General features: G+C 37.2%; 2 long non-coding RNA genes across 2 annotated transcripts; one reads left to right on the top strand and one right to left on the bottom strand.

The window, feature by feature from the left end:
• Nucleotides 1-75,033: 75,033 nt before the first annotated feature.
• On the bottom strand, nucleotides 75,034-77,075 carry LOC128852185 (uncharacterized). The gene is made up of 3 exons (XR_008449883.1): nucleotides 76,939-77,075; nucleotides 76,062-76,170; nucleotides 75,034-75,293 (listed from the first exon to the last, which is right to left on the bottom strand). It is a non-coding gene; the product is annotated as an uncharacterized LOC128852185 (long non-coding RNA).
• A 206-nt stretch (nucleotides 77,076-77,281) lies between these two features.
• LOC128851960 (uncharacterized) lies at nucleotides 77,282-139,126 on the top strand. The gene is made up of 5 exons (XR_008449486.1): nucleotides 77,282-77,459; nucleotides 134,169-134,319; nucleotides 137,729-137,789; nucleotides 138,060-138,208; nucleotides 138,574-139,126. It is a non-coding gene; the product is annotated as an uncharacterized LOC128851960 (long non-coding RNA).
• Nucleotides 139,127-144,179: the final 5,053 nt, after the last annotated feature.

Raw genomic sequence — 144,179 nt, 5'->3', positions numbered from 1 at the left:
TGAACTCCTTACCCAATTGCATGTGGAATAGCTGCTCCAGGAATTAAGAAGAGGGAGTCAACCTATCAAGCTCACCCATTTTAAGAGCTTGCAATCCCTGCTATAAGGAATTGTCTTTATAACTGAACCCTAAGAATTTATCTGCCTGGGCTTCAAGGCAATAACTCAAATGCTATTCAAATCCTGACAGATTTAGCTTAATGCTCTGTCTAAATTTATATAGAAACATCTAAATTTAACATATAGGTAAACTGAGGAACTTTGCCCCAACTTATTGTGGATGCTGAGTACTTACATAAATTAAGAAAATAATCTAGGAAAAATTAATGGAAGAAAAATCCATCAGCGGATGTCATTGAAACACAAACTGCTGGAAACTGGAGTGTTTCAAAAAAGTCTCTCTACACATTTACTTTGCTCTTGCACTTGACTTCAGGTGTCTGCTACCGGCCATTTTGAAAGATTCTGTTAAATGGACTGATGCAACATAGAAGGTGTTATAATTTCCTCCAAAAATGAGTTCTGGATTGGACTCACTGAACATATATTGAAGGCATGGAAGCAGCATCGCTCCTGTTATGTAGCACTAATATTCGATCAAACAAACTATATATCTCTAACGTCAAAGGCTGGGTGAACACCGGTGTCGTGCCACAGAAGCACTGTGCTCTCGATGAGAAAGTGAAGGTCTCTCTGTGCAATGTTCCTGGATGCGTAGCTCACAAGGGCAAACTCCTCGGTGTGAAGACCTGCCTTATGCAGCTTCCAGACAAGGAGGGATTTTCATATTACCAAAGCTGATCAAGGGTAGAAAAAACTTTCAATATACATGCCTTTAAAAACAAACCTGAGTGAGACAATACAAATTCTACAGATTTTGTCAGGACTCTGCCTTCACTCACATTCACCAATTTCTTATCACCAAAAATCTAGTCTGTGTAAGAGTCAGAATTTTATCTGTTCTGGATACTTCACGTAGCTACACTATATCAAACTATAATGAATCCAGCTGCTTAGAAATGAAGTAAACAAAAAAGATACTGCATGCACTATTTCTGCACTTTTCTAATCAACTGTTTATCCGAAATCTCAAAAACCCTCCACTTTTTTGATTTTTCTTTTAAAGAAACTGCCACCATATCTGTCACTGTTATGGATGACTTGTCCTCAAAAACAAATTGAGTCCAAGAGTTCAAGCTAGAAAATTGCATTTTGGCTGAATGAGAGAGTCTTGTTCTTTAGAGGTAGAACATTAAGACAGCAATGTCTAGGGGATGTATCTGTAAAAAGCTTATTGATTTTTAATAAATATAATGCACCAGTCACTTTAGCAAAGACACGGGCAGCATGGTTCAGGACTTCTGGTCTTTATATATACATTCATATATACGTGGTTATATACATACGTATTTATAATCCAGTAAGAATGCTTTGCACAAAGCAAAAATGTCACGTGCAATATTTATACACATATGCACACACGTATAAAAATATATACATAGTTATGAAAAGAACTTCTTGCCATTTCTTATTTCTCCCTGTCCTTTAGGACTACTTTCAAACACCACATTTTTTTCTTTCTGAGAGGGAGATGCTTTCAGGAGTATTCATATATTAGATATTTCAACGGGTAGTACAACAAAAAAAGAATAAGGACAGTGTTACAAAATGCTTGTGTGTTTTTGCATACCTTGCATATCTTTTTCTGTGCCATGGCTTTAACTGGGAGTATCCAGGATCACAGAAAAGAATAACAGTCTGACTGAACCAGTCATCACCTAAACAAAAAGAAACAGTTGATGTCTTTACTTCATGAGCAAGTCTACATCCAGAAATCCCTGCAAAGGGGTTCTGGAATCAAAATGACGATGCGTGGACGCCTTACCCCTACAAACATTCATATTGGCTCAGCCAATGGGAATTTTGAATCTTTGTGGAAATGATCATAAGCAATTTTAGGCACGGATGTCTTGTCTCCTTTGACACTGCTACATGTGAAATGTTACTGCTCTGAGTGAGTTTTCACAAATCTCATGTTTGCTGTAATGTTGAAGAAGCCAGAAATAAACAGTCGTAGTGCTGTATTTGATGATAGCCACCTTTGTCCTCTTCAACCACTTCACACTTTCTAGGCTTAAGTATTTCAATTCTTGGAATATCGGAATAATCACAAACTGAGTGGTTCACTCTATTAATGTCTTTATTCAACAGGAGTTTGAGGATCTTACTAGGACAAATGGACCATAGCGATCAAACCCTTGGCTGTAGAAAACCTATCTTTCAGTAACAATTTTTTTCACACAACAGTTTTTACACTACTTAATTGAGACAACTCTTGGTCACGTAATAAATGGTGAGGTTGAGAAGATTTTACTTTCTTTACCTGATTCAGGACAGTAAGCATTCATAACTTTGTTGAAGAGAGAGGTCGGTTCTGCACGCCACACAAGCTGACCCATATTCCTTCTCCCACACAGTGGAGCGGCTGAGAACTGAGGTATACATTCATGGGTTATCCCCTTGTCTGTCCCAGACACTGTGGAAAAATACCTATTTTTACTGCACTATTATGAGTTTTAAATCAAAATTCTAGTTTGTAGCATTCAGTGCTTTCTTTCATAAGGTGCCTGGCCTGCTTTTATGTACAAAACTTTATCTTATTGAAGAACAATAGACAATAGATACCATCAAAATGTTATCTATCTGAATCTTAAGACTGCTTCCCCATCTGCCCAAAGATTCTCTTTCCAGAACATTAATCCTCATTGACTTTCAAACACCAGAATATCTTTCTATACATCAGAAAACTAATATGATAATCAATACTCAGAGAATGACCTAATGAAACAAAAAAACTGGTTAGTGAAGTCACAATAAAAAAAGAAGTTTTTCTTGCTTTTACAATTTTCCTTAAAACACTAGACTACATGTAAACAGTATTTTGTGTTGGAAAACCTTCTGATGTGATTCTCTCTTCTTAATGCTCTTCTTTTCTGGCACACAGTGTGACTAAAAGCCTTCTATGTCTACAGTTTTTAACTATCCATGACCATTGTTATTCCTTTTTCATCACTCAAACCACTGTTGGTACCAGGGGAACAGGCCAAGTTCATCCAATTATACAGATAGTTACTGATCCCACTTCTTTCCTGATCTGACAAACAGTCTGATTCTCAAAAGTAATCTTCAATACAACCCCAACACAGTTATATAAACACGCATATTACTGCAAATCTTCCTAACAAGTGACTATTTCCTGTAGTAGCAACTACAGACAGATAGGAAGTGTGATTTTCTCAGTTCTCTGTCAGTGTGCTAAATTGCACAGAATAGTCCTCAATCGCTGACCAGAATCTGTCCCCTATTTCTGGTAAAAGTGTTTCAACTACATTTCTTATCCGCAAATCAATGAGTAAATAAATAAACATAATCCTGCCGATTGAAGTCAGAAAATAATAAAAAGAAAGGACTGCTCAGACCTGCGTGTTAGGGAAGGTTAGAAGCGATTCAAATCGTTGCACTACTTAGAATGACATTTTAACTTAGGATGACATTTTAACTTGGAATGACATTTTAATGCAGATCCTGGTGCTACTGAACGGGCAGAAGGTAATTAGTCTTGAAAATCAAGAGCATTGGTTTGATGCCAGGAAAGATATTACTAGTTTGGGCTTGTTTTCAACTTTAGACACTGTTGATTAGGGAAAGGAAAGTAGAGAGAGGCTAATGAGAAGTCACACGTCACTGGAGGAGACTCTAGTCAGCAGTAAGAGATCACTAACATATAACTCCTTCTGCTAATGTCTTGGGTTGAATGCACTGGATCTTTCCAAATCTTTGAAGCTAAAGTATCCTAATCTTTATTTCGGTAGCTGGATACCACATCACCTGGAAATTTTCCACAAGCAAGCTAAGGTTAGTTAAAAGCTCTTCTTTGAACCTGTAGACCAAATAGCTTTTAGAAAAAGAAATAGGAAGGACTAGGAAGATACGGCATGCTTAGCTATCATCTGACACAGTGGACATCAGCATTTATGAGCTGATGAAGAAGAAATGGAGAAAGGAGGGAAGACAGAAGGCTTTAGTTCAGGAGGTTAGAGAGAGTATTTGGAAGTATTTGGAAGTTTTGAGTGCAGTCAAAGAGATGGCCATCCTTTTAACTCAGAAAAACAACTTCCTCCATAAGTGAGATGGTAGATGGAGTTTCACTAAATACTGGATGGGTGGAGAAATGGGGTATAAAATTAGTTTTACTTTCAGACTAATCATAGCCCCAGTATTCATGTAAAGTGTTTCTCCATTACGCTTTGCAAATTGCTTTTAATATAAGCATAGCATTTCAAATCTACTGATGCCAAGCATAAACTAGTATGCCCAGCTGGCCTTTCACTAATTCCATGTGGAGTCATTTTAAACATCTTTACTTGTATTACCGAGTTTTTTCACCAACTGAATAATCACCCAATAAAAAACTGATAGCACTCCATATTTTCAGGAAAATTTTAAATCCTCTATTACATACTGAATCCAAGAACCATTAAGAAAAAAATATCAGGCTGTCTCTACTCAAGTGTACAAATGAATAAAAGACTATGTCTGCCAATCTGGCAATAGACAAAGATTATAGTATCATTTAGGTTGGAAAATGTCTTTATGCTCATCATTAACCTAACACCACCAAGCCCACCACTTAACCATGTCCAGAAGTTTAACATCTACATGCTTCAAATACCTCCAGGGATGGAGAATCCACCACTACCCTGGGTAGACTCTTCCAATGCTCAACAAACCTTTTGGTGAAGAATATTTTTCCTACTGTCCGATCTGAACCTCCCCCGGTGCAACTCGAGGCCATTCCCTCTCACCCTATCACTTGTTATTTGGGAGAAGAGATCAACGCTCTCCTTACTACAGCCTCCTTTCAGGTAGTGTAGAATGTTACAAGGTCTCTCCTCAGCCTCCTTTTTTTTCCAGACTAAACAATCCTAGTTCCCCCAGCTGTTCTTCGTAAGATCTATGCTTCAAATCCTTCTACTGGTTTCGTTGCCCTCCTCTGGCCACACTCCAGCAACTCAATATCTTCTTTCTTGTGGTGAATTCTGAAGACAGTATCTGAGGTGTGGAGTAGAGCAGGACAATAACTTCCCTAGTCCCGCTGGCCACACCATTTCTGATAGAAGCCAGGATGCTATTGGCCTTCTTGGCTACCTGGCTGCACAGCTGGCTCCTGTTTAGCTGACCACACCCAGGTCCTTTCCCACCAGGCAGCTTTCGGTCCCATAGTGTCGTAGGGATTGTTGTGACCCAAACATTGGACCCAGCACTGAGCCTTATTGAACCTCATACTATTGACCTCAGCCGATCAATCCAGCCTGTTCAGATCCCTCTGTAGAGCCTACCTACCTTCAAACACTCCTTGTGGAGGTTTTCCATCTTGAATTCCTTGACAAAATTAACCTGAATTCAGCTGTGTACTATGTAGCATACTGCATCGTACAATCTATGGGCTGGAGTTCGCTTCTCCACAACTATCTTATCTAAGCATGTGAGGAGAAAGGTTGTACAATAATTTGTACCTCGCATGCACATTGAGTTACTCAGCCACATGTGTACTTGGCCATGTGGTACTTTGAAACTCAGCCACACATGTTGCTCCTGTCCCTCAAAGATTTGCTTGTCAGATTTTCTTGAAGTGTGACTGTATATGTTTACTTGTCTAAAGAAAAGAGTGGATTTGCCATCCCTTTATCAGTATTTTTACAGTCTTTTGCAATCCCCAGCATTCTGCTAAGCCCTCTTCAGAGTTATGGTGCATTTTTTGAGAAATAAGGATCAGATAATTATCGACTCAGTGTTCTGGGACTGTGATTAAGAAGAATGATTCACTGAAAACCAAAAGTTTCTGTTTTAAAGACTTTAAATGCTTTTGAGGTGGTATCTTTTAGAAGGAAGAAAAGGTTGAATTGTTTTATGTCAAAACACAGGGAAGTGGTTTGGGAAACTCAGGACAATAAAAACCATTAAGATCCCACATTCTGCTTTCTGTGAATTATAAGTGAATGCTTTTCAGAGGAATGCATCAGTTAGAACAGAAATTTGGCTCATCATCATTAGAGGGTTTTTGCATCATCCTTTCAGCACTTTCCTATTCAAAGAAAAGAAGAGAAAAGAAAAGTAGAGGCAGATTTTATAAAGAGAAGTATGGCTACATGAAAAAGATTTAATCCTTCAAATTGCTGAGCACTCTGCCTATATTCCACTTAAGTTTCCACTAATTTCTTGTGCTCTGATTTAAAAGATTTAGCACAGAAGAGCCAACGTATGTAGCATACTTTGGGCAAACAAAGATCAAACAACAAGAAACAGCAGGAACAGGCAAATTCTGAAACAGAAATTAAATCTCTGACTGCAGTCTTCTGAACTCCACCCACAAAACAAATTAACAATCATTTAAAGTCTTGTTAAAGCTTAGCCCAACCCACCACACTTTACTGAATCATGTCCTGCAGTTTGAAGATCTAGTACAAGCAGGGGTGTACCGTGTTTTTCATCTGGAAAAAATGAACTATTTTACACTGTTTTAAGATTCTCTTTAGAACATCACTAATCTAGAAATCTTTCAAGACCAATAAGTGTATGTCTGCATGTTTATTTATTCATACCTTAAAGAGTTATGTTTAAAAAAATTAGAATTTATTTATTCTCTACTAGGAAAAAGAAAGAAAAAAGAAAATTATTTTCTTCTAATGTTACTAATTGGAAGAGTTTCTAACTTTTCACCCAAACCCCAAATGAAGACTCCGACAGACTTTTTCAAACTTTCAAATGCTAGATGAAAAAATTACAAACCCTCTGATCTTCGAGGTTATGGAAATCCTTTCCAAATCTGTTTCCTGACAACTCTCACACACCTGAACATTTCACAGTCTGCCTGCTGCTCAGATTAATGCTGAATGATCTGTAATTACAGTATGTTTAACCTGTAATCTGCTATTAGCTCTGAACTTTGCAGAAGACAACATTTAAGTCTAACACATTCTTTACCTTCAGGGAAAACTTTCACAGAAGAGGAGAATAACTGAAATGTAGATGACCAAAATGCACATCCATTTAACCCGCACACGGACATAGTTGCATTTTTCCTTACTCTGTGCTACATTACAGTTGCAACATATAAAAAGCATCCAAGTGCTTCATCCCAAGAGAAGACTGGGATCACTTCCTCTTCCTTGTTGATTGTGGGTATCAGTCATGAGTTGTAAGCACAGAATTCCTATGCAAAGTGCAAGACAAAATTTGGATGCATTGTGAGTCTTCAGAAACGTGCTGGGTGAAAAGCCACAAAAACAAGGCAGGAGTAAAACGTAGGGGAGAGCAAGGATTAGCTGCCTAACTGAATGAGCAAAACAAGGATAGACTCTTCATGGAATATATCAACATTCCTCTATGCCAGAGGAAATTGTCGCAGAATTACTTTCTTTTCTGACATTTTCCCATTGTAAAAGAGTTTTTTTGACTTAGTCACAGTGCCAATATAGAAATTGTTCTTGATGGACTGACACTACAGATGCAGCTGAATTACTTTTAACGCCAGAGACTTCCAGCAGTAGCAGATCTGCAGACCCGTGGGTGCTTACATTCTGCACTTTCCCTGGAAGCTCAGTCTTTTCAGCTGGCACTGATATTAATCTAATTGTTCCTCTTAGATGGCAGTTTGTTTTTCTTTGGTTTTAACTTGCTATCATTTGTGTTCAAGGGAATCAGTAACACCTGAAAAAAGCAGCCAGAGTTTGCCAGGCTTACGTCTAAATCTGTTTAGGATAAATATGTGAATCTCAAAGAAATGGTGAAACACACCATTACCTTTCATTTTTTTCAGAATTAAAGAAATAAAAGTCATCAAAGGGTTGTGAAGTGGGAGAGGAGAATACACACACACATACACACACACAGAGCATTGCTCTGATATCTGGGATGACTTCTTCACAGGGAAATATTAAAGGATGGAAAACAAATATTGTTTTAACTGTCAGACTGATCTTCTTGGTAGCTGTAATTAATCGCATTTACTGCTATAAAGGCACGGAGAGCTATCTCTTAAGGAGTTTATATGGTAATGAAACAAAGTTACTCTCCTTCACGTTCCTTTCATAAATCGTCAGCAAATATACATGCATATGAGCTGTCTTCCAGCTGAGCTTTTCAGGAGTCAGTAAGTCATTTAAAACTATTTAATGCTGGTGAAGCAAAAACATAAATGGCCTTTGAACCCTACAAAGACATTTTCTCTTTGAGCAATTTATTTGTTTAAGGATGCTGCAGAGCCATATGCACATAATATTTCCCAATCAAATGTCACCTGAGATACAAGTAGAATGAAAAAATTAATCTTTTATCTGAATTTATATTAGATTAAATTGCAACAGTAGATGTAACATGACGTTATAAAGTAGTGTAGGCAGAAGGTAATATATTAATAAAGGAATCTTTTATGATTTGGTTGCTGATAGAAATACAGTCATGCAAATTTCTTAATTCATGTAAACAGCTCGAGTGTAGCAAAGCTGTTCCCAGTATTTACACTTACAGTCCTAAAATATGAATTGTTTCATCTCTCTGGCCTGAAGGGCTGTTCAGAAAGTTTTTACTGTTGTTACTACTCTGTTTCTGTAACATGAAGAAATATTATAATTATTAGAGGTACTCTTTTCTGAGTTTTGAGTATAAAGTCCCTAATTCAGCACAAATAACTGCAAATTAAGGTTACTCCTGAAAACACTCATTTGTCAGTCTAAACACTCTTACATCTTGTTCATAACTGACTATCAGAATGATGCCAAGAAATCTCTTAGAATGGAGATGAAGGCAAGATTCATATTGCTTGGGATTAGGACAGCAAAGACAGAGATCAAAGAAAATACTGAGGTCATTTTTGCTCTTCTTCCCTTTCAATCTCTGGCAGGTAATTGAGAACTGGTTGCCTGAACTAACACGTACAGCTGCACTGCTTTGGATAGCATCCAGATGTACATTTCTGGATCCTTATTTGTATGGATGCACATAGTCGTGATGTCTTTTTTTTTTTTTTTTTTTTTTTACCCAGAACTATTAAACTTAGTAAATACACTTTTAAGCTTGATTTACCTCCTATTTATAGGAATTTAACTGCACCATTGTATAATGGACTGCATAGAGTAGCAAGTGATACCTCTCTAAGCCCTGTAAGTGTTGCACGATCATAATTGATTGCTACAATCATAATGGAAGATTCTTCTAAATTATTAGTCGCTTATGGAAATTATAATCTATCAATGTTTCTCAAGTCTTATATAAATGGTAGACTAAGGAGAATATTATTTTTTTCCTTCAAGGAAATATGTATTAATCCCTGAGAAACAATGCATCAGCATTTAATAATATATTGTTCAATTTCAAAAGTAATTGCAGCCTAAGAATTTGCCAGATCTTGTTTTGCCTTTGCAAATTCTTCCTAGATATTTCTTCTATGCATACATAAGAATCACAGGTTGCCTCTTGCTGATAGTGCAACGATACCTTTTTATTTTCAAAGACAAAGGTCAGTTACATTCAGGTAGAATTTCTGTGCTGTATTCTATTTTCTAAATTCCTGCTGTCAAAAGAATAGGACAGGGTCCTCTTTCTCTGTTGGTATGTGCTGAAAATTACTACTTCATATATATCCAGAATAGCTCTTACTGTGCAAGCAGACAAGACATAGAACTATTGGCAACTCCCACTGGTCCTCACAGCACGCAATGCACAACAAAGTAGACATTTTTGTTTAAAAGTACATGAAAATAGCTTCAGAAATATCAAGTTTGGTTTTCTACTTTTCTTCCTAAATTAGAAAACGTCAGCATTCCATAGATGTATGAGTACAGAAGTGTTTGGGCTTTTTTAAGAAAGCAACCTATAAAAAAAATATAAATGAGGGAGTGAAGGAAATGGTGTTGCAAAGCTACAAGTACTTCAAAATTGTAGTAAAAAGTGCTTTTGACAGACTATAAAAAGGGCTGTTGCCAGATTACAGAGTGATCTGTGTCAGAAAAGTGAAGTTGATGAAAGGTAGGTAAAGAATCTGTAGGTGACGGCATGAAACTTCATATTTTAAGAAAATTAGTCTCACACTGGCAAAATGTAACCCCCTGTTCTGGCACTCCCAGCATAACTCTACCAGCCAGCTACGTTAACAGTTATATCCACCTCGTCACCATTTTCACTTCTGGAATACCATGTGCTACTCGTCACGAGATATCGAAGAGCCTGCACAAGATTCTTATCCAGGTTGCAGTTGATTCTACCTTAAACCTGTCTCCTTCTTCCTCTGTCTACTTCCATTTTGCAGCTGCAAAACGTGGGTCTCCAAGAAGTTCAAAAAAGGTAATTCAGTACGTGGCTGATGTGTTGGTCCATGGAGGGTGAAGAATGATCAAGGCTCTCAAATGGAACGGACAGGAACAATCATGTTCCTGCTTCAGTGCCTGCAACATTCAGCCTGTTTCTCAGGAAAAAGGGAACAGCTGGAATCACCATGAGTCTAATATTAAACATTTTGAGTAGCACGTAGGGCTAATGAAGGAACTGTGGAGAGCAAACAGCACTTGTCTGAAGGAAAGAAATTATCGTTTACGCTACACCCTCCCTTTATAATTTATATGAGGCCTTTGGTTAAAGTTAAATAATGAGAGTTTCCAGTGCTGTTTAGGATTTGGTTTTCTAAATGCAATTTTAGCTAAACTCAGAAAATGAAATATTTTGGGAAGTAAATAAATAAATAAATAGATACATAAATAAAATTGAGGAGAACTACTGTTACAGAAGCCCAGACAAGCAGCCTTTCCTTTCATTTTTACTGCAATTATTCAGTGAAATTGTTAAAAATTGTTCCCCTGAGCAACTGCCCTAAGTCCCTGGGTTTAACGGTCTGATGAAGGTCTGAGCCTTGGGCTCTGAAGTTTCTAAAAGGACTGTGGGGAATCCTGGAAGTCCTGTTATCATATTTTTTCTTGATTCTATGGACCCTAGAAGACTTTGGTGTCCAGATCTTCCAGAGATAGACCACCTGGTAAATCCCCCTAGAATTCACAAACTCAGAGTCCCTTTCCAAGTCATTTAATCATCGGTCTGCCTAGAAGCCCAGAATCACAGCCAGAAGGTAATCAACCATTAATCCAGACCGAATTATCCTGGAATTATGTCTAGGATTCATTGGAGAGCTGTATGAAACACAAACTGGTTGAAATAATAAATTATTTTTTTCCTGAAAACACTGTCTTTCTGAATATTTTCAGTCTTTCAAGTTTTTCAGATTCTCTGGAATGATAATCTTACTGAGCAATATCGGGATTTTAACTCCTAGGTTAGCCAAGTATTGGTATATCTCTGCCTTCTTTTTTTCCTCTCTAATGACCCAGCCTCCAGGTCTAGGTCCTCACTTTCCCATTGATCCATGTATATATAGGAATATATTTCTTGGTGAAGAAGCTCTTCGCCTTTTTCCAAGGCTATAGTGACAAATGCAAGAGAACTTGTCTTCCCACTGCATGTGACCATGGGAAAAACATTGATGGTTTGCAGCCACTCAAGTCATCTTTCTTACATATTTATACAAAGACAAAGCCAGTAGCAGCCAGACATAATAGTACTTCGTGGTCTCATGACTATCAGCTGAACTTTCCCCCTTTCTAGAGACTAAGATAAATTTTTGGGTTTGTTGTTGTATAGGGTTTTAAAAAAATATATTATTTTGTAGTATTTGATCCAGCTTTTTTAGGTTTTAAATATTGCAACTCAAAGGATTGATTCTCTGTTATCTCTGGGTAATTATTTAATTTTAGGCAAAGTGAGTGTTATATTCTGCCTTAGAAGCATTTTGCATTTACTTTTCACTGAAGTGAATGCAAATTGAAAACCTTTGATGTTTACAAACTGTTGATTATAAATTAGAGATACAAAGAAAGAAATCAGTCACCTAAACAAAGAAGCTAAGAGCACTTTTACTCAAATGTGAAAACAAAAAGCACATAAAGCTTGTAACACTAACAGTTGTTGCTTATCTTCCTTGTGCAATTAGCTAAGAAAACATTTCCAGTCAGATTATACAAATAGATGAAGGGACAAGTCTATCATCCTCTGTTTAATTGTCCATGGTATACTGTAATAAATCTGTATTCCAGAGAAAGCTGAGATCGATGAATATATTTCAGAGTGTTCTGAAATTATTATTGATTCAAGGATGTTTTTACTGAATTGTACGTATGCAAAGAACACTTCACATTGGAAAGCACAAAAGTGTAATGTAATAATCTACAAATGCTATCACAGCTTTTTAGGCTGCCGTCCCATAATTGGGAAAAAAATGTGTCGCATGTACAGTGAGACTATTACATTCTGCTTCTTTCTCAGAGATGTATGTACATATTGGTTCCCTTCTTTTGTTGGACGAAGGAAATCTTCCCTTCCTGTTAGAGATTTGATGATAGATGCTGCAGTGATTTAATTCATTCTATCTTGATGTCTCTGGAGTTTGAATGCATTTGGCTTCACACAGAAATATTAGATCAGGATCTGGCCTTTAAATCCAAAAAAATTAATTGGAATGGATGGTTCCTAGACCAGGCAACAACTTGGATTGTCTTAATCTCTTGCTGAATTCCTCTCCCAATAACATATCTCTGTCCACAGCACTTACCATGGCCGTAAACCCAAGACCCAAAGTAGTCACTATGATTACTTTAATTATTCATAATGCATGGTACTTTTCCACATCTCTGCTAAGCAGTTTCAAGGTCTTCCTTACTCTCTTTCCTCCAGCACTCTCTCCGGGATTCTTTATTTCTTGTCTTAAGAAATATTTCTTAGTAATGGCAGTGCATTTTAGCACTGCCCACTATGTGTTAGATCAATCCCATCAACTGAATTCACACAGACAATCAAACGACTATCTGATGGCAATAACTTGTCATCATTAATGACCTGGACTACATTTAAACTGGTTATTTTGTGATGCTTCAGGACTTATTACTGACATCCTGAAAAGCACAGCTTTGCTGAAACTGTTGTGTGCATGATTGTGAAGGTAATTTCTTTGTCACTGCAGTTATATATGCCACAATTTCTTTAAAGGAGAGATTGCCTCTGGAACTGGCCAGGAATTATTATAGAATGATGTGCCTTGAAGAAGGAACTTTGTCCACTTAAATAGTTGACAACATTTAGAAGTTTCATGAAAATATCCCTTTAATCACAAGTGGTTTTAAAAAAATCCCCAAATATTTCATTGATTCAAAGGTGTATTATACTGTGTCTGTGGTGGCTGAATTCTTTCTGGCAAATTGATCAAAGTACTTTTGTTTGACTTAGTAGCACAGTTTATGTCACAAACTGATCTGTGAGCACTTCATTTCACAAGACATGTAACATCTCCCACATTTCTAGTTTGGTATGTAAAGAACTGAGGAATCTTCCCATAGAAATTGATTTTCAAGCTGAAACTAGATGGATTTATAGAAAAGAAACCAGCTTAATTTCTCCCAAAAGTAATTAGGGATCACTTTATTTAATTCCACTGCAGAAATGATTGCCACAATCTCTTATTTGGTCTCTCCATATCGATATGCTCTTCTTAAGTTGCCAAGGATTCCATGCCCCATAAAATTAATTATTTACACAATCATTGAGTTGACTTTTTATTTCTGCCTCTTCCCAGTCAGAAAATCTTCCACTACCTTTCAGTGATCCTTCTCTTCTACTCTTTTTACATTTCTCTGTTTTAAAATAGTGCACATAGTTTTTCAGCGGAGAGCCAAATGGCACATCTGCTTTTGTAAGGATGTAATTTTTTTGTAAATTATGAGTTTGTAAATTATGAATTTGTAAATTATTAATTTTTTGTAAATTATGAATTTGTAAATTATGAATTTGTAAATTATTAATTTTTTTTTTGTAAATTATTGTGCTGAGTGTGAGAACACGTGCTCTGACAAAAGCATATAGCCTGTAATGCTAGGTTTATCTGTAATGTGATGAAGAAGAGAAGGCAAAAAAGAGACTGTACACAAATCAAATGAAATGATCACTAACTTGTAATTAATATAACCACTATATCTTTGCCATAAATTGAATATAAGAAATATACATGAAGAGATGTAAGAATTACTCTAAAATCATTTGGGCAGGATCAGTAGTTCAGAAGTAAACTCCAGTATAATTGTGCAATGCAGAACTGCCACCAGCTAACTACAAAAATCCCGTTCATGCTTCATTGGTTTCAGATATATTTGAAATTACAGAAATTGACTGCCTCCTGGGTTAACTAGCAGAACAACAAGTTACATGCCAGCTCATTTGAGACAAGGGAGAGAGCATCTTTACCTTAAAGAGGGAGATAAAAAGTTTCCAAGCACAATATAGACAACTGGCTGCTTCTTGAAAGCAAAGCGAATGTATATTGTTAAGTGTTTTAGATGCTGTATTGTTATGTCGGCAAAGACTGCCAGCACCTGCTCCTGATGAGTTATGTAGAACAACTCTGGGTTCATGATCATTTATGTAAAAGCAAGTCAGAGTATGATGAATGCAATCACCATTTAGTGAGCTTTTGTTTCCCAAACAGGCTCATGTTTCCATTTCAGTGATGATTATGCTTTGCTGCTCTTCTCAGTTTCTAGCTAGGTGATTTCAGATAAATGCTAAATTTGATGTAGATATCTACAGTTTGTCAAACACTCGAAAAAGTTTTAATTTATAACACAGAAAAAAAATTATTCGAAGATTCTTGGTGTGTACGATCTATGGACTTCTCTGATGTGATAAAATATTATTTGGAATAGAACTTATTCCACATAAAACACTCAACAGCTTGTGTAGGAGTTGAGTTTCCTCTATGTGAATGGTAGATAGTCCACTATACATAAGATCTATCACCAAGAGAAATAAAGATATTTCATGCAAAAAAAAAATATCAGGAAGCGGTCAGAAAGTCATAAACAAATTCCAAACCTTGACAGCTTGATCTTCACTGCTAACACGTATAATTTGATCTTCCTTAAGTCTCATTTTTCCTGAACCAGGACTTCTGTTAATTCTGTCCTGGTTTTGTCACCACGATCTTAGCAATCCTTGGGAGCTTTAGACCAGGACTTGACTATACGAGTATGACAAGAATGACTCTGTAGTATGGCAACAAAAGTTTTAGGGCCTCAGAGGCTTAACTACTAAGAGAGGATATAGTTAACTCAATAAAGGAATATTGTTCAATATGGAGGAAAGCACAGAAAAGTGACCTTTAGAGCTTAACTGGTAGGTAGAGAGGACATCCTTCAGGGCTGACTAGTAATGGAAGCTGACTGCCTGCCTAATATTCATTCCAAGTGAACAAATAAGTAAATCAACCAGACAAACCCTCTATTTTATGTGATATAGTACCCCTTGCATCAGGTATGGGACTCAATACAAGCACTCTGTCTGAACTAGAATAAGGATGAAGTACTAGTCAGGTACTACCTGAGTTGATAAATAAGGATGAGGTACTAATCAGGTACTACATGAGTTGATAAATTTCTTCTACCTTCTTACTAAGATGCTTATTCTATCTGTTTCTGTGCCTGGTGGTCCACAGAAATATGGGAAAGGCAGAATGGCCCTTTCCAAACAAAAAAAAATTTCAGGAGGAAATAAAATGGGAAGGAAATAAAACTGGAAAAGACCCATAAGAGAGTACTCTGGCATCATGAACCCATCTCTTGTTCCGGAGGGGGCAAGGATTTAGTTCACTACTAGGAAAATACCATGATGATTCCTATGGCCTGGTAAGCAAACTGTACTACTCAACATCACTGCAAGAAGACCTGACTGCGAAGTGGGGGTCCTTGGATGGCAGAAAACATTACAGGAGAAACACACATCGTGGCTGGCACTTTGTCATTTTTTACTTTTTAGTGAATCAGTCTCCCAATACATCTAAGAAGAAAATTCATAATTTTATCCTGTTACTGTTCAACACACTTCAGTGACTTTGACTGCAATCATTCTCTTTCCTGAAGCCTTGTGCTTCATTATCATGACAATTTGTGACTATTTTCAATGCCTAAATTATTCTATCAATACTTTCTTTGATAACTAAGGCACATAAATATGTTTTAGGTTATGTGCCTCCAATTATGATTTTTAGAGAAACTGCATAAAGCAAAATGTGAACATGCCCTCCTAACAGTTTATTTTCATTGCATTTAGAAAAGTCTTAAGAAATTTTTATATTATCTTTTCATACCAGAGTCTGAGTTTTCCTGTTGTGATATGATTCATCTGTTAAAAGATCCAAATTCCTAAATTTCAGAGATAAAGCCAAACTGAACATCTTCATCTGCTCTTTCAAATATAACTCCATTAAGTGATGTTTTTAAGTGCAAAAAACTAGGTAGCAACTTCCATAAGAGGGAAAAAAAGTCACGCTAACACTAATATTAACATATGTGCTTGTTAATGGCTTTTTACTCCTAATATGTCTATGGGCTACCTAGAGGCAACAAAGCATGTTTGTGGTTAAAATATCATCTAAATGAAGAAAAAATATTCATACAAAAGGGCTGTTAATGAAAATGTTTTGAATAAGCATTATAAATCATTAACAAAAAGTTCCTCAGAAAAACAGGGATCCATCTACTACATCCATTTATCACTCCAGTTTCCCCATAGATGATGGTTAAACTGCCCCGCTAGAAATTACTCATGTAATTGGTGAACACAAACCACTCTATTCCAGGTATTGACAAAGTTATTTATAACAGATGCTTCAGCCATTAGGATACCCAGAGGAAATAAAGTGTTCAATAGCCCTTAACGTCATCCTTCTACCAGTGATAGTGAAAATGTATTGGAGTGTAGTATAATTATCAGGGGACCTTCAGAGCAAGAGCCAGTTTATATTTCTCTAGCACTTCCTGCTCCCATATATAGCCATGCTCCAGAAATATCTACATTAGAGCAGATCATTTTGGTCCAAGGTCACCAAGGGGAAGAAAATAACAAGTTAGTCTCATGAGTCCTTGCCATGAAACCTTCAAATTTATAGTCCCGTTAAAAGAACTGGAATTAACACAGTGTTGTAGATAGGGACAATTAATGTAAATACAGTATTATTAGGATTGATGTAGTGTGAATAGTTTAGCCTTTCAGATTATCAAATCACTCCCGTAGCCATTTGTATTAAGCAGGCCAGGTAAAGGATTTTTACAACTATTTACATGCATGGTTCTTTCACAGAAAATAAATATTTAAACAGAAATACTACTGATGCAAAATTAGAAGATACACTAACTAATCAGATCACAAATGAGGATAATAAATATGGGGCATGTATATAACACTTGATGGTGTGAACAACAATAATAAAAACCCCAGGACTGAACTTCATCATCTGGTAAAACACAGCTTTCATAGTGGATGTCTGTGCCTATTTCAAACTCTACAGACATAGTGAACAATTACGTCACCTGGGAACAAAAATCCCTGTTGAAATCACCATTAAAGTATCAGTGAGCACTAAGCAATTTTGGGGAACACCCAAAGCTGCCTTTAGCATGGATCTCAGATGTTTCATGTGATCATGGCACGCAGCAATGTGAGTACTTTTACCTTCCTCCTTCTTCCAAGATCCATTTTTAATGAGAAAGAAGTGGCAACATATGTAAATGACACAAGCAACTTTAGTTAATCTTGTCTGAGGGGGACCGAAAGGATCTTCAGACAGCAATGACTGCTATGATTTGCTTCAAACATCTGCCCAACATCTCGCAGCCTTTCAGGATTTGATGAGATGAATAATGTCTTACTACAGAGAAGCTAAGCTGTTTAATTAACTCAGACAGACACAGCTCTCTGTGCTTTGTGCTAAGATGATATGTCTGCTCAAAACACTATTGTTTATTTTTAGACTCCTGATTTATTCTACCGTTTACTATTTAAAGAAACTAAGTTAAACTAAAGTACTGTTTTACTTCATATATAAAACCCACTTTTACCTGGTATTTTTATATTCTCCCACTCCTCCTCAAGGGATGGTATAGAATAAAACTTTTGAAAGAGTAATTAACTTCATCTAAAAGCATTTATTTCAGGAGCAAATTTAACAAGCCATGAAGCTGTATCTCAGAGAGATGGAGTCTGACAACAATACTTCCAATCAGCTTAATTATATGCTACCAAAATACAGAGTTCTTATGAAGGCATCTTACAAACTTTTCTGGATAATGATGCTTTGGAGTAACCAGAGTACCCGTCGTAATACACTGAAATACACTGCATAACAGAAAAGAAGACAAACACCGTAGCACCAAGGAAAGCATGAAAAAAACATTAAAAATATTGATCAATTCTTTTTAAAAAGAACTCATTTTAGATGTTCGTTTTGAGCACCTTAGTTAAATGCTTATATCCAAATGTTCATTTTGATGATATAGCATTTTTTTTCAAATAACAGGATAATTTTGGAGTAATTTTGTAGAAAAAAAGTAAGCTGTCTTGACTTTCTTGGTTTCAAAATATATATTCACATAGAAAAGTTGCTGGGAAAAGCCTCTCTGTATCATGACTTTACTTCAGCAAACTAGAACACAGCAAAATTATCTTTGAAGCTAAAATGTTCTCCTTTTTCATCTATCTAGTAATTGCCTTCAAATAGAATGGGGAGTCCAGCACGATATGGTATAGTTGGAAGCAGGTATTACTTGCCCAGACAAGTAATTTCCTTTATGTGTTTCTATTTTCTTTAGCATTCTGCATGAAATAAAGAAAAGTTGAAAGGAGAAGCTACAAAATAAAACAGTAACTTATAAAATCGATTTACTATATCATCAGCTTGTGCATCGCCATTTTAATCAGAAATATTTTATAATCCAAACTTCTGGAAGCTTCTGCACCTGGGTTGGGTCAATCCTTGATTTCAGCCCAGGATGGGGGATGGTGTGACTGAGAGCAGCCCTGCAGAGAAGGACTTGGGGGTGCTGGTTGATCAGAAGCTCAACATGAGCCGGCAATGTGTGCTTGCAGCCCAGAAGGCCAAACCATATCCTGGGCTGCATGAAAAGCAGCGTGGCCAGCAGGGCGAGGGAGGGGATTCTGCCCCTCTATTCCTCTCTTGTGAGACCTCATCTGGAATTCTGTGTCCAGTTCTGGAATCCTCAACATAAGAAGGACATGGAGCTGTTGGAACGGGTCTAGAGAAGGCTACAAAGATGATCGGAGTGCTGGAGCACTTTTCCTACGAGGACAGGCTGAGAGTTGGGGTTGTTCAACCTGGAGAAGAGAAGGCTCTGAGGAGATTTGATAGCGACCTTCCAGTACCTGAAGGGGCTACAGGAAAGCTGGAAAGGGGGTATTCATAAAGGCTTATGGTGATAGGACGAGGGGCAATGGCTATAAACTGGAGAGGGGCAGATTTAGACTAGACATAAGCAGGAATTTCTTCACTATGGAGTGGTGAGACACTGAAACAGATTGCCCAGGGAGGTTGTGGCTGTCCCTTGGGAGGCCTGATCTGGTGGGAGATATCTCTGCCCTTTGCAGGGGAGTTGATGATCTTTAAGGTCACTTCCAACCCAAACTATTCTATGATTCTGCACATGTCCCATAATACTAGCTTTTTTACGACTACTTATTCACCCTCTTCTCCTGATTACTTTTAACATGACAAAAAGCAGCAACCTTCTGTAAATTTTATTTTACTTCTCCCCCTTCGCATTTTCTGAACTCTTTTTAACTCGAAGTGGGCTCAGGGTTCCTAAGAATCATATGCGGAGAACAATTTTGACCCCTCACCAAGCAGGCATGGTTTGGCACAGAGGCGCAGTGTAACCTCTTCCAGGGGTACCGCCTTGCAGCTCCCCAACTGCAGAACCCTTTCTGCTTACTCCCATTTCCTCCACAGCAGATTCAGCTGCTGCCATTTGGCTCTCCTCAGCTCTGGCACAGATAAAATGGGCAACAGAGATGTGGTTAATTTATTCTTCCTTACCCCATGGAATCCGCTGCCCTCTGCAGCTGCCAGCTTCACCCACATCTGCAGCCAGCTCTGATTAGCCTATATTTTGCCTGCATTTATCTCTAGAGTTAACACTCAGAGAGGACTGCCGTGGGCTACGGATGAAGTTTCTATATTGAACTGATATCTACAGCCCTGCATTGCCAAAATCGAAGGTCATCCGAGGCCTTGAGAGATTCCTCTTGCTGCAGAAAATAAAGGTATAGCATTTTCCAGTCCCCACAGATCCTCCTTCCTTTCTTCTGGCCCAGGTGAACTCCCAGGAAAAAAATGTTTACTATCGGCTACATCTCTGGTATTCACCACTGTCTTCCTTTGGAAAGCAGCTATGCCAGGACTAAGTGCTTTGCATAATCAAGCGAGTTAATGAGGGCACTTGACCCTTAGGAGCTCCATAGAACCAGCACACATCAGGGTCTGGCAGGATTGAAGGGATTTGGAAATCCTTGCTAGATGCTGTGTCCGGGTCACTTAGCAGGCAGCGCTGCTATATAGTGTGTATTATTACAGGATAGGATAATATTCTTTTATGTCTCCAATCTATATTTTTCTTTCAAAGGCTCAAGATCATCCTGCAGATTTTTGTTTCTGGTGTTTTGGGTATTTTTGTGGTTTTTTTTTTTTTATCTACCAGTAATTTCTGTTTAAGGTATTTTAAACAGAATGTGCGGTTTTCTAATTATATCAACCATCAGCTGAGCTGTCCTTTGTTCCCAGTGCATGAGGAGAAAAATTACCGTTCACAGCAGGTCAGGGACTGTGCACACCATCTTTCATGTATCCTAAATACTTCGTAATCAGATTACAACATTCGTGTGCTTTGCACAATGAAGGGAGACTGCAGCGCTGTGTCTAGGACGTGACAGAGCAGCAGAAAGCAAATTTACTGCAGATAGATCTAAACTCTGCGTGGAAAAAAGAATGAGAGAATGCATGTGCCTAATTCATCTTCATTCTTCAATTCAATATGTGTCCTTTAATATTCTACAGTCGTTAATAGTTTCTGTATGTATACATAACCCTTATATGTCTTTAAAAAGTTTCTACTTTTTATACAAATCAAAACTGTCAATTCTTCTGTCCCTAGTTTAATATCCATTTGTTTGTGAAATACACAGAGAAAATTGTTCCTGAACATTGTTAGTGTGAGCATCTCCTTTCTCTGTGCCTTTTGAACAGAATCAAAATCAGACAAAAGACCAGAACTATTTGTGTAAAAATAAGACTTTAGTCAGGTTAGTCATATTTTAATTGATTATTTTTTCCTTTTGTACATGATGTGCCTGATTTTCTTAACTCTCTTGCTGAACAGTTGCTCTTTATGGTTTGGGGGGTTTTTTATTTATATTTTTTTTTCATATTTTTATCAGTTCCAACTTTGGCGGAACAGTGGCCTTGTCACAGTGTGATGCTTTGTAGCTGAGAAGTGTTCAGGAAAAACTAAAGTCACCATGGTACCCAGTCTACTGCATTGGCATTGCAGGAGGGATACTTTGACCTTAAATGTACACCTTCCACTGCCAAAAGAAATCCAGTTCACTCTGTGTCTCCAGCACACTGGAATACTTTCTACAACTACCGTATTTATTTTATGCTAATAAATACTGTTGGCAGGGAAATCACTTTTCCCACTAATCAGGCTATATTTAAAAGGCAGTAATTTACAGAGATTATAATACCATGGTTAACAACTTATCTGTACGGATAGGAGACACTTTCCTGTCCAGGTCAGTCACCTTATTTGATGCTCAGGTAAGGTACCTGGCCTCTTAAATAACTCAGTACAATTTGTCTGTCTTTGTCCAAATTAATATTTCATCCATTATTCCCAATGGAAAATTTTCAATTTACCTCTTGCTAAAATATCTGCCTTGATTAAAATGTGCTTTACTACGCAGGTAAATGTTCTTTCTGAGCAAGCGGAGTGACTTCACTGATTTCTCTCACATCTCAAGGGCATCTAACAAGCACGCTATGATAGAACCCACAGAAAAAGAAAAAGCTCTGAGTATCTACCTTGAGAAAAAAAATCTAAGAATAATAGAAAAGCACAAGAGAGTTTCTTAGCTGCTAAGGTGGCCAATCTCACCTCTTCCTTTGCATTTTCCTCCCGACTATTTTATAGAATTCACTGCTTAACTAACTCCATTATTAATATTTAACAAGGGTTCTTTGCCTCGGGTGACTAACTCGGTATTCCCAAAGGGGACCCTCAGGGACTAATTCAAGGCTGTGAATTCACTAGAAAGCTGGGCGGTCAATGTGATGCTCAGCACTGAGCAAACTGAATACTTGTGACAATCCTGCTGTAATTGGAGCTGACAGTGTTCATCTTCTAGAAAGAAAGTTCACATAAAAAGGGTGATTCCATTTGTAAGTCACTAGAATCAGATCTTCCTACTTAGTGTTTGTCCTGTATGTAAGATATATGGTAATATATTCTTCCATTCCCTTCCTTTTGTTGACAGATCAGTTGTCAATATTAAGGATATAGTTCAGGCATGAAAAGAGTCTCATCTTAGTCTTTGTTTTCTGTATTTATTGTATATTTGTTTTACTTTCAGTTGTTATGAATATTCATGAAAAGTAAGACTACTCACATCACTGCTTATATATTCACACAGAATCATTTCTAGGCAGAAATTAATTCTTATTGACTTTTTTTTGAGCCTGTAAATTAGCCAAAACCTAATTAAATTAATTTAACTAAATGGTGTGGAAAGAAAATAATATGCAATTGGATTCGTTCTCAGTTTTAGAAAATTCTGATAAATCCACAGACTTTTCTCTTCCTTTTTCAAAGATCCATAGGTTTACTTCATATTTAAGGTAAACTGAGGGGAATTAAAGAGTTCAATTCTATTGTTTTACATTGCAGCAGGTATACGTCATTTGGGTGTGGAAGGATGCTTTTATTAAGAATTTGATGAGCCTTTGTTGAGTTCTGAACATGTCTGATGGATTCAAAGATATATCTGCAAAGTTTTAGTAATTTAAAAAAAGGAAAATGAGATGATACTGACAACCAGGATTTATAATATATAATCTATATTATATATATAACTATATATATAATATATAACACTATATTATATATATTAATTATATGATATATAATAATATAATAATATATAATAAATATATAATAATATATAATTATAATAATTAATAATTATAATATAATTATAATTATTATAATTATTATAATTATAATAATTAATAATTAATAATATAAAATTATAATAATATATTAATATTATCACTATATTGATATATTAATAAGATTGATATATTAATATAGATGATATATATTATTTATATATATTATATATTATATATTGTATTCATAATATAGATTAATATATTAATATAGTAATAATATAATTAATATAGTTTATATATTATTATAATATATGATATATAATTTATATAGAATATAAATTAATTATATTATAAAATACATTATATCTAGATAATAAATATAGTTTATAATCTGAAGTGATTATGACAATCAAAAAGACCTGGAACTTCATTTTCCTGGAAAAAATAGTCTGCACAGTGCTGCTACTGATAGTATATTAGAAGCACAAAGCCTGGATTTCAAAAGTCACAGAAAATATCAGTTCGTGTAAAAAAGAGAAGATGAGTTAACACCTGGGGACTACCGTATATGAAACCTTGTGCCATTACCAACTCTCATCCAACAATCTAGGAGCACCATGCTGTAGCAGAGCTGTAGTTTTAATAAGAGCTGCTGCACCTATGCCCAAATATAACTCTGTGTTCGCTCCAAGATGGGAGTGGAGAGCTTAGTCAACTTGTTCTTGATGCAGTCGTTATCCCCTCTCTTTGTAGAATTAGGCAATCTTTAGTAAGCAGTTGAATAATTAAAACCAAATCTTTTATAGGCCACCACAGCAGGACTATCAAGGACACAGAAATAGAATAAACATGTAAATTTCTAATAGACTTCTCTGTGTGTTCTAGCTTCAAGGGACCTATATGAATGATACCACTTGTGTCAAGTACAATAAAAGTATTAGATAAGGTATTAATAAGATTTATACCGCTTCTTATGTGCAAAATTCTGGCACAAATCTAGGCAAGACTTCAGGAGAGTTTAATCATGGAATCATAGAAAGGTTTGGGTTGAAAGAGACCTTAAAGATCATCTAATTCCAACTTTCCACCCCATGGGCAGGGACGAGCCCCACTAGATCAGGCCTCCCAAGGCCCCAACCAACCTGGCCTTGAACACTTCCAGGAAGGGGGCAAAGAGTAGTTTAAGTCAAGGCAAAGCCTGTAGCCAGGACCATATTAGAGTGGTTAACATTACATTCACCTAATACTTGATGATAAGGTCGTAATATATGTCTATAATATTCTGATTCTTTTAAAATCTGCTGAGATATTAATATAGAGTGTGAATAATATCTCAATTAACATTGTACATCAGATAAAATGAATGTTTATTGGTTTTAAACTTAAAATTCCAAAATAATGTATGCTTATAAAAATGACATTTTGTATTTCAAGTATGTTTTTGAAACATCGTGTTCGTATTTACGTATACAAAATTTCAGCTCATTCAAATGCACTGTCCCTTATCATTCACTAATGTATTTTCTCCTGTGCTCTAATAACACTGCGAACTTAACACAGCAGCCTTTGTACTGTGGAAATTAGAACACTTTTGCAGTATGTTAGAAACTAAAGTGGCTTCCCGCTGTTGACAGAGGCAAAATCCTTGTGCTCTGTATTCAGATTTTTTCCATAAGGTAGCTCCAGGTTATTTAATAGTTCTCTACAGTTCATTTCCTTCACTTATTCATGCAAGCAGAGTATTTGCCTCTCATTTCCTATCAGTAGAAAAAGAAAATAAGATTAAATAATTATTTACATCGAATGTGTTGGGGGATTTTACGTTTGTTTTTTGTTGCCCATGAAATGTCTATACCCTCAGTTTTATATTTAAGGGCAGATTTCCAGTTTCACAACAAGTGTCTTTGCATTAGTTATAATTTACTTGGCAGCTAATACATATTATGTAGTCCATAGCAATTAATTTTTTATTATATCTCAGTAAGTATGTTTATTTCTTATTGGTTTTATGTGGCTCTGACAGTTTTGATCAATGAATTCTGGTTTACATGTAATGCAACCATGTTCAGTTAAAGTCTGTTAGAAAAAGAAGCAAATGTTAATAACATACCATATCCTTGCCATATGAAAAGCAAACCAGAATAGCTTCTCAAACCAACATTTAGTTAAAATGTTAGGCAAAGCAATGGCCCCTGAATCCTTTTGTTCTTTAATGACAAAGAGAACATTCAGTTTTTTGGATACAGAAAAGAAATAATAGGCACAATTTAGGGTGGGTATTTAAATGTGTTCCCTAGGAGAATGTTCCCTCAATATCTCTCTGTTGGACAGGATCCTGAAAAGAGTAAGAAAACTCTGCTCCTCTGGCCTCAGTCAACCCTCTCTTTCAACAGGTTTTCACAGCAACGTGAAGCCGTGTAAAACTGTTGGAACATGGATGGTGTAACCTGGTTAAATTCAGAGAGTGAAAAGAGCTGCATGCTCTCAACAGCTGTGACTATTACTCATTTTTTCTTTGACAATCTTCCCATCAAATGGGATTACAGCTCTGTATGGTTCATTTGTGTCTTAGCGGTTATCTTGAATGGTTAAAACAGGGGTGAAATTGGCTGTCATCTTTAGAAACTGTCACTTGATGTATTTGAGCCTTTTAACCAGGACTTGGCATTGCTTATGGTTTTATTGACAACAAAACCCCAGCGTAAAATTTGGCTTTAGTTGAAAAGTATTGAATCTGTAGAGTCAGGATTGATACAAAGCTGCAGGAATTAGAGCTAGAGAAGACAATTTAAATCTTTTAAAATATGTAGCTTGGCTGCATTGGAGGACCTTAAAACACAGTGGGACACACAACCTCCAAATGTGCCTGAGATAAAAAGATATATATTTTCAGAAAGGCTCTAACTGATATTGATTTTTGTTTCCTAAAATGGGGAAGACTAAGTAGGTGTTTCTCATTTGTTCATTCACTGAATAAGTGTGTTAATGGGACTATACTCTGCACTTTTTGAACAATTCCTTATTACAGATTTGGAAGTGCTCAAGTGCTTTTGACAGATAATTGTGTTCTAAATTTTAAATACTTTTATGATGAATTTTTGAGACAGGTGGTGGTTTGATTAAATTTTTAAGAGCCCTGCTTATGCAAAGAATGTGAAAAGTACTGCATGCATTTGTAAGCTGTTTCTCAATAAAATTTAAACACTGTTTTCTTTGTGAAGAATGTGCTGAAACTCAGGGAATAAATTCCATTTTATTCTTTGCTATTTGAATGTGGTCAGGTGACTTAAAACTATTTGTAATTAATACTTGAAATTCATTTTTGTTTAAGTGTAGAGTTCTGGAGAGCTTGATGAAGCTTTTTTTGTTTGGTTTGTGTTGTGGGATTTTTTTTTTTGTGGTGTTCTGGTTTAGTTGTTTTTCTTGTTGTTTTTTTTTTCAGTAATGTGAATGATTTACTTATCCAGACCCTCTAAATCTGAATTGAGTTTAATGTGATTCAGAAAATAAAGCATAGCAAGAATCTCATATACTCAAATATCAGCAAAACTGATTAAACTGTAAGTTATCATATATTTAAATATCTCAGTGGAAAGATTCAGTAAAACCAGCTGCTTTGTATGGAGTATAAAGTAGTCAACATCTTTAGTTGCCCAAACAACATCCAGGCACTACGTAAAGAAAAAAAAAGTTCGAAAGCAAGTTGTTGATCTGTTGATAGGCTGTGATTAACACACAAACCACACATTATACTCCTGAGTTTGTTCCCTCTGTTCTTGTGAGATTTGGTGTGCCATAAACCAGCTGGAGACAACGGATATTTGAAACGTTCGAGGACCAGAGGCCAGAGCCCAACAGTCAGATTCATCTGTTTATTTGACCTATTAAAGAACTCAATGGCCAGTCAGAGCTTGTATTTTGTATAAACCTTTACAGTAAATGAAAAGAAAAAGACTGTAAAAATGCAGTTCCTCCCATACCTTTATTGCTAAAAAACATCTACGGAATAAATTGCCATCTTCAGTTAATAACTCTAGAGGTTACCCCTGCAGTGAATACTCCTTAACAGCATGAGAATTCAAGTTTCTTTACACACTATTGGAGGAGTAGGAGACTCTCTGAGTGGCATTACATGGCTGAGAAATCAAGATTTGTCTTGATGTGGACATTTCCTTGAACCAACCAGATTGTCTTAGAGGCAGAAAAAACCCTATAGAGTGATTAGGATAACAATCAGACTGTACAGTAATGTTGACAATTCTCAGTGATACCCTCATGTCACCAACTACAGAGCAAAATGCTGACCCCTTTCTAAAGAAATTTATATGGTGAATCTCCTTAGGCTTCTTAGAAACTCAACAGAGAAAAGACACAAGTCATAAAGCCAGCCACACTTTAATGGAGCTGCTGGAAACAGCAAACTTATTTGCTCAGTAAAGGTTGCTAAGAGACTGGTTTCATAGCTACATACTTAGAGTACTCATCTCAGTCATGAATGAATGAAATTCAGGTTCTAGTACAGTCTGAGCTGCAATAGTAGATGATAAACTCATCTGACTCAGAACTCCACGGAGTGAGTTTCTGAACCTGAATCTCCAACACTCCTGGCGACTGCATTGAAATGATGCATAGCGCTGAATGAAATAACTGCTATTTGAATTTCCATTTCTAGTCTTTGTATGCTATATATTTTTTGCTGTTCATTTTGATGTATCCTCTCTGATCACATGATTCAAGATGTTGGATACATTAAAGTGATCCAAGAAATAGCTACGATGAGTTGTATATATTTATTTGTGTATAGGTTGAGTTCCTACCTCCTGGAATATATGATGCATCAAGGTGACAGATACCCCAGTAATACACATTACTTGGAAGGTAATTCAGTGCCAAGATAAGAGTCAGAGGGAAAAAAACAGGTAATTTGTTTCTGGGGATACAAGAGAAGAAAGAACATAAAAATAAAATAAAAGCTATTAAACCTACTGTTGTGGCAATGGCTACACTGCTATTCCAGTGCAACTGGCAAAGCACTGAGACAAAATTGCCCAAAATCAGAGAAATCCCAAATAGTGTAACAGAAAAAGACAACTATCACAGCGCAGTATTGACCACATTAGAATCCACAGTAAACAGCAAGTGCTAACTAGGAGGTGAAAGTACGGTTGCAAGCAGTTCCCATGGGCAAAAAAATGACCTAGATAACTATGCTAAAACAAAACCCTTAGGACCTCTGGATCTTCTTTTCTCCAGGTTGAACAACCCCCCAGGTCTCTCAGCCTGTCCTCGTATGAGTGATATTCCATACCTCTGATCATTTTTGTGATCTCCTCTGGACCTGTTCCAACAGATCCAAGTCTTTTCTGTGCTGAGGGCTCCAGAACTGGATGCAGCCGTGTGGGTAGTGTCTCACCAGAATGGAGTAGAGGGGTAGAATCACCTCCCTCAACCAGGTGGCCCATGCTTCTTTTGATACAGCCCAGGTTGTTCAGCTTTCTGGGCTTTGAGCACAAATTGCCAACTCATTTCCTGCTTTTCATCCACCAGACCTCCTGGGTCAGGGCTGCTCTCAATCCCTTCATCCTCCAGCTTGTATTAATACCATGAGTTACCCCAACCAGGTTGCAGAATTTGACACTTGAACTTTCTGAACTTCATGAGGTATGCATGAGTCCACTTCTGAAGGTTGCCCATGTCCCTCTGGATTACATCCCATCCCTTAGTCAGGCTTGTCAGCCACACCACTCATCTTGGTGTTGCCTGAAAACTTGATGAAGGTGCACACAATCCTTCTTTATATATGGTTGACAAAGACATTATGTATTACTGATCCCAGTACAGACCTTTGAGGGACATCATCTTTTACTCGTTTCAGCTTGGACATTGTAGAATGAAGATGATTTGCTGCATTCTTAGAATATCCATCTAATATTTTTTTAAATTGGATAAAAGATGTATCAAGGCTTTATTTACTGGATGCTGCTCAAATCCTATTTTCCCAACAAAATTGTTCATTTCTAGAGCTATATGAAAGACTACTGTTAGAATATTTTTTCTTGAGAAATGCTATAACAAAGAACGTTTTTCATTTGCAGAATTTTTGTTGATGGGATTAAATCAATTTCAATGTGTTGATTTTTTTTTTCAGTTCCCTGATAAAATCACAAATATTGTAGAAAAGACAGGTTTATTGGTTTTCAAGATCAGTTAATTCAATTTGTCAGTTTAGACATACTTTATACCTAGCATGAAGTCACTTAAACACAAGCACAAGAAAGAATGTAAAAAAAAAGTTTGGAATTGAACTCCTAGGCTTCTTTTTGGTGCCAAAATATCTTCCAGAGTATCCTTTCCAAAGGTGGATGCTTATGAAGCAAGTTGCGTCTCAAAAGGCAAAATGACAGTCCATAAGACTTGCTGTAATACTCCAATACTCTGCCTATGTAAAAGAAACCTATACAACAACACAAGAGGCAGACACATGGCACGGCAAAAATGAGAACAAAAGCCCCTTCAGTCCAAATGATTACTGTTTGATGTAAGAAGTAATAAAAAGACAATGTTGTAAAATAAAATGCCAGACAAACTTAGACAGTGGCATAATCCTGGAATTCTGTGTTCTCAGTTTGATCAGCAGATGGTCATGATACAATTGTCAACTACACAGAAAAGAGACCAAAGCCTCATCAGTTCTGTATTTGCAAACTGTGGACTTTAGTACATCTTCAGGTGCTTTTATTCATCCATCAAAAATCAGAGTTGCAATATTTCTGAAATATGCATTATGAGATTTTAGTAGAAGTCTGCTGAATATTTCATTTTCAATCATCTGAAATAGTAAAGCTACAGAAGAATGCCTTTAAGCTGAAAAATGTAGTTTTACAAAGCAGAACAGCTCATTTTGGGGAATGACCAATGCTTTTCTTCCATTTTTGTGTTTCCAAGAGGACACTTTTAGCAGCTGGCTTTGCAGTTTTTATTTTTTAGTGTTCTATAAGGCCCTGCTTTCCGAATAACGCTGCCAGTTACTGGCCACATAATCCGAACAGCATGAATTTTATCACCTAGAGGCAGAATAAGTTTTCTTTAAAAAGTGCTGGCTGCAGACATCTTTGCTGTTACTTTGGAAGAAAGTACAGAAGGTCAGGTATGCAATGAACTGATTTCAAAGCTGTCTACGACCAAACAAAGTTCGATAATTGTGATATCTAGGAAAGGCTGTTATCATGGCACTCAGGCCTGAATACAACTCATATGTATTTATCTAAGTTTCAGCTTTCATTTATCTAAGTTTCAGCTGCTATTAAAGGAAGACGTCTTAACTGCTATCCTCTGGAGCAGCCTCTTTCCACTGGCCAGGGAGGAGTCTAAGTGCTTGCCTTTGCCAAGAAAACTCCAGAAACTTCTAGATAACTGAAGCCAGCTCAGATGAATCTCACCCTAGGTACAGAAATCTTCAACGACATAAAGACTTTGGCTTGGTTTCAGAAGTATATTGCTCTGAGCAGTATGAAGCCTAACAGTTAAATCCTTTTTCGTGGTGGAGAACTGGTGACACTTAGTGTAAGCACAGATGTTGACAAAGTATCACACTTAGAAAGGCTGGGAACTTCCAAGAAATAAGATTTGCATGTCACAAAGACAATGATGAGATTTTATGTCTGATTTAATCTTGCTTCTACATGATGTTGGCACTGCTAAATTTTTATAGCAAGCATCTGAAGAGATTCTCAGCCACGATCTCTTCAGGTCCATTGATTCCCAGACCTTTCAAAGAAAGGTCCTGACAAATGGGAATTTTATGGTTGTAAAAGCCACATCCCAAGGCAGACTTTAAAACCTATCCTTACCCAAATTCAAATGAGCTTATTAACCGGATACATTTGTGCGTCTATATGTTCACAAAACCCAATAGTTATGATGACTTTTCTCTTGTAACTGTAGGCATTGCCATTAGCAAAGAATCAGGCTTTGATTTTTGGTAAACTCAGAATTCTAGGGCTTGATCTTCCATCAAGTACCACAAGAATGAGCTCAGCAGTTTAATCTATAAGAACTCCTATTTGTTTTATTGGTTTCATAGTGATTTCTTTTCATATTTTCTGCACATACTCTTGTGATTTATTAGAAGAGTAAGCAAGGACTTCTTAATTCTCCTTCTCTGTCAAATTCATTACCCTGTATGGTCTTATAACATCGTGCCTTAATCACTTGAAAACTAAGTATTTTTCCCTGCCTTCCAGAACTTTATCAGGCTTCTTCTGATCTCTTCCATTTCTGTTATAATTTTTGAGGTAAAATAATGGAGAATGAACAATAATGGAGAATTACATAAGGCTAAGCTGGGAAAGTATGTGATGATATTATTATATTTCAAGTTTGGTCTCTAAGCCTCCTTTAAACATCTTTATGTCTTCTCTGTTTAATTGCAGATACACAGGGAATGATCTGCAAAGACTTCAAAGACTGTTTTCCATGATGATTTGAAATGCAGTCTAACTAGGTTCAGATGCGTGTTTTCTATTGCATTAAAGTCTCTTACCTTCCTCTCCACTGTTACATGTTCATGTGCTGTCATGTCACACTTGTGTTTAGTGTGTCTAAGAGCTATATTTTAGTGCAACTATAAATTAATAGAGTAAATATAAGTGTAGAAAAATGTATAACCTGCAGAAAAGAACTGTGGCTGAACAGATGAGGGCACCATTGGATGTCAAAACATCCATTCCACCAAACAGCATCAACTAGACCTAAATCATCACTGATAAATGTTTTTCTAAATGGTTCTTTAAAGCTCCAAGTAGGAATGCTGCAATACTTTTGCACAGGCTTTTGTGGTGTTTAAACTCTACTAATAGCTGTGGCAGAGGCTGAAGATACTCAACGTAGCGAGTATGCATTTCCCTTGTTCCTAATAATAAACACTGATTAGGCACTTGAAGATTGTATTATTTCAGTTTCAACTTCTTTATTCTTTCATAATTTTGTCACAGAGAAGCATAGTAGTTGATCACAGCAGCCCTGGTGTTCTCAGAAATATTAATCAGTAAACTTATTAGATCCCTCTGAAAGATCTCACACACTCGTCTCACCTTCACTGACTCAGAAATTTTCTGTGATCTTGAAAATATTATTGCTTTGTTCATAACACTGATGATGTAAAGTCACACCATTTAAAACAAATATACCAATGTTTATGCCATATGCAAATAGATAAAAAGGTTTAAAATGCATGTCATACTTAGAATATGCTTCTATACTGGATTCCCAAATGTAAATTTCCTGCTCCTATGTTTTCCCTCTTTAACACAAAGGGTTGGTTTTTGAGGGAGAATTGCATTGACCTAAAATCCAAGATCCTTCAACAGTGTAGAGAATGTCTGCAAATTCTGTACCTATTCTGAGAAACCCACAAACACAAAAGCCTAAAGAAACAGTTGTCTTATTATTGCTTTTCTCAATGTTCTATAATCTCTAATATCGAGAAAATGTCTTTGGTTTTGTAGAAAGTGAATGTTCTTGCTGCTTTGAGAACTCGATTGAGCAACTAAATACTGAAAAACAAAAAAAAAATATCTAATAGGCTGAGAAATTCTCTCCAAATCATTGCCTTAAGAATTCCTTTGTGGGGAAAAGTGTCCTAAGTTTCTGAGAAAGTTAGAGGAAGTGAACTTAAAAAAAACTACATACATGTGATGATCACCATACTAGACTGAAAGACATAGTAGTCTCAAAATACTCTTTAGCCACTCAAGATATTCAGTGTTTCTGCTGACTGTGGGTGACAAATAAGTACTTGATTGCAGTTACATAAGAAAATGCACAATGATACCTAGCAGCTCAATTACTAATCTAAACTTATTCTATTTCTTATAAATAGAGGAAAAGGTAAATATCCACACATTACATAGGATAGAAAATAAGACTCACTAGTTTTATTCATGCTGATTATATTAGCTAAAATATTATATATCAGGAAAAGCTTTGACCTTTGGAAAAGATACATTCTACAATAGTTTTAATGTTTTTAATAGGTACATGATCTCAGTGTAGGGACTATCTTACTTTGTCTGTTCTTATTCATTTAAAAGTACAAAAAAGGCAAAAAGATCTTGATTTTCACTACTAAAAATTTAATATTCATTGGGCTGGAATAAAACCCAATATATTTCTGTCTAATCTTAGACTATTCTTTGTCAGAGAAGGGAGCTTTAAGTAACACCCGTGAATGAAGGGAAACTAAGGCTGCTTTCAGATGACTGCACAAAAGAAATCATGCAAGACACATCATGAGAAGGTTACGTACAAAATTATATGTTCCTGCATGAAATAGTGTGTTTACCAGACAGAAACAGTGAAAGAAAGACCTTGAATTATATATACTCTGTAACTGGAAACACAATAAGGAGAGAGAAAAAATTATCTGCTTCCCATTCTTTGTTATTTTCCTTTATACGCATTGCAAAAAGGTGAGCAATACTGTAAAGTGAGTTTATTGTAGTTATTAAGATTAAATAAGTGAACAGGAGCCACAAGCAAATGGGGCTGATGCCTCCATTTGTACTCAAGGAAGGACCCCAGAAAAAAGACCCACTGCTCATCTCTTTCTGATGCTCATATGCTTCAGTCCTTCATTAGGATTGAGTACATTGGAATCATCCTGAGCTCAGGCTACGCCGAGGAGACTGTGAGCTCAGCATGTGGCTGAGGTGCAAAACCAAGTTCTTGATTTCTTCTTCGCTATTGAGAAACTGTCTGAGCAGGCACAAAATTTTATCCTAAGGATGTGGAGTTTTTGCCACATGTCTGTTCCAGAGGGAGGGAGGTGCTTGAGCAATGAATCTGTTTTAGTATAGTTTGGAAGAAAGGATTGAACAAATCCTACTCAGTTTCCTTCTGTTGACACACACTTGGCCGAGGATTTTCCCCAACAGGAATCTTCTGTCAATAATGTTTACACTGATTCTTCTTAACATTAAAGACTTATCTAATGGCCCCTCCTGAGACCTGTACCCCTGTGTAGAAACTGTACAAATAGAAGAGATGAACAAAGCTTTCCTGCTGATAGAGACAGCAGCACAGGATAGCAACTTTTACATGGCATGAAAGGTACATTGTCCTGCTGTGATGATAATCTTAGGGTTAGCTGTCACCTTTTATACCCTCTGAAAATCCACTTCCCCAAGCATCTTATATCTGAGATTTTATAAAAGTAGTAGCAGCATGACATTGACTTCACAGATAGGAAACTGGAACACAGGAAGATTTATTAATTTGCCTAAGGCTGTAGAATGAGTGCATGGTAAAGAAATAGAATTCCTGGAGTGAATTTACAGCAGTAAATAAAATATAACCAAGCCCATTCTCTGGCCCTATGATAAGAAGCAAAGCAAAATTTTATGGTGGATGAACTATTTTCTCCCAGAGAACAGAACAGAACAGCTTCAGCTGAAGCTGGAGGTGCACATTCAAAGGACAAGATTCAACAGGAAAGCTGTAATAAAAGAAATTCTTATTCAAAATTTTAATTAAAACTTTTCCTATAGGAGACAGAGGGTCAGAGATGTGGCAAAATTCCCATCCATGCAGATTTTCTAAACTAGATTAGACATGACTGTGTATTCTGTGGGATTTGATGCGTATCTCAATCTCTGCATCTATTCGTTGTTTCGTACAAATATTTGGCTGTAGTTTTCCAGTGTCTTGCTGCTTGCAAGGCTGTTTCAATTCTTATAAAAGTGTCATTTTAATTCTGCTATGCAAAGTAGAAGCAGCAGCACACACAGCTTTGGTACTGTCATTCCTTGTTTACAGCCGAGATGGCCAATGGACAGCTCAAAGGTGTATCCATTCCACAAGATGAATTTGCCACATCCCTTGAAATGCAAGACAGTCAGAAGATGACCCCAGCTCATAGTTTACATGTGAGGACGTTGAAGATTAAATAAATTCGGTATAGAATCCAGGTGAGCTGTGTATCCCATAAAACAATTGTGTTGGTCTGTCCTTCAAGCATGTGATTAGAAAATAAAAAGACCCTTCAAACTCTAGAAATGCTCACTTCATTTTATATCTAGTAGCATGTTATACTGCTAGACTAGGAAAATTTAATTTGAATCTCAACTCTCATTTAATCAAGTTTCTTGTCTGAGGAATGTAACTAAATGTGGAAGAGGTACTGGCACATTACAAACCCCATGGTAGTGCCATAAAGTCTTAGCTGACAAAACGTGAAGCTAATGAATGGATTAATGTTTTTATCAGAGTGGGCTTAGCCTTAGAAAATTCAACAGATCAGGGCACTAATTTTATGTCTTCTCTGCTAAATGAGGTGTACAAGCTTTTAAAAATTCCCCCTTTGCACAGAGTTTCGTATCAGCCAGAAACAGATGGGCTTATAGAATACTTTAATCAAACACTTAGCAGATGCTAAGAAAATTCATCAGCAGTGAACCAAAACATTGGGATAAATTGTTACCTTTTGTTTAGTTTGTCTATGGGGAAGTCTTTTAATCATCAATTGGATGTTCCCCATTCCTTTCCAAAAACGCTCAGGAGGCAGACACTCTGAAGTAATGTTTTTTTTGTAAATTAACTGACGTTGGCAGCATAACATTCACACCCAGATAACATCCTTTATAATTATGTTGTTCAGCTATATAAATCAAGACCCTGATCCTCCAGATAGATCCACTCAACTGGAATGATGTAAGACATACATGAATGACAAAACTAGTCAGAATCCAAAACAGACATTCTCTATGAAATACCGAGGCCAAAGATTGATGAAGCTGAACAGTTTACAACACAAAAGCAGTCACATTGAGACAAAGGTGCTTATTAGTCTCTTTTGTACTCCTCTCAATGAACAACCCATTCCCTGAGATAATTTAGAGTAGTGATGGGACAAGAAATAGACAGATTTGCACATACAGCAGTTTCATGTGAGTTCATTTCCCAGATCTGAAAGTTTTTCAGCAGATCTGGGCTAGGGTATTTATGGCTAATACAACAGACAGCAAGGCATTTTAATGTTAAAGGTGGCTGGTTTAGGCTTAGGCATTTGGGACTGAATTGCCTTCATGGTGACACACTGCATGTGGTCATGGAAACATAATATCTCATGACAAAATAGTTTTGGTGGCTCGGGTTCTTTCTCACACTGTTAGGTATCTGGAATGTTAGTCCATTGAGCTATAACGTTAAGCAGAGAAGTTGTGCTACTGTGTTGTGATGCTAATAGAAGACATGAAGTAATATTAAATTTTACTTAGTCAGCTATTTACTTTTCAGTAATTCAGTACCCAGGAGAGGTACTCAGCCACTATAAGAAAGTTTATCTGATGATCAAGATGTTTGTAGAAATACGAAGGAAACAGTGTCAAGCAAATCGTAACATATATACACACACAAACGGTTTTTTGAAGCCCCCCTTCTCTTGAAAATTACTGGAACGTACAAAAGTGAATAATGCAGCTCTGTGAATACTCCAAGTCAAATTAGATTTATATATTGTATACTTAAAATTATTCTTCATGTACAAAATGTTATTGGCAAAGCTCTTCAAAATGTTAGTCTGAATTAAAATTCCATAAGGAAGAAGAAAAGTCATTCTCTAAGACAAACCTTTCAACTTCCACTCCCTATGCAACAAGTAAACTTGACAAAAAATCAAGTGGAGGAAAACAAAGAGGAAGGACTGGCCATTCCACAAATATTCATGAATGATTTGTGAATGCTTCAGGTTAACATGAAACCCTATTTTTGGTATCCAGCTAAAGATAAATGGAAATTAATAGCAAAGCAAATGTCAGGTAAGGAGAGGGCCATCAGGCTAACATATCTGAAGATAAGTTTTGAAAGGAAATTTGTCATACTTCAAAGGAAATTTGTAACAAAAGAGTGAAAAACAGGGATAACAAAACTTTAGATATCTTTCCGAAAATTTAAAAGGCATCATCCTTTACAATCAAATAATTTATTTGCCTCCTATTTTTGTAACTTTGTAACTTTGTGAAAGAGGTATGCTGTACTGACAATATCTATTTTCTCTTTTGCTTTTCTGCATGTTTCCTTTCTTGAAGTTTTCCTTTCCTCATTTTATAAAAAGCAAAGCTTCTGAGAATTCTAAAGTTAAATATTTGACCACAATTTAAAAGATCACGGGAGTTTCTTCTTTCCTCATTCTTTCCTTGCGCCATTATGTAATTTAATGTTATCAGGTTGAGCGGAATTTTTTTTAATAGTTAAGAAGAAAAAATCAAATGGGGGGAAAAATAGATAAAAATTTTAAAACTTGTCTGTAACAGGATTGTGCCTACATCAAAAAAAGTTGTATAAGAATGTGTTTGTTTATCTGTGATAAACATTATCTTTGCTTCTTAGAATCAAGTCGCACTGAGAGGACTTTTGAGCAGCTCTGCTTCCCACTGTGAAGAGCTTAGTGCAGCTCTTAACAGTGCAGTTCAGATTGAGGCTCTTTTCCACTCTCTGTTGCCCTAAGCTGGACAATATTCTGTTTTGAGCAGCGGCTCCACAGCCTAGTTCAGTATTCCTTCTCTCTGAGGAAGGAAAAGTCAACTTCCATCTCCCTGGAGGCAATATGAAAATGGATCTTGAATATTGTTATGTGGTGCTTCCGGATGGTGTCTTGCAGAATGTGTGAGAGAACTGTCCGGATAAATGGCTGTCTGGAGTCTGTCACATCTTGTAACTACACAATTTGGGAAAAATTAAAGACAAGGCAGAAGAAAATAGTCTTTCAGCAGATAAATTTTAATCCTTTAAAGTATTGCAAGATAGTTCCTCTTAAGTTTTTGTCAGAAGTTATTGAGTGATACGATGTTGGTGCAAAAAGATTTAATTATGAAGGTGTTTGAGGAAATATTTCCTCTGACCAAAACAAGAATATTTTGCTAATAAACACTAAAACGCAGAGCTGGAAGTAATTCTTTGCCTACATCAGCTGAACTAAATGTTGATCATGCAGAAGGACAGTGACGTCACTTTCTTTGTGCCATCAAGATTGTTTGTTTGTGTGGTCTGGGTGTTAATCTTCTCTTTTCTCCATTTTATGCACAATTATCCTTGCATGAAAGTTTATGTATAAGGAACACTATCTACCCATGTTTAACCAACAAAGAACTAAAAGCATAGGAGACATCCTTTTATAACAGCACTCAGTCCAACACAGGGGATGGGAAAAAACACCTAGTCTGCAATGCCTTGACAGTTTAACTAGGGTGAATCCAATTGCTTCCAGATGGCACAAATTAGGGCATAGGATGGTAGGTAGGTGTAGACTCATCCATACATCCATAGCTGTCTCACTGTGTTTTCATGTCATGGTGGGATCATGACGTAAGCAGAGGGAGTTCTTCATGCATTTACATTCCTTTTTAGGTTGGGATTATATTGTGTATCATATTATCAGGGAGAGATCAGAAGTGCTCCCTGACTGTATGTGAGTGGAGTTGGAAAACAGACCCATTCAATCCAGAACTTATTTGTACTCTTGACCAGAGTAGTTAAATAGCCGTGAAAAAGGGTCAGGATAGTTTCTTTCTCTACTGCCTGCCATTTTCACAGAGATGATTACCTAAGCTAAGTTTTAAATACTGTTGTTCAAACTAATATTTTCTTTCTTTGCAAGGAATTCTCTGGCCAGTGTTACGCAGAGACAATGCACAATGACAAGAGTCCCTTCTATGAATCGGTTCCATTCACCTATGAAAAAGCAGTCTTCAGATGTACTAATAAGGTTGGATTCTGACATAAGTAAAGCCACACATTTATTTTTGAAGTTCTCGTGTTACTTATCCTCTTTCCTCCTTTTATGGGTCAATGCTGTGTTCAGCATACCCAGGTTTATTACTCTTTCGCCACGTTATATACTTCCTTACCTAAGAGGCTATTGCCTTCATGCTGAATTATCCAGTTGGACTCCTCAGGCCTCCAGCTTTCACAATGGTTAATTTTCAAAATGCATTACTAGGCAAGAAAAGCACAAAATAAGAAAGAAAACCCTAAGTATTTGACTCTTTTCTTTAATTGCACATCTCAGGTTTTTATTTTAAATATCCAGAAAAGTTATCTTTATTATACTGTTTAGCTTAAGTGTTGCTCCCATATTAATATCTAATTTAAAAGCAGCTATCATTTCCCCCTTGCAGAATTTATTTTTCATAGTAACAGCCTTCAAAGTAGCTAAAAATATCCTTGCTATACAGAGCAATAAATGTTTGCGGATATGAATCCCATTATAGTTTATGGTGATTAAAACACGGAATAGGACTTTGTATTTGATCTTTCAGACTTTTGCTGTAATTTGTAACAGATTTAACAGCAAATAGTGATATTTATGTCCCCTTTACCTCAGGGCTTCAAAGAGTTATAAGGATAGCTAATATATTTTTAAAAAGAGATTTAGAAGATATCAGATATTAGGATTGTTGTTATGCTTCTCTTTACCTCTACCGTGTGTTTCATTAACTATTCTGATTCACACACTGCCAAAGAAGGAGGTCAGATAGTCAGTGGATGATGATATGTTTTTCAAGGAAGAGAAAACATGAGTGTATCTGTCCTTCACAGGTTATTTATACTGGTTAGTTATTTTTTTCCCTGAAGCAGCATATATAAAAAAAAAGATTAAATGTGCTGGATAAATGGGAAAGGCTCCAGAATGCACCAGCCTCCAATAATTCAGATTGGTTTTTTGGTTTTGTTCTTTTTTTTTTGTTGTTGTTCTGGATTTGTTGGTTTGTGTTTGTCCTTTTTAACAGAAAAAAACCCTATAAGTATACCTCAAAGAAGGACCTGAAGGATCTATGTTCCGGTTATGGATCAGGTTATGGTCTCAGGAAAGCCCTGAAACATGTCCATCAACTTGTATCTATGCCAGGCTGTAATCAGATATAAAGTACAACACATAGCGAAGATTTCTTTCACGCTAAGCCATTTATAAACACTGAAGCAAAAACCTAACAAAGAGCTAATAGATCTTTCTTCCACAAATGCTTTGAGATAGAAAGAGATTTAATTATTTGTCTATGCAGCTTTCACTTTGTACTGAGATGGAAAAGAAAACATGATACAAACAGACAATTAAAAGCTATTTACCCTAAAATTCTTGTTCAATGCCTTTCAGATTTGACATTTGACTGTGATCGTGGGCCTTTGTTTATGTCCTGATTAACAGGTCCAATTTGAATATATATTTAGTATTCAGAGAAACAAATCGTAACTAATTTCAGGCATAAGGGTTCAACTGTATCGCTAGGACTGACGATTCCAGAATTTTGCCTGTATTTTTCCATAACGTTAGTAATAAGTGGATATGGGCTCTACGAGGAGGAAAATAAAACCCTACAAAAAGAAAACCTTTCATAGCAACACAGTCAGCACAAGCGGCAGCTACTTGCACTGTGGGTACAGGTCACGAATCGAATTCACTTGGAATGAGTGAGGGGTTTTCAGTCATTACCAAACTCTGTTGGCATGAGCTCAAAAGCACACAATTGTGGTATTTAAAAATACTTGGTACAAGTAGGGTATTATGGCAGGAGCTTTTTTAGGCTCAGACTGACAAATTCAAGCTGTAATAAGGGAGTTAGTTATTTCCCCCGTCCAAATACACGCCCTCAGGAGAAAGTGAGAGGCATACAAAATTGGGAAAATAGGAATGCCTTAGGGTCACTTTGTAGTGTCTCATGGAGACAGTAGCAGTTACTTCTGTCTCTCCCACCTATTTTTATCTTTTTATCATTACATAAATAGGTAGTATTGAAATGCAAATTAAGGAGTTATTGATGATTTATCTATAAATAGGTCAAAAAAAAAGGGAATCACTTTAGGTTCGGTTTGTATTTGTTTATTTTAATGAATCTAACATGATTGAAAACAATGCTGAATTTCTTCAAAAGTATATTACCGTTAAATATTTAATTGCCAATGAAATTGCTTTTTCCAAAAGACAGTTGTGCACTTAAAGGAAAGCAAATAAGAATTTACCATCTTAAAGATGGACATATCTTTGGGCAAGTAAGCTACTCCAATGAGGGAACTTAAGGCATTACACTCTCTTTCTTCCAAATACTGTGCTCTTGGAAACTTGTTAATGTATTCCCTACCTTTATTTCTCTTGCCATACTCCTCCTCTGAAGGTTTTCTCAAAGGTTACAAAATCACATTGACAGTAATGTTTCCTGTAATCGATACCCACACAGAACAAAACTAGTCAGAGTTTTCTGGGTATGACTTACCAGTATATTCAAACTGAAAAGAGGAATTGACCTTTATAAGTGCAAGTAAAAATTCTTGTTCGAGTAAATGTCTCTGCTCACCGTGATAGCAATAAAAATACCTACAATATCAGTTTTGAAGATGTCATTAGAAACAGGTGAACTATATTTTGATTGATCCATTTTAGGGTAACTAGCCAAGATTTCAAGATGTTACAAGATCAAGCTGATTTTTTCATTTGCCAATTTTGGTTGCAAAACATCAGTATCTGGAAAGTTTTATATGTTTTGTTTTGTTTTGTTTTGTTTTCTCTCAAGAGTACCTATTGCAACTAAACTGAAACCTGGTTTGGGAGAAAATCTGATTTATTTTTAAAAGTAAATAATTCATAGCTACTGTCTTTGTTGACTTTTTTTTCCCTTCATTTCTGAGAATCCTTTAAGCAATTGCAGCAGACAGGGATCAACAGGCACAGTGATTATTAGAACTCCAGTTGTTGCTTGCAGGTCCTATCTTGTCCTAGGCACAAAAACCATGAAATTTCACTGTGGGAGAATGCCAGATTTTTTTTAGTAAGGTACATTCATTCCATTAGCACAGAAACAAGTCAATTTTATTATAAAAGAATTAGTTCAAGCCTGAGATGCACTGAGTAATTAAATTGATGCATCAGTCTGTGGTTCTTCATGCTATCTGATCCCTTGTGAAAAAGGCAGTGCGTGGGCAGCTAACTCTAGGAAAAGACAGCATTTTTGTTATAAATCTCTTGCAGACTAAAACCTGAGAAAATATCTACCATTTATTACTTTCATTGACAAATTGAAGAGAATAACTGAAAAATATGAGCTTAACAATGTTGCAATATATGTTGTTGGCTTTTTCACACCCTGCCACGTTCAATAGAGTAGTTTCAGAAGTTCAGGGCAGTGGAAGCAGGTAATCACACTCCATGTTGAACTTACTCACCCTTGTTTATTGGCTTACAGTCAAAAGCCTGCTATTAAATGCAAAGCTAGGTTCAGGGCCAAAAGTGAAAGTGGACAATCTGTGACTGAAAAGACAAAGAATTCTGAAAGTTAGAGTTTCTATGGTATCGCTGACTTGGACAACCTGCTACAAAAATGAATACCTCCCATATATATCAATGAATACCTACAAAAATGAAACCTCCCATTTGTGGTGGGAGGTACAGGGAGTGAGAACACTGATGGAATAAACATGGACAAACACCCACAGCCTATCTGATCAACTATGCTTTGATACCGTACATGAGTCTGCCAAGCCTATGTTTTCTGAGCATGTGCGTAAAAGCAGAAAATAAGAAGTACACAATTAAGTACATTACAGGTTCTGTGCTTTACCCTCTCATGAAGTATAAATTGGTTTATACACATACCATCCAGCATCGCACATTTTGTTATCATGCAATTCCTACATTGTTTTCACTTGCAATTTTAAGAATATATACAGAATTTACTCTGTTCTTCTAATCTCATTTTCCTTAGTCCTCAGAAGGATTCTTTCCTGGAAATCTGCACAAAAATGTATTTGAGAGGAGTTTACCTGCATGTAATTTGTCACTTCTGTGTGAATTACATTGCACTGTAAACCAAGAAGAAAAAAACTCATTACCAGGTACTTAAATCAAGACCTTGCATCATTGATTTATTTCCAGCAACAAAATTGTGTCAATAGGCACAAAGTTCTGCTAATGTTCCCAGAGAGAATTCTGTATGTATCGTGTAAGATAAGCATGGAAATATTTTTGAAGTGCGATGAAAAGCATCTGAACGCCAAAAAAAGCTTACAACAGTAATTTTGAGGCACGGTAAAAAGCATCATCCTCTGCACACCTCTGCTTAAATCTTCCCTCAGAAGTTTCTGTATTCATCTAACAAAGTTGGCTGCAGAATTAGGTTTTTGAAACATCTTCTGGACAAATTGCCTTCCCAAAGACGTCCCTTTTAGGTAGGATCTTAAAGCCTATTCATTGGCCAGTGTGTGTTGTAGCCTAGGATACATGAATTCTACACAAATTTGGGAATACTTTGACCTTGAAACATCTGAAGAAACAAACCAGCCCATGCTAGAAGATCTTAATATCAAGTCCCAGATGTGATACTAATTCACACCAGCTTTGCCCATTTTAACTGACACCTTGTCAGTGAGAGGTCATTATGATGTACACCCAAATCTTCATATTGTGGTTTCCCTTCTCCCAAGGCACCTTTATTCCTGGAACAAATCATAGAATCATAGAATCACCAGGTTGGAAAGGACCCACATTGAGTCCAACCATTCCTAACACTCCCTTAAACCATGTCCCTAAGCACTTCATCAACCCGTTCCTTAAACACCTCCAGGGAAGGTGACTCGACCACCTCCCTGGGCAGTTCCAGTGCCCGATGACTCTTTATGTGAAGAATTTTTTTCTGATACCCAGCCTGAACCTCCCCTGGCAGAGCTTCAGGCCATTCCCCCTTGTCCTGTCCCCTGTCACTTGGGAGAAGAGCCCAGCTCCCTCCTCTCCACAACCTCCTTTCAGGTAGTTGTAGAGAGCAATAGGTCTCCCCTCAGCCTCCTCTTCTCCAGGCTAAACAACCCCAGCTCTCCCAGTCGCTCCTCATAAGACTTGTTCTCCAGCCCCCTCAACAGCTTCATTGCTCTTCTCGTTTCCCAGTAGAATCTCCACTGGTCAGTATTTTATCATAATTTTTTAATATGACACCAGTGAGAATAGTGCATCCAGCAGTAGGAAGAGGACCTCTGGGTCACGAAACATCATACCTGAGACTGCTACACTTACAACAAAAGGCTTAAACTATGCCTACTACCATACTGAAACTTGACCTCTCTGTACCTGTCTCTTTTATCTAAAGTTTTCTCTTTCCTTCCCAGAAGCATCATCTGAAATCAGACAATGATTACAAGAGCACCATTGACTTGTCAGCAAATGAGTAATAACCCAGCACTGTGACTCCTGCCAGTAACTGCTGAGAAGAGGAACTTTTTCCTGCAAATGCAGTAGGCTTTCTGGTGTTTAGTAAGCCCCAAGATCTATGATCAGCTGACCTTCATTATCTGTGAAAATTGTCCCCGTATGGATGAATGAACTACATCTACCTTCATGGTGGTGTTGTGTATGAGACAGACATTCCATTTTAGGACTAAATTAACCACCCATGCTTCAATCCTTGCCTGCAATGACCCTTGCAGTCAGTTCTAGAGCAGAACTCATGACATTGTCCAGTGGGGTAAGAATTATATTAAAAAATTTTGGAAGAGGAATGTATTTGAGAGTACCCTCAGGACAAGATGCGTATTATCTCCACATAACCCGTCTGTCACAGACAGGCACATAAACAGTCCTTCTTTGTAAGGCCACAAAATAGCCTAACACAAAAGTATATGGGATTTGTAGGCAGATTGAACTCAGGTAGTTCGAACTGCATTTAGAGATACCTTTGGGTGAACAGTGCTTTAAAGTTGTTCTCAGAACCAGGTAACACCACAAGCACTGTGAATCCAGCCTGCTTCCAAGGCACCACTTCAGACAAGAAAAATAAATGGTATACCTGCTTTTAAAAGTCTCCCTTGCATAGAAGATTCTAGCCACCTTTCTTTAAAGGATTACAGCGTGCAAAGCAAAGTTTACAAAGACAATCCTTAAAAAACATCACATGGTTTATGGTTTAGCTTGAGAGAATTGACACACCAAATAAAAAGCAAGGAAGCAGAAAAGCATGTCATTTTCGATGTAGTGAGCTCTTTCATGAAATGCAAATAAACAATTTCAAAGCATTTTATTGTCTGAAGTGTTCTTTATATTTATCAAATGGCAAGCACTCCTATCACTCCTTGAAATGCTAGAGGTACTAAGCATTAGATAACGAGATTGCATGGAGAGGCTGCCTTATGCTTTTAACAGTGTCAGACACTGAAAAAATTTTTGCCTTTATTATGTTAATATTCTTCAGAAATCCGAGTATGGCTATAATCCCACTTTCCTTTACAACCTTCCTCTCTTCCTGTGCTTGACTGGCTTCATGTATTGCAGGATGAGAATGTGATACCAATAATCATCTCAAAGAAAACCTGTTATGGTCACTTCCAGCTGGTGTAGATGTGGTTGAGGCATGCTGTATAGTTTCAAAAGCAATGTTGCATTGTAAAACAAGACCTTTTTGAGAGTTGCTCCGCAATGTCATTTACCTTCTCAGTACCTTTTCAAGTTCTTGTAGAAGTAAAAGGATGATCAAAGGTAAAGGACTGCATCGGCATGATGAGTGCAAAATAGACTAGTGTTTTTCAGCCTGAAAAAAAATGATGTGTGAAGAGGTACATGACAAATACCATCAGCAGCACATAAGAGATGAAAAGATAACAAGTCATTCATTGTCTCTTTCAATGAAATGAAATATAAAGCGAGCAAATCCAAAAAAAGCATGCATTTTCAAAGTACATAGTTAAACCAGTACTCCTTGTCACAGGCAGTTCTGCATCACCCTTCTAAAAGTATTCAAAAGGCAACTGAAGAAGTTGAAGATCTTTATTAAAAAAAATCACCATAGGTTAAGTAAAGACACTTCGATGATTAGTGGGACTCTGAACAGAAATCTCCTCAAGCTTGGAGAAAACACTCTAGTAAAGAATAACAGCTTATTTCCCTCACTGCTTTACTTTTATCCGCGTATAAAATACAGGTCATGAAGAGTGACAGAATACAGGGCTAGATGCACATTTCGTCTGACACGCTACAGCCATCACTATAGCGCAACTGTGTGGAAAAGTACCATATGCTGCCTGGAAAATATAAGGAGAAAATAATATTTTCATGTCAGGAATAGACTTTTCTGAGCGCCTTGTAACCTCACTTGGAGTATTGGACAGTACTGAAGCATATACATTAATAAACGAGAACGCCTTAATTTTCCTATATCTTGTCTTTACATAGATTCTGCTTGAAGAAATCTCACCAGAGATTTTGCACAATTAAAACAAGATTGCTTGGGACCCGGAAATAAAATCTCCTAGTCCAGAGAAGAGAAGGATTTAAAAAAGTTGAAGATAGCCTTATTGTGAAGTAGTTGACAGTCTCTAGCTAAAATATTCTCTTCCACAGTACCGATGTGGAATGCCTACACCTGGGAGGATGGCAGAACCAATATGAGCCTTCTATTTTATACCTTTAGAAATGGATGGGCGTTAGCATGGTATGCATTGGAGACCACCAAAAAGGAGATCCATCAGATATTAATAACATTCAACAGGTTTGTTGTCATACACTAGTTAAGAGCTGCTACTAGTCAGCAACTACAGTAGCAGACTGAAGAAATACTTCTGGTCTTGTTAAACATTCTTGATCAAAAATTTTGCAGGGGAACCTCCAAAATAAGATCGAATGTGTAGTCTGGTTTATGGCAAAAATTCAAAGTATAGAGTCAAACATCATCTCTAGTTACCCCACCATGTCACTGTTTTCAAAAGAGAGAATATAGTTAGAATATAGTTAGAAATTTGCTCAGAATTTGCTTAGATTAATCAAAGTTATAGGTAAATAAGATCAAGTATGTCTCATACATCATGGAAAATAACCCCAAATCTGGTATTTATCCTTTAAAGACCACTGAGACCAAATTTTTCTCTAACCAAGATAGGTTAGATCCACCTCGGGACTGCCAAAATTACATTAGCTAAGTAGTACAGGACAATCACGTTACCTATTACTCATTTTTGCCACTTTTCCTTGCTGTTTTCCTCAGTTCTTTACATGGCTAAATCTAGAGTACATGAATATTAGGTTACATTACACATAAATCACTTTTTATTTTTTTTATTACCAAGTCATTTTTTCTTCATACTTCCTAGTCCCATAACTCTCTGGGTGTGTTATTATTGTTGCGTGCAAGGCAGGTGGAATTTGAATAATGTCTGAGTTAGAGGTACAGTCACTGCATGACAACACATCTTTTGCTACGAATACAACTTAAGTAACTATAACCTGTAACACGTATAACACAACTGTGCTGGAAGAGCCGTTTCTCAGTGTCAGAACTGGATGGCTTTCAAGCAGTTAATCTTTACCTAAAATAAGTTCTTCAGGTTTCAAAACAGATAACTGGTAGAACTGTCGTCATCTTGTTGTAAAGATAGTCAGGTCCCAAATCACAGTACTCCTTATATCTTAAAAAATCCTATTTATAATGTAACTGCACACAGACTAGATTTATCCTGTTATAAAGAGGATACCGGGACCCTGGAAAATCTGGCAGTTTTGGCTGAAGAACTCTGTTATTACCCGGGGAATTCAGCAGCACTGATGTCCTCATTAACATGTTTAATTGTCATGCAGCAATATCAGAGGAAAACTTCTCCAGCTGGAGCAAAAAAAAATATTTTACGTATCTCTGTTGTTTTGTGGAATAAGTTGTTCAAGTGGGTACTCACCTTCAGAAAGTGATGGAAAATTATGTGGTAAATTGCTGTGAATATGTCTGAGGTGTTTTCAATGTCACATATTCAGAACGTTCACCTGTAAGTGATAGAATTATTGAAGCTAATAAAGAAGCATTAGTTGAAGTTCCATGAGCCAAACTGCACAGGAAGATAAATCATCACGAGCTACCCTTTGGCTTGAAGAACATCTTTGAATTTATGAACTGTCCAGCTATCAACTCAAAGCTAGCTCTTCAGGCTCACATAAATTGGAGATACTGGAAATGATAGACGCGCTCTTTAAAAACAGCTGTGTTTGCATGTGTCTGGCTTAAAGCATCTCAAAGAACTCTGATAAGAAGGAGGGAGTTCATTCGTCCGAATACCCTGCATTCTACAGACAGAGCTCAGGCCCAAATGTTTGCCTACAACATCTTTCAGCATTACAATAGTGAAAGGAACTACCAGAAACTAACGGATCTGTGTTTTTTTTAGGAAAGCCAAATGCTTCAGAAGCCTTGGAATAATCACTCTTATTTCTCATCCCTCTTCTCTCTCACTTTCCTTGTGATTTCTTCGCTTGCTTATTTAATGAATCTTTATTTCATAGGTGTGGAGCGAGGAGATTCCCATATGAAGATTATACCACTGCATGAAAAAAAAATAAATTAAAAAAAAAAATCACATGGCCAGCTTCGTGCTCCCTGAACATAACCAAAATACCAAAAAAATTAGTGTATTCATGGATGAAAACTTAATCTTCAACATTCATACAACATGCAAGAAAGAGCCTCATCTCACTTCCTTGTGGACAGATACTTGCATCAAAGTTGAAGTGACAAATAACCCCCTGGGCATTCATAACAGATGTATGGATGGACTAAGGTGGACTATGCTGACAATGTAATTTATGTTTATATAAGCCTTACTGCACCAGATGTGTTTACATTTATAACTGTGTCAGGATCTAGAACATCAGTTAATGTGAAACCCACACATTTAGTTTTGGTTAATACAGTCTAAATAGCAGATAAGTGAAGTGAGATGTCTGCTCAGCTTTTTCAGTATAGTCTAAAGGTAGTTCAAAATTTATAGTAAATACATTTTAACATTTTGGCGTGTTTTTATTGTAGAAATATTTAGATAAAACACTTCAAGACAATGAATTACACCTGTTCTCCATTCTTTGTTTTTACTGCAAAAGGCTGAGCTTTCATTGCAAAGCTATTTATAATAAATAGCCTTGCTATGACTCTTCCTGTTAGTATCTTTGCTACATACAACCAGGGATGTTCATGACCATCCTCTGATCCAGAAGGTAGGAAAGGAATTGTTTCTCTGTATATGTTAATTATAATACTGCTTTGCAACAGATAAAAATAGATATCTTGCTCTGACTTGACTTGTCTCATCATAGAATTCTCAAGACATACCAGTTGAGCAGCAATAATATCTCTCTACCAGTATTCAAACATTACAGAGTCCTTCCTACTAATGCCATCAGCTGTAGGAACACAAATGAATGAGTCGAGGTGGCGTATTTCCAGGTTTGGCAGCTGCTGCTGAAACCTGTCCATTAATCAAGAGAATATCTGCCAGATAGCCATGATTTTATTGTAGTACCTGTTACTCATGAAAATCTGTGCGCAAAGGAATCAAAATGCTGATGTCTAAAACAGTCCATAAGATTAAGATTAATAAGGATTAATTAAGATTAATCCTTAAGATTTTATTAAGATTATTATTATAAATAATATAAATTATTATTATAAATTTATTAAGATTATTATTAATCTTAATAAAGATTAATCTTAAATCTTTAAGTTTAAGATGGAGACTGTAAGAATATTTCTAAAAGAAAAATAAGATACAGTAGAAGAATCTATTACAGGCTCTTTACACAAATGAAGCTGCAACATGAAGGAAAAGGTTTCTGGGAAAGACAAAGACAACCAAGCAAGGAGTATACTGGCTAATGGCCCAGAGGCAAATACGAAGGCTGAGTGGAATCCAATCAGCAGCCAGTGCCAACCTCAGACATTATGCCAACTGGTCATCAGCACCATTAGATCTTTCTACTTTTAAGCCAGTCTTGGTTTTACTTAGTAACTTTTATATTAACAAATCAATAATTTCATATAGAAATTCTTGTGTTTCACCATTATTCCTTTAATGGTTCCTTTAATTCACCACATGTCCCTTTAATGACCCTATGACAATCTGCCACTGCTGATCATTAAGTTCTTCCATCCTCCTTTTCTTCCCTTCTATTTACAATCAAACAAGAGTAAAAGTGAGATTTGATTATTTAGAAGAAAATAATGATTCTCAGGGCTAGATTTTTCAGCTGCCGGGGAAGTCCAGGAATCCCATCTACCAGTGATATTAACCTGATTATTAATCCATGTAACATGGATATTTACAAAAAAAAAACCCTATAACAAGACAGAAGAAATAGTCTGAGGTAGCGTCTTAACTGCTAAGTCATATAAATTCAACTCAAAGTTATGCAACTGGAATGTTTTTCTGCAATATTTCTCTCAAAAACTCTTCAGTTCCCTGTTTGCCTGCACACTCGCATGATGCATCCTCAAGATCAATGCAACAGGAATATGTTTTGTTCACTTTTTATATAATCCCCCAACTTTTATTTTTGGTTGATGGATAGCAAACTCCCATCTTTTTGTACTGAAGCTCATGCATAAATACACAAACATAAAACAAGTTCCTAGACAGAATTCTAATTCCTAGAGAATTAAAGATTTCCCTTCACAATTATCCTCAATTCCAAGGCAACTGAAGTCAACCTAGGGTTGTAAATATGTATTATTTATTTTCCCTACAATTACTAACTCCAATTATATCTGTTTATGAAGGGGGAATTCAGTTTTATTTACCTTTTGTTTAAAAAAGACTTTTGTGCTGCAGAATATTTTACCTTGAAATTGTAACCTCTGCCTCTTAAGTGGAATTCAGTGAGAGAGAAACCCTCTCCCAAGTTAACCACAGTCATATTTCATTTATTGTTGTGCTTTATAATCATATTATCTATCCATTATTAATTTGTAATTAGGAAATAATGAGTAAAACTTACTGCAAGGTTTCATTTCTGCCCCAATTAACATTCCGGATTTTGCTTTGGGGTCTTCATTACAAATAAGTTGTCAAACTAAATGATGTGGCAAGTTAGCTATATTTAGCAACCTATAATTTTAGCTTGTGTTTTACTGGTTGAAAATATGAGCAATTGACATCATTGCAGACATCAGGAAAAAAAAGAATTAACTAATATAAAAATCCCCAATAGCATGCATTAATCTTTCCTGGCTTAAACCCGCTGCACAGCTTTTCTTTGAGAAGGCAAAGATTTTTACACTAATTAAATGTAGAGGCAAGCCTTTTCTGCATACATTTTGAACAAAACCCAGAACTGATCTAAACTTTAGTATTAAATTTATCTGTGAACAAATTCTTTTCACGGTCATGTACCAATATGGAATTATTCCAATTTTATTCTGTATTTCTGGAAAGTTTTTTATAAATGGCAAAATTTGCTTGCATTTACTTAATTGATTCAATCAGATGTCCAAAAATTGTGCCCGAATACATGATTCTGTCCATACTAACTTTGGTAGAGTTTTGCTCTTACAAATAAGGCATGGTAAGTGTCTCTGAGTAAAAAAAAAGGCACGTTTCATTGGGAGGGTTCATACATCACCTTGAAAAAAACATAATAAGTATTTTTTCTTATTCTTATCTCTGTAAATGTGTTCTTCCTATATTCTCACTTATTTCTATGGACTTTAAAGTACAATGAATGACGCAGTGGATGAAGTAAATGAACCAGAACAAAGAAGTGATAGCTAAGATGTAAGCAGAAACACAACCAAAGAAACCTCTATGCCCAAGAACCTCAAAATACACATCGAGGCCAAAAGAAACTGTTAAGACCTGGAGGAAGAGGGCAAGAGAAGTAAGAACTAATCCGATTAGTCTCAAGTCATTGCAAGATGTAATCCTACCTTGAATATCACATATAGTAAACTAACAAAAGATTACATTTGTGCTCAACAGTTCTTAGCAGTTAATGGATTTCAATGGTCAACACAATTCCTGACAGAAACTTAACTTCAGACCTAACTATGCTTTGGAATCAGTTTGAAAGTCTCATTTCTGGTAACAGGGACCATAGTTTAGACTGAGTATTACGCTATGATCATTCAAAACAAAAAGAAACAGTTTATTTTAAGACACTAACTTCATTAAAATCAGAAATCTTAATTGGCTTTGGAACTGCCACTCTGGTTGTCTGTTGCTACTTTTAACAGCTACATATTGAAAATCTTGCCTTGAGAGTTTCACAAATATAAAACCAAAGTTTAGAATCAAGGGATTGTTGTCTGTGTCATAGACTTTTCCAGACACCCATCCCCACCCATTTTAATTTTTTTTTTGTTTTTAGGAAGAGCAAGAATAATTCCTAGGGAGAAGAGTAATTCTTTGTGCTTGTCCCTAGAGACAAAATAAGTACAGCTGCAGTCACTTTCAGCTCTGCTGATCTGAAGAACTCAGAGCTTTCTTTTAAAGGAAGAGATGAAACAAATTGTCTCAATAACAGGACATAGCACCACCCACTCAGTGTGTATTAATGAACACAGAAATCCTACTACGAAGTGACTGATAAGCACAACAATGAATTAAAATCAGTGCTGGTTGGAATACTTCAGGTGGAATTCGACTTCTGTCTGTCTGGAGACAGATGGCATCTACTCCTGATATTGAAGAATACAGCCAAAAATACCCCAAACAGGCTGTCAAACATGGGATTAACTTTGCAGCAGTTTGACACGTTATAACTTCCAACCAGCATGAATTGACACATGCCTGAATTCAGCAGCATTTTTCAAATACTAATTTTAATACTTTGTAATAGAACTGTTTATGTCATGTTGGCATAATTGCTTGCAGACACAAATTAAGAAGTTATTTCTCAAACCGTGAAGAGTTGAAATTCCATGGCATAAACATAGGAGTAAATAAATACTGCAATATATTTTGCAAAGCATTTTAATGCAGTATGTACCAATTATCAGAAGAAATACACTAGTTCCCTTGCTTTCCTGGATTCACTCCTAGAGAAGATAAGGTTATGTTCTGCAAATCTAAGCTGCAATTCAGTGTCCTGAATGTAATCCTTCATATTTTATCTCTGTAAGTCTCACCAAGTGTATGAAACAAGACATTGAATCATATTGGTGACAACGGCTAAAATCGTGAGCACCATAACATGCACCTGAAGTCAAAGGGCTCTTGCTAAACATTTTTGCCAAATCACAGCTTGTTATGAGACATTTAAAATAAGTAGGGTCCTTTGAAATATGTACAAAATCTCCTGTCCATAGCCAGACTTCTTAGGGAGGATAAGATTATTTTCTGTTTGCAGACGTAACGTTGAGCTTTTAACAGCCTTGCTGCATATATATGTCCTCATAAAGCGTTTGTAAGACTTTCCTGAATATACTACCAATCTTACTGAGTGGGTGCCACCTCTACTTTCTGATTGCCCCTGGAGAATCCCTTTCAAAAAGCAGGTCTCTGGCTCACTAAATGGCTGTTATAATTTATACCTCATAAAAGACATTTTTCTAAAGAGCCAGAGCAGGGTGACCGATTGACATTGAATCAAAATGCCGTAGCAGAGCACGTGTCCACACACTCAAACTTTCTTCTTTCCTCAAAACTGTCAGGCTACATCCAAATTGCCTATGGAAATGGCATGTGCCATATGCCATCCCTTGAACTGAGCACCAAGATCATCTGGGAGAGCCGTGTGCTGGCTGGCACTGGCCAGAACTGCACCAGAGTGGACTGAACAGCTCAGATCATCGCAGGCCACTGAGGGAACCCAGGGCCTTTTTTATTTGCTAGGACAGAGGTAGCTTAAGAGACCCCAGAAACCTCAAAACGAGAGATACTGTTCTCTGGATGTCTAAGCAGTACACAGGTCAAAGATGTAGAAGCAACTTTCATGTACAAGGAAAAAAACGAAAGCCAAAAGACCAGGTGATAGCTGCACGACTACCTAAATGGTTGCAAGGCAGACTTATTCCTAACATGCTTTTTTTTTCCTGGAATCAATCTCTCTATTATGCCTGTTGGAGTGAGGAATTTCCTTCTCCTTTGAACTAGTAATGGTGCTTGGCAGTAACTCTAAGCTGCCATTCTGCACTTACTATTAAGTCTCTCTAGGATGCCTTTTTTGAGCTAGAGAATGAGTTGTTCATTTAATACTTCTATAGTAGAGATACTTTCAGACTCTTTCTGTAGATAAAATGAACAAAAGGGCACCACTGATGGTCTCTCCACAGCTTGAATACACAGGTCAAAAGCTTCTACTTCTAGCAGTTGAGTGATGTCCAACCTATACCAATCATCAGAGCTGAGCTCTACATACCTTACATTTCCAGCGTTTTGGCAACTGTGAACTTGGCTAGTCACAGACCTCAAGATACCTACAAATTATCTGTATCAAACTTATTAAAGGTACTTGCCACAGGTGTGGCATGCGTATAGGAGCTCCTCATAAATCTTCATAGTGTTGCATCTCCACAAGGAAACTGCTGTTCGTTACTGCAGGTCACAAAAATGCTGAAATATCTGCCATCTGCTACTTAATTTAACAGCAGTGCATCTACATGCAGTTACAGTTCAAGTATCCCCATTGCAGTCACCTGCTAGAACAGCAAAGGGATACAAAGCTTGAGGTTCAATTTCCACTCAACGCATTAGCAACAAAGCTAGCAAGAATTTTGGCTCATTTCTGTAGTTCTGATTACATCAAATCATTTTAAAGGAAACAAAATTGCTAAGAAATGAAAAATTTATAATTGTGTTTTTCTGGAAAAACTGCTATCACCTTTCAATGTGTTTGAACTTGACTGTAGTATCCCAGACCAGGGTTTGGAGAAGGTCTAGACTTCTTTATATCCTAACCATAAAACCCATCAGCTGGTGATTCACATTTGATAAATACTAATAAGACTGATGTTAACTTTTCCGTAAAATTTCAGAAGAGGTAATGGCACTGGCCTTAAAGTTACTCTACAATAAAAACCAAAGAGATCAAATAAGACTGCACTCTAGTTATATTAGCATGAACTTTAACATATTAATATCCGTGATGACTTTGCTAGAGCATACCCTTGTTTTAAGCTTTGCTTCATTGTATTACAGGCAGTAGAGGTATGTCCAAATATAATTTTATAGAGGAAAATTAGGATATTCCACACATTCAACACTGTCACATGCAATTCAAGGTTTCTTTTTTTTGATTGCCTGAACTTGCAATTCAAATAAGAAGTTACTTACTGAAATAGGCTGTATCTAAATTGTTTTTAATAGTTATTTGATGTTTTCTAACAAATGTATTAAAGCAAGACGAAAAAAAGATTAATATATTATCTCATACAGGCTATTTTACTCAGATCCATAAAAACTGAGAAAATAACATGAATTAAACATTAGTCGCTATGTTCCTTTTAATTTTGAGTCTGCTGTCAGACTTAATAACACAAGAATCATCAGATACTAACATGTTGGGAGGGAAATAATTATAATTAAGTTTAACATAGCCAGAAGACAACACTTCATTACAGCACGGAAGAAATTTCATATTAATAAGAAGGCACATCTCCTGAAATGGACAATTACACAGCTTTAAAAAATAATTTGCTTTCCCTCTAGGCAAAGAGAAAACAACAACAAAGTTATTTTCAAAGTTCTGAGGTCCTTCCTGGGCCTATGGACAACTACTACATTCGTATTCCTGTCCTTTCCAAACAAGGCTACCAGGTCACTTCTCTGGAATTAGACTAGGATATCAGATTTGTTTTACTTGTAGGCAACACATTAAGAATCACGTTATCCAAACAGTAGCTGCCACTTCACTTTGCAGTTTTGCTTCTTTCTTTGGATATCTTCGATGATGTTTGTGCCCTATTAGTAAATGTATCATATTTTGGAATACTAATATATGTCGGATGTTCACAGACATCAACCTCTCCCTTCAGCCTATACTTCATTCTCTGAAGATATAATTGATAAAAGCAGAGTGCTTAGTATAAACTCTTGCTCTTTTAGTATTTCCACTATTCCCACATTCAGCTACAGTATGTAGTTACCCTTATTGCATACGGATATACCTTCAGAATTTGGGTTTTTTTCAGATTTCAGACATAGATGCTTCTTATACCTTCTTTTTCTAGATGAAGGATCTTTTAGCAAAGGTCACATTGTATTTTCAGCTTTGTCATTTAGCGGACTTTGGATTTTTAATTAATAAAAAAAGGAAAAGAAAGTGAAAAAGTCCCGTCACCAGATACTCAAGATCTATACGAGACCATTGAAGTCAAGTGGATTGTCAAATGAAGATAACCAGCTTAATTCATTTCCGCAGCACTCAATAGCATCGATGTTTCCTGGACCCATTCAGAACTAAAAGGTAACCATATTTCACATCAGGGAGTACACCAGATTGGATGTGCCTCTGGACCAAATATATAATCAAACAGCAGTGAGGTATATAGTGTGGTACAAGACTGCCACCTTGCCAGATGTCCATGAACCCTGGCTAGCCGTTAGCAGTCCAAGCAAAATATATTCTCTCTCAGGGACTCACTGGATCAAGGAAATTGCACTGACAGTTGCATTTAGCCTGAATACTGCATGTTGTGAAATACTTTTTTCCTGTTTACATCATAAGACTAGAATGGAGTCAGTGCAAATGTTTAGTAAACAAAACTTATGCCTATAGCTTAATAAATGCCGGGTGTCTGGTTGAAATTTAGGGAAATAAACACTGGGAAATTGAAAACAGTTGTTTAACCGCATCCTGTTCAGAGCACAATGAAGAAGAAATAAAAGCACAAACATCGTCCTCGCTGTATGTCTAGGAAATCAATGACAATAAGAAATTTTCTTCTGGGATGGGAACCCCAGGTGATGCTGTTATTCTTAATTCATAATAGATTAATTATATTCATTTCTTTCCTTGAACGACACTAGTGGAGCACCGTGCACAACAGCGCACAAAAGCAGAGACTCTACAGTTAATACAGTAGCTGGCATGGAGGAGGGCCACAAAGCTAAGATAGCAAAGGGCCACAGAGAAGTCATTTGAGAGTGGCCTCGAGAGTCAGCAAAACAGCAGAATATAGAACACAGAGAGTAGAGTATACAACCCTTAGAACAACACCACCTACTGCACGAGGAGTCCCACCCACAGAGTGTCTGAGGGCAGATCAAAGGGAAGCCAGTATGCCAACAAACCATCACTGAGGTCATAGATGAAGATATTAAGCAACAGCAATGCCAGAACTGACACCTAGAAAGATATCACTTGACAACTTACTGGTTAAAATTCAAAGTCTTTATCTTTTCAGTTCAACCATTTTTTCCACCCATCTTATAGTCACACCTCTACACATCTCTTTAAATTGACAAAAGGATACTATGTAAAACCATACTGAATATTTGATGAAGTCAAGGTAAGTGATATTAAAAAAAAAAAAAAAAAGAAAAAAAGAAAAAAGCTTAGTCAGGCACAGTTTACCCTTGTTAAATCCACAATGCCCATTGACAATCACCCTTTGTTCATGTACCCAAAAAAAGGCTTCCAAGAATACTTCTAACACAGTTTTTCAAGGAACTGAATTTTAGGAGATATATTTCCCTTCATGTTCTTTCCTGACCTCTCCCCTCTAACCCGAACCCCTAACAAGGTGAACACAACATCTACCATTATTAAAAACCTTTCCATCTCCATCAGTCATTTCCTGGTATTATTGAACACTGGGAAATACATTCATAGCACAGCCCTGAGCAATTTAAGTTTTACACAGAAGTATCTTACCTATCAAAAGATTCCCTAGGAGTTGATGTCATTTGACCCAGCTGGTCTGCAGATAAGTCAGATAACATTAAGGTTAAAAATTCTTATTCACTGCCTTATGCTGTTCAATAATGCAACCTTTTCTGATAAACATCATCCTCAGATTAATAGAGTTTAGGGAGCAATAAAGAACAGCGAGATCCAAGTGAGTGCTCTTTCTAAATACACAGGCAGAACTCAGGACATGAATACTGTATTGTCATTTCTAGACAGGGAATATCTCTACTATTATCGTTCAGAAAAGTAGCTAATTATTCTCTAGTGAACCTTTAAAGACTAAACAAGCAGGTAGTTTTTCTCCCTGTTAGTTTTTCTTATCCCTTTACATACCTCTAATAAATAGAATTCAGAGCAGCAGGAAATATCACCCAGGCACTTATTAAGATCTCAGATGTAAAAAAGATTAGCTTTAGATAAACCAAGATTAAGGAAGATCTTATAAATATAAAGCTACTCTATATTCTGTGCAGATCAAAGATATCCAGACAATTCAGAAATATCTCAGCACTGGGAGAAAACTGCTATTATTTTTAGTTATTGCACAAAAAGAGATGTTACATGCTACTTCACAGCAAATTAGAGCTACACGAATAACTGGCATAGGAAAAAAGGAGAGAAGCAGGGAGGGAGCATGAGAAAGCAGAATATCTCATAAACTACAGGAAATAATAGATTTAGCATCTAAACATATATCTGATATGTATAGACCTTCATAAGTTTCTCCTATAAGAGCATTACACCCAAGGATTTGCTAAGAAAAATGGAGATATTTTTTTTTGAAAGAAAATACCTATAGAAGGCTCAAGCATTTCTAAATTTAATCATTCTTCTTCTCCCCCCTCCAGTATCCCTATGCTCTCAAAAGCTACTTCAACCGTCTGGCCTGTATTACATAGGGACAGAGACTTCTCCCACTTCCAGCAGGCTTTACATGCTAATTAGTCCTTAATTAAAATGAGCTGCAGCTGCTTTGAGACACTCCCCTCTCACCAACCCCAGTGCCCTGTTTCTAATTTCAGAACTAGTAGAAATTCCTACAAGCCCGCCTGGTCTGCCTACTTTTTTTGAGAGAGTGTATAGAGCATTTCTTTAGTCCTCTCTCCCCTCCTCTCTTCTGTTTGTCTTCTAAGTAAATAATTTGAAGTTCAAGGATGCCTTCTTCTCCTCTTTTTTTTTTTTTGTTTTTTTTTTGGGTTTTTTTTTTTTAATGTTTCAGTCTTTTTTAGCTACTTACGAAGTATTGTTGTGTATTTGTTTTGGTTTTTTTCTTAGCTTGGAAACTTATTTCAGCTGTTGATTTGATGAGGCTTTAGATTCAAACAGACTGAAAGGTTCACAGTAAAGGCTTGCTAAAGGACAGTGCAGATGTCTTGCAAGCTTCCCAGATACTGCTGCCAATGCATTTTAGCTGAGGCTCATGATGTCTGTTATTCCTGCCTTTCCACTCAATTGAACCAAATTTAATTTGGTTTTTTGTGATGAGAACAAACATCCACAAAGGATGAAGCTAAAGCTCTCAAACTCATTTTGACCTTCCCTCAATTTGCCTATGTCTGTAGGGATAAAAAGGCTGCCCAGCCTCTTAACTGTCTGCGTGACTATGTCTCACCCTCTTTCTGAGTATATATCACTGAACAAACCTCATTTCAGTTGCCTTGTAATGCTCCTGACTCACTGTCCCCCAAGTTGGTCTGATACAAGCCAAGAAACACAAAGCCCTGCAGGCGATGCTTTGAAATGATTACTGTGTTAGACAAACATATCTCTGAGTGTAATTTTAAAGAAAAAAAATATGAAAGGAAAAATGAGGAGAAAAAAGTAGTATATGGATACATTCACTTAGTTATAAGAACAACTTGAAGTCACGGCTTACTTCTTTTACTGAAAAAAAAAAAAGATAATTACTTTCCATTTAAAAATAATCAATAATAGAATTCAGGCCAAGGAGCATGAAAGGCAAAGGCTGAAGAGATGAATAGTGGCTGCCCTTTCTAAGTGGCAAGTAATATTGAAAAGCCTTCTCTGTTTATATATTGGCAACATGACTGACTCAGCTGGTGTTAGGTCTGAAAGGATGATTCTAAATGTGGAGTGCACAGCAAAGAGTGGCTACAAACATGCCTTTGTTAGCTCCATTTTGCATGAGCTGTGGTCTGGGCAAACTCCCTGTCTTCAGGAGGGTTATAAACCTCTCCATTTTATCCTGGAAGCTTAAGAAAGACAATATGATCTATAAAACTCTTGCCATACATCTTATATAAGAGCAACAAAGTAATAATTGGTCGGTGTTGGTTTCAAGCTGCTCCTGTCAGACTGTGTGAAGTGGACAACTACCAGCATATTGTTATAATTTCCAGACCTCATGAGATTTTACTTTGAGTCTGAAGTGAAAAAAAAGTCCTTAAAGTTGCTTCTAGAGGAAGTTTACTTTTACCAGTGATATTTATAATGCATTAACCCACTCCCCATCAAGAAATGTTGAAAGGTCAACTCAATTTAAAAGCTACTCACAAATGGGAATCCTTGATCTTTCTGTTTAGGGACACATTCTAGATGTGACAAACCTTATGCTGTTCTGCACCGCTTTTTTCTATAATTTCTTTTCCCTCTTTTATAAGAACAGATACTTGTGATAAATTCACTGAGGTATTTTTAAGGATATCCTCCAAAGATGCTTAAGTCAGATGACATTGAACACTGCATGTAGTCAACAATCCCCAATCAATGGTTGATTGCACTCCCTGCCTCACACCTAAATATCGATCACATTAAGAAGTGGGATCTGTTCCTTTTCTGTCACAAAAATGTTCTTTCACTACAAACAAATGCAGTCTACTGAATGACAGAACCTGCCAAGCTGCTGTGAAAAGTCTTACTGAAAACTCAATAGCCTCATCAAGTAAAGACAGCACTTTCCCTTTCTTCCAAAAGAGTCCTTCCAGAAGTTAATCCTGAATTCTTATGAAGTTCATAGAATCATAGAATAGTTTGGGTTGGAAGAGACCTTAAATATCATCCAGTTCCAACCCCCCTGCCATAGGCAGGGACACCTCCCACTGGATCAGGCTGCCCAAGGCTCCATCCAAGCTGGCCTTGAACACCTCCAGGAATGGGGCAGCCACAACTTCCCTGGGCAGCCTGTGCCAGTGTCTCACCACTCTCATAGTGAAGAAATTCTTCCTAACGTCCAGTCTAAATCTGCACCTCACCAGTTTATACCCATTCCCCCATGTCCTATCCCCACAAGCCTTTACGAATAGCCCCTCTCCAGCTTTCCTGCAGCCCCTTCAGGTACTGGAAGGTCGCTATGGGATCTCCTCAGAGATCTTCTCCAGGCTGAACAACCCCAACTCTCTCAGCCTGTCCTCGTAGGAAAGGTGCTCCAGCCCTCTGATCATCTTTGTAGCCCTCCTCTGGACCCCTTCCAACAGCTCCATATCCTTCTTATGTTGAGGATTCCAGAACTGGACACAGTGTTCCAGATGAGGTCTCACAAGAGGAACAGAGGGGCAGAATCCCCTCCCTCGCCCTGCTGGCCACGCTTCTTTTATGAGAAATGAATAATCGAGCCTATGATTATATTTCTGATAACAATGTTTAGATGGACATAGAAAGAAGATAATTGGAAAAAGAGTTGCTTTATGGATTTCCCTTTTGTAACTTAAGAGCATAATCAGGCTCCCTGTGTTTTAATACAGGACCGCTGACAATTTTGTTGCAGTAAGAACAAAAAACAAAGTCCAATATAAGAGAGATTCTATAAGGAGGGTAACTGCTTTTAGTGAAAACACAATGTATTTAAGCAGCAAAGATCCCTCCTTCCTTAAGGAATTGTGCAAAGCTGACTCCAAGGAGGAAGCTGGTTTCTCAGTTTTGCTTATTTGTCGCCTGCCATTTTTTGTTCCCCTTCTAATAAATATTTCAAAGCTCACATTTGCAAAAGATTTTTCCCATCAACTTCAATTATTAAATCAAGGTAAATGAGGAAAGGAGAAAAGATAAACTTCAGACAGAATAATCACAGAAAATATGCATAACCATTTTATGAGGCTAAGACTATGCGCTTCTAATAAATACCTGTATGTTTATTTTTTTCTTCTTAAATTATGCATCAGCTGCCATATTCTATAAACATAAAGAAAACTTACTTTTTAAAATATTTATGATGTCTAAAATATTAATAGTAACAGTAACTTAATTCAAATGAAAAATACACATATTTACAGTATGCTCTTTTTTGTGATGGTAAACCCATTTAATTGAGACATTGCAGTTTTTGAGGTTACATGGTCTTTACACTACATTTGTTTTGTAGAACTTCTATATACTGATTTTAAAGCATATTTATAATAAATGGCAGTATTATGATATCCCACAGAAAGTATAAATGCTTGACCATACTCAAAGATACTTGAGTGAAATTATCTCCTTATAATTGGTGTTACTTCACGATCTTGCTGGAATAACCAAGTAAAGCAGTCATAAAACTGCTCAGTTTCGTAAGCAACACTAAAATGAATATATGTGTGTATACGTGTGTGTGTGTGTATGTATAAAGTGTGTGTGTGTATGTATAAAGTATTTGTGTGTGTGTCTGTATGTAAAAAAATGTGTCTATGTTAAAAAATATCAAAGTGGATGTTCAGCATTCAGTGTTCTTTCTAATATGTTATAAATGTGAACACAACTATTGAAAATGCAGAAAAAACAAAAGATCATAAGGTCACTGTAGAGGATAAAATTCATTATTGGTCATTAGACATTGTTAGGCACTACACAAGGGAGCAAAGTATATCTCCATCTTCTTTTTATTGAGAACAAACTGTATGTATTTTTCAACTAATAGTCAGGGTGGTTTTAGGTCAAATTGTAGACAAATCTACATACAAGCAAGTAGCAAATTACCAGGATGTTACCATAAATGTTTAAATGGAATAGGCAGGGATTCTGCAAATTCATGTAAAATTGGTCCATTCATTTTGCTCTTAAACGCAATTGCATTCATAAACTTGTACCCAGAAAGTACATAAGCTGCTGATTGCAAAAAGAGTCTCCCCAGAGGAGAATCTATCTGCATGTGCCTGTTTCTTTTGTATTCCAAATATTTCCTGTTGTCAAGTGGTGTATTAGATTAGGAAAAATCTTTAGCCTGTCTAAGTATGACAATTCTTTGGATGTTATTGGGAGAAAACAAGATTTAAGTACCTCAGCACTTTATTATGTTTGTAAATCTGTCCCAGACCTAAGGTTGAGCATATGAGGAAGTTATTTGCTGAGTTAATGCTTTTGCGTTTCATTATACAAATAATTTATTGCAGAAGTCTAATAGGTTCCAGCGATCACTGCACAGGCACTTTTATAGGACCGTACCCTTATTTTGCCCTGTTTTACCACTTCTGACAGGTGAACTTTCAGGTCTTTGAAGTAAGAAATGGCTATTTAAAAGTTTTGAGGTGAAATGCAAAGAGCAGTAAGATCATATCCAATTAAAAATTAATTCCCCAACAATGTTAACATACAGGTCGCTCATCTTTTTAAGAAACCATCAATAATTTATTCATTACTAATTAGCTGCATCTACTTTATCATCATATCTCATGTTTAATGAGCAACATGAGAGCAGTACGATAATTTAAAATGATATGACTTGTCAAAAAAGAGTCAGTCAAAGTAATTCTCTTCAGGAGAGACTAATAAAATTCAGGGCAAGACTACACCAGAAACAAATTTAACTTCCTGTCCGGTGCTTTTGAGATTTGAAACTTCTTCTGTGCCAAACTGAAACAAAAAGACTGAACCTGTATTTTTGTAAGACTGGCAAAGGCGCATCAGTTGGAATCAGTCACTCTTAATACCTTTATTGCTTTATATTTCAAGTATCTCCTACAGTGTGCTCTCAGTAGATTGGATTAGGAAGAACCTTCAGTATAGCAATTCTCAGGTTGTTGGAAGAGAAAATTGGATTTTTTTTCTGAAGAGTTTTGAAGGGTGAAAGGTGCTCCCCATGATGTGGCTCTTGGTGGCCTGGAGGCACCAGCAATGAAGAATGGCTGTGAGCACACTTCTGTCTCTTTTCTAAGCACCCACTGAGGCAGAAGCACACATATTTTCCATATGAAAAGACAGGTGGTGGGGCTGTTAAAATTCTTAAGCCTAGCTAAGTGAAGGGTAGGATACATCTCATATAATCTTAGTTAATTTAATTTGGTCAGATGTATGGACTATAACAGGGACATGGACAGCGAGCTCATATAGAGACCTCTGCACTGCAGGTTTCTAATATAAGGCAAAATAACTTCTACCCTCCAAAGCCTTGAGCTATTCAGTAAAAATATGTTTTTTACTCCTCCTGCTCCTTTGAGAGTGTGGATATGAGCACAAAATTTTAGCTGTTTCTCAAGACTTCTTAAAAAATTCTCACCTTTCTGAAGGCATTAGGCTTGTACAAAACATGTTTTCTGAACAGGGAAACCGTTGTTAATGAGAGAATCCACGGCTATAAATCAGAATGCAGGAGAGGAAAATGAGAGAGCACAAAGGTATAAAAAGATCACGGAGGGTCAACATGACTTGTTTAGCAGTTGCTTTTAAATTTTCATGGTGATTTCATGTGGATTTGTTTAAATTCTCAGTCTGACTGAAAAAAAAACAGACTTCTCATCCTTAATGAAAGGAGAAGTCTACAGAATTTGCAGTGCAAGGGGCGAACTTAGAAGGGCAGAGGAGTACACGGGTTGTTTTTAGAAGGTCATTATTTTCATTATTCAACATTCACATTCAGTCTTTTGCTCAAACAAAACATTTTAAATCTGAAGAATATAATAATGATGTGTGTCTTTGCATCACGGGCACTCAGCTGGACCTGGAAAAGATTAGATGGAAATCTCCAGAGTTTTAGGCCCTGTTTATCTTTGGCTCTTCAGGTACTTGACTCTTTTTCACTTCATATTTAATTAATTGACTGCGAAGCTCTTAGCACAGTTTTACCTTAAACATATTTTGGTTCTAACACGCCTCCAGAGCTTTTGCCTGGATAGACAGCTGTGCAGTCTCTGAGCTCATCTGCACCATTCATTAATGTCAATGGGAGTTATAAGCTTGCAACCAGGAAAGAAAATATCACGATGTGATGTTTTAAAAGGTTTGTCTTTGAGTAAGTTGCTTCTTTTATCTCTGCACTGGAAAGATAATTATTTCATTAATCTAAAAGTAGCAGTATTCCCTTGACCAATAAAATGACACATAAAGAGGTTCTGAATGTATTTTCAAGACAATCAGATATCTATTTCCAGCAGCGCTCAGGTTTGTGTGTTTCTGACTTGAAATATTCTCTAAATATATTAGTATGAAATTAAAGCAGGACCTTGATGTTTTTAAAATGACTCTGATATCACTCAACTCTTCCAGGTTATTAACTCCCTGGGAATGTAGTTTGTCAGATAATTCAGTTCTAATCTGTGCCCTATGTTGTGTTTGTCCCAGTTCCTCAGAGACAATTCTATCACTACGTACTGCATGCTTAGTATTTTCATATCAGGAAGAGGCACACTAAATGATGAATCCATTTTAGAGTCCCACTGTTTGCAGAACGTGGTAGTTTGAGTTGAAGCAGAACATTTCTTTCTCTTACTTCTCAGTTGGATTGTTAACACCAAGGTAATGGCCTACTGGTATGTAGAGAAGCTACTGCTCACATCTATTCCTATGAAAACTAAGGCCATCCCAGAGCTGCTGGTGAAGGGAGGTCCTGCTGGCTGGGAGGTGTGGACAGGGCAGGTGATCCAGCCTGGCCAATGAAGGATTCCAAGCCATACACACCATACTCAGTATAAAAGCCTAGAGATCACTAGGGTAATAGAATCACAGAATCATAGGATGCTTTGGATTGGAAGGGACCTTAAAGCCTATTTATTCCAAACCTCCAGAGATATCTTCCATTAAATCAGGTTATCCAAGCCTCATCCAGCCTGGCATTGAAAACCTCCCGGGATGGGGCTTTCATGACTTCTATGGGCAACCTGTTCCAGTGTCTCAACATGATCATATTAAAAAATTCTTCCTAATATCTAATCTAAGCCCACCTTGTGTTTTGTTTGGGTTTTTTTTAAGGCATGTATCATCATTTAGTGGCTTTAGGGTGACATATAATGCAGTTCCTTTCATTACTTATTTCTTGAAGAGCCCTTGACCAACTTCTAAAACGTTCTAGGCTGAAAATCATTGCTTTAGATATCTTGATTTCATTATCTTTAGTCTTTAGCATGAAATTCTCTCATACATAATGTGGATAGAAATGTCTCCTAGTCCTAAAATGTGTCTTTCAGATATAGTTTATTCACTAGGTCAGTAAGTAGAAGGCCTGGATGCGCAACACAAGCAATAAAAATATCATAAAGAGTACAGAGTTCAGCTCAAGATTTCAATGGAGGACCACTGAAAAGTTTAGAAAAAAGGAGTTTTCACCCACCCACCCCTCTCAATTTATTTAACTTGTAAAGTATAAAGCTTGAAATTGCAGTCTTGCAGAAAGAGTTAAGTGTTGCTGTCTCTTATCTCTTCAGCTTTCTGGATACCTGGCACTAGTTATATGTGAAGATCATTCTTGGTACAAAGGGTCTAACACTTAATACATTGGAGAAATGTGACCAAAGTCACTCTTCTCCTAGACCTCTGAATAAAAACCCTAGCAATCTACAAATGTTCCACAGTGGTGTTAGTGGTGAACGAAGTTTTCAGATAAATAAATCTTTGATGATATTAATATAAGCATGGCCATGAAGTCACGAGGGTCTTGTCAATGGTCCAACTGTCTTTTGCCCTGATTCTAAAAGGGCTAAAAATAGCAAACCATAAGCACAGAGTGAACATACTGATACTATTTTAAACATCAACAACTGCTTCATATGATTTAAAAAAACCAAATTCAAGCATTCCATCAAAATTAAAAAAAAAAAATCCATCATGTATAGGCATGGTCAGGTTTTAAACTGTTTTCTCACAATGTACTTTCCTTTCCTTAAATAATGTATTTTCACATAATTCAACAATATGTGATATGTTTTGATTTCATTGGAATATGGTTCTGCTGACATTTCCATAGGCAGCTCTAGAAGGAAACCAATCTCAATAACTCCATGCTATGGATAAAGAGATGACACTGGAGAGGTTAAGTGATTTGTCCCAGTACCACAAACAAGGTGGTGACTGAGCTTTAAACAGAGATGCAAGTCTCAAGGATCTCATCCCATGCGTGTTGCTGGTTCCCTTCAGCATGATCCTTCTCCACTACTCCGAATACTTCACTGCAACTCTTGCTGTTGCTGATTTGGGTGCATTATATAACATTAAATTCTTCTGCCAGTCATTTTGTTGTGTTCTCAGTGCTGAAATACTTCAAGTGATACATCACTCATGCCATTTCCTTACCTTGCAAACTGAGATTTATGATGCTCTTATCTGCCTGACATTGGTAACTAATGTTTGATGCAGTATACCGTTGTTATAGCCCCATGCAAAATTCGGTGCATATCTCCACAGCATGAAAAGAGTCCTGAACAGCTGATCTATAGTTTCACCACTTCACTGATAAATTAGAAATTAGATATACTGATAAGTTAGAAATTAGATTTACCATTGTGTGAACCTAATGCTGTCCTTAAAAAAATCTGATTACTAAATTTGTATCATAATTGCACTATGTGAGGTACGTTCTCCTCTAGCACTTCTGTTTTAAAGTTTACTCTGCCTCTCCAAAGATCCTTTAAATTTTGACATAAATTACTGAATTATGATACACCTTCAGAACCACACTGAAAAAAAGGAGGAAAAATCTAAACCAATAACCATAACCGTTATTGTCATCTTCTTTGTAACCAAATTCATATTTGCCATGGCTGTACATAATACCTGGTAAACTGCTGACCTTTCATGATTCTATGTGGAGTTTTGGCAATGGGGCTGACACAAAAAGGATAACAAAGAAAGAGTTTTTGTTGGAAATTATCTGGTCCATTTGTACCAGCAGTTGCATACAGTGTTGAATTTGTCTTCAGCAGTGAGCTCAGGCTCTGTCAAAACTTGATTATCTCATAGACTATAGAGTTCATGAGTGATTTTGATTTTTCCCCAGAGAATTTTCAGAAATAGTATATACCTGAAATAACTCAAAGGGGAAAATAAAAATTGGCTGTCAAGAAGTAAACATAGGGAAAGCAGAAAAAGAATAGCATCATAGGAGATAAGAGTATGATATAAACACATGGTATGTATATTTTAGTGTATAAATGTATATGAATGTGTAGATCTATTGATCTAGATTCTCAGTCGTACACATGTGTAGCTTTATACCGCTACATATGCACACAAAAGTTACAACAGCGTTGAGACAACAAACCCAAAGATGCTAGATATTTTATAGTTCTTTTAAGAATGAACTTTTTCTGCAGAATACTGATTTTCTGCCTTTATCTGAGCTGCAATAATTGCCTTTTCTGGCTCCTTATAAGAACAATTTTGATACTAATAGGTTACACTGGCAATTTATACCAATAGCAGACATCTTTAATAGCTCTCAAACTGCAAATTATTTTGATGGGGAAACATCTGTATTTATTACCATTCTAATTATAAAAGTCTCTGAAAACATTTTTCTCCCTAAGCCCTTTCCTTCTTTTTGATATTAGAATAAAAGTAGCTTAGCCCTGTTGAAAAAATACTTAATCAACAAGTAGTTAAAACCCAAAGATGACTAATGCAACACTATCTGTCCAACCAGAAATGAAACTGGTCAGATAGTTAATAAAATCCTACTAATATTATTAAAATAATCTTTGCTTGCCATTTATGGTAACTTCTGGCACTGAACAAAGTATGATTTTGAAATGATATTATTGTGACTATAGCTGGTGATTTAGGGAATAACGGTGTGTGCATGAAATCTCTATGTTTTAAAGGACAGTTTGATAAAATCACAAGCAGGACTATTTGTGATCTAAGGATGAAAAACATCCAGAGGAGATATAAAGCTTTGGGCAAATATCAAATGAGATCCAACTGTGTTGAGAAGCAACGAAACTAAACTAAAAGAGTTAAAATGCAGGTGCTCCATAAAGCAATCTCTTCTAAACAAGACTTCCATTGAATTATCTTTCCCAAAGTTCACCACAGTGTCATCTCTAAATTCATGGAAATGATTTTTCATGGCAGCCAGAGGTCTATAATGCATCATAATAGAAGTCAGTCTGAAGGCCCCAGGCTATTGAAGCAAAAGGCTTCACATCTCAGGCTCCCTTCAAGTCCTGTGGGATACCAGAGAGAAATTTGAAGACCAGAATACTCTAGTTTTCATTGTGATTAAGGTAATAAATTTCCAGTCTCCCTTTTTTAAGATATTAGATGTATAAATACATGAAACCCCCACTTTTTACCAGTGCTCAAAACACAGCTTTGACTAAAAACTGTTGTCCAACCTACCTAGCATTAAAGGAAAAAAAAAAAGAAAACTAATCCTCCAACAACAAAAATCCAACCTCAATACATTGTGCAGTGTTGGAACTCTTCTTGATTCAAGAAGAATATATGTAAGAACACTCAAAGTCAAATGGAGTTGCACTCATCCATTATTTCTGAAAATCACAGCCTAGATGAAAGTCAGAAAATAGTAATGAACCAAAATAAAACCTGTGTCCTCAGTTAGTTTCTCAGCATGTGTAGAGATTTTACAAACACCTGAAAATATGAAAATAGAAGAACAATCGAAACCCCATCCATGCCTCCTAATATTCAGTACTGAAATGAAATGTAAACTCATTTAAAAACTTTTAAAGGGCTGCATTTCTAGAAAGAAAATTCAGTGCATTTTAGAGCCCCCATAATCGTTTATAAGAAGTGGCAGCAGCAAGTCCCACAACAGTAGACACAAATAGAACATAAGTATCTTCTGATCTGAACGTCCAACTCCCAACTTTTATTTCATGTCTCTGTTGTCTTAGAAAATTCAGTGAAGAGTTGTTGTCTATTCTCTTTCTCCATGCCTCTCATGGTACATCTGTCATGGGTTGTTTTTGCCTACCTCATCCATATATCATATCTTTGCCAATTAATTATTACTACTAATTCTAATTCTGACAAGTATTATTATTACCACACTGAATACAAGGAAAGAATCCATTAAAACAAGTATTTTGAAGTAATTATATTTTAAAAAATGATAATTAAATGCCCACAAATGCAAAAATTAAATTAAATTAATTACTCAGTTCATTACTTTGTCCTGCTAATGTTACAAATACATGACTATGGTTTTGATGTGAAAATGAATTTGAAATTCAAGGTTGCATCAGCAAACTTGGTTACAAGTATGCAAGAAAAAAAGAAGAAAGAATTAAATCCTGACACCTCAGAAGTCAATGGAAATTCTGAAGACAATGACAAAAATCTCCTGAATTTAATGAGCTCAATATTTTACATGCAGGAAGTCCACGAATCCTCATTGGTATGCAGAGATTATGCCTCTGCAGTGCACTTGGAAGGAGTGGAAATATGAAGTGCCCCATTTTCTACTGATGCAGAGATTACGAGAATTGTGAGACTCCAAAATACTATCATGAAAGGATGGTGTAAAAATTGTGTGGATAATATTTTAAATTTAGTCTGCTAGAAGAGATACTGAAGAAAATCATTTTACTCCGTGGGAGAAGTAATTGAAGCATCATACAAATCCCTTGGAGTTTTTCCACTGCATATATTTTGACTAGACAATATTTTGCCCCCTTATGTGTACTGAGGTCACTGAAATAGTACACAAGGCCAAGTTCTAGATGTTACTCCAGTCAGAGTAAGTGCAACTATGTAAAAACCCAACCTGTAGCCACAGACCCCATGTAGATTTGAAAGTCCATACACAAAACTTTTTGTCAATATTATTCTCTGCGGAAAAAAATAAGGACTGTTAAAACATAAAAAGTGTTGTACAAACTAAAATGTTTTTTGGGGGTCATAGCTAATTACCATTTGTTTTGTTATAACTAGTTCTCCATGAATATACATAAACCAAAATATCCCATTATGGTTTAATTATACAGCCATTAGAAGAAGAAAATTGCTAATGAAAGCAGATATGAAAAATGTATATCATTTACAAAACCACACATAATATACCATAGATATTTTCAAATATCATAGTAAAAAGATGACTCTCTGAGGATTTCAGCATTGCATTTAATAGCTTTTTATACATTATCAAACCTTTAATTATGTAGAATTATGAGAGAGCTGGAAATGGAAACGCATTTGTGTACCATTTTAAATTATACATTGGGCTTTTTACAGGATATGAGGTGGGCTCATTCCTTCACCTGAGCTGTTGCTTTACCATCTGGAATTTTTAGTCATAAGCTTCAGAAAAATTTTCATTAATGCATGACATTAACCTTCAACACAAGGTTTTCAGACTCTAGCCTTCTGACTTTGCCATATTGGCAAGATACGCTATTGTCTTTAGCTTTTTCCTGTCAGTAACATTTTATGTAATGTCACCGGCAATAGATCAATTTGATCTTTTTTGCATGAACTGAATGAAATTATCTGTATAAAAAAAAGGAACGCATATGAGGCTAATACCAGCCCAATAGGCTCTGCCACAAGACATATATTCCCAAATAATTTATTCTGCCCCTTAAAAGGTAGAGTTTTGTTTGCTTTTGGGGGTTTGTTTGTTTGTTTGTTTGATGGAGAAGTTATTTATTTACTACTAGACCAAAGAATTTATAGATTACAGATAACTTTTTTTGCATTGTTATTGAAAGTCATCAAAATGGTCAAGCAAAGACCTCCTTGCATAGACATGAAGTTTATATTGTAAATCCTGATTCTATGATGCAAAATCTTGTTTGTGTTGAGGATTTGCCTTTCTCACAGCCTCCACGACAACTTAATGGTCACACTGAGAAGCCAGAAAAAGCCAACTTCACCCTGCAATTAGAATTAAGGAAAATGTCCCTCTTGAAATACAATTAAGCTGTATGAATTGAAGCTGCAACTGATCGTGACTTTACCTACTGTTCCATTTTAGCTGCTCCAACACGCAGCCAAACAATGGACAGCAGTCCCAATTCCACCTTCACAGGGAAAGGTGAATCGGAAAAGAAAAAGAGACCCAAAGGTTGAAATAGAAAATGGGTTTAATAGACAAAACTGAAACTAATATTCATACTACTACTACTACCAAAAAGTATTTATATAGAATAAAAACACTTAAATTGTTCTACAATGTGCTACAAGTAATGGTGGCCAGGCAGCACGCTTTGCAAGCACAGCAGTTGTGAGCCCAGTAGTCCCAGTACTCAAAGGTGTCACAGTCCTCATGGAGAGACCGCGAAAAACCAGAATGGGGCTCCAAGAAGCAACTGGATTCTAAGCAACATGACAAATGGGTAGTCAAGGGATTGTGGCCCATCAAAAAATGGGGTCATCCTGAGAAAGTTCCTCTCTTATATAGGGAGCATGACATTTATGGCACAGATCATATTCTTTGGTGCTTTCCGGGGTCAGATGTCCAAGATCCGCTCCTCCCAGCGTTATGCACCTGGTACTTTGAAACATATATTCCATGGCTGACCGCAAAATTAATACGTAATGCCTTATCACATTTATTCTCATAGAACTTTGAATAATTCAACTACTGAAAAGTGCAGTTACTTGGAAATGTAACCCTGTGAGAAGAAAACTAGTTCTCTGCCAGCCGAAACCATGACACCTGCTAAGTAGTTGGGCACATTCAATTGTCTATTACCCACACCATGTCTGCATAAATTCAAAGCACGAGCAAAACTTCAACAGCGCTGGGAATGAAGAGTTAAACCCTTATCTAGTCTTTGCATACATATTCTGACTCCATTCAGGGGAAAAGTGCTATATGTTTCGATGTGTTCCCTCATGTACCTAACCGGTAGACCAGGTTATACAGGACCTTGCTAGTGTACGTTTGACTCTCCATATAAGCATGATTTAAGTGTCCTTGGTGCAAAATCCAAGACTCAATTATTCCAAGAGAAATGTCTTGGTTCTCTGTGATCCTGAGGATCCTCCTAGATAGTGAATGCAAGAAAGTCATAAAAAGTCTTCTCTACCTTAAAAAACCAAACAGTTTGGTTTTATTGTACTTATTAAAATAACAAACTTGGAGTTAGTCACACAGTTTATACAGAGATGGGATTCAAACCAAAGTTTTTCATTTCCCAGAAGGGAGTTGCGGATACCCACTAGAAAGAGAAGCACCTCCTCCAGTTATGTTTCTGAGACATAGTGCCAACTCCCAATGCCCATGAAAGCGAATTAGGGAGGGGCTCATAAATGTGTTCATAAAGTCTAAAAGGCCCCCCAGGAATTGTAAGTGGAGATTGGTTTTTTGACTGTGATTGGGATGGGTATGACTAAACCAGATAGACGTTTTCTGGAGCTTGGTAAGACGGTTTGAAGCAACTCATTGGCTTCACGGGTGAAAACTCAGTGACCATGGGACCAGAAAACATCTGAAAAGGAAATTTAAGAATCATTGTTCAGAGTCTTCCCAGGTCTTGGGAGCATTATTCTGATCAGCTGCAGGTGACTATGTGTGAACTCCTCACACTACACACAATAGTCAGTGAATGTAAATAGATATGATTCATCTACATGTGGTCCTTTGCCTGAGTTAACTAAATAACTGATCTTCTTTACATGAATATGTTCAGCACGAGATGACTGAGGTCTAAATTGCTCCTCTGTGTTGGGATCTAAAATAAATAACAGCTGATTTTGAGAACTTCTGTTATCAGGACTGATAATTTAAGCGCACAATGACAAAGAAGGGCTATTTCCAGTAATAAACAGGGGGAAATATTCTTTCACAAAAAGTGAAAACAAAGGAAGAATTATATAAAAAAAAGGGTGTTATTATTGGCACATTAATGCAATAAGTCTGAAATATTTTCAGTGGGTACTGACTGCTGCACAGTCAACTGCCATTCCATAATGTTACTTGTTGGCCATGTCCTTTTTGTAGTGCCTCTCCATGAGTATTTTCATGTTTGAACTGCAATAGTTCATGGATATGTGAGTTAATAATTCAGGAAAGCACATTTCATATCTGTGGACAAAAAGTTCTAGCGCACACATTTATGGCTTTGCAGCAGCAAGCATTAGAAAGTACATAAACCACTGCACTATTTTTCACAAATGAGAAAATTCTGTTTGTCTCCAGGCTGTAAGTGAACTGAAAATCACTTCTCCTTTCTTTAGGGATATTTAGGACTACTATATTTCACAGATGTCTCTTGGCAAAGGTCAGTGTAGCTTTCTTTGCATAGGAAAGTGTGCAACGTATGGCAACATAACAGCCTATGTATTTAAAACAAAACATGGAAATAAACAAAAAGAAATAAAAAATTATGGGCTTCTCTTGAAAACACTCAGTAGTCCCAAACTGAAAGATGTCACTTTTGTCTGATGACATCTGTTGGTAAAAAATGAAAACACATATTTAAATTCCGTGTTATGTCAAGAACAGCAAAAGAGGAAGGCAAGAAGCTGTAATACTCTGACATGAACCTTTGAGTTGGAGGAGTAGGAAAAGGAGGTTGGCTAAGAAATACAAATATCTCTCCTGTGCTCTTACATGAGTCTGAGGAAGTAAAAGCCATTTAAAGGCACACAAAACCGAAGCTGAACGGACATAAACGGAATTGTATACTGATTTTAATTGTGCTATAGCATCAATAAATGAAAACAGTTCACTATAACTTCAGGAACAGAGAATATGACATAATCTTGATCTGATTTTTTATTTTGCATACGCATATATATGGAATAGGCAATTGACCAAGATGAAAGCTCAGTTTTCACTTCAAAATGAAACATAGTTGGTAGACAGATTTACTCACTTCCTACATGGTTTTGCTGATTAGGTAGTTGCAAACTTACAGCAATATTAATTTCCAATGGTCAGCTACAATAATCAATGCCATTATAGGGTCCTGGACCAAGCACTGAGCTGTCTATAAACACTGCATTACCCACTTGCCTTTTCAAGTATTCTGAATTATCATTTTTCTACAACATTTTTAAGTGGACTGAGCAAATGATTCTAGAGATCAAAAAATCACGATCACGTTTAAAATCAGTCTTTTCCCCTTGTTTGGCCTTATTAGTGACTCAGGAGCAAGATGCAAATATCAAACAAATGGTATTCATTGGTCAAGTTGTTCATTTGATCTATTCCATATCTGTTTCCATCACATCAGTAAAACATATACTGATCTTTATTTTAAGTTACATAAACCCAGAAATTTTGTTATAAAATTCAGTCTTTTCTTCAAATGCATATGAGGGAGCTGCCTATTCTAGTTTACCTAATAAATCGCTGGCTTTTTTGACATAAAGAATTGTTAGGAAATAAATGTGCTTATATACACATGTAGATACCTTTATATAAATTCCAGACATATTAAATTCTCTCTCCTGTAGTGTCTGCAGGAAAAACAAAATAAAATCATTGTAAATAGGATGAAAATTCCAAATTACAACTTTTTTATCATGAACAAAAGCCTTGAAAGCATTTCAAGACAAAGTGACTCACGTGTCTAAAATAGGATATAATATTGTATTAGCTAAAGCACATAAAGATCACAAGCAGCATTTCCAGGTTTATCCAGTGCACAGTGCAGTGAAAATTCATGTTCAGTTCCCTATCATCTTACGCCACAGCTGGATTTTATTTGCCACCCATACAGGGGTCCTGTTTTAGCAAATGAATTTTCTAAGCAGGTCAAATATCAGCTTTCATCTATTTCTACTGGACTCCCAGGACTTGACACTGGCTTTTACCAATCTTCTATTTGGTCTCAAATGCCTGCTTATATTTTTGAACACTCCTTGCAGTCCTAATTTTCTTTCACTTTTTCTATATATGCTCCATCAACTTTAATTAAAATCTTAATAGGTGCATTTAGCAGTAAAGTTGTACTACAGTTTTATTTACATGCACAGTATTCAAACTTTTCAGAAAGGTTTTATGAGTCTCCCCTCTCCCCTGCACTTTTTTTTTTAGCGTACTCTCCTGTTTGTCTCTGGTTTGTTTGAGCTCAGATGATGGAGTTTGCAGCAATTCGACTAAAAATCCACTAATGATTTTTATTCCCTGTTAGCAGATCCATGGTAATGACACTGAGGATGATCTATGCAATCATTTGTCCTGTCTTCTTCTCACAAGAAATACTTTTAACCAAAACGTCTTACATAGGTGCAAGAGCTATGCTGTTCCCACAGCATATCCAAACTTTCATCTGAGATCTTCTGTTGGCTCTGACAGCAATGTCTTCTTCCCACCAACCACGGCCTTGATCTCCTATGTTACACAGATTGAAAGCATAACTCTCACCTTTTTGGCCAAAGGATCTGGGTTTATGCATCAGTGAAAATCTCATAAATCTCTCTTTATGCCAATGGACTTCACATATAGTAACCAATTTTCTGATGAAAATGCTGTTCTCGCTATTATTTGCAAAGCTGAAAGTAGAGGTTGACGAAGGTAGGTTGCAATTTGTCCGGTTTTCTTAATGGTGTTATCTAATTATTCAAGCTCATTAGTATATTGTTATGCTGAAAGTCTTGCTACGGCCAAAGTAGAACATGTCATACATATGAAGCTATGAATTTATTATTAGTCCAAGTAAAGTTTTAACACACTATCTAACCCTAATAATGTATTTACATGCATACTTACCGGAAACCCTAATTAATTATGCAGTTAAAATTATTATACAAGCACCTTCTTCATCTATACTGCCCTTTTACTCTGGTGTTATGCTTGGTTTTCTAGTGTTTCTTGTACTTGTTATCATTACAAACTAAAGCTAAACTAAAGCATCGTTCCTCATTCATCACCTCACAGGTCGATAATTGTCACTACAGAAACAACCTCAATTCAAAGCAAACCAAGGTGAGCTCAAACAAGTTCTGAGATCCTGCACTGTCAGCTCTGTACAAAGCTTAAGGTTTTTACAACTAATAATTAAAAAAAATAAAATCTTTGTGGTTTTTGGTCAATTTTCTACTTTGATTTATGTTAGACATACAAGAAGTCGTATATTTCTTTCTTCTTAGGGTTACTCACCAGTTGAAATCCGCATCACTTTATGTCTGGTTGGGTTCAGACACACTGCTACTAACAGCAGAAAGTGAGGATAACTAACCAGACTTTTCTGAATCTGTAGAGCCAACAAGATCAATATGTTACTGTGTCCTGTTGGCTTTGCGTAGCCACAGACAGCAGAACAACACACAATGGTCCTGACGTTGAATGGAGTTATAAATGCCATCAATACAAACGTTGCCTTCAGATGCTCAGTGTATGTCACAGTGACATCGGCTAAATTTAAACATCTCAAATAGGTCAGATGACTGCTCTAAAAATGCCTTTACCTCACATGACAATACAGAGCACGGAGCAGCTTAGCTGTAGATATCCACATTGTGGAGATGAGGCTGAAAACGTGATGAGATGAATTTCTCACTAAACCTCTATTTCTAGCTTTCTTTTTAATGGAGATTGTACTCCACTTTTGATTACAATTTAATACCCCTCAACAACATGCTGCTACAAAAAGAAACAGACGGCTGGATATAGGCAAACAAGTAAGTCCTTGTATTTCTTTGATTGCTGCCAAAAATCTTTCAGTCTGTAAAGAAAAAAACATAACCCGCTCTTCCTCCTCCTGCAGCTTACCCCAAACCCAACAAAGATTTAGTGAGAAATGGAAGCAGACGTCCATTTTATCCCATTAAGAATAAGTGAATGTGCTGTCGTTGCTGGTTGTTTACAGAACTGGATGTTTGCAATATTCATCTCTGGATGTGGTTTTAATTTTTCTGAGAGACAGCTGATTGTGCATGCACGCACACCCATCCACGCAGAGACAGATCACCCATAAAATATTTTCATATTTTCCATCCATGGAATCATTTATCTTAATAGTTGTTAGTGCTGCAGTTTCCACTTTAACAGTAATCATGACACATTTGTTACTTGATTTATTTGAATAGCACTGTCAAACACTGCATAAACAATACTGTTCTGGGACCTGGCCAAAAGTTTCAAATTGCATTTTAATATTTATGTGCCTTCAGACTCCTTGAGAAAAAAATACTGATGCTATCTTGCTATCTGAACCACTATAACACCAAAGCTAGTAATAAGTTTTTTTCCTGTAGCTTCTGTAGTCTATCATGATGATGAAGTGCTTAGGGACATGGTTTAGGGAGTGTTAGGAATGGTTGGACTCGATGATCCAATGGGTCCTTTCCAACCTTGTGATTCTGTGATTCTGTGATTCTGTGATTCTCTAGCTGATCATAAGCAAAAAGAACATTAGTTTATATTATTAACAACTGGCAATTACTGAAATAATATTTATTTGGAATTAAAGGATGCTTGCAGCTTCCTAGGTTGTCTTTCTAAATAGCTGCTGATCATCTATATGGCTTCACAGCTATGACTATCACTGATAATTCTTAAAAACAATATGAACAGAGACAGTATGACTTCTGGACTTTGTTTTCTGAAATGTAATATGCCTCTTTGAGTCTTTACTTTCTATCTAACACCATCCATTTACTGCAAAATGTTCTTTGTAACCATGAGCTGGTTGTAAATTATCATTAGGAACACAATGTTTATTAGTGGTATATTGTTGATTAGCTGTCTCTAAGGGCAACACATTTTTTCCCTGCTAATAAGTCCCACCATCAGAATTACAATCACTGTAGGATATATGCTGTAGCAGGATTCTGGTTATTAGTTTCTTGCTGGTAATGACAAATGAGAAGGATATTCACAACATCTTGTTCTTCTTTCCATTGCTCAGAGAGAGTTCAGACATCAACCACTTAAACCACATCTTCAAATAGGTGAGGGTGGGCTTTTACTGGCTATATTTAAAAGCTTCTCTTGATCAGTGACCATCTGGATTTGAATGTGTTATGTTGTATTGTACGTTAAATTATACCACTATATCCATCAAACCGCTTAGCGTGGGCTGCTTTATATGACAAAGCAGCAATAGTAATTACTAATTATCCTTTGGAATACTGATGATCCTTATACGAAGAGAATGTACAGGGTTTGGTCTCATTGTCTTAAAGGCAAAATTGTCAGCTGTGAGATTTTGGAGTTACTACAGAAATGGAACTTCTTCTCTGAAGTACACCAGGCTCTCTTGCTGGGGGCGCTGGGGTGGACCCTGGCTACACTAACGGCCTAAGTACATTGCCCCCAGGGTGCCCCCACCCCTCACTGCCTCCTGACAGTGGTTTCCTTCCCTCTGTTCATAATCTTTTATTTTCTTTACTATTTCACACAATAGAAAAGAGAGAACACATTTGCTCCCTCTCCTCTCTTTTGCAAGCAGCGGTCATGAACGCTGAGAATGACCAGCAGTCAGTGGCTTAGGAAATAAGCTCCAGCTTAATTTCACAATTGTTTAGTGGTGGACTTAGGCAGGTTTGTGGTTGGACTCAATGATCTTAGAGGTCTTTTCCAACCTAAATGATTCTGTGATTCTGTGAAAGTCTAAGGAAATCATCATCAGAGGAACATCATCAGTCTTGAGGAACAGGCAGATGGGAACACCATAAAATTCATTTATGAAAGAGAAAAGTTTGGGACTGACATAATCCAATGCAGACTCACAGACTGAGAAGAGATTAACCTTGGAACAACTTTGTTGACCATGTTGTCCATTTACCTGTGCAGGTTCCAAAAATAATTAGAGGGATGGAACACCTGTTCTATGACAAAAGATCAAGAGAGTTGGGGTTGTTCAGCCTGGAGGACAGAAGGCTCTAAAGAGACTTTCTTACAGCCCTTCAGTACTTCAAGTGTGCTTATAAGAAAGATGGGGACAAATTTTTTTAGCAGGGCCTGTTGTGACAGGAGAAGGGGTAATGGTTTCAAACTAAAACAGGGTAGATTGAGAATAGGTACAGGGAAGAAATATTTTGCAATGAAGGTGGTGAAACGCTGGCACAGTTTTTCCAAAGAGATGGTAGCAGCCTCATCCCTGGAAACATTCAAGGTCATATTGGACAGGCCTTGCAGTAACCTGATCCAACTGAAGATGTCCCTGCTAACTGCAAGGAGGGGTGGACTAGATGATCTTTAAGATTCCTTCCAACCTTAATTGTTCTATGGTTCTATGATTCTACATTCCTGCCCACAGCACAGGGGTTGGACTACGTTATATTAGAAGTTCCCTTCTGACCTAAATCATTCTATGGTTGTATTCTACATCTTATGAAATACAAATGAGGTTATATTGGTCCACAGATGTACTCATTTCTAATGTTTCACTGCTTACTGCCTTGAGGGGGCTCACTGATTCCAGGAATACCAGCTTCCTCCCACTGAATTTATGTGATTCAGGAGTAAAAATGGGATTTCAGGAATCTGTTCCACTAATTATTATTCTTTTTCCATGTTCAACTTGATTGAACACAGAGGTGTCAAAGGGACTCCTGTGATTCAAACAAGGAAACTGGTGAAAGCAACACTAATGATACATCTTATGTACCTTTGTATTTTAACTTCTGCAACCTTAGTATTGCAGACCAGCTGATATGTTATTCCAATTGTTAATGTTTCATAAGAGGCATTATTACCACTCTTGTCACCTTGAGTGTGTAACATAATCAGATTGCTCTCTGCTCGGACAAAAATATTGTACAGGCTGTGACATACAGAAATAGTAACAATAGAAAAAATTCTTTCTACTTTTTCTGTTCTGGAAATATTAATTTCATGCATTCTCCAACAGCACCAGCTTATTTTCACAAGTTGTTAAATTGTTACTTGAGTGAAATGAAACCTCATTTCATCCCTTCCTACCTCCACTGAACCACACAAATTTGTGGAGGGAAAGTGAATCTATTTTTTAGGTTGCTGTGTTTTGTGATTTTTATTGTTATTCCACAATTAAAAGCCATGGCTTCTGGAATCATGTAATTATGCAGATGAAAGAAAACATTGAAAATGTGATCCTTTATAGATCAAGAAACCAGAAAACAAACTAAAACAGAAAGACCATGATTTCCTTTTTAAGTTTCATGCATTTTTTTCCTGCTTGATTGAAATAGCAATATTTCAGTTCTATATCTCATTTTTTCATAAGCTCCAATAACTCTAACAAAACTATGTAGTCCATAAATCAACACAGAAATGCCACAGCTGATGGTAGAACCTGATTAAAAAAAACAGTTATCAAGAGAATGAGAGTATGCTTTATATCTTAAGGGCCAAAGTCTAGCTAAGATATTCCATGGTTGCTATTTTTGGTCTATGCCTCCTTCAGAAGAATAAGTGTGAATTATCTCTTAATAAATTACATGGGGAAAAATATATTCTTGTTGCTATTCTCTTCATAAAATTTTACAGAGTAGATCAGATGATTCATTCTCAGAATTGTTTGCGCTGCAGAAAATCTCCTGAAAGCGACTCTTTCTCCAAAGCTCTAAACATTTCAATTTGCAGTTGTGTTTAGTAAGGAAGATGGCAAAGACACAGGTAATAATCTCCATGTTAATTACAAAGGGGAGTGATGTCAGGATGTGGTAGGCTATGTATCTTGAGTCCCTCAAGATTCAGGCGGTGAGTTCTGATTTTCTTACTGCTTGTACCTCTCTGCCTCTCCCTGAATGTACCTTCTTTGTGCTTCCTTCTCCAGACAAACTCATACACCTAAAAACTTAACCAGTGAAGCCTGGGAGAAATTAATGAGTATTTTTCTCCAACATTTCCTTCTCTGGAAATGCAATAGACTTCTCTGCTTCTCAGAGAGGTTTGTTGGGGTTTTTATTGAATTTGACATAGCATATGGAAACTTTTCTCTCATCTTTCCCTGAAAGACATGCAGAGGTAGTGCTTGGATGATCCTTTTTGTATTATTAATTACTCTCTGAGTTGTGCTTGGTGTTTAAGTTCTTGCTGAAATTGATGCTTTCATGTTTCTTTCTGTGTTAAGGGAGAATAGGCATTGTTCAATATTCTTGGTGTTACAGACTTGGAACAGAGTTGACATTTTCTATGCACAGCAGTTAATCCCCCTGTGAGTATGAACATCTAATCCTTTTAAAGATTTTCCCTCTGGAAATGTTAATCTGTGCATTTTCTTATGGAAATCCACTCATTTGACTTTACACAGTAACAAAAAGAACCATGGTTAAATTTTATCAACACTTTTTTATATAATTTACCATTTATTTTATCATATCATTTATAATTATCTTTTTATTATTATCTATGTCTTATCTTGTTTTCTCTGGCATATTTCAGGTAGCATACTGTTAAAAGAAATACCAAAAAAGGACTTTCATGGAATGTTTGCCCTGATCTGACACTTTTAAAGCATTGCAATTGCATTTAATTTGTTTGCATTTTGGATTCTAAACACTTATGTTTGGGGATAAGTCCAGAGTTTAAAAGAAATATGGATCTTTATATCTGCAGAAAGTTCTTCGCAACACAAGGCAAGACAAGTCAATTAAAATTAATGTGTTGAAGACCAAGAGTCTTAAGAGTCATGGCTCATATACAGAACACCACTCACATGATTTGCTTTCTTTCATAAACAGTGTTTCAGCTAAGTAAGGCTGCTATTTTGAGCAGGGAAAGCAGGAATTCTGCAGACAAATCTAAAATAGTTTTATGACACAATGATTTTATAAAGACTATGTAGTGGCTGGTAAAGAAGACTGCACACAGGAAAAGTGGAAATCTGACTCAGAAAATTCACAGGAGCTGAATAATACCTATTATTCTCCACTCTAGTTGACTTTTGCATGACTGTAGGATGTAAAAAATTCAGAGGAAGTAGTAGAGCTTTGTCTCATAAGCCAATCTACCAGCTTATTACACATGCAAGCCCTTGATCTGACTGCTGAGCTATAAAGAAACTATGTAAAGAAAGGACACATTACCCTTAAGTGTTTGCTCTGAAGTATTTTGTGTTGATTATTACAACTTTCATTCCTACTTTGTCTTCATTCCATGTGTCTTGGTCAACCTCTGGTGTTGACCAATCATCCCGAATCAGCCTAGTTGTCTCATTGATCTCACACCAACATACTGACTCCACCACTTCCACTCTACCACTCTCTTAACCATCATAACCTCTCTGCTGTTTCCTTCAGTCAAAAAAACGATTCCAAAACTTAGACCTGAAGCGACTCCTGTGGTTATACAGACAAAATATAATCATCAGTCATGTTATTTATCTGCAAAAATATTTGTCTAAGCTGTACACCTTACACAATGCGATGGTCTTTAACGCTTGCTCGAATAGCCTGCACTATAATAGAATAAATCTGTAAATTCAAAAAAAGGATTCATTTCCACTTCTTTACTGGTAATATGCCATTCAGATAGGAGAATGTCAGGTGAAAAGTCATAGAGTAAACTGCTTGATAAACACTCATTAAGCTAAATGCCAAGATTACATTGTTTTTTCCCTTAATCAACAATTCATTGCTCAGAGCTAATTACAACTTAGTTGTCATAAACTATGAGGATTAAGGTCACTATGGAAGTTACTGTTCTCAAACAAAATGGTCAAGAGTTGTTAGATCTGTAAGAGAAGAGCAAACATACACAAGAATGCAAAAATATAGTCAGATCTAAAAGACTTTAGTCTTCAGCTGTGCTGAAAGTGTAAGTAAGATAGTCTGTCACTGTTTTGGTCCTCTCCTGCAATCCATGATAAAGCAGAATTTTGTATTCAATTTGTACTTGCATCAAACCCAAAATATGGTCAGCCTCGGTGTAAGCTGGGGAAAACACAGATCAGATTGAGGAGAGCATTTCTTTATCTTGCACCCTGCATGAGCGTGGGGTTACAGCTGGAAATTGCAAGTAGAAAATGATGGTCACCTCCGATGTAGTATCTTGATTCTCTGTGGTTTTGCTGAGGCCAGAGAATAGCTAAAGAACTGGGTAGTGGATGCTGGAAAAGTTTCAAGTGGCACAGCTGGACAGGAGGAAAGACTGGTTTTAAGCAAGGCATGAGAATGTGAGAGGTGCTATTTCCTCCTTCACACCTTTCTTTTCCTATATCAGTTCCAGGAAAGCGGTACCAGGTGGTCATAAGGCTGTGCAAAAGCTGAGATTGAATTTCCCTTTGTGTATGTTATTACCAGGGTTAGTCAATGCATCGTGACACCCAGCAGTCATTACACTTTAAGTATCACCTATATAACTCTGAATAACTATTCGTGGAATAGAAAAGCAGAATTCAGCCTCGTAAGAAGAACAGGACACGGACCTAAGTACACAGAAGGCATTTCCAAAGTACTGGAAGAAATTTGCGTGGAGAACACATTATACCCTCATGTATGGATGAAGAAGGTATTAAGAATGTGTAGAAAGGCTATGAACAGAAAATCGGTGGACAGTGTTTACAAGGATAAATAAAACAACTGTAGCTGTTTCAGAAGCTCTCACTATGCACTTCCTTGCTGTTTTCTACAGAGGGCACCTACACTATCCAGAGGATGACAATACATAAAGACCTATGAAAAGACCTCGTAAATTTGTAGGTGACTGATATTTATGTTTTTGATATAGATAGGGAACATAATCGAAAGTTTGTTTAAAAAGATATAATTGTAACTTTGACTCAGTTTAGAATAAAGATGGAAGCACATCACTTGTAACTGAAGATGTAGCTACAGTCCCTCCAAAAGAAAGAGGTGATTGAAGACAAACTTGGTGCTAAAATAATAAGAAGAAATCCTCAGTAGTAAATTTCACTGTTCAATGTTAAAGATTAATTTAGATTGAGTGATAGACAGATTGAAAAGATAAATAAGAAAAAGCAGTTAACGAAGCATGAACCTCTGATTCAATCCCCAGTAGCATAACACACCCAGTTTCCCATCATTTCAAATGGAATTCCTCACACCTAACACTAGCCGTCCAAAAATAAAGCAACTGATCATCACCAGCCTTCTAGATCTCCCTTTGGGTCTGTGAAGATAGACATGGTCTCTCCATATGACTTCCGTCAAACAGTAAAAATTTCCATTCCTGATTTAGAAAATGAAATAAGTATGTGTCGTCATGTCCATAAAATACTTCAAGATTTCCTAGGAAAAGTATATCACAAGTTCTAAAATTATAATTACCATAATCATTGTTAAGTTTTCTAAACTAGTGAAAAGTTCAGCTACAAAGCACATCCATTTGTACTGGAATATCAGCCTTTACATACATCATGTTTTTTAAATTACAAGTGGAAAATTAATAAAAAAGTAGAAAAAATGAACATTTGCTTACATATAGAATTTTTTTTTCTCCTAATGTAATTCCATCAGAATATTTCAGCATGTATAAAGTCGGAGTAAATAGATAAAGGAAAAATTACACTGCTAGAAACACAGTCTTTGAAACCATTAATCGACTAGATCGTGATATAAGAAAAGGCACAGTATTCTTAAGGATTATTGAAAGATCAGAGGAATTTATCATTAAAAAAAACACCAACGAACAGTTCAAGATACACAGCAAGAATATGAAATGCAGAAGGGATATGTAGATTACAGAAGAGAATCAGTAGGAACATAAAAAAGGTCAATTTTTTGAAACTTATTTACACACAATCATTATTTGAATGACTTATGTCTAACGCAAATTATAAATCTGAGCTTGGAAACTGTTTTCTAACCTGTAAATTGCTTTCAGTAGATCTTCAAAGAGGAACAGTTAGGAAAATTATTGGAGTAATTGTAATCTGTGTTGAAATAACAAGAAAAGAAACCCACATGCCTAAATATTAAAATTGTTGTTTGGGACTAAATTTTATGGTCAGGTGAAGCCCATTATAACTAGCACTGACTGGAAAATTGTATAGTTATGTATACATGCACACATTATGTAGTTTTGTGTACACTGCATCATTGAGCAGTGCAGATTCCCCAATTCACAAGTATTTCAGTAGATCATGGAAATCAGGGTTCTTTAGAGATTAAGAAGAGAAATAAAAATGAATTATTCATCCCAGAAATTTCAGTGTCCCAATCACTCTGTAATCACAATTAAACTTACCACAAAGATTTTTTTCCTATGGAGTTGTTTGCTCCTTTCATTTTCTACAAGGAGAACCAGAAGCCATTAGATGATCAGGTTAAGAGCCTGAAGTTAAGTGGGATTAATCCAGAGCAGAGTTCTGAAAACTTTTACTGTCTTCTCTGAAATGAGCAAAGAGACCTATGAAGATGTTTGGAGAGACCCTTGAATTTTAAGGTCTTAAAGGACTTGGAGGTTGTAGCGAGGTGGGTGCTGGTCTCTTCTTCCAAGTAACAAGTGATAGGAGGAGAGGAAATGACCTCAAGTTGCCTTAGGGGAGGTTTAGATTGGATACCAGGAAAAATTTCTTTACTGAAAGAGCTGTGAAGCGTTGCAACAGGCTGCACAAGGAGGTGGTGAAGTCACCATCCCTGGAGATGTTTGAAACATGTAGATGTGGCACTTAGGAACACGGTTTAGTCAAACTGCGCTGATGGTTGGACTTGATGATGTTAGAGTTCTTTTCCAACCTTAATGATTCTATCACTCTATGACGACAAGACCTCTCTGATCTGCCATCCTGTAGAGCTTCGACCAGGTTAATAGGAGAAAAGGACAGTAGATAGAAAAATACATACAAGAGTGGCAAGGCCTCGTGGCAGCTCTGTTATAGACATGTGAGCACTGATTGCTTGACAACTATTTCTGAAACACAAGCTTGCAATACACCAGCAGAGAAAATAAGGTTAACATAACAGCCTCTTCCCCCTCCTCTCTGTGCCCAACAGATCTGGTGAAATGCCTATGAGCATTTGACAAAAACCAAACTTCTATATACTATGGTACTTGTTTGTTTCCATTATCTCAGGGAACAGTAACTACAGCAGCAAGTTAAGGCCTGACAGTTACCCTGGAGAAAGGATGACAATTAACTCTGCTTCCAGACTGAGACAGGAAGAAAAATCATAGTGAAGTTTCAGTTATTTTTCTCTTTAGCTTGTGCAACGTGCCAGCAGCTGGCATGTGCAAAGAAGGGTTTACAGCCCTTAGCTTGCTGCTGCACTTAATAAGTGGAGCTGCATGGCTCCTATGATACTTAAAGCTTTAAAAGTCATAAAAAGAAAGAATTCATTCAAATTTCAGTGCATCTTCAACTGTACAAGAAATAAAACATAATCTCTCTCCTTTTAGCTCATGCCGTCATGTGTACTGTACCCTTCCAAGCTAAATTCATGATAAATATGCTTAGGAAGCATTTGAGGATTTTCCCTTCCTCTGACTCTTTAACTACTGTGACTGACTTGGAAGGTATGGACACTGGTATTATACTCCAAACAAAGAATGAGTGAGGTTTGAACATCCTGGACCACACAAACATTTCTCCTCCCTAAACATGAATTCCAGATATGCATTTTAAATACTCTGCACTTACAGAAGGAAGATGAATTTCAACCACAAAACTGCTGCCCTGTGAAAAAAGTTTTCATAAAGATAACTGCTCCGAGTGGTGGTTGAGGAGGCTGAGAAAAACAGCATATCAGGGGTTACAACCACAACCTGTCTCCCATCTTGTACTCCACAGCAATATACAAAACACCACTGCTTGGCAACAATTCAGTTCATGAAGTTAAGGACCTGACATTCAAGACCAGTGGATGATCAAAGAGAATACAACCCAAAGTAATGTGCTGAAATCATCCTTAAATTTAATTTGATAGTTAAAAAAAAAAAAAGAGAGAGATTTTAGATTAAATCAAAACAGGATTATATAGAGTGATTTTTTTTTTTACTTTTAATTGACAAAAGCATACTGGAAAAATCTAAAATTTTGTATTCCAAAAGTGGTATTTTTTCTATTTTCAGATCTTTTCACCTTTCTCAGGATATATTTAATCAAGCATAATCTGCAAAATAATTACAGTGAAAAAAAAAAGCAAATTATTTAATTTTAAATAGCTGGAATAAAATATTCCCTCCTGCCCTTTTCCCCCCCTGTGCTTTGTTTATAACTGTAAATGAATTAGATATTGACTTATAGATCATTTTGGATTTTCCCTTCCCTTAAATACCCATTTACTGAACAAAGTGTACAAAAAGCCTCACTGAGTTCCAGCCTATCATCATCGTTCACAGACTTAAAACTGTAAGACCACTCTTTCAGTATCTCACTTTATACACAGGTCTTGCCTTTCTCCGCAGCTGATTCAGACTTCGTAGACTGTTTTGATTGAACTTGTCCAATTCAATATCCTATTACAAAATATATATACACACACATACACATATATATATATATATATATATGCAGCACACATGAACCAGCCTTTCTGTATATACACCTGCTACTATCACTAAATTGTAATGTTCCATTTTAAAGGAACTGAAACTTTAATTTTTGTTTCCTTTTTTTTCTCAGATTTCAAAGACCTTTTCAAAGGTTTTTGATGTTTAGACATATTTCCCTGTTAAGATTTTTAAAAGATTTACTTTATGGTTTTTAGTTTTCAGCGGAAACACGAAAAAGGAAACAAAAGAGATATTAGCATATAAATACACGAGGGGATCTAAATGGTCTTTGAAGTCCAACTTTAGTGATTCTTTCTTTTTGGTATAGTTAGAGCTGTGCATTCACAATCATATCCCCTCAAGAAAGACAGTATGAAATGAATTAAGAAGTTGCTTCAATTAGTTTATTCATTCATTAGGAACACACTTCTGGGCCAGCAGGAGTAACTGAAATACTAAAACAGGAGTTTCAAAGATAAAGGATTCTTTTGTAACATAACCCGTATGTCAGGATAATTTTACTCATTATATGATGCTTTTTGACCAGATTACTAAAAGGAAATATTGAAATAGTGCAGAAAAATGTAATATTATTTATAGATTAATCAAAGTCATGTACATTTTGCCTTACTTTTTTATCTTCCTGAGAATAAAGTTTACGAATTTTAGCTGTTAAATGTGACTAGTATCAAAATAGCATTAAAAAAAATACTGATAAATGTTCCTGGCTCTGTTGGATGCAGTTTCATTTAAGAGTGAAAACACCTGTGATTGGTTTCACAAGATTCCATAAGCTCTGAAGTGCTACAGCTAACAGCAATCGTACAATACTCAATACTTTGTTTGTTTACCTCTCTGTAACATGAGTGATATATAAAACACAGGTTAAAGCTAAAAAGCCTGATTTAAGTCTTGATCCAATGTAGCACTAGAAGTTTCAATTAGAAGAATAAGCAATCACGGGAAAAAAAATACAAAAAACATATAAATAAAACCCCAAACATTTCCAGAATCACATTTGAGAAAAAAAAAAAAAGAATACATTCCTTAACTATTTACACAAAAGTTACTAAAGAAAAGTCACATGAAAATAACTGTTTATAAGTTACGAATCCACATATTCATGTCTAGTCATAATTACTTAGTTCTGGTCACAAAGAAGAACTGATAAAACTTCTAATAACTGTGTGGGAGCAGTTTTAGACAAATTCCACTTCAAAGAAAAGTAAGAGAGTTGTTAGAAGAGTTTTGGTGGGTTTTTCTTATAATGTAAAATACAATAGAAGTTCCATGCATACAGACGGAGTAACTATTTTCTGGGAGAAAAAATCATCTCTGTGGCAAGACATTGTTCACTGAGGGAAAACAAACAAATAAAAAAACCTACAAGAACAAACAAAACCCTTAACAAAAACCCTTCAACTTCAGCTGAAGTAGAAAGACACTTTGTAAGACAAGCTAAAATACACCTAGATTGGGCTGAAGTCTTTTTCCTCAAAAATTTGTAGTAACTCAGGTTTTCAGTCAAATATTTTGTATGTAAAAATGATAATTTATTTCACCTGGTAAAGATTAATATTGTAGTAAAAAAAGAAGACCCCCATTTAGATGCCCACATTTCAGTTGAAAATTGTTGCAACATTGTCTTATTTGACAAAATACTTTTCCATCTTAGAAAAAAACCCCACAAAATACAAAACCCCCAATTATTCTGACCACATCTATCCACAAGTAATGATTAATTAGTCAAAACTGAAGAGCAAGCAAAACCAGAAAGCATCCACATGCTGACAGTACTGATGTCCTAAGGTCACAAAGGGTGTTATACAATAGTGTTCCAGGCAAGCAGCAACTTCAGAGTTGTGAACCTCACTCTCCTTTCCGACTCTTTATTTTTGTCTGAATATCATTTAATTTTTCAAGAGAATGTTCTGACAGCTGTTAAAAGCAACAAAATTCACTCACATCCAGAAATGAGATTTCACAAGTGATGCTGCAAGACCTCTATATCTGATAAATAAAACTTAAAATACTTTGAAAATAATCTAAAACCGATCAATTCATTGACTTGCATTAGTTATTTCAATTCGGCAATAGAAAGCCAGAAACAAAGCTTATTCCCTGGCTCCATAAAGTTGTTCTGAGAAAAAAACAACTGCATTAGTTTTTGAAAGACTGTCACATTGATGCGGAAAGGGTTTGCATGTCAAGATAGGTAACTGCTTGGTCTCCTGTTGCTGATCCCACAGATCTCTTGTTGTGTTTCCCAAGCCCTAGGAGGCCTCTCAGATAGTGCGGGGCATCTTAAAAGGCAGTAGAATCACACCTTTAGGATAGTGTGGGGCATCTTAAAAGGCAGTAGAACCACACCTTTAGGCAACTGGATCCTTCTGTATCTAATATGGTTGAGTTATTCTCCAGATTCAGTTGACTATATTGGCTGCAGTGCTCTTGACTAGTAGACAATCTTTGTATGCATGTAGATGCCTAAATTTGTGTATCTTAATCACCCAACATACTCCCATATTTAGTCTACTTTTTATCTATAAAAAGAACAACAAAAAAATATATTTTGTAAAGCTAAATAGTACTTTAATGTAGAACAATAAAAACAATTAATGAATTTTATAGTAGTTAAAGGAGATACTCCAAAGTGCATGTATTTTATAAACTCCAAATATCTTTGAGATACCCTCATGTAAAAACCATTCAACTATTGTCCAACAGTTCACACCATATTGAGTAGCTTCTTTGAAGCCTTTCAGATTTCAGCCAGTTTGTGTGCACTTTAGTCATTCTTTAATTATTGTCTAAAGGGAATACAAGTGCTTAGTGACAGCCTAGACTGTTGTAGGAAATATAATCTCTGCTAGCAGTTACCTAGAGTACACGCCCATTATTCAGAAAGACCAGTGTAGCATTTACAAGGAATGTGTATTTTGTATTAAATCTTGCCTAATTTAATTGCTTTCAGAATCTGGATAATTATTTTGCACCTTCAAATACCTAATTTACCTGAGCAACCAATGCACAAATACAAATAACATAATTTTGATTTCCTTTATACTTTAGGGAAGAAAGTTCAGGGGAAGCCTTTCCTTATAGGTGAGAGTGGGTAAAGGTAATAAATGGGCTTTTCACAAAAAGTGAGATCTTGTAGTTGTCAATGTATATTTTATGATTGCTAACACATTTACCAACACGCTCAATACTGAACTGAAGTTTTCAGAAGATGGACACATATATATTGAAGAAAGTTCAGTTCTCGTGTTTTGGAGACACATGAGATGGCAGAAAGCTTTACCTAAGAAGAAGACTCATCGTTCACAGCAATATGTCATGCCAACTGACCTTAGACCTTAAGGGTGACTCAGAACCCAACGCCCTTTCTACCACAAGATGTTAACTACTTTAAGACACATACTCTTAGTCTTTTCTTCTGGTCCACGCAGTTCTTTATTGGTGCTTAATTGAATATTTAAAGAGAAAGCTTATAAATTTAAGGGTATGTGAAGTGGGTATTTGGAATTTCGAAGCACACTCTTCACAGAGAATCACAATGATTAACTTTGGTAACATCCAGTTACACTACACAATCATATAAAAAAAATTGAAGAGGACACTATTGTAGGCAAGGCAATGGGAGATCAGCAGAAAAGACACTTATGCCTGTACAACAAACAGGCTTCTTCCTCCCTTGGCATGTCCTCCCAAACACTCTTTAAGCCAAGCAACTGGCAAGGAGCATTCACTACAGATGGATCAACAGTAGCTGATATACTACTATACAGCTGAATCCATCTGGCATGTAAGTGTTTGATATGGTGTTTGCTAGCCGCTTACCACATTTTTTTCCCCTTTCTACATAAAAGCATGGAAAGAGTTTTTCATGACCACTAGCCATATTCCATAAAATTTCTTTGTAGCTATGAGGATGTTTGAGCAAATGCTCCATGCTGCTTCTTCTACCCTCACCCTTCTGCTTCTGAGTCACTTTCAGATGCTCTTGAACATTATCTCCGCTGTAAACGGATGGCAGATTGTTTGGCCTGTGATTAAATTAGGCATGCACAGGTGGCATCACCTATTGTAAGTTTGTCAGTTTTTATGTCTACTGCAGCAGCTGTTCTTTTTTACCTTTTCGTAACTAAGCAAAGAGAAGAGGGAAAGGATGCTATGCCCACGAGGTGAATTATATGAAAAAAAATCCCATCAGTTTCAGAGAGTCAGGATGTTTGCCACGCAATCGCTCAGTGAAAGCTATCTTTCCTCCCTGGTCTCCATAAGGAGATTTTGGGATGAAAGGGCACTAAATCAGCAGCAGGGAAGAAACGCTGTATAGTGTTTGCTTTGCCCTTTAATTTAGATTTGGTTAATGATCTAGGAAAATTTACAGAGCTCTAAAATATAGTTTGCTGGTTTAAGGAAGAAACAGTCTCTTAGATACCATACTGTCCAGTGGTTTGGAAGCAATAACCCTCAGATTTAGCACTATTTTAGTTTAAAACAGAAATTAATTAGCTCCAGTCTAGTCTTTTCACAGCACCATATCAATACAATTCATATGTTTCTGTAATTTTATTCACATTGGTTCTTTTTTAAATGTTCAGCATTCCTAGCTTAATTTATTGTTAATAACTTACTGCTATTTGTAAACACTATACCAGATACTATAAGGCTGTAAAAAGTGTATTATTATGTGCACTTTGTAAAATTCATCTTAATGACATGGCATAGGTAAATCTGCCCCCACAGCAGGACTCTCAGTCGTTCTCATTCATTATAGTTGTTTGCCATTGACTTGGGTTTTTTCCGGTCTTGCTGAAATCATGCCATTTCCATTGCTGATTGCATTAACAATCTACATAGATTCCAGTTCCATTTCTACTTCCTATTAACAGTTGGCTCCCTTTCAACCCTCACATATATTATATACTCATTGTACAAAAAATGCAATGTATATGCTTTTCAAAATTCAGACCCAAATTTGACCAAACAATGTGAGACAACAGTACTGTGCAGTAATACGGTTCATAGACTTATTAATTATTCTTTAATTACTATAAAACATTTGGAAACCTTCTCAGAAATTCTCAGTATTACAAAGAAGAGAGAATGCAGAGCTGATGAAGGACCTACATGTCTCAGATCTCATCAGTTTCTTCCAGTTAGACGAACTGGTTTAATAATAGATGTTAACTCTCACCATAAATATCCCTGGTTTTGAAAGGAACTGGAATTGCCACTTTTTTCTCATTACTTTTCAAACAAGGCTTTACCCAAGCAGCTACATTAAAGCAATATGGAAAGCACCAATTCAGGTGAAATTTCAAATGTTTTTCTGTAAACAAAACCACAAAGAATAATGTCAAGTAACTCATCTTAGAAAACCAGGGAATACATTTGCAATAAGACTCATAGCAACAACTGATCTAAGCAAAACACACAAGCAGAGGCAATACAGAGATAAAGTCATCAGGATGTCACTCGTATTCAGTGCCAGATTCTAGAAAATATAGTGTGGAAAGGTTTTAAAGGATTAAATTTGCCACCATCAGAATGTGGTAGTTGTATTCATCAGGGTGGTATACACCTTTGGCAAGAGCTGCAAGGGAATTTTGATGTATTCCACAGGCAAAATTGTTCGGACAAATTCCATTTGGCTTACTCATCCAAAATCTGGCTCTAAATGTGTTTTAGTAATAATAAAGAAATAACATGGTGGTCTCTCCAAATTGAATTTGAAGCACTTTTCTATCCTAAGTATTTGATTATTATATTGTGACTTCACATTCTTATAGTCATTTTGAATTGCTCTGCATCTTTGCCAGAAACTCATGTGAAAATAATGATAGGCATTAGGCTACATTTTACCAGTTCAGTTATTGAGAGTATTTCAAAACGTTTAGAGCAGTAGACGAGTGGCATAAGTTTTGGCTTATATCGACATCCACATCCTGATTGTAGAGCCTCTGTCCATAACACCCGTACATATCAACACCCGTACATATCAGCTGATCTATAGCATAGTTCCAAGAAAGTTTGCTATGTTAGGTTGTTCTCCTGGCTGCACTATCCCTCTAATTTCAATAGAAATATACAGAAGTCAGTGCACACAGTTCCTGTTTGACCTGATATCCCACACCCATAAAACTACAGCTGGTAGTAGGTCTGTTAATCATTGCCTAGAATCAAAACCTTAGACACTGGCAATAAGAAAACACAAAATCCAGAGAACTGGGGCTTAAATCTTTCTGGTTTATGACTCTTAATCTCATTAACTCCTGTGAGATTAGTAAGGAACAAATAGGATTTGATCTCTAATGCAGAAAAATACCTATTATTGAAGAAGAGACACAGAGTTTAACTTAAAATTCACAGTTATTTTTGTATTGTTATCATTTGTTTGGATTTTTATGGTGGACGAGTGCTGTTGTTGTCAAGATAAATTAATTACTTCATTAAGTTGATAATTGATATTTTCTCCCTTGTATGGTCGTACACAGGACACTGTAAATCAGATTACTCATTATGGCATAGCAGAATGTTTTGGAAAAGGTCAGAAATATAAGAGTTTCAGAGCTTTAGATAGCATGGTAAGTACTTTGTTAACTTTAGATTGAAATAGCCATTTATTTGCAATATTCACTGTCAGTCATCCTTTATTAGTAAGTGCCTAAATTAAGCTGATGAAAAGAAGTCAAAATGATGAAACAGAAGATGAATAATGAATGCAGTTTTTACATGCACAGCAATGCATTTCGAGACATTTACTATATTACCTTTGTTTTAACTTCTGTTATTTAGCACTAGAACGATTCCTAGCCTAATTCTTGCTTTATTTCAGGGGAATTTCAAATACAAGGTCCTCTAATAATGACTAATTACATTCTAGTCGCTAGACCCATCTTGAATGGCTATGTCTTGCCACGGATCTTTTCTGATGTGCAGTTTCCTTGGCTGGTTTAATGTCAACTGAAGAAGGCAAGTGAAAATGAGGACAAACTAAAAGTTCAAGTTGTGAGAGATTTCGGGAAATTTGGTTTCCTACTCTTTTTAATATATCATATTAGATTATCTCTTGTTTCATAAAGTGCATTCTCTGGGGGTTTTTTGGTTTGAGGTTTTTTTTTTTCAAACTTTTCTGAGATTTTCTTATGCTTACTAATAATGTAGAATTTATGCTGCTGGTTTTCTGCTAATTTTACTTTCCACCTACTACTTATCTTTATAGCAAAATATATGGGAACGTAAGGATATTCTGAAAGCTGAGAAATTTCCTCTTATAGTTTGTCAAAATTCACAGACCTGTACAGAAATATTGGGGAGACAACAATAATAAACACAAGGATACTAGTAACAGAATAAACATTTTTAATTAGGATATCAGACTAGAAACTGAAAAGGATTTTACTTGATGTTTATGAAATGACAGAGCCTTGGTTTCACATTATTACTATCTTTATTATTATTATTTTTGTTATTTCAAGATAAGCACGGTTTCTTTAAGATGGGAAACAGCCTCCCATTTCTCCAAATAGATATATTCCTGGAAAGATGTCACAACAAAGCAAGGCAGTCATTTACTTCTCATGTCTGCAAAATAAATGGAGCATTTTGTCTCCATTACAAGGCAAAACTGGAGTTTGCTGAACAGCAAAGGAGTAAAGTAATTGCAAAAATTTGCATATAAAATCCCCACATCTAGCAAGAAAGTCAGTCCAGAGAGTGAGAACTGGAAAGAAGTGATAGATCTTCTTAGAATATGGGAAATATCGAAGAGATATTGGACATACAACTAGAAAGCAGTGCAGAGATACATTGATAGTGACTCCACTGAAATATCTCACGCAGACTTTTAAGCGGTTTTACAAATTTGTGTTCCTGTTGGCTCATTGCTTTGTATCGTGGGCCATGGCATTTGTGATCCAGCCCTGGGCATTTAACAAATGGATTTACTCTCCTCTGCCTTCACACAATCAGATGTCTAAGGAAATATATAAGTGCATGAATGGTAACTTTAAGCACAATGGCATGTGTTAGAGGTCAGATTCAAAGTCTTTGCAGATAAAGAGATTCTTCATTGACTGCAGTTGTCTTTAGGTCAGTCATTCACTGCAGTATCTGACATTTCTGTTATTGATCCTTTTTATGAGCGGCATAGGTCCTACAGTCCTATAATTACATGAATAGCTCAGATTTCCTTGGCTAGAGAGAAGGAGGAAAGACATTTCCTAGCATATCAGTTGCAAACAAAACAAAATAAAGCTAAACTCTAAAAAACATGGATTCTGGGAGCCCCAAATTCATCCACTTAATGCCATTTGCAAGAAATCTTTGTGACTTCTTCTGAATCTGGACATGCTCTTTTACAATATGTGAATATAAGCTCCTGGTTCTTATAGGCTGACAAAGCAAAGATAAGGAGGTACTACCCTTGATAAGAAAATATAAAGGCAGAAAATCTAAGTGTAAATGCAGAGGAAAGAATAAATAGATTAATTTGACTAATAAATAAAGCAGACTGGACACCAGAAGGATCTTTCAAAATATTAAACAGCCTACTTTGAAAACAGAGTTTTGTGCTGCTTTGAATGATGTTATACTACCCACTGACTGTGACAGCACAAAACTGATCATCCCAGAAAGTCTCTTTCAAGACTGTGGTTTTAACATTGCCCCACAAGAACGTTTCTGATATGATATACATTTTACCCGTTACTAATAGGTTTCAATTTAAGAATTCTCATCCAAAAGTAAATGTTCCAGGCCAAAATAATTTTGCAAAAATGTACCAGAGCATTAAGTTTTATCCCAGCAAAGACTGAATATAAACATCTATGCCTGGAAAGCTGTTGTAAAACGAATTATCCTCTGGCCAGCTTTAACTGAATATAATATATGCAGGTGATCCTTACCTGCTTTTTTGAAAGTAGGAACAAACGACAGAAAAAATCAACAAAACACTGACTGCAATTATAGGCACAAACTACGCACACCATGAACTTCCATATCAGTTGGTGAGCTCATGTTGATTTTGTGTTTATTTCACTTCAGTTTGTACTGCTTAGCCATTTTTAATTTATATATATCCAATCGTTTCATTGATATTATATATATGACTGGTATTTGGAAGCTTTCAGTCTGCACTTTATAAGTTCTAATGTTAACTAAGTTCCCTAGTTCCCCAGGGTCTTTCTGTCTTTTTCTATTTTCACAAAAGACTTCAGCAGTCATTTGGAAAAAAAATGGTGCAATTTTTCAAGGTCTGCTTTGATCTCATTCCTTACCCTGTTAGTATTGATCAGTGCTCCCAGTCTGGTGTCACTTTCTCATTTGTACACCTTTTTTAAGGTTTCTTCCTCTTGGTAATCTCATCAATATATAATGTGAATGTGATTAGGCTTGGCATTAAGTGGAATGGCACTCCTACTTTTGCACAGCCCAAATCTATTCAACTTACTTTTTGCTCCTTAACTATACCAATACTGAATCCATCTTGGAATCTGCCATTAGACCAGTCCTTTCTGCCTCAGTATATTACTCATTTGCCCTTTTCTATGCAGTGAACCCCTGGAAGAGCCAGAATATTTTATCTTGGAGCAGGGATATAATATTTTATCAGGGATCTTGGGAGCGGGGACTTGTTTCTGCAAAGAAAATCAGATCTGCCCAGCAACATTTCTAATGATGCACTCAAACAACTGAGTAAGGATATATCTTGTAAGAATGGGATTAGACAGTATGGTGATAGGACCATCTCTGCTACAAATCCATTCTGGAACAATAGACAAATAGAAGGAAAAACCTGCAGGTCATATTGGTCCAGATACACTACTACACCAACACACTTCTCTGATGATGATGAACTACATCTTAGTAGCTCAGAGCCAGGCCGAACAACACTGTCTTTGTTTTATCAATGTCAAAGAACCAGTTAGGAAAAAATATGGATGCTGAACAGACTATTAATTTATTTAGTCATCTGAAGTTATACGACTCGTTAATCTACATTCCATTCTCTTGTGGTGGGTTGACCTTAGGTGGACACTAGGTGACCACTAAGCCCCTCTTTCATTTTCTTCCTCAGCAGGATGATGGGGGCAGAAAATATGATGGAGAAAACACTAGTGGGGTGAAGATAAAGGCAGTTTAACAAAGCAAAATCAAAGTCTGCACGTGGAAGCAGAGGGAAAAAAAAAAGATTTGTTCCCTACTTCCCATCAGTAGGTAATGTCTAACCAAGTAGGCCTTCAGTACATGTAGTGGGTGCTCCAGAAGACAAATGCTGTGATAATCAATGCCTCCCTTCCTCCTCCTTTTTCTTACGTTTATTACTCGGCAGATGTCATACAGTATGGAGTATTCTTTTGGTCCAGTTAGGGTCAGCTACACAGGCTATGATCCCTCCCAAGATCTTGCCCACTCCCAGCCTACTGGCTGAGGAAAAGATGTTGGAGAGGCAGTCTTGATGCTGTGAGCACTGATCAGAAGCAGTGAGAACACTGGTATGTTACCAATATCGTTGTAGCTGACAATCCAAAGCAAGCACTCTGAGGGCTGCTACAGGGAAAATTAACTCCATTTCAGTGAGACTCAATATATCTTTACTCACTTGTTTAGAACCTCGAAAAATCACAAGACTTTGACCTTTCTTGTTGAGAGCTGCAGCTTAGCAATGTACTCACACATGTATTTGGACATTGTTGATATGGAAAATTCTGTTTTATTTCACCTAGGTAAAGCGATACATGCAAAGTTTAGAAAGCTGAGCAGGACCTCTTGATGTAAAGATTTCTGAAACAAAAGTGAGCCAAAAATGCACAAGCTAAATGAAATTGCAAAATAAAATTTGCTTAAAGTGCATTTTAAAGAGGCACAGCATATTTACTCGTATCCCAAGGTCCAAGAACATTTTCCATTATCCCAAGAAATATACAATATTAAGCATACAATATTAGAAACAGAACATGGAAGAATGCAAAGTGTAGAAATCAGGAGAAGTTTCAAGGAGAAGAGGTCCTTCCAGACCCACTGTATTTACGGAACCCCTAAACAGTGATCTTACTAAAAACCCATAAGGCTTGCATATAATAGAAGGGATACTTTAATTATAATTAAATAAATGCTGTCTGCCAGTGCTGACATTTATCCATCTCTCCTTGGGCAAGGTGTTATACGTATCTCTATGCAAGGCTACATAGAAGAACAAAAGGGAAACCCTTAATCCCAGAAAATAAATCAAATAAATAAGGTGAGATGGAACTAATCATTATAATATCCACTTCACATTTATATATAGAAAGCCTAGAGCAGTTAGATGGTACCTGAAGCTGTATAGCAAGTGCTGAAAATTGACCTCACACATCCAAAATATAAGCCTGGTACTTTGCCAGTCATATCTGTCTTTGTCTGACTGAAGAAGTAGAAGCTGCAGTCTCCTCAGCACTTTCAGGGTGTGATTTCCTTTAGTTTCTTGCACCGACTGCAAACAGGTCTTATTTATTTTCTTAACTGTCCGCAGACATTAGTTCAATAAATGAACAGAAACAGATGGAGAATCACATCAGCTCAGCTGAGTGTAACTCATTCAAGTAATGAAGCACTTATTTCTAGAGACAGAGTTTCAGTTAACCCCTCTTAGTCTCCTCAATCCACAGAGACACTACCAGCACATGCAATATAATAGCCTTGTCTCCATTTTACATCGCATTAAAAACAGTAAAAAATTGAGCAAACACATGATATAGTTGCTATGAAATTATGTTATAAATAAGCAAAGTGAAACCTTTTTTCCACTACAATCCACCACAGGTTTTTTGTTTGGTTTTCTTTTTTCTTTTCTCTGATATGGAGAGAATTAAAAAAGAAAAAAAAATCAGAATGGGAGGTATTTCTGGCCTAGGATTGTAATGCTAGAGCAGATTAGTGGCAAATGTCCAGCAGAGGGCTATAAAAGTCTTACTGAAGGTTTTTTTTCTTGATAAGTTGTCTGCAATATAAAAAAAGTTTTTTTCAGTAGCACTCTGAGCCATGGCATAAATTCCCTTGCAGTGCTCCCAGGCAAAAAGCAGAGAATGATAATTTCTACCCCTGTTCCCTGTATGATAATATATTGTGTATGAAGAGGCTCAGTGCAAAACAGAAATAATCTTGTAGGATTTCAGCTAGCCTGTTAATACAGTGACATTCCCAGGGAAGCCATTTAAGGTCCCAAAACTGACAACTGAGAAGGCTGGTACAAGAAAATATTAACTCTTTCAGTTGGGTTTTACTGCAGTTTTAGCTTTCCAAATCTTAAGAGTATAGTCAAAAGGGGACGTAGCTCGTCATGGATAAAGTGGAAGATATAACCAAAATGATGATATCCAACCTTTGGCAGAAGGAATTTTTTGAGACATTGAGTCAGAATAGTGAGAAAAAAAGTTCTAGGCTATTTTTAAGTTGAAGTTTGGAAAAGCCATGGCCATACAACATGACTTACAACCATAACATGTGATTTTACCCTTTGAGTCAGGAACTCTCTCTACTTTGGCATTCCAGCAGGTATGAGTAACAGACTCCAGTGTACTCTACCAGCCTCTGAGAAACTTATCTGAGAAACTACTCTATTGAAAGACTGCCAGTGTGCAGGTCACTGCCCATAAGTAAATCCAAGAGCCATGGATTTCTGGCAGGCTTCTGAGTTTATTCCAATGATAAGCACTTTATTTTCTTAACAAGGAATACTTGTCCAAAACAAGTACGAATTTCAGCATTTTTGCTCATAATAAGTGGTTCAATCCAAGCCCATCACAAATGTAAACTGTATTGCTAAGTAATACACAAAAGCCTCCGGCTTCAAATCTGTCTATTTTCTTTTGAGTTCCCTCTCTCTTAGATCTGGCAGTGAAGCATTAAAAATCACTGGATGCCACAGTAGTTGGCTATTACGACAGAAAAGGCACTTGCTCAAGTTTCTTGAGTGTAGGCTGTAAAATCCTTCTGAGATATTTTCTAGGACCATAGTCTCACACTGATTTAGGAAGGTGGCTAGAGGGAAGTCATTCTCAGAAAATACTAACAGGCAAGAAATGAAAAAGTCAAATTGAATCATCCAGTCCATTACTCCAAAAGTGCAGGATTGGTCATAGAATACATTTAAGTCCTGTCTAGTTTGAAGCATCACCAAGGCTGACACCTTCTTTCCAGGGCTCAAAAAGATGAACAAATTATCTCAGCTTAACCGGTTAGTAGGCTAGGTAAACCACAGTGACTGTCCATCTGTGTCCTATTAGGCAGACTATCACAAGCTAATTCAATTTAGCTTTAGTCCAATTATCTCATATTAGCTACAAGCTAAAAACATGCACAGACAGTTAAGGTGTCGCAAGAGATGTGCAATATTTTGACAGTGGATTCAAGGCCTCACAAAACTATTCTGTGGGTTAATATGACAGCTGGATTTTCCTGGCGATCTTTCAGTTTCTTACCCTTACTTGTTTTCAAGGCAAGCTTAAAAAGATGGTTGTGAAGGTTTACAAATCCCCTCTCCCTTTGACAGACTCAAATCAACCTTCGTCATTAATTGCGTTAACACACTATTCATAGAATCATAGAATCACAGAATCAAGTTGGAAAAGACCCACTGGATCATTGAGTCCAACCATTCCTAACAATCCCTTAAACCATGTCCCTAAGCACTTCATCAACCCATTCCTTAAACACCTCCAGGGAAGGCGACTCGACCACCTCCCTGGGCAGCTGTTCCAGTGCCTGATGACTCTTTCCGTGAAAAATTTTTTTCTGATATCCAACCTGAACCTCCCCTGGTGGAGCTTCAGGCCATTCCCTCTTGTCCTGTCCCCTGTCACTCGGGAGAAGAGCCCAGCTCCCTCCTCTCCACAACCTCCTTTCAGGTAGTTGTAGAGAGCAATAAGGTGTCCCCTCAGCCTCCTCTTCTCCAGGCTAAACAACCCCAGCTCTCTCAGCCGCTCCTCGTAAGACTTGTTCTCCAGCCCCCTCACCAGCTTTGTTGCTCTTCTCTGGACACGCTCCAGAGCCTCAACATCCTTCTTGTGGTGAGGGGCCCAGAACTGAACATAGTACTCAAGGTGCAGTCTTACCACTGCCGAAATTCCTGTTATACAAACTTTTTTTAGACTCTAAAAAATTTTATTTTACTTCCTTTAGCCTTCAATAATTTGAAATATTTGCAATAAGATCTTCTCAAAATGGAGATATTCTCTAACCGTTTCTCATATACAGGAAATTTTGACAATGAAAATACTGTATATTTCAAAAGAAAAACACGGATGGAAAGGATCCATAGGAAGGAGTTTTCTGGCAGCTGGACAGCAAAACATCAACAAGTGACAGGCTACAGTCATTGATACTATCCAAATCCTTCCCAATATGCTGATGAGACACTATGTAAAGAATGTGTTGGGAATCTCATCCCCACAGCCTTAAATCAGCTTCTACTAGAACACTCTGAAATATACGGTTTCAGGGCTTGATTGTTATTTTATTTCTTTTGGACCCCCACCACCATCTAACCGGTTTTGAACCAATTAGCATGCCGTCCAGTAAATTACACTTGTGCAGCATCAGGCGTTTCATGAAGTCCCCGGAGCAGACAGGTGTGGAACAGTCCCTCTGTCTCTGCTGGTCTCAGCCTGCTCTGTAAAATCAGTAAAAGACTGATTCGTCACACCAGGCATGAGATTATTATTCTCTTCCGGCAGTATTTTTTCACTTGGGCGATGAGCTGTTTGATGCTAAATATCTTTGCTAACAATATAATAATCTAAATATCTCCTGATTCTTTCTAAGTATTTTCTTTTACTTCAGCATAGGACAATTAGTTTTAAGGTTTCATGGTGCCTTTCATGAAACATTCCTTCATTTTGTCAACCAAAAACCCGCCGATTTTAAAATTCATTGATTGTTTCATTGTTACAGGAACCAGGAAGTTGATCACTATTTCCCAATGACAAATATTTCTATTAAGTTTCCAATTGTTAAACTGATTGCAGAGGTAACAAAGGTCAATTTTGTCCTTTCATTTCATGAGGGAGTTTGTATGACCATAATAATTTTCAATGCTATGGATGCCTCTTTCTGGAAGGCTGGAGAGTACAGAGCATTCAATATTGCCCTGCACCACATCCTTGTCTCTAAAATCAAGAGATTTGACAGATGGACTTGGTTGATAAGCAATTGGCTGAACAGTTGCACTCCAGCAGTTGTGGTCAACAGCTTGATATCTGGGTGGAGACTAGTGATGAGTGATGTCCCTTAGGGGTCCATATTGGGATCAGTATTATTTAACATCTCTGTTGACGGGCCACTTGCTCTGTGTAATGAATTCCAATTACATCGCGTTATTTTATGTCCTGCTTATCATGGATTTATTATCTCTATATTTTCTTCGGGCCAATATCCGTTGAGTAGAAATACTGCGTAAACTACCTATTCTTACTGCTAACTTCAGGAAACCCTCTGTCACTAACCCTCCTTCCCTCTACACTCTGTGTAACTTCTGCTTATTATCATCAAACTTCAAGCACTACTGAGATACAGAGATTGGAGAAAATACTACCAGATCTCTTTTTGGTCATCTTTGAATTTTATTACTGTATTTTCTTTTCTCATCTGCATGTTTTAGTGTCTTACTGTTCCACGTCATCTCATGGGAAAACTGTTTATTTGGGGGTATGTAGGACTATGAAGTATATTTTAACAAATATATGAATTTCATAAAGGAATTTGCATGCATTCTCTTGTTCCATCTGTGAGTTTTTTTGATATGATAAATACTTATCTTTCATCTGAGACTTTTTTCTTAGCCTACAGTGCTTTCTAAGCTACTCATGCACATTTTCTGTGAGGAATTTGTTTTGTTCTCATTTTTCTAGCTTTAGTAGTTATTTTATCAACAATTGATTTGCTACACAGACACAAATAAACAGACATTGTGGAAATTCAATAATCAAAGCAAAACAATGGTGTTACAGAAACCAATGGAATGGTGCTAAACCACTCATTAATTTCAGAGCATGTTCAATCGGTATCTCAAATTAAACTGTATCGTATTTTAAGCTCTTTTAGAGTCCAAGTATATTGTTACAGCAAAACTGAAATCAGCGATCAGACTTTCCAAGTACAGAGAGGTTTATCCAAATACCAAGTGCTATATTTTGCCACTGAGATAATAAAAGCTGACTGTGCTTGGCAATAATAGCAGGATGCACTTCACAAAACTAAGCTTTTGATTCCGTAAACAGATTTCTCTGGGAATGCCACAGTCCAAGAGTTACACAAGGGAGTTTGTGTTAGGTCGGGTATAGAAAGCATAATAAATATTCTAGACTAGCAGCAAGAATAATCACTTAGAAAGGGAAATCTTCCTTTCAGTGTTCGTGCACAAGCAGAGAAGGAAACCCTGGTCTTTCCTATACAATATACGCGATATCCCTGTGCTGCTGCATTAAATGAGATAGATTATGAATGTATTTTATGAGGTCTGATCTGGTTGGCTCACTTAAAGCATGGATAATTCATCTGTCTAACTAAAAAAAAAAATATAAGCTGCATAGGCGCTTATTCATCAGGTGGGTGCTTGATTTAACTAGTAAGAGTTTTTGAGATTGAGGGGATCGAAATTGTCAGAATTTTAAGACATTGAAACCTTACTGGAAAAAAGCTTAGACCATTCTAACATGTCTTTTGATTTCCTCACAGCAGGAAACTCTTACTTAACAGTCATCTTCCAGACGTTGTATTTCACCATAGCCTCCTATACTATTTGAGAATTGAGCATCATAATTACGGTTAACTGCTGAATATTTTGTAGGAGTGCCTACCTAGTCTGGTCTTTCTCTTCGAAATAAAGTTTTGCATATAAAATAGGATAAAACCAATTTGTTGTGTTAGAGAAAAAAGAATGCTAAAGTTCTTTGGTTTTGCAGTCATCTATACGTCACATTAAAATGAAGTCTTATTTAAAGTTCACATGAATTACAGTTTTAAAAAAACAAAACAAAGAAACAGAAATGACATATTGCATCACGTAGCAAACAGCAGAAACAAACAGCATGCAGCACCATTTTTGCCGTCCCTCCAAGAAACAGATCAGTAATAAAATGTGCTTCATTTTTATGTAAAGCTATTGCTGTAATTTATTCTAATATAAAATCCATATATCAGTCAGGCAATGGGGCAAAGGCACTTCTTACGGGCAGCATACAAACTTGGTGAGGTAATCTGGATCTGATCATGGAAAAGTGATTTTATGTTCATAAATTCTATATATGAGCCCTACCTCTTCTTCATCCAACATTTCTTAAGGGAGACATCAATGCTAACAGTAAAAGGAAGGCAGATTAGCAATAAGTCCAACCAATATTTCTCAGAGGTATTTTGTGAACAGCCGAGGCCTAAGGCTTCTAGAAAACAGAAATTCAGTAACTCATTGCTTCATTCTGTCCTTAGATACTTTCATGCTTTTTTCCATCCCTTCCTCCTCTTCCACTGCCATTTTTTTCTATGTTGACTCATTTATAATTTCTGTTATTCACAAAGTTGTATCAGCCTTCTTACAACCAACATATTACATAGATTTTTATAAGTTATAAACCTCCACAGTTTATAAGCCTGGAAGCACTGCATGGTATTATTAAGTTAGAAACACATATGAGATCCTTAAATTCTAAGTGATATAAAATGTTTTACCATAATGCTGGTCATAATGTTTCCCTCTGCTTTTTTCTTGAGATTAAGAAAAAAGCCCAACACCATTAATGCTACTTTTACATTCCATGTGTGAAGTTAAATAGCTATAGAGAGATTATTAAAAAAATCATTCAAGCTGACCACGACAGCCACAAAGCTGACAGTTCTGCAGATTTTTTGTTATTTTTGCCAGCACTTCATTTAGTTTCTAAGGAAATAATCATATTTTCAATAACCAAACTCCTCCTTGACAGCCCTGGGTATCTCTGACATTCTATGACACTACCCAAAATCATAGCGAACATTGTTGCACTAAGTTTAAAACAAACAAACTTTCTGAATGGAATTACACATTTGATTTGAGAGCAAGAGGCATTCCTGAGAAAAGTTAATGTGAAACTTTCCCAACAAGTGTGTTATTCTAGCTTTTGCAGTGTAAAAATTTGTTACTTATCTTTCACAAGACTCTGGATTTTACCACCACAGGAAACAGAACGCTGATGTAAAGTGACATCAGTGTGAACAGTTATATGTATGTACCTCTCTAGGTTTTTGTTTTCCATGTCCCAAGGCTGAGTTCCTTCAAACCAGGGTCCAAATACTGTTTCTGTCTCAGTGTTTTCCTGAGCAAGGCTACTCAGTATGAAGTGCTGTTGTGGCAACCCTAAATACAGTCACAATTTTGTCAGAATTTCAACTGTAGGAGTCATGATTCTGGAACTATAATCTGTAAGGGCTCACCAAGGGAAAGGTTGGCAGGCAGAATTCAATATCACTCTTCCTCAATTCTTCGGAAACATAATTTAAGACTTTACTTCTACTTTCTTGATAAAATATCTTTTTATTAGTGTTCACTACCTCTTTATTGCAGTTAAATTTGTTATCACATGCTTATGTACTGTTTACTTTTACTTATTGACTTGTTAAATTCTTTAGGCAATAACTTCCCTTTTTATACAACAAAATCACGGAACCCCCACATTTTTCACAGATGTTTTATTTTTGTCTTGCTTTGAAGCCAACTTTATTAAGTCCATTATTAAAATGCAAACCAAAGAAATAAGTGAAATCATTAGACATTTTTCATTTGCCAAAGCTAACTATTCAGTAAAACGATAGCCCAAATCTAGAATTTTGTGAACTTTTTTTAAACTCAATGAAAAAAAAATCAATGTTTACTTTTTGCTTTAGTAATATTTGGACTGCTTTGTTCCTTACTACCAGCTTTCCTCAAAGCTGACAAGCGCCGCAAGCTTTTGGAGGTAGGGATCCTCCATGCATCCTATGTTGCTGTACAGATACCAGTAAGTATGATAAAACTTCTTGGCAGCGCTCCTAGAAACAGCACAGTACATGGTTAAATGGCATGTAGGGAGTCTAAAGTTTTGGTATGTGGGGAGTCTAAAGTTGTGATTCCATAATCACCTTAATCTTGTCTAAGTACCAGGAGGTTCGGAAAGGATATTCTTCAACCTGTACTGCTTCCTATAAACCCACTTACTAAATGCTTCTTCACACCACTCTACATTTGTACCAGTAAGAAAAACTGTACAGCTTGAGAAAAAGTTGGAGATGAAACCTCCAAATTAATTACTCTTAGGATATAAGGGATGGGGTTACTTTACAACAGATCAGCTTCCTTATTTGACTTATGACTTCGCCATAAAATAAATAATTTCTTTGGTCTAGGACCCTTTACAAATTTAACAGAAAAGAACATGCCTCGCTTAAACCTATAATATTTTCTAGTATTTGCTGTGAAACAACATTGACCACTTCCAAGTCAATTGCTGGGAGTATATAAATAGAAGGTCCTATGTACACATTAATGTTTATTTTTCCATTTTCAGATCCACAATCAATACTGGTGCTCTTTGACAACATCTCATCTTAATTCCTCGTACTGACACTGCCTATTTTCAGTCTCCTGCTTGACTCTACTTGCTTAAAGCCAAATGTAATATCAGGCAGTGAAACAACAGGGGAGAAGTGGTGTGTCATGCATTAAGCAGTGATTCAACTGTTTTCCTGTACTCAGGTCTGCAAACAGCCCTGAACTGCAGCACAGAATGCAGATTGGTCCCTCTTTCAAGAGTTCGCAAAGACATCTTAAAGACTAAAAGAACTATATGTTATTTTTACTACATGGTTTTAATTTTTGGCAGATCTAATAAGGTAGTCTCCCCTACAGTTTTCAGCAATTTTACTCTTGATGCTTGACAGGATTTTTCCATCATTAGCAAGTATTTGTCTTTCTAAAGCAACCTAGGAAACAATTTCTCAAATGATAAATGAGATCCATGTGGAAAATTCAACGGCTGAAACTATGTAGTGGGCTTTTGTTGATGAGATACCACCACCTAATTGCAGACAAATGTTTTAGAAATTTTTGCACAGGCAGCGTGCTTATTCAGGCCTTGGAAGACAACAAAGCACTACAGAATTAATGGAAACAGCTAAGTGTGCTTCTTCACAAACTTTTTTCTTCACACTAATTTGTTAAAGTTTTTTTTCTCATTATGTCTTAGGATTTCTTTTTATACAGCTAAAGAAATCATTAGCTTTAATTGGCAAATTAGCATGACCTCCCCATTGTCTGTTTTGTGTAGTGTGCAGTCTCTCTTGAATGCAGAAAATCCTTTATTTTACTCCGATAAATTACTGTTTTGTGCCTAAAGTTCTTCTGTCGTAATTTGGTTAGGATGCTAAAAATATCTTGCTGAAGAATCATGGTTTAAGATAAACAGGAAATTCAGGAATTAGGGATTTCAGGCTGTATTCTGCCACTGACTCACCAGAAGTCATTCCTCTCTCAGCCACCCATACACACAAGCATTATCTTGTTATCTCATGGGCATTTAGAAAAATATCAGCCAATATCACAGCATTTTGAAGACCAAAATGACTGAACACTAATATTACTAGATAGCAGGATTTATTTTGGTTTGTTTTTAATTTAATGTCTGCTTTCTTTCAGTATGTATGAAGCGACTTGTTAAACTGTCATAAATAGTTTACATGTATCTGTACTCACGATTTTGGACCTGGGCTGTGATCTAAAGCTAATTGAGACCTATAAAGAAATTCTTGGGGGTAAAAAAGCACTGTGGGTGGACCAGGCTCTCCGAGAGTGATCATATCTCAGAGACATTACTGTCCTTTGAAATGTTTCTTTAAAAGTACTGCTACCCACCCATTATTTCACAGCCTTCCTGTCCACAGCATGGGAAATCTGTAGACTACCAAGATAAGAGCAAACTCTAAACAATGTGAAATTTTAATCCTGAAAGTCAGCAAAAACCAAAATGAGAAGTAATAAAGCAAACAAGCCCCATGGGAATGGAAAATCACCAGTCAGAAAAATAAAAAAAAAAAAAGTACAATTAATTGTAAAATAGCAAGTTTTAAGCTACAGTTCTCTGATCTTTATAAATTTAAAGAGACAATTTCTGCAAATGCAAGCTGGAAAATTAAAGTTACCATTGTACAGACATGTCCAGAGAAGAAATTCAAAAGATCTGGAGAAAACAACTGCTATCAAAGGACTCTATGAAATCTTGTTTCTATAGCATGCTTCATACACATCTCCTAATGATTTTACTTCTTTTTTACATCTTATATTCACTTGCATAATTCTCTTCACTGTTTTTGTACTTTCTGTCAGCTTTATTTCCAGTTAAGGTGTACTATTTGGAAAGAAAGTGATGATTATTAAGGAATTCCTATTTAGATGTTTCTTTGTTAAATGAAAAAGGAGCAAAGAAACTCCTTCATTTGAATATTCTAGTTACTTAAATAAGTGTTTCTGTATTGCCAAAGACTGCTTTCCACTGTGAAACACAATGTTAAGACCTTTTATATTTCCCAGCTTCGCTGACCTGTGAACCTCTTTCTTGGCTGTTTTTTGTCAGGGCAACTTCCATGCAGTTTGTTTGTCTTAATCAGACCAGGCATTTGCTGTTCACCATTCACACTCATTTTCCTATCACTTTATGAATCTCCAAAGACGAAAAAAATGCACTCTTTAAAAATGCAATAAACTGTGGTTCACCAGATGTGACAGATCCAATTCAGACTGGGCAAAATTGAAGAGTTTATTTATTTTACATACTGTATACAAGGAAAGAGTTAGAAAATTAAATAGATTACATCTTTAAGTATAGGAAAGAAATATTGTCTAAGACTGGCAGAAAGCAATACCATACAATAGCGAGATGACACCACTATTCCATGGAGTTATTGTGGGGAGAGGAGGAAAAAAAATCCACCTCGTTAGAACCTATTTTTCCCCAAGGCTCAGGAAGGTATTTCTGAAAGCCTTGAGGATGCAGGCAGCCTTGGTACAGCCACACTGATGCTAAGAGGTGTCCATGCAGGTGCAGATGGTACAAAAATCACAACAAGACTAAGACCAGATTTAAATCTGGACAAGGCAGGTGCAACTCCCATGGAGAGTATTAGGCCAAATGCAATGGCAGTGTGGGGAGAGAGGAAATGGCTCCTGCAATTATTTTATTGTGGAATTCAGCCCAGACGTTAATGGGGAAGCAACACCTGCCCAAATCTGTTCTGAAACTCCACAAGATGTTCACAGAAAACCAGCCTTACTTGATTCAGGAATTTATTTATATTGCTGCTGGCCACCTTCCAGATCAGGGCTCTACTTAGTCAAGAGGAGTTCGGCCACTGACAATAGATTTGAGTCCTATTTAATTCCATTTCATGCTATTATTTCACTTAAGCTTGTGAAACCTTTGGGGTTTTGGCCTTGAAATGTCTGTTACGCTCAATACAGAGCCCGAAAGGCCAAGAGAAAGGAACAAAACCCATCCCACCATCTGTTAGTACAAATCATTTTCCCAGCAAACTGTTTGGTGTATTCTCTAAACAAAATCTACTTCTAAGTAATCTAAAGCATTGTGAACAGACAAGCTTATTAGCGCTTGTCGTATTTTATATATAGAAAATACTGGAATAAATTACCTCCTGTACACTGATAAAGGAGTTGTAAACAAATCTGGAAACACAGTACAAATTTGTGTCTTACAAAAAGAAGTCATACTTTAGACATACTTTAAACAAATAGACATTTGTTTGGAAAACTCCATGGCCATGCAGAAAGAACCTGTACCGGATATGGAAAACATAGAACCTGTTTCCCTCGCTGGTAGACCTCTTGTGAGTAAATTACAGATCTCTCTTCTGTTCTCACTATCTTAGAAAGCCAAAAATTAGTTGTATGACTGTAACATGTGAGAAAATTGTGCTGATTTTCCAGCCTGAGCTGGAACGGGAGTAGTATACAACCTGGTTGTGTAGGGATGGGGTCAGGAAGACCAAGATGCAGCTGGAGCTGAACTTGCCAAGGTATGCGAAGAACAGTAAGACGGTGCTTCTCCAGGTATGCCAGTAAGAAAAGGAAGGTCAAGGAAAGCTCGCGTCCCCTGATGGACATAAGTTGCAAACTGGTAACAACAAATAATGAAAAGGCTGAGATACTCAGCAACTGTTTTGCCACAGTCTTCACTGGCAATCCCACTTTCTACATCTCTCAAGTAAATGGACTGAAAGACAAGGTCTGGGGGAGTGAAGTCGTTCCCGCTGTAAGGGAAAATCGGATTCATTACTGCTTGAGGCACCTGAACAAATGTAAGTTAATGGGATCTGAGGAGATGCATCCCAGTGTCCTAAGGGAGCTGGCTGGTGTGGTTGTCAAACCACTCTCTATGACATTTGAAAAGTTGTGGCAGTCAGGTGAAGTCCCTAGTGACTACAAAAATGGAAACATTGCACCCATTTTTAAAAAGCTTGGGAAGAATGACTCTGAGAACTACTGGCGTGTCAACTTCATCTCTGTGCCTGAGAAGATCAAGAAACAGATCTTCGTAGAAACTATGCTAAGGCTCATGGATGGACAGGGACTTAATTAGACACAAAAAACATGACTTCACCTAGGGTAAATCCTGCCTGACCAATCTAGTGGCTTTCTGTGATGAAGTGACTGCATCAGTGGACTAGGGAAGAGTTATGGATGTCATCTATTTAGACTTCTCCAAGGCTTTTGACACAGTCCCTCACAACACCTTTCTCTCTAACTTGGGGAGATATGGATTTGATGGGTAAACTGTTTGGAGGACAAGGAAGTGATTAGATGATCATATCCAGAGGGTAGTGGTCAATGGCTCAACATCCAAGCAGAAACCAGAGATGAGTGGCATTCCACAGGAGTCTGTGTTTAGGGCCTGTACTATTTCATATTTTCATCAATGACATAAACGAGATCAAGTGCACCCTCAGCAAGTGTGCAGATAACACCAAGCTGAGTGGTGGGTGAGACCGACACGCTGGAGGGAAGAGTTGCCATCCAAGGGGACCTGGAAAAGTGTGAGAAATGGGCCTATGTGAATCTCATGGAGTTCAAAAAGGCCAAGTGCCAGGTCCTGCACCTGGGCTGGGGCAACCCTGGGTATCAATACAGGTTGAGGGGTCAAGAAATTGATAGCAGCTCTGCCCAGAGGGACTTGAGGGTGCTGGTGGATGAAAAGCTAGACAAGATCCAGCAAAATGCACTCACAGCCCAGAAAGCCAACCATATCCTGGATTGTGTCAGAAGCAGCATGGCCAGCAAGTCGAAAGAGGTGATTCTGCCCCTCTACTCTGCTCTGGTGAGACTCCACCTGGAGGAGCCTTTAGCACAAGAAAGTCATGGACTTATTAGAACAGGTTCAGAGGAGGGCCACAACAATCAGAGAGGTGGAACATCTCTTCTATGGAGAAAATATGAAAGATCTGAGTTGTTCAACCTGGAGAAAAGAAGGCTCAAGGGAGAGATTATTGTGGCCATTCAGTACTTAAAGAGGATTTATAAGAAAGATGGGGACAAACATTTCAGCAGGGCCTGTTATGATGTGACAAGGAGTAATGGTTTTAATCTCAAAGAGGACAGATTTAGATTAGATATAAGGAAGAATGTTTTACACTGAGAGTAATAAAACACTGGCACAGGTTGCTCAGAGAGGTGATAGGTGGCCCTAAACACATTTGATGTCAGGTGGGCCAGGGCTCTGAGCAACCTGATCTGGCTGAAGATGTTCTTGGTCATTGCAGAGGGGCTGCACTAGATGACCTTTGAGAGTTTCTTTCTGCGTAAACTATTCTATGATCATTCTATGATAAATGGGATTAAATTCTTAACTGTATTAGACAAATGGCGATGGCAAGGAATAGTACAGTACAAGATTAATTTTCCGTCTGAATGTTCATAAATTATGTCAGACTGGGTCTGTCCTAACAGAATTCCGCTATCACTACTCTTTCTTCTTTGGTCAAATTCACATCCCGCAGTTTTAGTTCTATGACCCTTTTTTAGGCATGCGTCCAAGTCACTTTACACTATAGAAACCTCCAAATATCTTTATCTTCAACAGAGAATTAGTTTAGAATAATGATAGCTTATCTTTGATACAGCAGAGAAACAACTGTAGATATTATCAACCCGTACCTCTGCCCTGCGCCTGGAGATTCATCACTGCATCCTCCTCAAGACTGCTCATGCTGTCCACACAGACAGTGTGACTGGAAATGGGTGGTTAGATATGTCTGCTTGACACTTAAATCTGTGTGTATCTCAGCATTCCTGATGCCTTAGCAAGCTGCTAAATGTTTTAGGGCTTGTCAGACAAGCTCAAGTAGGTAATCTGCAGTCTGTTCAGGAGGCAACAACTTTGTTAGAAGATGGATGAGCCATGGATAATATCATCACAGATTCAGATGCTCACCTGAGTTCATCTGCCCAGATACAAGTGAACTCTGTTGCAAAACCCAAATCTGTACAAATCTCATGTTAAATAGTTTTCTCTTTCAAGTGAAATTAAATGACATTTTCATACATTTCATGCTACATATTACTAATTAGTAGATAGAATTACTTTATTAAAAATTAAAGTCTCAATTTTACCATTTTCCAACAACTTCACATATTTTACTTTTATTTTTTATGTATGTATGACAATGTGACTGAGATTCAAGTTTACCCAATAAAAAGTTTTAACACCTGTGGGGGAAAAAAATGTACTGAATTTCATCAAGATTAAGATTTGCTAGTTATTCTGTCAGTCATAGGTTCAGCTACATAATTTTGGAATTTTGTTTTGATTTCTTTTGTCTTTAAAAAAAAAAACCCTGCCTCTGTCGGAGACATTGTTCCTGAAATGGGCAATTTTTATTCTGGATATTTCCTGTCCAGCAGAAATTCAGAGAATAGGTATATAATAACGATCTTTACATTTTATAGTGTCAGAGATTGTCTTGCAATAAAATTCCATGGAGTATAAACCACCCTTCTTTTTCCAGAGATCTTTATTTCTCCAACATTTCCAGGTCGCCAAATTTCATTTTGATTCTATGGTCATTGTCTTCCCATGAGCACAGACTAAACTATGACAATTTACAGTTGTCTATCTAGAGAAGAACTGTGTAATTGCTGTATACAATAGCATAATAGAGCTTTAGTCTACAAACTCTTTAGAAGTGTTCACTGTACTCTGGTTTTTAGTAGCTGCCAGAACCTAATCAGAACAGTAATTGTCGTATCTACATGAAAAAAGTTCTGCTAGCACAGCTTTGCCATTCCAGAGCATGACAGTCACATCACCAGTTGACTTTCATGCCAGAAAAAAACTTTTTTAGGCACAGTTTGCTTACAGAGAAGTTCTTTCAAATTGCCTCGGGTTATTTGAACAAGAGATGTGAAAATTTGGAAGGAGAAAACCAAAACCAAGCAAACATATAAAGATTCCAGAACTGTCTGCAACTGTGATATCTATAAAACTGGTGAGGACCTGATTTTTAATCCAAGAGCCAAAAGGCATTGAATAATTCACACCCACACGTTTCAATCTGCCTTCCTCCTCCCAAAATACCACGATCATATCCAAATTGCCTATCATGAACAATTTGCAGTATTTGCTTCCACTCACACCATTTGCAAATACCGTATGCTGGTTGCTACCGGTCATAAACACCTGGAGGTGTTGGTTGACAGTCGACTGAACATGAGCCAGCAGTGTGCCCAGGTGGCCAAGAAGGCTAACGGCATCTTGGCTTGTATCAGAAATGGGTCACCAGCAGGTCCAGGGAGGTTATTTTCCCTCTGTACTCGGCACTGGTGAGACCGCACCTCGAATACTGTGTTCAGTTCTGGGCCCCTCACCACAAGAAGGATGTTGAGGCTCTGGAGCGTGTCCAGAGAAGAGCAACGAAACTGGTGAGGGGGCTGGAGAACAAGTCTTACAAGGAGCGGCTGAGAGAGCTGGGGTTGTTTAGCCTGGAGAGGAGGAGGCTGAGGGGAGACCTTATTGCTCTCTACAACTACCTGAAAGGAGGTTGTGGAGAGGAGGGAGCTGGGCTCTTCTCCCAAGTGTCTGAGGACAGGACAAGAGGGAATGGCCTCAAGTTCCACCAGGGGAGGTTCAGGCTGGATATCAGAAAAAAATTCTTCACAGAGTCATCGGGCACTGGCAGAGGCTGCCCAGGGAGGTGGTCGAGTCGCCTTCCCTGGAGGTGTCTAAGGAACGGGTTGATGAAGTGCTTAGGGACATGGTTTAGGGATTGTTAGGAATGGTTGGACTCAATGATCCAGTGGGTCCTTTCCAACCTGGTGATTCTGTGATTCTGTAAATAGGATGTAAATTGAAAACTGAACAGTTTGGACAATTATCGGTCATTCTTTGAGCCATATGCCGCTTTTTCGGCGGCCTCCAGCGGCAGGACGGTGAGTGCGGCGGGGGGGTGCCCATCTGAGGCGGTGGGGCGCTTCCCTCCGACGGGAATAGCGCGGGTAAACACAGGCCGGAACGGGGCGGGCGGCGACCGGCTCCTCACAGGCCGCAGCGGACGGGCCCGCGCGGGGCCTGACGGGAGGGGGCGGTCCCGGTGGCCACCGCGGGAGAGTCAAACGGTCCCGTGGGAGCACCGAGGAGAGGGGTGATGTGCGTTAGTGTAACGGGGCAGCTCGAGAGGGGAGGGGCTGGAGGACGGCCAGAAGGGACCGTGATAGCAACCCGGCAGAAGATTAAAACCGCTCCGGGCGCTGCAGCGAGCAGGAGAGATGTTGCCCCCCAGACAGAGCGTCAGTGGGTCCGTGCAGCGCCGCAGAGCCCGGGCTGGAGGCAGTGCCCCCTCCCGCACCAGCTCACGCCTCTGGCATTGCTCCACTTGTGGGAGCTGTGCTCCTGTGGGGGAACTCCTTCGCGTGGTGGTAGAGCTGAGGGAGGAGGTGAATAGACTAAGGACCATCAGGGAATGTGAGAGGGAGATAGATCACTGGAGCAGCGCCCTCTCACAAACTCAGCAGGCTATTGGAGTTAGTGCGGCTGAGCAACACCCACCTGCTAACTGCAAGGTTCGAGGAGCAAGAGATGGGGAATGGCAGCAAGTTCCTGCCCGGAGCAGGAAACCTGCTCCCCCCACCCAGATAACAAATCCCCAGATCCCCCTGAGGAACAAATATGAAGTGCTGCAGGTGGAACCTATCTCCAAGGATGAAGAAGATGGCTCCCACAGCCTAGAAACATACCCTAGGCTGCACCATCCTCAGATGATCATAAAAACATCCTCAGTAAATAAGAAGGGGAGAGTGATTGTCTTAGGGGATTTCCTTCTAAAAGGAACAGAGGGACTTATCTGCAGACTGGACCCGCTCCACAGGGAGGTCTGCTGCTTACTGAGGGTATCAGTGAACGATGTAACTAGAAAACTTCCTTCCTTGGTCAAAGAGACAGATTATTACCCTCTGGTAGTATTTCAAATAGGCAATGATAACTTACAGCTCAGAAAGCTGGAAGCCATCAAGAGAGACTTCAGAACTCTAGGGAGAACGTTGGAGGGCTCTGGGGCACAAGTAGTGTTTAGTTCCATTCCAACACTAAGGAATGAGGAGCAGGAGATCAAAGAGAAGCAGTTGATTAATGCCTGCCTCCGAGCCTGGAGTGAGGAGAGAGGCTTTGGGTTCTTTGATCATGGGGTGACCCACGCACCTCCAGGCTTTCTTACTAGGGCTGGGACACACTTGTCTCCTAGGGGGACTAAAGTCCTTACTAAAAATCTAGCTAGGCTCTTAAATAAAGCTTTAAACTAGATGTGAATGTGGAAGGGGACGAGACCAAACTAGTTGGAAGTGAGCCTGGAAGTGGGACATAGTAACTGAGAGATGGTGTGCTGGAGAGGACTGCCAGTACACCACCACAGAGCAAGTGGGGACCATTAAAACGGGGGACAGTAAGAATGAAACTGGCACTGTGGCGTTAGTTATCCCAAGGACCAGTCAATTGGGAATGAGCTCTATTCCCTTTATGAGGGCTGAAGGTTTGCCAGCCCAGATGAAGTGCTTTTACACCAATGCACGCAGCATGGGCAATAAGAAGGAGGAGTTGGAAGCTGTTGTAGGGCAAAGTGATTACGATGTCGTTGCCATCACAGAAATATTGTGGGATGACTCATATAACTGGAGTACAGCCATGGGGGGGGGGTATAAACTCTTCAGGCAGGACAGGAAGGGCAGGAGAAGAGGCGGGGTAGCCTTCTATGTTAAAGAGTGCTTTGATATCCCTGAGCTCAATTACAGTGAGGAAGGGACTGAGTGCCTAGGGGTTAAAATCAGAGGAGCCCACAAGAAAGCAGATATAGTGGTGGGAGTCTGTTACAGACCACCCAGCCAAGAAGAAGCAGCTGATGAGCTCTTCTATAAACAGCTGGGGATAGTCTGTAGATTGCTACCTCTTGTCCTCATGGGAGACGTCAATCTTCTGGATATCTGCTGGAAGTACAATACAGCAGAAAGGAAGCAGTCTAGGAGGTTCCTGGAGTGTGTGGAAGACAACTTCCTCACACAACTGGTGAGTGAGCCGACAAGGGAGGGTGTCTTCCTAGACCTACTGTTTGTGAACAGAGAAGGCCATGTGGGGGATGTGACGGTTGGAGGATGCCTGGGACAAAGCGATCATGAGATGATAGGGTTTTCAGTTCTAGGTGAGATGAAGAAGGGGACTAGCAAAACAGTCACATTAAGCTTCCAGAGGGCAGACTTTGGACTGTTCAGAAGGCTGGTTGGCAACGTCCTGTGGAAGACAGTCCTTAAGGGCAAGGGAGCCCATGAGGGCTGGGTGCTCTTCAAAAATAAAATCCTAGCAGCTCAGAGGCAAGCCATCCCTGTGTTCTGGAAAAGGAGCCGGCAGGGGAAAAAACCAGCTTGGTTGAGTAGGGAGATCTTGAGATACATCAAAAAGAAGAGGAATGTCTATGAGCTTTGGAAGAAGGGACACGCATCTTGGGTGGACTACAGGGAGGAAGTGAGATTGTGCAGGGAAAAAATCAGGAGGGCTAAGGCCCAACTAGAAATCAAACCGGCTAAGTCTGTGAAAGATAATAAAAAAGCTTTCTGCAAATACATTAACAAGAAAAAGAGGACTAGGGTGAAAATTCAGTCCCTACTGGATGCAGAAGGAACAACAGTGACAAAGGATGAGGACAAGGCTGAGGTACTTAATGCCTTCTTTGCCTCAGTCTTTAATAGTAAGGGAAGTTGTTCCGCCTATGTGCAAACCCAGGAGTTAGAGGAGCAGAATGAGGCTCCCGTGATCCAAGAGGAGGTGGTTAGAGGCTTGCTTGCCCCTAGACACCCACAAGTCTATGGGGCTGGATGGGATCTACCCAAGAGTATTAAAGGAGCCGGTGGATGTCCTTTCCAAACTCCTTTCCATCATCTTCCAGCAGTGGTGGCTGACTGGGGAAGTTACTCTGGACTGGAGGATGGCTGATGTTGTGCCCATCTACAAGAAGGGTTGAAGGAGGATTCAGGGAACTACAGACCTGTCAGTCTGACCTCAGTGCTGGGGAAAGTCATGGAACAGGTGATCTTGAGTGCTATCATGAAGCACATGCAAGAGAACCGGGTGATCAGGCCCAGTCACCATGGGTTCACGAAAGGCAGGTCTTGCCAAACTAACCTGATTGCCTTCTATGATAAAGTGACTCGACTACTGGATGAGGGAAAGGCTGTGGATGTAGTCTTCTTGGACTTCAATAAAGCCTTTGACACAGTTTCTCACAGCATTCTGCTTCAGAAACTGTCTGCCTCTGGCCTGGACAGGTGCACACTCTCCTGGGTTGAAAACTGGTTGGATGTCTGGGCCCAGAGAGTGATGGTAAATGGAGTTAACTCCAGCTGGAGGCCAGTTACAAGTGGGGTTCCTCAGGGCTTGGTACTGGGTCCATCTCTGTTCAACATCTTTATCAATGACCTGGATGAAGGCATTGAGTGCACCCTAAGCAAGTTTGCGGGTGACACTAAGCTGGGTGGAAGTGTGGATCTGCTGGAAGGTAGGGAGGCTCTACAAAGGGATCTGAACAGGCTGGACCGCTGGGCCGAGACCAATGGCATGAGGTTTACCAAGGCCAAATGCTGGGTCCTGCACTTGGGGCATAACAACCCTGTGCAGTGCTACAGACTAGGAGAAGTCTGGCTAGAAAGCTGCATGGAGGATAAGGACCCGGGGGTGTTGGTTGACAGTCGACTGAACATGAGCCAGCAGTGTGCCCAGGTGGCCAAGAAGGCCAATGGCATCTTGGCTTGTATCAGAAATGGTGTGACCAGCAGGTCCAGGGAGGTGATTCTCCCTCTGTACTCGGCACTGGTGAGACCGCACCTTGAGTACTGTGTTCAGTTCTGGGCCCCTCACCACAAGAAGGATGTTGAGGCTCTGGAGCGTGTCCAGAGAAGAGCAACAAAGCTGGTGAAGGGGCCGGAGAACAAGTCTTACAAGGAGCGGCTGAGAGAGCTGGGGTTGTTTAGCCTGGAGAAGAGGAGGCTGAGGGGAGACCTTATTACTCTCTACAACTACCTGAAAGGAGGTTGTGGAGAGGAGGGAGCTGGGCTCTTCTCCCAAGTGACTGAGGACAGGACAAGGGGAAATGGCCTGAAGCTCCACCAGGGGAGGTTCAGGCTGGACATCAGGAAAAGAAAATTCACGGAAAGAGTCATCAGGCACTGGAACGGACTGCCCAGGGAGGTGGTTGTGTCACATGTGGAGGTGTTTAAGGGACAGATGGGTCAGGTGCTGAGGGGCATGGTTTAAGGATTGTTAGGAATGACTGGACTCAATGATCCAGTGGGTCCTTTGCAACCTGGTGATTCTATGATTCTATATTTTATTTACCAGTATAGGTACATTTAGTGACTGTATCTCTAGTAGATGTACTTTGCCAAATAGCTTGGCCAATTTAGCTATGCAAATTACAGTCTGTCCTGGAGATAACACTTGAGGCTAGCTATCCTACTAGTCCTTATGTATGCTTAGTAAGTATGTTTATATAGGATTAAACTGTACTTAAATTTTTGAAAGGGTCAATAGAAAATTTATAGCTAGTCTGCCTTGTCATCCTCTGATGTTAGCGGTTTTGCCTGTTCGCTACTCGAAATATCACAGAGGTAGAAGACAGCCAGATTCATGCTTTCACTTTAATGTCAGAGTTTTATGGAAGTGCCACTAATGCATTTTGACTCCAAGCATGGAGGTTAGTATTTCACTTTGGCTTGAAAAAAATGATGGGGGGGGGAAGAAAAAGGAAAAACTAACTGATTAGTTCATTTTAATTGAACTAATTTGCATGGAATTGTGCTTGTGGTAATTCAGAATACAGTCACTTCTGATTAATATATATTACACAATTAGAAACATGAACAAAGTTTTTCAGTATAACCTATTTATCCAAATAGTTTCTTCTAAGTCAAACCATGTTTTACATGAACATTCTAATTTAAGGATCATTTTTGGAGTACTGTTTACATTTAGCAATATTTAGCTGTGCTAATTTGTGCATTTAGTGAGTGATATAAACAAACTTGCTGTTTCCTGTTTGATTATGGTCAAGACCTTGCAGACATATGTGTCAGGCACTTTTTTTATGAAGAGATTCTCAACTTACCTCTGGATGTCACTGCTAGGTGCAATTTGGGATCTGAAACATGAGGATATAACCCATGGCTCACGAAGCCCATCGAGCCACATTTAGCTGGTGCTTAGCAGCATATGCTAGGAATATGACATAGTTTCCAATTCTTAAATTGTTCCTGGACATCCATTATTGGCCTCTGTTGGAGGTAGGGTGCTGGGCTAAGTGGGGTTTGCTACAGCCTGTTGTAGCCATTCTTATTTTCTCATGTCCTAAAACCACTATAATTATAGAAACATTGCTCTGCTTGAGCTAATAAATCTTCCCCTTCAGCGGGGATAATTAGTCTGTCTTTGGCACCACACTAACACAAATATATTACTTCTTGTTCCAGAACTGGATTGACCAGAGTTAACTCTCTGCTCCTGCATGAGGCTGTGATGCTCAGCATACCTTTATGTTCACTCAACCTCCTTCAACAAACAGGGGTGTTATTGATAATTGCGAGCTACAGTTTCCTTAAGTTTTGTTCCTCCTTTCCACGATTAAATCAATCCTATGATTGTAACTCAGATTTTACCATGATTCTCAGAGTATTAGATTCATCTTTTATATTTTAGATGTAATGTAATTAAAGTCTGGAATAGTACATAAGGGAGTGCAAGAGGTTCTTGAATTCACGTTCTTTTAATTGCAGATTTTTTCCAGCCATGGAGGGAAAAAATGAAAATTTATAGTCCTAAAAAAAGGAAAAAAACTTAATTAAAACCTACCACCATATTGCTATATAGAATATCGCATGTCTTTAAGCTATTTTATGGTTTCCAGATGTTTTACACTGGGACTTGGCTGTCGCGGGTCACTAGCTAGTAAGACACCTGAGGAATAGCTTTATCTTCTTCAGCTGATCAGGAGCCTGAACACAGAAGTAGACAGGCAGAATACATTCTCATTTCTGTGACTACAGGAAGACTAAAGGATTTAAATTTAAAATCACTGACACTCAATTTCACCTACATTGATGAATTTAATGGAAGCAGATGGTAACAGAATTTAGTATCCCCGGTTTTGATTAAAAAACTTCTAGGAACCGAGTAGCTAATATAAAACCTCGATTCAGATTTCAAATGGAAACTTCACTTTCCACTAGTATTTTAATCTACTTCCATTTAGAAATCTGTCCCAGTAAACACCAAATATAAAGAGAAATAGCAAACATTCATTCCATTATTGTTGGTGAAGAAAGTCTAGGTATCATTTTGGGGTAGCTCATCATTTCATCTTTATTTTATGCAATAGTTCTGTTGTTTTCTGCCCCCTGGATGAAGACTTCAATATGAAGTAATTTCATAACTTTTTATTATTAATGTATTTCAAGATATAGATATATATTCAAAATCATCACATAATTTCTTTGCTTTCCTAGAAGTCCTGATGAGAAAAGTTACTCAGTGGTAGACCCTAATACAACAAAAAGAGATATGAATACATAGTTGTCTTGTAGGAAGCCTGAAACACTTCCAGATGGACTGTATGATCTAAGGTAGCTTCCATCTCAATCTTTTATGACACTGTGAATGTCAGATGGAGCAATAAAATAAAAAAAAGCATTTGAATTTATCAGTAACCTGAGTTCAAGACAAGGATTTAGAGGTCAGTCAAACAATTGTGGAATGTGAATAATGGAGGCAAAAAAAAACCCAAAACAACAAATAACCCCTATAAAATTAAATTCACCATATTTGTACATTAACGAGAATCTACTGAAGGAAAATGTTCTAATTTAATTCAATGACAGATGGAATCAGTAAGTTCTTTAACATGCTGACTTATTCAAATTCACTAGCCCTACGAGCGATTAAGATAAATACATTCAATATCTTCACTACGTCATAGAGGAGTTGTTTTTATTATTTGTGTGCTACTGATTTATTTTCATTCTTTGGTTATCCTTCCTCAAGATAAAATTAATCTAAGTACTTGCTGCTTTTAGCTTAGACATACTGATAATTTTTAAGATTTCTTTTTTTTTTTATTTGTTGTTTGTTTGCTTTCTCTCTCTTTAGTAGTACCAACATTGAAATACTGCAGTTCATACTTGAAATCAAAAGTTTACAAGAGTTCTTGGTTTCTCTGGGATGTCGTCCAGCTTTTGACTCATCATTAACAAACTTCTGTCTTATTCCACCTTTACAGCAGCTCAGATAAAATCTAGATCTCATAGTATAAGAACTAAGCACGATTATAGCTGTCATATTTTCTTTGTAAAAACACACTAGCTAAAAAACAAATATATTCAAATCCTTTCTTTTATTTGCCTTTTTTTTTCTTCTCAGCTCCTCTCTGAAGCAGATCTCATGCTTGAAATGTCAGTGCTATTTTTATTTCCTACTTTCAAGTATATTTGCAATCACAAGCTACAAGTTAATTCTCCTGGAATGCTTTGTGAGAGATAGTCATGAATTTCTTCACAGTCTTAGACAAAATACCCAATACACTGCACCTTGCAGCTCCGTAATCTTTTTAAAGTTTACCTTTAATTCCCTTTGCCAAAGACAAAACAACTTTTTCTTATTCACAGTCAAGTTAATCCAGTAAGTAATAAATATCTTCAGGCACGTACAGCCTAAGTAAAGCCAGAGAACAATCAAACAGCATTTGATTTTTTCAGTGCTGCCTTCTGTTAACAACAGAAGAGCAAGAAAATGATGGGTTTTATTAGATGAACATTGCATGTTTTGAGATCACCTTTAATTTTAATGTTTGGTAGTGTCTTAGTCATTAAATCCAGTTCCCCAGGCATTTGGACAGCATAGCACCTGTACTCTCTTTCCAGGTAGATGTACTGAGAAATAATTTGATCACAGAAAAATCCACAAAAAAAATCTACACATTGTTATACTCATTTCACTCATTTTCTGTTGTTTGTTTGCATTTCTCAATCAATTGCTTTTAGGGGAGAGAAAATGTTTAACCTTACACAGTCAAGACAACGGGAGACAATCTCAGCCTAAAGGTATTACTGTTGAAGTTAGGTACATGTCTAACGTATCTCATTCCAGTGCAAAAGCTACCCTTATTGATGACTGAAGCTTTTTCAAAGCACACACTTTGCTTACAGGCAACCAACAAGGCAAGACTAATGAATTTTTTTATGTGTACCTACTTATTTAAGCAAAACCAGTCTCTGAATTGGGTAGTTTTCTTCTCTCTCCTATGACAATTGAAGACTAGTGGACATCTTGTAATTTGCCAGTATTTGCCAGTGTATTACTCTTGCAGGTGGGCAAACCAGATCTAAGAAAAATAACATGTAGTATATATTAAAATGCTTGCACTGAAGCCTGTGACATTACCTTGATGTGAATGAACACAAATGTTTCAGGTACTGGGATCAGAGATATTTCAATTTAGAAAGTAAAGATTGGAAAGATTTGGATAATTAATTATATTTAGGAAGAGCTGGGCACAATAGATGGTTTTGCTTGTTCATTATCCAGAAATCATTTGAAAATGTAATCAGCTTTGCTGAACTGGCCTTGGGATCAATGTTTACAGATTAAGATCTAAAACTGAAGGAGATATGGGAGCACATGATTCAGTATCGGACTTCATCTGACAACAAGAAAATCCAAACTCAAAGCTAGCCTTTGCCTAATCTAAATTCAAATAAAGACTTCTTAATACTTTAGTGTGTCTTGCTATCCTATCCACCAGGATTGTGACAGGATTATTTACTTTGTTGGAGTCACACTTACATTCTTGTGAGTGGAGTTTCTCCCCTTCTGAATGAGTACTGAAACATTACATAATTTATATTCTCAGAAAAATTAAACAATTTTTCATCTGCTACGTAACAAAACCCATGAGGTTATTATTGGCCAAAGCTGTACACCTACCCAGCCTTGCTCTCGCTCTTCAGCAGTATGGCAGAGAAAATAAAATGAAATAGCTCATGGGTCAAGAGGGTAGCCCCCAACCTTTTCTGACACAGATTCTCCCTGTGCCAAAACCTTGCTATGTACAGTCAATATAACTTGCTATACCGTTTTTTGACAATTTGGGTTCCGAGACTCATATTGGCTACTCAAATCATGGCCCTTCCTGTGCCCTCTCTTGCTCCTGGCTGGTGCTAATGGACAGTGTTCGCCGGCATTGCCTAACACTCTGTTCAGTCTGTTTCTAGTTATTGGAGGGGAGTGTGTCCCGAATACCTCTCAGGAGCATGCTGTAGGCTGAGCACTTGTTATCAGCGTGCCAAATATTTTCTGTTGGTGTATATCTCGCAGTCAATAGAAGTAAACTTGCAACACAGGAAAAATGAAGAGCAATCCAAACCTTTCCATAGGGCATAGAATTATGAATTTGAGTCTCTGAGAGCAGGTTAGTAAAGCCTGTTCTCCTATATTGGAGGAAGGCCACTCAAACATTGTTAATTAGGAAAACAGAGCTATGACTTTTATGTAATAATTCAAACTATTTACCTGATCACAGAAGTCACAGATACCCAAGACCACAGATAACTAAGAGATTTTAAATCCTTTTTTTTCCAGAAGAAAAAAAGAATATACTATGAGATGAACTATTATCTATTTTGTGTTTTTATTTAGTTACTCTAATATTAGGTTTTCATCAGGTGTTGCTTTGAGGAGGAAAAGTTCAAGCAGTAGGACACTATTCCTTTTCAAGAACAGGACAAGGAAAAGTGTGAAACCAAGGGAGAAGAGTTTAAAGCAGAAAGAAAGGAACAGTTAGAATCTATGTTAAGAATAAATACATGAAAACCTGTTGATAAAGGTTAATCTCTGAGCATATAGAGATTTTTCTTTACATCATACTTTGTATTTCTTACTAAAGATATACATTATACCGGCTTGAAGAGTTCATAGTTTCTTCTCGCACACACACTTGGAAAGCAAATTATGAGAAATAAGTGAGCAGGGAGTGAAAGATGTGCAACATAAAGATGACAGAAAGCCTCAGATATGCATTGTCAACGCAAATGTCATTATATTGCCAAGAATATGCAAAATATTGTCTGAGGAGAGGTAACTTGAGGTGACTGTTGTACTGTAGTGGAACTGTGAGTTAAAAATATCAATGCTACTTCCCACAATGTAGTTAGCTCTAATTATTTTTATAAATACCTGATTTTAATAAGCATTAAAATTCATGCAAACACCTTGAAATACTGACAAGTGCTATAAAAAAATTATTCAGGCTCTCTGTTAGACTGGTCAGCATAAAAAGTAATGCTTAGTAAGGTCTTGAGCCAGTGTGAATCAATGTACCTAACTTGGAGGCAAAGCAATTATGTATAATTACACAACTAGAATTCATAATTCTTTCTTTTCCTCTTGAGAGATTTTTTTTCCAATATCTAAAAATGGATAAGAACATCTTGTCTCACTATAAATATTCAAGGAAAACAAGGTACCTTATGCACACAGATATTACAAAGTTCTTTGATGGCGCAGACTAGGGAGACCTGTTTGATTTTGTGTATGCATTTAGAGGGCAGGTTAGGCAGCATAAACCTGCCTTGCTTTTTCTTACCTTGTGCTTGAAACATTGCTTTCTTCACTTCTATACAGCCACGCACAGCATAGCATTACTCCTGCTACGAGTACTCTTGGGTAGGAGAGGCAAAGCTGCCGTCTCTGCATCACATTTCTCTCCTCACACTTTGCTACTTACTCATCTGGCTCTACAGGTAATCTATGGGTGTGATATAAAAATACTGTAAGAAACCTGTGCAGTGCAGTCAAACTATTTAAACACAGTGTTGTTTACATAGTTATGTATTTTCCTGGTAAGAATGGAAACCATAATATTGCATACTTCTAGGTCAGTGATGTTGATTCCATAAATAAATAATTGTGCAGTCAAATTGCTTTGCCACGATGCACATTTTATACCGAAAATATTTAATGAGAATGTTAACTGCATATTTCCGTTCCTGTATTTGTTGTATTTATCTCATTCTGAAAACCAAACAAATAAAATAACAATAAAAATTCAAAATAAAAATTATAACTTTAAATTTGAAGGACTATGTATTCTTTAGAAGTAAGAATCTGAGTGATACTGTGGTTCCAAATGGTAGTAAAGCAGTTTCTTTTAATTCTGGTCTTTTTTTATAATAAAATATTAGATCTTTTGCTCTACTACTGTTGACAACAGAATGCTGGATAGACGTGTTGAGGATTAAATGACGTCTGAAAAATTTCCAGGACATCTGCTACATGATTTATGTATGCTAATTCCTAGGAGTTCTAATATACAGTAAATTTTTGAAACACATTGAAAATATGAGTGTCCTTGGCTTCTTATACATGAAGAAATAAAAATAATTTATATAACACTGAAAATAAGTTTCTCTCTAAAGAATCTCAAGTTATACCCTCAATACCATCATCAGCCTGAGGTACTTCATGTATTTCAGAGACTTAGATTGAGACTTAGATCATAGTAATAGTTGTTCATCTGCAGCCCTAAAAGGAACCAAAACCTACTCCTATCGTTCCAATGAAGACTGGTACATTCAAGAAGCTCAGGAAGACAGATAGTACCAGCTGTTATGTTACACCAATAGGTATTATGAAAAAAATGAACAGTTTCATGAACAAAATCCCAAATAATTTAAGTGGAAATGTGGATTGTGGTAATAAAAGACTTTAACAATCAATATCTACTTGGTAAACAGAAGAACAAATCTGATTCATGGAATACTTCCACCTTTTCTCTGGAGGAGGAGAAAGCCGCAATACTAGCAGTAACTTTAACCCATAGAGCTAAATATGTTTTCCCGAGTAAGAAAAAACGAGGCATGGATCTGTTGTCATGGCTATCTCCCACAGAAGAGAAATAAAAAGATTGTATAGTAGGAGAGGGCACCTTCTGGAAGTTGCACACATATCTGTTTATTGGGACATATATTCTCTTTCCAACTGTAGCAAAGTGAGAACTTGTACTCAGTCCAGATACCAAAATGAAAGAGATTTCTTCGTAGGCCAACAGAAGAACAACCAAACAAACCGACCTACAAGGATCACTTGAACAACTGTTTTGCAGTGTGATCACTAAGATTTTTCTAGAATTAAGTCACTATATTTATTACTTTAAAATATTTACATTGATTGATCTATGACACAGTTCACATTCCCAAGCAGGGTAATCAACTGCTCGCTGCACTCTGCCTGCATATCACTAGTAAATAATACCCACCATTTCTACAATCTGTCTCATGCAAACTCTGGAGACATGAAGCATTTCTCTTGCTGGATACGATTATCTTTCTTTCATTCCTAAGCTTGTAAGTGACTCTCCTGTGTCCAATTAAGTTCTCATTTACTTCTCTTTAGTTCTGACACCTTTTTCAGAAGGAGTTAGGTGTTTCCTACTGAGATTACTGATATAACAAATGGAGACCTAATCAGACTCCAAATATCAGGCTTCTTTTAAATTTACACCACTGTTGCCCTGAGGTAGTTCAAGAAACTATGCTTTTATCAAAAAGCCACATTGAAAGCTCCAGGGTCATCATTATCTTTTCTGGCCTGAACACTAGTTGCTGCCTTTATTTCCTTTTCTGGGTGACAGTTCTGAAGAGCTGACATTAATCATCAACAATCTCATGATGGCATGTAATTGCATATATCAAAAAAATATTCATCCTGGGGGCAACTGTCAGGGCTAGAACGCTAGATATCAATCCAATTAAATCCTAGCATGGAGATAATTGTTGTCACTCAGTCCAAGGAAGAGAATGACATTAATGCTGTGTCCCACAAGTGACCTTTACGTCACCCGGCCTCTATCAACTAATTATAAGGGATCTGAGCATATCCCATGTTTATCACACATATTCAATATACTGATCTAAAGACAGACCCTCGTGTGAAAGTAAGAATGAAAACTTTTATTCCCAAACCTAGTTTTTCTGGTTGATTCCACCATGATTAGCAATGGGTAACAAAAGTGCATTATGCTGATTTAATTCCAGCAACAGAGAAGGAAGCAGCTGAAAATTACAAGACAGAAGTGGATCACTATGTGAGGAAAAGTCACTTGAGGGAGAAAAATTGAGAAAATATATGAAAATTTGCAGTTTGGTGTGAGTTTCTGATCCCTTTTCTACACCAATACAGATACAAATGTGTGTTAAGGATAGAACGGGAAAAACTACCAACGTGTGTCTGTGAGTTGGGGCTAGTAGGGTTAATTTTTCAGCTCAAATTTCATACTGATCACAAGGGAAAGGGGAAGTAACAAAATCTGTTCCTGTTTTCCTCTGTAAAAATTTGATCACCATATTATATGTCTGTTTATTTCATTAGTAAAGGGCCTGACATCCATGATTGGTGGATGTGGAAATGAAGCTCCACCTTGGTGTGCGTGGAAGAAGTAGTTTACATGAAATTGTTTTAATGCTGTAACAAAATAGTTTTCAATATCCTTGAACTATAAATATAGGTTCTTTAATTAGCAAAGAATACTGCAATTAGCGTCTTTGCACATTCCAGACATCATTACTGCTACATTACCCATGAGCTTCCCTTGCTTCGGTGGTTTTGAATTAAGTATAGATCCCATCCAAGGTTCCTCTCTTAACTTTTTAAATTCTCTATTATCTAGATTAACATTATGACCTAGAGGATAACCTTCCTGTTTTTCCCTCCAGATCATGATTTCTTGTCTGCTACTGTAGTTTTTTTTACTTTTTGTCTTGATTAATGTATTGCCTTCAACAAATTTTTCAATTTTTGTCCAAACACATTTACGATATGTTCCAACATCATTTAAATTTATTATTAAAATGCAGTTGTTTACGACAGTTTCTAGCTCTGCAGTTTAATTGGGACTATAAATTATTTTTTGTTGCACTTAGAGATGCCATTAGTTTTTATAAAGGAGAAAAAACTTCTCAGTACACATGGTAAAGTCTCTAGGAGACAGAGGTTTTTTTAACTGTTATTCCAAAAATTTATCTATGTCAAAACTTACCCCAGAATTATTGTGAATAATTTGCAGTATGATGTTTATTTTTTTATTCTTCTACCAAAGATTGCATCTTTAGTTTCCAGCAAGCTGTACAATCATTGTACGTAATTTTTCATAGACTTTATACTTCAAATCAATATCATCGTGTCTTAATAACGTAAGGATAAGAGCTGACTCAAGACCAGCAGACTAGCTGACTCGTTCTAAAGAAGGCCTGATCCAAAGCCAAGGAGAGCCAAAGGAGCCTTGCATTTTTCTGTTATGTCACTGACTTGTGAGGGATGAGGACAACCCTAGAACTCAAGACATTTTTTGCTTTGTCCACTGAAACAGGCCTGCAATTGCCATTTGGAATAGCAGTAACCTGACCAAAAAAAAAATATAATACATAAATTTACATTTGAACTTATCAATTAAGGCTGGTTTGGTATTTTTTGAAAGGAGCGATACAGGAATTTTTTGAGTATTATTATAAACATCTATTTTTGAGGAAGTATGTTTTGCACTCTAAGAGCTTCTGTCCCCCTCTATATACTTGAAGTGGAGAATAAAATATACTCAGTCAAGCCTCTGCCTAATCTGGCCAGATAAAGCACACTCACTGCACTCTTATTCCGAGATCTCGTGGCTCATCAAGCCCAAGCACTCAGCACTGTTGCTAAATGCATTTTGTTGCAGGATTTATTCCTATGAATAGGAATTGAAGATTCAGATCCTTTGAAGATGATTCTCATCATTCAGGAAAGATCACATGCTAAAGACATTCGTACATGCATGCACAAAGAACAAAATGATATTGGCAAACCTCAATTTGGAATGCTGATATTTGCAACTTGAAAAATATTCCTGTCACAAAATTGAATGTATGCACATTATTTTACTTCTTAACTGTTAAAGTTGTATGGTGAGAGAACGTCCTGCTACAATAAATTTATCTCCAGCATGGACAAGCAATAGAGGAAAAAATATTCTTTTTGCATATCAATATATCAATACTGAAAGGCCAATACAGAAAGAGAAGAAATTCCAAAAGAAAGCTTAACAATGTTACATAGAAAGTCTCTACAAGAGCCACATTTTGAAGCACAGCTCTAAGAAGTTTTCCCTGGGTCTTTAAACATATCAGTCCCCCCTTTTTTACCTTGTTTCAAGAAATTAAACGTTTCAATAAATTAAATTAAATTTATTCCTTTTAACTTGATGCTGTCATATATGAAACACTATTGGAGAGCACCTGTCATTTTAAAACACTCTTTCTTTTGTGCTAATGAACAAAGACACTTAGATCAAACATCCTTGCTAATATCAACAATTTCAGTCTCATTGCAGTAGTATTTGGTAGGAAAACTATTATGTTTTTTCCCTTTCATTATAACATTTTGTCATGTTAATTATCATTGTGACAATTTTAATATCAAAACATATTTTGCTACCTGCAAAATGAAGTCCTTTAAGAATTGCCTTCCTCAGCCACTATTTCTCCAGCGGTTGCTCAAATACAGTTACATTCAGAATAGCTTTAAAAAGAGATTTCTGTTTACTGATAATAAAAGTTCAAATTAAATAGTAAATAAAGTACAACTTTCCAGTAACACTGTTGCAATAAATTAGTCAATAGATTTTTTTCAGGGTCTGTATACATATCCCAAAGTCTTAAGAGAGTCTGTGATTCTCATTCAGTGAAATTCACTTCAATAAAACATTTGTCTTATGAAGAGCTACATCATTGCTAATATGTAAACCATTTTTTTTCCTCATTATTGAAGATATAACTGCTTAAGGATGTACTCTAAAGTCAAAATTTTACATATGGGGAGACTTGACTGAGCTCTCAATTGTTGTCCTCCATTTCAGTTTTAATTTGAAGCAGCATCTTAATAAATAACTCAGAAAGACTGACTTCAGTGAGTTTCATCTCACATTGTATGCTTGGACCTTTAATGTTAATATTTAATCGAGAAGTATCCGTAGTTCATTAGAAGGAGAGGGAGCATCCCATTCTGGAGACCATTGACTTCATATTGCAGTATGTGGTGTAACATTCTCTGGGTGCATATGAAGGACCAGGTAGCAAAATTCAAAGGAAAAACACCCCTATGGACTTATGTCTATATAATGATGACATTGTTTTGCTTTGGTTTTCCCTATGGTGGAAACACTAAATTTCAAAATATAATTTCTAAGTCCCAGTCCTGTACCAGCTTTTCAAACTATCCTGGAGACGTCAGGAAAACATTTACCTCTTGATTGCCTGGCAAAAATCTCACTAAATAGACAATGCTATACTCATACCAAAGTATGCTTGGTATTTCTTTGGAGGGGAAAAGAAGTATCTTCAGTAGAGAGTAGAAATCACTTTCAGGGCACTAAGTCCATCTCACAATAATGCTTTTAAAACCAATGTACTGAATGTCCAAGCAAAACAGAAAAAGAAGAAACAAAATAGGCAGCATGTAGGAAGAAAAAAAGGAAATTTGAGAGTGAGTGACATGGGGAAACTACGATGTGTAATTCAGTTGTTGTTTGTGATAACCATCTTTACACGGGAAGGGAGTAAATGGTTCTCCGTGTCTGCTATGGATAATAAAACCCTTATGTGTAAAATGGGAGATTTCAGTTAACAGATCTTCTACTACATAAGCATGATTCTTCAGCGATGAAGTCAGTCAGCACAACTCTCACAAACAGCATTTACCACTAATCAGCTGTAAAACTAGTCTGCCCTATCTTTACTCAAAGACACATACTTCAGTCATTCCAAAAGAAGGGGTTGTTCATATGTAACAGTTTAACTCACATTTGAGATGTGTATCCCAGGGATTTAGCAAAATTTGGGGAGTAGACACATACTTCAGTCATTCCAAAAGAAGGGGTTGTTCATATGTAACAGTTTAACTCACATTTGAGATGTGTATCCCAGGGATTTAGCAAAATTTGGGGAGTAGGATTTTAGGGGACATTTTTGCTGAAACAAAGAACAAGGCATTTAAATACCTTTATCTGTCCTGCCCATAGTAGGGACAAACTGTAACAAATAAAAGTAAATTCCCTCTTCTGCCTACTCCTAGTGCTTGCTTCCACCCACAAAAGACATTAACAATTTTAATTCAGTGATAAAAATGTCTTTGGAACTCGTTCAGAAGGATGTAGTAGAGAGGCTTATCAGTAAATCTAACCTACGATCTATAAAAAAACTGATCTCTTGTTCAAAATCAGAGAGAGGATAGAGGGCAGCAGTAACACAGCAGAATGTCCCTCGTAGCATAATATTAAAAGAGTTGTAAATCTCATTACAACAGATTTATTTCTGCCAGTTCTCTTGTCTTTAGTGTTCTTTCGCCTTTTTCACATTTACTGCATCCATGTAGTGCTTAAGGCAACAAAATGTGGGTATGAGCAGAGGCAGACTAATTCCATCTCAAATTCAACAATTCCTCAATCCAACTTCAATATTTTTCTGTAAAGTCCTTGTGGAGAGCTACTGCATTTTGGTCTATGAGAACTATTTGTTCCTGCTGAAAGAATAACATATACCGCTACTGAAGCAAAAAAAGTCTTTTCTGAATGAATTTATGAATAAAATATATCTACTTGGAAGCTTAAAGATAAAAGAAACTCGAAACTGAAATATGACTTCTGGGCCTTAGAGAGAGAAAAAAAAATTACACTCTACTGTGACACTCAATGATAACAAAAGACAGATCCACACTCCACAGTTATTCATTAGAGCTCTTTGGTGTTGTGTGTTCTTTTGCTTTTATAGAGAGAAAGGTTTGCTAGTATTAGATGAAAGAGACTTGTAACTTTTCTATACAGTGCGTGCATTGATTTTTTTGTGCTTTGGGTACAAGGATCAAATTACAGTATTGAGTTTTATACAATACTTTATGTCATGTTACTTCTCTGCAACCCTTCACCTTCCTGGAGTACTCAAGTTGCTTCATGTGGTCCCCTGGGGGGGGTCCACCATGTTAACAGGCATGACAAATCCCATGGAGACATACAAGCATTTTATCTTCAGATATTGTGCCACATGGGATCTGTGGATAGCTTTAGACTGGTAGAAGTTGTTGCAATTTTAATGAATATATAGTGAGATTTTCTGTGTCTTTGCAAAGATTGCTGTTACACGCATGTCCTCTTCTTAGAGAACTTAATCATTCCTTCTCATTTCTTTCGAGTATGTTTCTAAGGACAAGAAATTATGTTGACTGCTTTTCTGGATGGGTAAATTAAGGCATATGCACATCATAGGTGCACTTCCAGATTAAGGTATTTAAATGTAGATGTCAAAATGCATGTATTTGTGTGTCATCTAAGTGTCTAAATTCTCATTACAGCCCATATCCATCTAGCCAGTATGGACAGTTGAGGCTACATACTGCTCAGATAATCAAATGGAAGCATCCACATTGTCTAAAATATTTTCTTAAACTTCTTTGCATTAAGTAGAATTCTACCAGCTGTAACAGCTTAGATACATAACGTAAGGTAAGTAGACTCCTATATTTAGAAGCTTTAATCTGTGAATTGAATCCCACCAAACTAGTACATGTCAAATACATGACAGAGGGCAGAGCTGTGCAGAAATCATAGAGTCATAGAATCACAGAATTGTAGAATCATTTGGGTTGGAAGAGACCTTAAAGATCATCCAGTTCCAACCCCCCTGCCATGGACAGGGACACCTCCCACTATTTGTGGCTGCCCAAGGCTCCATCCAACCTGGCCTTGAACACCTCCAGGGATGGAGCAGCCATGACTTCCCTGGGCAACTTGTTCCAGTGCCTCACCACCGTCATCATGAACAAATTCCTCCTTACGTCTAGTCTAAATCTGCCCCTCTCCAACTTGTAGCCATTGCCCCTCGTCCTACCACTACAAACCTTTGTAAACAGTCCCTCCCCAGCTTTACTGTAGGCCCCCTTCATGTACTGGAAAGTCACTATACCAACATTAATTAACCTAAATATCTCACCAGGTAACTATGCTAATTCCACTATTCAGCTCAGATAATTCATCATGCTAGGTAGATTTCCTTGATGCTACAGATAGAAAATATCTTTCTTCAGGGAATATGCCATTGAAAAAATCATCTCCTAACTTTTAAAGCATGTTAAATATCACTGGCATGAAACTCATGCCTACTTTTTTGCATGTGTGTACTGTCTTGGCTGAATTTCCCAAGGATGATTAGATGATGAAAAGGACTGAAACAGAATCACACATAATAGATTATACAGGAAGGTTCTTTAAAATAAAGAGTGAACTTGCTTTAACATTCCCAAAATATTTTATGCAATCCTTACAATAATACTTAGAAGACAATTAGGATAACATGTTTGAAATGAAAATGTCAGGGAAGGGTTAATTTCTTTCTGTAATCTGTGGAATTTTTTCCGCATGCCCTAGGCAAGCCTCTATGCATGTTACCAAGGTCCTAATAAGATCTCTGCAACTTCTGCAAGATTAATTTCATTCACAGTTAAATATCTTCAAAACACTGATCACCTCAAGTTTGGTTTTGGTTGGTTGGTTTATTTTTTTCCCCAGACCTACAGAGATAAATTTGTATTCGTTTTGATTAATTAATCTGTACTGTTTCTGAATCTACATTAAGACCATGTTAATTTTGCACAGATTGACCCCTTCAGTATGCTGCATATAAAAGGGGTTTTGGATGTCAAAGTCGGATGTATGTATCAAGACAGGCATCTGCTCAGATGAATCCCCACCCATCAACATAGCTCTACCTCCTCCTCGTATTTTGCATCTACTTGTAAGCAATAATCAGGACCAGTGTTAATGAGTAAGATGAAATGATGGGCAATCACTACAATGCTACTCAGAGACATACAACTGCCTCATAGTTCTGTAGTCAGGGTACCTCCAATGCACAGCTGAAGCAGTTTCTTCCCTATTTCCAGTTACTTGATGTCTATTGGTGCAGTGACAGCTCTGATTTTCTCTGTCTTATAGGAACAACAATTACAAGTTGACCTTTGCCATATTTTCCAGGACACTAATTTATCCCATCCATCTTAGGCTGAACTTAGAAAACCTCAAGTAGAGGTCACAAGGCAGATGATAGATTCTCAAAATTGGATATATGCCCCTTAAGCCGTAGACCAGGTCAGAGCTAGTTCTCCGTTTCTGAATTATTAATTCCTTTAAATAATTAGCAGACATGCCACTCAATTATCCTTGATTTTTGCATCCCATTTAAAGGTCACTAGGTTTTAGACTCATCCTTAATTTGGCATAAAAATTATCTGTCCTTCCCAGCTCTGGCTTTACATCTCTGCAATCTGAAAAGCACAAAATTAACTTTGACAATGTTAACTATTTAGTACAGAGGAAGTTGGCTTTATACATCCTTTCTCTGCATTCACTCATCTTAAAAGACATTGATAAATTTTCTAAATTTAGAGAAAAGTGTTTTAAATAAAAGGTGCCTCCATTCTTCTCTTCTCTTCTCTTCTCTTCTCTTCTCTTCTCTTCTCTTCTCTTCTCTTCTCTTCTCTTCTCTTCTCTTCTCTTCTCTTCTCTCTTCTCTTCTCTTCTCTTCTCTTCTCTTCTCTTCTCTTCTCTTCTCTTCTCTTCTCTTCTCTCCTCTCCTCTCCTCTCCTCTCCTCTCCTCTCCTCTCCTCTCCTCTCCTCGTTGTGCATATTTCATTATTTATATTTACTGAATATATCTGGAAAAAAAGGAAAAGTAATACAGTGAAAAATCTTGCTATCCTGAATTCTCTCCTCCTTTATCTTTGCCACAGTTATTCAACAATAGAAAATAACCTTTTATTTAAAGTGTCCTTTGGGTCACAGTGAAATGTGATTTCTCACAGACCAACTGAGCTTTCAATATGCAGAATAAAAAGCTGAGTAATCTTAGCTATGCTGCGTGACTGATGTCCTTTCTTCATTCCTCTAGGTAACCCAAAATTAAATTGCCTTCAGTAAAAACATATGAAATATAATTAACCTCAGGGACCCTGTTATCCTCAATGTCCCTTAATTCACCTAGAACAAAGTGGAGAGAAACATTTCTTATTTATATATTCTATAAAAAAATACAGAGTTATCGAAGTGTTACTGTATCATAGGCAACAATACTGAACGGCTGTCAAACTTGTGGAGGTGGTAAGGTGTGGAATGAGGCGGCTTTGTGACATTGGATTGTTAGTTCTGTCCATATTGCATTGTGAATTGCTTTTGTAGCTTGAAACAACCTGAATTCGTTTGTGCTGTAACTCTGTCACAGACTGGGTTGGAGTTTCTGTGCACATCAGTTTTCTTCTCTGTTTGTTACCCTACTTTTCAGCTGGAGTGATAATTCTTGCTTTCCTTACTGGAGTACAGTGAAGATTAGGTAGTAACTTTATATATAAATTATGACACGATTTTCTGAGCTTACAGGTAGGTACAAAACACTGAAAAATGCCCATGGTTTGACATCTCTAGAAACAGATCATGCTAGTCTGTAACACTACTGTTTACAAGAAGATAATGACTTTGCAGAGCAATACCAGGCTATAAAGAGTTGGTTTGCTACCTGTTAGAAGGAAGGACAAAGCAACTAATTTGGAAATAGTTGGTCTAGGTTTAAAAGTTTAAGTACCAGTTATTCCCATATTTCCTTCTTGCATTTGGTACCTTTCCTAAAACGTAAGTAAATCCTCCGTCTTCAGTCTTAGAAAGCCCATCAACTTCATATAGATTTCTTGCTTTTGGACCAGGAAAAACAGCAGAAGATTTTTGTCCCTTTGGGATATTGTTATCATGTTTTTAATTATTGCTATGGCAAGCAATCTCTTAATATTCTGAATTCATTCACATCTTTAGACAATAGCTGTCAGTGTGCTCTTTATTTGCACCCCACTTACTGTTTGAATTTCCACAGGGCTCAAGTTCAGTCAAATACCCAAGTAACACTAAATGGAGATGGTTGCAAAGAGCCACAGGTGAGTCTATACAGCTAAGGAGATCATAATGTCAACAGTGAATATTGTAAAAGTCACTAGTCTATCTGTAACAGAAGCCTAATTACTACTACAGTTAGCTTTCATTCATTAAAGCAAAGAAAAGCTTTCCCAAACTCTTTTGTTCAGCACAGTGTCATGAGCTCACCACAGAGTTATCCTTGCAGTTTACTTTGAATCTTGAATTAGTAGAATTAATGTGCGTGGCTGTTCTCTCATATCTGTTTGCTTTTTCATTTACCTTTTCTATAGCCACTCAGAAGACAAAAAGAGAAAATCACATATAAAGTACAATTCAATGCTTAACTGGTCTTTGAACATCTTCTTTAATGACATTAAGGATACTTCAAAATAATCGGATTCTTCAGTTACTGGAGTGATGAGGGAAAGAGAAACTAAAGGTAAGTGAGTAATTCCAGTGTTTCCTGCAGAGAACTCCATTCCTATATAAATCAATAATAATTTCCAACAGGGTGTTCCTAAAATTATTTATTTTTCACTCTCTACCTAAAAATATATTTAAAAAGAATTCAAGCAACTGCTGTGCCCATGGAGTTTAAGTAGTTATCATTCAGAAACACAAACCCTAGAGTCACAATTAATTCCTCACTCTGGCATGTAGTGCTTGAATACATAGATATAGAAGGTACATTACAGAAAACACAGATGAAAGAGGGGTCACACAGAATGTTTGTGCCTCATTTATGGAGGTAAGCCAGAAATCTCAACGTGTTCTCTGATTCAGTTCCATGTTTATTCTTTACAGGATATATACAGGGGTCTACACTGTCCTACAAGGAGCCCGAGATGAATGTCTTTCAGATCCTATCCAACCTTTCAACAGACACTATGAGAGCCCTTCTAAGAAGGATATGGTTGTACACTGGCAAGAAAAAAAAAAAAATCCAAAATCACAATTTTCTTGTTTGGTTGCAAGACTTAAGTTTTCTGAGATTCAGAACTGCATGTTTGTGAAGTCTGAACTTGAGCCTGAGCTTGTGGCCTTGTTCAGGCTACCGTGGAGATGTAGAAGTAAAGAAACTAATTTGCTGTCTCAGGGAGACCAAAACTAACAGCAACATATGGGCCATGCTTCCAAATTCCCTTTCCTTATTTCCTCTGTTGGCAAATGCTGCCTATCTAATACCTCTATCTGTAATTTTTATATTTCATTACCCAAAGTGAAATCACAGCTGGGACTCACAGAAAAAGAATCAGAACAAGCCTGTCAAACGTGTGTTCTCTATCCAGGCTAGAAGAAAGGAGTCACTGTGATAGCTAAAGGCAGCAAATATCTGTATACAGCACTGTTTTCATCATGTTCCCTCATTCAGAACTTATTTTGATTTCTTCTCATATTCTGCTGTGAATAAAGCCTGTGCTTTAACTATTAAATGTACTGGGCTTGATTTTGAGACTCTTTCCTTGAACTAGATGAAAAGGGACTTCACTAAAGTCTCTAGATACAATCTAATAATTTAATACAAAAATCAAATCATGGTCTTTTTATGCATATATTAATGAATACTTATGTTTTGTATTAAGGAAATCTATATAATAAATACTGAGCAACTGGAAATCTTTGAAACAAATCTAAAACCAACAAAATACATAGTTCTAAACTTAAGAAGCAAAAGAAAACTTATGGAGGGTTGAGTGAGCAGGAATTGTTCTCTCAAAGACAAAGTATAACGTAGTACTACCTATATTAACTCGGTTTTGGAGAGTATTTTGGTGTTATAACCCCCCAATTATCTGGAAGAAGGGCTTCAGTGATACAAATCTTTTTATAGCATCAAGTCTTGGAACACTTTGAACTCATATTGCAGGACGTTTTCTCAGCAGTCTGATTATTATCTTTTATGAACCAGCTTTATTTGAAGGATGTTTTCTGCACTCAGTTTCACTGTGGCTTAGGCTCTGGAGAAATTCCATTACATTGAGCATCCTGGGATTTATTGAGTAGAGAGTCTTGTGGAGGGTAGGACTTTGGCTTTGTTTTTAATACTAGTACTAGTAAGGTGAAACTCCCACTCCCCTATAGACAGGAGTTTTATCCACTACTGGTTAGGAGTATTATTTATGACTTACACCATGTAACTTAGCAGCTTTAACTTCATTATGTTTAGCACAGCACACACAGGGAGAATAAAATGACAATCTGCTCTTTGAGCCACAGTTCTTGCAAAGACATATCAATCACAAAGGCAGGCTTCATTGAGGCAGCCTCACCCTCCGAAAGAGTGAAGCAGTGATAGTAATTTCTTGAAACTGATGAGGGATTAGTTCAGTAAACTTTTATACTGTCTGTCCCTCAAATATTACAATTTTTCCCCTTTACTTACCTTAAAGAAAACATGACATCTGCATCAACAAAATGGATCTTATAGTCTTTCAAAAATGAGCTCAATAGAATATGCATTGCATGTGCTGGTAATTAATTCTGTGCTAGTGAAATCTTCAGGGCAAGCAGAGGCTTTTACAATGTACGTGTCTACCAGAAAGGGTTCTCGGTTAACATTGGACTCACTCAGCAGCATTGGTAACATAATCTAAATAATAATAATGAAAATAGTAATGATAAAAAAATAGTTTTATAGGTTTACAACAAATAAGAAGGTGACAGAAAGTGAGGATCTGAGAATTCACTAACTACATAATCAAAATCAGTAGTGATTCTAATGGTTTTCAGATCAAGTTGTAAGTACAGGCCTCACAGTTTGTATCCAGAAATCTCTGGCAGAGAAGGTGTAAAACTGAGGGATTAGATCCTCTGGTGTTGGATGTATAGCTTTAATTTTCCCCACATTAAAGCAGGATGCCAATAAGACATAATTTAAAAAAAATGTTCAGGAAGTACTTCAGATAAATTTAAATTAAAATCTCATTTTAATATATTTGTGTTTCTTGGAAAAAATGGCTTAATTTGAAATTATGAAGAATATTTAATTTAAAACTTCATTGAGACACACAGTCTTATTTCTTTTGTTTCTTTTCTGTTTTCTAACTACTAACTCTGTATGATCAGTGAAAATGAGAAGACAGTCCAGTGACATCAATAAAAGGGCTGGTAAGTAAAAGAAGTCACCCTGCTAAATGCAAATCATAACAAGTCAAAAAAGTCTTCTAACTTTTCTTTTCAGACATGAAGCATTACAGTTTGCCTGTTGTTCTGTGAGTTTTCTATCTCGATTTTTCTCCTTCCACCTGCTCTAAGATATGAACAAAACAAAACAAGGATGCTCTTTTGGGATGAATATTTACTGCCATGAGGAAATCAGGCTTCAGTGTATCACAAATGTGGCATCATTTATTCAAAAATGCTTTGAAAAATTGCATTCTCCAGATTTTCTGCATAAATAAGAAGGATCTGCTTGTTTTATAACTGAACTGACTCCTATGAAGCACGAGTCATGCTCCCAAACTATCAATTCAAGGGATTCATTTAGAGCCAAGAAGCTTTAAAGCTGTCTTGTTGACAGGAAGCATATTTTATAGTCTTTCACTTATCCCATTGTGTAGGAAGCAATTCTACACTGGTAGTTTAACCTTCAACCACAAAGAGCAATTGTTCTTCCCATGAAGCCTGTACTGTTTTAAATTCAGGAATACACAAAAGAAATTATTAATAGATGAAGTTACCAAAAAGAATGGTATTCTTATAACAAGCACTGTCAGTTAAATGCAGACGAATATTTCTTTTAAAAGTATAAAATAGCGAAAGTTTGGCGGCTGTTTTGGGTTTGGGGGCTGTTTTGTTTTATTATTTTGCTCCCTGTTTCACTTTTCTGAAATCCAGTTATTTGGTAAATCTCTGCAGATCTAATTGGCCAGACAACGTTCAGCTGAAAAACATACATCAAACTAATGTTTGTTGAATTATTTCTGAAAGACAGTCACTAATATTATAAAACCTGCTTATTGATGGTAGAAGGAAGTAGCAGCCGAAAGAGTAAATATCAAATTCTACAAGATTTATTGGATCATATACTAAGGAATGTCAAGACCAATGTAGGAACAGTGTTGGAAAATGTGTCACATTCTAAACCTCCTTATTGCAGGAGAATATATTTCTCAAGGACATTTCACATGAAATTATATTTTTGCTGCCTCTGTTGTTCCAAACCAGAGTGTCTTTTTGGGGTCCATCCAGTTCCTGGGAATGAGGACACTGTTTTGGCAGCTCTTGTTGCTCTGAATCCTTTTGTCGCCCAGAGTCCTGGTATCCCTAGGCAGGCTTCCCCATCATTGAACTGGTGTGGAAATAGTGGACAATGCTTTCACCACATCTTCCTCCAGCCACTTTATGGGCAGACCCATTTTCTCACTCCAGAAAAAAAAAAAAAAGGGATGAGCTAGGTGCTTAATAGAGATGAGATTTTAAGCCTGTGAATCTGATTTTCACACAAATATCTTACTTCTTGTTGCAAGTCAACAAACACAGCAGTGATAGAAACAAGATTTAAAACATACTGTCTCCCTGACTATTTCCCATAGGGTACTTTTGGCAGATTACTGCTCTGTGTATAGATGTTGTAAACTCTCCTGAAAGCTTTAATTCTCCTCAAGCAATGTGCAGTTAACCTAGACACTAACTCAGCAGTATAAATTACAGTCTCAGAGCAGAACTACAAGTGCAAGTGTGCCTGTACCTCAACAACTTTCTGAGCAAGGACTGACTTGTCTAAGATAAAACTCCACTAAGAAATACTAGATTTTGGAAAGACCATTCTGGAAGTTGAGCTATGCCAGTATGAATGCAGGAGGGGAATATCCACAGAGTATTAAGCAGCGATATATGAGCAACAGCAGACAGGTATTTAATTTAGGCTCCAAGGCATTTATACTTGGTAATTGAGCACGCGGAGAGAAAGATTCGTCTTCATTTAGATCCAGTCGTATCCTCTTGGGAACTTGACTGATACTAAAAATATGCTTTTGTGAGTCTAGTCACACTTATAAGATAGGGGCTAATATCCTCTGGCCGATTTATACGTCCAGCACTGAGGTTTCCTGCATACATATTGATGTCATTGGAAGTGCATGGTTCTTGATCAAGCTCTGGTCCTGTGCAGACTGATTGTATTTCTGCTTTGAGCTATGTGTAATTGCACAAGCAAGCAACGTAACCCAAGAGCATCTATAGCAGAAACCTTAATATTGAGGATCCAGACAAGAATTTCAGGAACATCCTTTAGAATAACAACAATAAAATGCCCACAATTGGATGTACAATGGCAGATGTGCTTCTGGAGTGTGTCTTTGGTTTATTTTCATCTGATAGAAAGGTCAGCCGTTACCTGCTCTGACAATCTGGAAGAAGTTAATGGAAGATTCGCTTCAGAAGCTTAATCCTGATTCAGCTAAAATGGTAACAAACAGAATGGTATGACTAAGGTGTCTTGAACGATGTGCTAGAAATGAGAAATATAAACCGAGACATAGAAGTAATTGTCCTTTGCAGAGCAGAACAGATGTCAGCAACTGCTCTACAGCTGGGCATTGGTCTTGGTCAAAAGGGATATAGAAATATTTGTACCCTCAGTAACAGAGATGTTTGGAAAACCTGGTCCAGGGGCTGGAAGCATTCCAGATTAGGCTTGGTGACACAAAGTAAGTGAATTACAACACAAGTTTGGGTACAACTATGAATCAGATATCTAAAGCAGATGTAACAGATAAGGGGAATCCAGTCCTAGAACCCACCCATAACTGAAAAGCTTTAATTGCTAAAAAGATGTGATCATCCTCTATGTCTAAGGACTTGCAAATGAGCATCTGAGTCAGTCAGAGAGATTTATTGTCTCTGCTCCTTCTGTTGCTTCATATGGGAATTCCTGGGTCATTAAGTCCAATCCCTTGTTGCAGTGTCTCACCATAAAATCCATTCAGAAATTTATTGAGGTCGTGTTAAAACTAATTAAGTGGTACTCCTGCTTCCCCAGTTCACGTGGGAACACTCCCAGGACCAAAATGTTCTGATAGTCAGGAACCTTTTTACAAGATGCAGCCTAAATATATTCTAGGTCAATTAATTTCTCTCAAGATAAACTACTCTACCACTCTCCTGAAACAAAAAAAATGAGTCATATTAGTTTATCAATGGGACTGTTCCTTGACTCTTGGAATAAATTAAGACAGCTGAAAGTGCTGTTTCATTATTATTTCCCAAAGGATGGTGTCACTGAAAAGTCCAGGAATGTCTGCTCTGGAATTCCTATAGCAGTCCTTTCTCATATCTATTCCTCTTTCACCTATGCCCACAAGACTCACAAAAATTTTATTTTATCTAGCAAACCTAATCCATTCCCCTATGTGATTTGCAGGAATAACGCATGTTTTAAAAAAATTAAAGTAACGTGTAAAAGAACT

Source organism: Cuculus canorus, chromosome 4 (assembly GCF_017976375.1).
Source record: "Cuculus canorus isolate bCucCan1 chromosome 4, bCucCan1.pri, whole genome shotgun sequence".
In the NCBI taxonomy this organism is placed as follows: domain Eukaryota; kingdom Metazoa; phylum Chordata; class Aves; order Cuculiformes; family Cuculidae; genus Cuculus; species Cuculus canorus.
Note: the sequence above shows the minus strand (reverse complement) of the source record. Positions and strands in the feature narration are given on the sequence as shown.